This window comes from Bidens hawaiensis, unplaced genomic scaffold (genome assembly GCF_021521415.1).
Source record: "Bidens hawaiensis isolate Kalapana, Puna unplaced genomic scaffold, B.hawaiensis_p1.1 tig00021180_1, whole genome shotgun sequence".
Lineage (NCBI taxonomy): Eukaryota > Viridiplantae > Streptophyta > Magnoliopsida > Asterales > Asteraceae > Bidens > Bidens hawaiensis.
The window spans coordinates 232709-372500 of record NW_027493274.1 but is presented as its reverse complement, the minus strand read 5'-3'; the positions used below and the strand labels follow the sequence as shown (position 1 = coordinate 372500).

Genomic DNA, 139792 nt, shown 5'->3' with positions numbered 1-139792 from the left:
TTTCAAACTTTTCTTTTCTTTCCAAACAAGATGGCACCATCAATAAAAAGTTAAAAACACACAGTACGTACGTATTTGATGCCAAATGATATATAACCAAATATTTTTGCATTATAAAATTTCCCTCATACGCAAAACACCTCATGCGTATTGCCTGTTCGTCACGTATGATCAATAGAACGTATTTCACCTAATGAAGTTTAAATCATACGTGGATGAGCATATATTGTGTATTCCCGTAATATTTTGGGTATCTAGTTGCTATTTAATGCATGGAGTCTTTAATTAATTAAAATGAGTTATACTTTACATGTTTGATGTACTTGGTTGCTAAAACACCATGATGATAAAAATGAGAATTAAAGATGTACGTTCATGGTTAGGTTTTGATGGTTTTAAGTAATGTATTATTATTACTGAAAGAGGTAATATTTTTGTGCTAATCGATGCTCTGCCTCTTTCTCATTAATTCACATATATAGGATACAAATGTAATCTCTTATTTGGAGATAAGATCCTAACTATAAAGACTAATTACAATATCACAATCTTTACTAAATATATGTCTATTACACCCCCGCAGTCGAAGCGGGAGGAGACCGGATGCTGAGACTGGACCGAAAGTCTTCAAACAAAACATGAGGTAGCCCTTTGGTGATGATATCTACAATCTGATAAGGAGAGGGTACATGAAGGATGTGAACCTGCCCTCGCTGAACTAGCTCGCGAACAAAGTGAATGTCTATCTCTATGTGCTTCGTGCGCTGATGGTTGGCAGGGTCCCGGAAAGATAAATGGCACTTACGTTGTCACAGTAAACCAACGTAGCTTGAGATAAGGGGCAATGAAGTTCCAATAGGAGATTACAAAGCCAACATATTTCAGCCACAACATTGGCGACACCTCGATATCCAGCTGCCGCGCTTGAGTGGGAGACAGTAGGCTAGCGTTTTGAAGACCATGAAATCAGATTAGACCCGTAGTATACACAATATCCTGAGGTAGACCGACGGGTGTCCGGACAACCGGCCTAGTCAGCGTCAGTGTAGGCAAGTAACGAAGGGTTCACAGTTTTACCAAGGGTGAGACCAAAGTGCACGGTGCCTTGGACATAACGAATGATGCGCTTGAGAGCATCCCAATGTGTAGTTCATGGAGCATGCATGTTCATTCAGACCTGTTGCACCGCATAACTGATATTGGGTCGAGTAAAGGTGAGGTACTGTAACGCACCAACCATGCTACGATATAGGATGGGATCATCAAATGGGGTACCAGAGTCAGCACATATTTTGTTGTTAGTGTCCACGGGGGTGGCGACCGGTTTGCATGTATGCATCTTGGGTCGCTTAATTGTGTCTTGAGCATAATTACTCTGGGAGAGAAACATACTATCAACGGTCCGAGTGACCGAGATGCCAAGAAAGTAACTGAGTTGCCCTAGGTCTTTCATGGCAAACTCCTTCGCCAAACTAGACATTAATTGATGGCAAAGCACATCTGAAGAAGATGTAAGTAATATATCATTTACATATAATAATAAATATGCTGTGTGTGTCCCGCGGTGTAGAATGATCAAGGAATAATCACACTGGCTTTGCTTAAACCCAAGTTGCAAAACGTACTCTGTAAACCGTTGATACCACGCTCGCGGTGCTTGTTTCAACCCGTACAAAGATTTCTTAAGCCGACAAACATAATCCGGATGAGTTTTGCTTCGGAACCCCATAGGTTGATACATAAACACCGTTTCGTTTAGAGTGTCCTGTAAAAAAAGCATTTGTAACATCTAGTTGATGTACTATCCAAGAACGAGGTAACGCGATGGATAAGACCGTGCGAATCGTTGCGGGTTTGACAACCGGACTAAAAGTTTCCCCGCAATCTATACCAACCTGTTGTGTACGTCCATCACACACCAAGCGTGCCTTATATCTTTCAAGAGACCCATTAGAATGAAACTTGTGCTTAAATTTGGGGATGACGAGGGACAAGAATCCAAGTTTCATTTTTAATAAGGGCATTATACTCGTTAGTCATGGCATTATACCATTCCGGGATGGACAAGGCATGAGATGGGTTTTTGGGAATAGGAATGACAGTGGTGGCCGATAGATTAAAAAGTTTCTTTGGTTTTACAATGTCGTCCATGCCGCGCGTGCGCATAGTACGTGTGGGGGGTTGAGTAGGTGGCGAGATGTGTGGGGGGTCTAAAGTAGGTGGGGTCTATGGGGATTCTATGGCTGTGGTGTTTTGTAATTCAGGTGAGGATGTGAGGTGAGTGGGTGTTGAATGTGATCGATTTGTGGATTGAGTGGTGTGGGCGGTGGATGATGTTTGGGTCGTGGGTGAGGATGGGATTGAGTTTGGTATGTGGCTTGGTGAAGTGTGGGTTGTAGACTGGTTGGGTTGACCCGAGATTGGGGAGGAAACTTGTGACCCGAGTTGTGGATGAGGTGGGGTGTTAAGAAAATTTAAGAATCGGTAGGTAGGGAATGAGGTTGGGAGTGGTTAGTGGCAAACAGAAAAATCGTTTCGTCAAATATGACATGACGGGAGATCGTTATTTGATGTATTTTGAGATGAATCCATTTATAGCCTCTATGGTTTTGTGGGTACGTAACCAAGAAAAACACATGGATGGGAGCGGTGGGCGAGTTTGTGAGTAATAGTAGATGGATGTAGGGGGTATCATAAGGAATCGAAAAACCGAAGATGATCATAGGCGGGGTGGCGATTATAGAGAAGCTCGGTGGGAGTTTTGAAATTGTGAAGTTTACTTGGAAGAATATTGAGGATGTAAGTGGCCATGTCAAGGGCATGATGCCAATAGGTGGGAGGAAGAGAGGCATGCGCGAGAAGGGTGCGGATTATGTTATTAATTGAGCGGATTTTGCATTCCACTTTTCCGTTTTGAGAGGAGGCGTGGGGGCATGATAATCGGAAAATCATACCATTTTGTTCACCATATTGTTTAAAGGAGGAGTTGACATATTTGGTTCCGTTATCACATTGGAACGTTTTTACTTTTCTCTCAAATTGAGTTTCTATTTGCTTAGAAAATATAGAGAATATATTGTAGACTTGTGATTTTTTGGCTAATGGAAAGGCCCATAAAAAATTTGTTAAATCATCTAAGAAAAGTATATAATAACGATGACCTCCGGTACTTATAATCGGAGATGTCCAAAGGTCACTATGGATAATATCAAATGGTAAATATAAGCAAGTGGTAGAAGGCATGAATGGTACTTATAATATCAAATGGTAAATATAAGCAAATGATAATATCACTATGGATAATATCAAAAGTATATAATAACGATGACCTCCGGTACTTATAATTTAGTACTTTTCCCAATAACACAAGAGTGACAAACATTCTTATTTAATTTATGAAATGAAATAACGTCAGAATGTCTTAAAAACTGTAATAAAGCTGTCCGGAGTGGCCCGGTCGTTGATGCCAAAGTTGTTGTGAAATAGCTGCAAAGGTAGATGGTGACGTGCATTGAGCAGACTCCGGTGGAAGAAACGGATAAAGATCACCGGTGCTGTTGCATCGGAGGATAGGGATTCGGGTCTTCAAATCTTTTATAAGAAATCCAAAAGGATCAAATTCAATGGAAATTCAATTGTCAATCGTTAGGCGGCGGACATAAATTAGATTTTTGATTAATTTAGGTGCAAGAAGGACATTGTTTAGTTTTAGTGGCGGGTAAGGAGGTGGTAAACATTGATTGCCTTGTCCTTTTACTGGAATGGTTTTACCGTTGCCAACTATAATATTATGCAAAATGCCATTATTAAAAAGAGTTTGAAAATTACCCGTTTGTCATGTGAGTGGTAGCACCAGTGTCCAAAACCCATTGATCTGGAGGATTTAACTCGAAATTGGTGGGGTGATATGTCACATAGTGTGCTTGATTGGGTGGAGGCCAAATATTCCGTTTCTTCCTGGAGGTTTTTGAGGTTATTGTGTTGAGGTTTTGGGATACAATTATTGTGGAGTTTATAATCCGTAGAATTATTTGGAAGAAGAAGAAGAAGAAGAAGAAGAAGAAGAAGAGGGAGTGTTGTCTGCCAATTAAGAAATGGGCGAGGGGGAAGAATTAGGTAGAACATGTGGGGGCTGCAGTTGGAAGAAAATAGGGTTAGGATCGTATTAGGTATGATACCATGAAAGAGGTAATATTTTTGTGTTAATCGATGCTCTGCCTCTTTCTCATTAATTCACATATATAGGATACAAATGTAATCTCCTATTTGGAGATAAGATCCTAACTGTAAAGACTAATTACATTATCACAATATTTACTAAATATATGTCTATTAATTACTAGGGTATAGGCCCGTGTTACACACGTGTAGAAAAACATGTCAACAAACATAATAAATTTAAACAACAAATTCAAGCAACACAAAACTTTTTTAACTTTCGGACCAAAATGTTAACCATTTACAATGTCTAGATATTAAAAAAGTTTAAAGTTACAATAAGTTTGTGTACACCAAACCACCAAAAAACATCAACAAAAGACCTAAACATGTTCTTTCATATCAAACCACCATCAACTTCTTTAAATATTTTAACAAAAAAAAAATTCAAGTTGCTTCATCATCTGAAAATTAAAAAAAAAAACAATATTATCCAAATTAAATATACCATTAAAATAATAACATGTTTGATAATGAAAACCCGTCGGATGAAAGTTATAATAAAAGTAAAAAAAATATTACATTTTATATACGTAAATTTTGTTATATTATATAAAGATTTTTATTTATGACTTTTATAATATGTTTTTGATATATTTATACACTATTAATTATAAATTATAGTTTGCGAACCAAACATTGGTGTTTGATTTATTTTAAAACAAAACATTCATACCGATATTATTATACATTTTATGTGTATAAAAATGATTTTTAGAACAAAATGTTGTCACATATTAAAAAATGTCTTTCTGTAATGTTGAAAGAATTAGAGACGAAGACTCAAACAATAAAGTAAAATTTCAATATCTTTCAATGGTTAGTAACATGTGCATCGTACGGGTGAAAATTGTATATAAATATATATAGCGGCAACGATAATAATAATAATAATAATAATAATAATAATAATAATAATAATGTAATAATTTTACATTCATTAGAAGGTATTACATTGTTGTTTTTATTAATTAAAACAAAATAACATACAACAACAAGCAAAGTAAAATGCCAACTTAAAACATCTTTCTAACTTAAACCATGAAGTCAAAAAGATATAAATTCGAAATGATTTATTTCAAATTCCGTAGTTAAGTAACAAACTTGCTATATTTTCAGTAACATTAAAATCAAAAGTAAGTTATAATGATAATTCTAATTTGAATTTCGAATAGAAGATTGAAATTATTAATTTGGTGGTTTATTTTTAGACATTAATTTTAACATTTAGGCATAATTAAAAATGTTCAAATATAAATAAATGGAAAGTTGGTTGACATTGAATAATATGGAAAACTTTAAAAGTTTGTTAGTAATTAGTCAAATTCCGTATTTAACTGGAAATAAATATATTATGAATATTAATTATTTATTAATTAAGAATAAATTATGCAACAAAGATAATACTTATATTTTAGTCAAGCTACGTATTTGAAATCATTAATATTGTAACATATCTTAGGCATCAAAAATGATTTAATTTTATACGTATTTAATCTTGATTAATTATGTCATTAATATTAAGCAAAATTTAAGTAAACGAGACTTGTATTTTAAGTAAGATTTTAAAGAAAAATCAAATGACTATCTTCATTTGAAATTTAAATATCAATTGAAATCATTAATTTGTAATTTAAAGGTAATTCGATAATAAAGCTGAAAGCTTGATGTTGCAACATATATATAATATACACCCCTTTTTTCCTTCGACTTTCACTTCTCCGGTTACGGTTGGTTGAATTGTTGTGATACAAGGCAAGGCTACAAGGAGGACTATTATAGTACTTGATAAACACTTTACATTATGCTTTAATTTATGTAAGCTTACTAATGATGTTTAGTTTCTAATTACTTTAGTTTGCAAATCATTTTCATAAGTTCTATGGTATTGGGTATGTGGCCACCATTCTCGGTTTCATCCCAAGTCAAGAGCCGAACCAAAACCGAACTTTTGTTTATATACTTTATTATTAACATATTGTATGAAAGACTTGGATATTATTATTTTTAAGCTTATTTTAATGAGTTCTATGGTATTGGGTATGTGGCAACTATCCTCGGTTTTATTCCGAGTCAAGGACAGAACCAAGACTGAACTAAACCGATTTCACTCGCTTAAGACACACAAGTGTGTTTTGGGCCACCGAATCTCTTATTCTTCTAAAACTATATTATAAACAAATTTTAACTTGTTTTCTCAAAATACTTGGTATGTCGGATCCAACATGAACTTATAACAAGGTTGGACCAACAAAAACCAAACACTCGCTTGACGGACGTCGAGGTTCTTTTTAATAGAACTACACACTTGGTTAAGCTTCTTTGATTTCATTGAGTTATCTCATAACATTAATACTTTGGAATATCGGCTTCGAGCTTGACCAATTATCAAGACTTGAACCGACAAATTCGAACACTCTTAAAATCTCGTTAATGTATCTATTTAACTTTGCAATATTGCAATTATACCTAAATATTTACTTAACAAATTTTAAGTAAAAACTAATGAATAGAATACCAAGACCCGATTTCGAGTAAACTTACTTTTCTAAAACAATTACTTTAATTCTTATGTATTTACACTTTAAATCTCAAAATTTAATTATTTATTTTACTTGTCAATTTATTTTACTTTAAAGCTTTTAAAACCATCTACTAACTCAATACCCTTTTTAATCTAGGTATTGCCCGTTGAACTTACCCTCCCCCATTTTATCGCAAACTATCATTCAAGTTACTTATTTCACGTGAGTACATTTCATACCCCTTTTTCATTTTTATATTTTGAGGGTAACATACATACTTATTCAAAACAAGATTGATTTATAATAATTGATCCTCAAACCACAAATGCTAGGGTGTATGATACTAGAATACTTGCTCTATTGTGTGTTATATGCTTCACATGATTTACGTGCACGAGTGTTTATTTTTATGTTGTTGTTGAGCCTCAATAAGTATGATCATATGCTCCCCTAACTACTTTAGCCTTGTGCTAGTAGAATAGGGCCTCATTATTCGAGTATGTCGGTTGTTACCGATTAAAAAGGATCCTCATTTACTTATGATTTATATACCGCAATTGTTGCTTTTATTTATAGTTTCATATACGATTTGTGGATTTTGCCTCATATTATATATACTCAAAACTATGAAATTGTTCACCAACATACGTGTTGACAAATTGATGTGGGGAGATCAAACGTTTACCAAATAATGACGACATGAGTTGTGGAATTACAAGAGTTTAAAATTAATGTTTTATGTATCGTGGTTTAATCATTGGAAGCCCAATGGTTTTCTGTTTCTTTTAAATACTTGAGATTTTGTAATATAAAAAAAGAAGGAGGTTTTGGAATATATGAAAAAAAAATCATTTCCTCTCTATCACAGTGTGTGTTAGTGTGTGAAAGACCTAATTATCAGTATTCTTTAGGAATCAACGATAGTTGGAAGAACTGTTCCTGGTCCTGACACGGGGAGGTAGTTACAATAAATAACAATACCGGGCTCATACGAGTTTGGTAATTGGAATGATTACAATCTGAATCCCTTAACGAGGATCCATTGGAGGGCAAGTCTGGTGCCAGCAGCCGCGGTAATTCCAGCTCCAATAACGTATATTTAAGTTGTTGCAGTTAAAAATCTCGTAGTTGAAATTTGGGTTGGGTCGGCCGGTCCGCCTTCTGGTGTGCACCGGTTTACTTCTGTCGGTGATGCGCTCCTAGCCTTAATTGGCCGGGTCGTGCCTCCTGCGTTGTTACTTTGAAGAAATTTGAATGCTCAAAGCAAGCCTACGCTCTGTATACATTAGCATGGGATAACATCATAGGATTTCGGTCCTATTACGTTGGCCTTCGGGGTTAGAGTAATGATTAACAGGGACAGTCGGGGGCATTCGTATTTCATAGTCAGAGGTGAAATTTTTGGATTTATGAAAGATGAACAACTGCGAAAGCATTTGCCAAGGATGTTTTCATTAATCAGGAACGAAAGTTGGGGCTCGAAGACGATCAGATACCGTCCTAGTCTCAACCATAAACGATGCCGACCAGGGATTAGCGGATGTTGCTTTTAGGACTCCGCTGGCACCTTATGAAAAATCAAAGCTTTTGGTTCTCAAATGGCTCGACATGAAGATGAATACTTTCTTGCTCGTAGAATCGCCGACAGAGGCAACGAAAGGAGGGTTTTCTATTCATGTGCTCGTGGAGAAGATCGACGCCTAATTCGCAGATTCGCCGATCGAGGCAGCGGTGGAGTGTGTTCCAACCCACGGGATCTTAAGATCAACGACTCCGAAAACAAGTCCGCGATCTGGAAGAGATTGAACGGATCCGAAAGCGAGTCCGTGATCTCGAGTTACAACGGGAGATGCGCAAGGAGGGAACCGAGTCGAGCACCGTCGCCGGGGACAAAGGTGGCGACGGAGAACAGCAGCCGTTTGGCCATCCACCCAGGTTCTACGAACCGATAGATCATTATTACTCGGAAGACGAACCGATAGATCATTATTACTCGGAAGACGAACCGGTTGTTGATGATGGAGTTGATTTCCATGAAAACAAGTGTTTTGGGGAGGAGGAGTATCATTCTATTGCAGATTTTATCTATGAATCATCGCCCATGTTTGATAAATACTATGACGAGGAAGAATATACGGTGGCAAACGATGAAGGTTTGAATGGAAAATCACTTAACCAGGAGATTCTGGACTACGCGGGAATCTCAGCGGTTAATTTTGGCGGCGAATTCTTAATGAGTATCACAACCGTCAATGGTGGTTTTGTTGTGGATACGGGTGGCGAGGAATTGGTTGGAGGTGTTGTCAACTTGGTTTTGGAAGTTCCAATCAGTATGCCGACAATCATGGAAGAAAAAAAGTGCCGAGGTGAATTATTTTATCAAATCTCCTGTTCAAATTAAAAGGAAGAATATTGACATTACCATGTTTGTGAATATGTCGGTGGATTTTTCAAATCAACCTACACTTTTGGTTAATAACCCACTAAGTGATAATGGTGGACCCCCACAAGGATTGACAAAAGGTCATGCATGGGATGCAACGTTGAATAGGGGCTTATTTCCAAACTTGTTTAATGCTTATAAAGATCAAGAAATATTTACATCAAATGCTCCTTTTGACCCAGGTGGTGCATGTTCGGAACACGATGAGACAACCCGTGAAGTTAAGTTATTTAGACAGGCCGTGATGATAAATATAAATGGGAATCGGGTTGATGTTTCGTTTGACCCGGGTGGCTTGCTTTCGAAGGCAAACTCGAGGACGAGTTTTTTCAAAGAAGGGGAGTATGATGCGAGAGCATCCGGTCCATTAAGTCGGCCCAGCCTAAATGTTTATTTTCATTTATAAATTGGATGTTAGGTTTTATTGTTCATTTAGTTTTGGATATTGAATTTAAATTATAAGAACTTTGTTCTTGAACCTTTGGTTTGGTTTTATGGTCTTTGTTAATCATGAGTCTTTCGAGCCATTGATCGCTTCCGAAAATGCATCAGGTGGTATCAAAGCCGAATTCCTGGCTCAATATGGCTTGTGAGGGGGACAATATCTATGAATCCTGGCCCATTTTTGATGAATACGAGGACGAGGAATGGTATGTTTGGGCAACCGGTGATGTTCTTGAAAGTTTAAAAAGAAAACATGTGTGGTCTACAATTTATTCAGATATTTTTGATGAAATTTTAAGGGATGGTACGGCAGAAAAAGGATTGACAAAATTTTAAAAAGAAAATATGAACTGAGAAGATAAGAAACATTAAAAAATCGTCTTGGTAGACTGTTTTATAAAAAGTGAATTAAGTTAAAAATATGGTCGGAACAGACGAGATTTTTAACAATCTCGTCTGGTGTGTCAGAATCTTTACACATGTAAGCTTTTGATTGGTTTAAAAATATGGTCGTTTATTTTCTCAAAGCGTCTGGTCAGTACATATTTGATGGGTTAGTTTGGGAATGTGGACATAATTAGGATCATTTTTTTTCTCTCTCTCTTGTTTTGGATCATTTTGAGAATTATCCCTTATATAAGTGCTAATAGTAATGTAAAATTATAGTTTAAGTTGTGTAGATGTATAATATTTCTGTTTGTGTTTTAAACCATTTGGATAAGACATTTATCTATATCTATATCTATATCTATATCTATATTATATATAAAGGAAGAGTGATGAGCACAAGCGTCTTTTTATAATTGCATGCGAAGGACAAAACCGACATTTCATAATAGAGCAAGAAAAATAAATTGTCAATGTATCCATCAATTCTTAAAGCTTTTAGTACAACATTATGAAGCTTCACTTTTTGTGAGATTACCCTTCAATCCTTTAGAAAATTGTTGGTACATGTGTCAGTAGTTCATAGTCTAGCAATTTGTAATCGAGTCTGTAATGTAATTATGTTTTGTTTATGTTTAGTTATGTAAAACGCGAAGTTGTCAACAAGTTCGCTATGGCGAACTTGTTGAATCAGCGAAGTTATTGACAACTTCGCCTGTGGCGAAGTTGTCGTGTTTATATACTGTTCAGCGAACAGTTTACACGGAGAGAGTTTTAGGGTTTGTTTCAGTTGTTCAGTGAACGTGTTCGTGTCATAGTCTGTAACAGTGACCTCAGGTCACGTGGTTGTTATTAATATAACGTGGTTGGTTTATTGCTTTCGTGTTCGATCTCTACATACTCTACACTCGTATCTACCCACGCAGGGATTCCGCACCTGCGTTGTTAGCGACATCCCGTGTACGATCCGTCCAGGAACCTACAATTGGTATCAGAGCCATCGGCTCGATTGTGAGGTTCGGGATTTCACGCGGGTGTAGAAAACGTCTCGTTTGACCTATTCGCGGGACGTGTTTTTGTTGGGATTGTGTTTTGCTCGTGCTTGACAGTCATTTTCAAGCCATTGCATTGATCGGAAACTGCTGGATCGACGAAAACAGATCTGAACAGTTTCCTTGTTCATCGGGCGAAGTTATCGTTCTTCGGGCGAAGTTACCTTTCTTCAGGCGAAGTTGCCGTCACTGGAATTAGGGTTTTCGGCGAAGATATAAGGATTAGCGAAGTTAACCACAACTTCGCTTAACATCATAAGTTCGCCTTAGCGAAGTTATCCGCAACTTCGCTTCCCACCCAAGTTCGCTTAACTCCTAAGTTCGCTCATTCTAAGCGAAGTTATTTTTAACTTCGCCAAGTCTAGCGAATTTAAGAACTCAGCGAAGTTCTCTTTTCAGCGAAGTTAACTTTCAAGCGAAGTTATTCTTAACTTCGCCTACTGAGCTGTTTTAATATTTTTTTGTATTTTCAGGTTTTTCAGGTTTTCGCAAGGATGTCGTCGATTAACATCTCCGATTTGGTCAAGATGGAAGTAGAAGCGGGGTCTGCCACTAAGGCCCCGAGGCTGATGAAAGGAACTGACTTCGTGGCATGGAAGGACAGATTCATCCAATACATCAAATACCAGGATGCCAAAATGTGGGTGTGCATCCAGGATGGATATATCCCTCCAACTGCGCAATACGAAGGTCGCGATGTGGTTAAGAAGTACAGCAAAATGGAGGACGAAGAGAAGAAAATGTACGAGGCCGAAAGCAAGGCCCATGCTGCGATAACAATGGCACTTCCTCAAGAGGTTCTCCATACGTTCCGAAAGTACACTTCTGCAAGAGAGCTTTGGGATGCTCTTGAAAATAGATTCGAGGGGAATGTGGGTATCCGTGCATCGAAGGTAAAACTTTTGAAGACCCAGTTCTCCGTCTTCAAATTTTTGAAGAACGAATCACTGGATGATATTATCACCAGATACTATCATCTAATGACAGAGCTCAGCAATTATTCAATTGCTTACCGAGAAGAAGAGATCGTTGAAAAGCTTCTCGATGCTCTCCCACCGAAGTGGAAATGTACACCGTTCTTATGAGGGAAGACAGAGACTTTCCAAATTGTGATCTTGAAACGGCAGTAAACAAGCTCAGAACTTATGAGCTTAATATGGTTCGAAAAGAAACACCAACAGATCAGATACAAGACCCTGGTATGTATGGTGCAAAGGTTAAATCAGGCTCAAGTTCGAGGCCTGAATCTGCTGCTTATTACTCAAAAGGGGAGTCAGGTTCTGACTCTTCTCATGAAGGAAACGTCTCTGTAAACTCGAATGGTGACGTCTGTTTCGTTGCTGGAGGATCAAGTACTTCAAAGCCTCAAGCATCCTCAAGTAGTTTTTCTGCAAATGTCTCAAGCAATAATTATTCCAAGATGCCTATGAGTGTAAAATCTGCTGAAGAGCAGTTTGCAGTCTATGCATCATTTATTGCTTCCTACGAAAACTACATCCAGGGAAAGATTGTGGACCCTGCTGCTCTTGATGAGGATTACGACCAGATCGATGTTGATGATCTGGAGGAGATGGATTTGCAGTGGCAAATGGCAATGATTGTGAGGCGTGTGAAACGGTTTATGAACAAAACTGGAAGAAAGTTTGTTGGTGGTCGGCCCGGGTTCGACAAATCCAAGGTAAGGTGCTATAATTGTCAACAGTACGGGCACTTTGCCAAGGAATGCAGAAATGAGAGGGTTGAACGAGGACAAGGTCGACCTACACAACTGTAGGTTCCTGGACGGATCGTACACGGGATGTCTCTAACAACGCAGGTGCGGAATCCCTGCGTAGGTAGATACGAGTGTAGAGTATATAGAGATCGAACACACAAGCAATAAACCAACCACGTTATATTGATAACAAACACGTGACCCGAGGTCACCGTTACAGACTATGACACGTAACTCGGATACTGAAAACTGAAACGAAAACCCTAAACGAACAACCTTAAACTGTTTCGTCTGAAACAGTATATAAACACGACAACTTCGCCACAGGCGAAGTTGTCAATAACTTCGCTGATTCAACAAGTTCGCCATAGCGAACTTGTCGACAACTTCGCGCATTACAAAAACAAACATAAACAAAACATAATTACATTACAGACTCGATTACAAATGCTAGACTATGAACTACTGACATACATGTACCAACAACAACATTCTGGAGTTAACAGAGAGATTAACGCCATGTTGACCAGAGAAGCAGGTGAGTACAACTGGAACTCGCATTCAAGTGGTTCTGGTGAGCAAGCGAACATGGCTGAGGCTGAAGTGAAAGAATGTGAGAAGGTTGAAGGAATTGAGAAAGCTACTGAAGAAGAAACAGCTTTCATGGCAGATGACAAGGATAATCGCTCCGAGGTAAGTACTAAGGATATTTGTACTAGTTGTGAGAATTTGTCTGAGCAACTTAAAACGATAACTGATCAGTATGTCCATTTAGATGCTGACTTTAAAACTATTAAAGAAGATCACCATTTTACGAAAGCAAGAGAAACGAGTTATAAAATTAAAATAAAAGCATGTGAAAAAGACGTTCAAAGCTTAAAAATTAAACTTGCTGAGAAAATTGAAATAATTGATCTTAGTTATGAAGTTTTGGAGGAAAAAACTAAAGTGATTGCTGATCGGGATAAACAGATTGCTGACCACCAGGTAAAGGTAGTGGAACTGAACCGCAAACTTGAGCAGTTCAGGAATTCCTCGGCCATCCTTGATCACCTCGTGAGTGATCCAGGTACCTCTGCAAAGAGGGGAGGAATCGGATATAATGAAGTTCCACCACCCTTTAACCACAACTATACTTATAATCCGAGTGTTCAGAAATCTGTCGATTTCGAAGTTCCTCAGACAACTCCAATCAAGATTACAAGTGTAAAACCAAGTGTTAGCTGTGGAGAAACAAGTTCGAAAGTTTCTAATGTGAATATTTCTGTTTCGAGTCCAGTCTCATCGGATTCGGATAAGTTGTCCGAATCTGATCAGACAAAAGAGAAGGTAGGGTTACCCACCGATGGAGATAAAAATAAAGTTTCTAAAAAGAGTTCTCCACTCAATCCGTACGTCCCACCTTATGTGAGACGAACGGCTGGTAACACTACCTCTACATCCAAACCAACATTTGACAAGAAATTGGAGAGTCGGTGTTGCTTTAGATGTAACAAATTAGGGCATTTAGTTGCAGATTGCCCTCTGGAGCCGAGATTAAGAGGTGTGAAGCCAAATAAAACTGAGTATAAGCGTCATTTTGTTACTGCTAAAAATGAAAACTTTAAAAAATGCCAAAATGTAACGAATTCAAGTTTTCATAAAAACCAACCTCAGTTTTACAACCAAACCTCAAGATATAACACCTTCAATTCTCAAAGGTTTGGAAGGCATTACACACAATCTGCAGGGAGATTCCCTAACAGGACTTACAGAAATTATCCTGATGCTAACTTAAGAAAGCCAGGGTACGGGACGTATCGATCCAAGACCAATTGGTCTTGGGTCCCAAGATTCTAACTCTTTGTTTTATTGTGCAGGAACAGTTGAACAGGGCTGCAAACAATCTTTGGATTGTTGATAGCGGCTGTTCCAGGCACATGACAGGCAACAAACACTTGTTGCAAGACTTAAAACCTGTTCAGGGAGCTAGAGTTAGTTTTGCTGGTGAAAGCGGTGGAAGGATTACCGGTAGAAGAACTGTGTCGAATGGGAGAATGACACTTGAAAATGTAAACTTTGTGGAGGAATTAAAGCACAATCTGCTGAGTGTGTCGCAGATTTGTGATAAAGAGTACACTGTCCATTTCACAAAGAATGAAGCGATCGTATTGAAGCCTGGTTTTCAAATACCAGACGAATGGATAGTGATGAAAGCTCCACGTGAAACGAATACATATGTGATGGATATGAGGTCTACTGAAATGGCCACCAGAGAATCTTGTTTAATGACAAAAGCAAGCGAATCAGAATCAGAATTGTGGCACAGGAGAATGGGACATATTCATCTTCGGAAGATGAACTTCATTGTCAAGAATGGGCTTGTGATGGGCGTTCCCTTAAAAAGTTTTAACTTTGAAGACAAATGTATAGCATGCAAGAAGGGAAAGCAACACAAGAAATCCCATCTCACCAAGAAGATTAACTCAATTGCCGGTACTCTAGAACTACTTCATATGGATCTCTTCGGTCCCGTGAATGTACAAAGTCTAGGAGGTACCTCTTACTGCTTGGTGATCACTGATGACTACTCGCGATACTCGTGGGTATATTTTCTGAAAACGAAAGACGAGACGGCTCAAATGGTGAAGAATCTAATTACAAAAGTTGAGAACGTCATGAGTAAATCAGTTAAATTCATCAGAAGTGACAATGGGACAGAGTTCAAGAACTTTGAAATGGAAATTTTCTGTCTTCAGAAGGGAATTGAACATCAATACAGCGCTCCGTATACTCCGCAACAGAATGGAGTGGCTGAAAGGAAGAACCGAACGTTAATTGAAGGAGCCAGAACTATGCTGGCAGACTCGAAGCTTCCTGTGATGTTCTGGGCTGAAGCAGTTGCTACAGCCTGCTATGTTCTAAATAGGGTGTTAACAGTTAAGAAACTTGGAAAAACTTGTTACGAGCTTATGCACGGAAGGAAGCCCAACTTGTGCGGTCTTGAACCATTTGGGTCTCCTTGTTCGATTTTGAAGACTAATTCGAAATTTGGTGAAGTAGCTGATGAGGGAATCCTTGTCGGTTATGTTGTTGGGACTCCCAACAGACGGGTCTTCAATACGTCGACTTGCAAGGTGGAGGTGGTTTGTAACACCGACATTACTAGTTACCAACCGCCAAAACCAAGCAATGGACCTGCTGAGCTTTTCGACTATGTTAAACTTTTTAAGTCGTTTAACGTACCTAATTTGGAAATTTCTGAAGAAGACGAAAGAGCTGTGACGAAGATGATACTTGATGAGGAAGAGAATATATTGCAACATCAGATTTTTGAGAAATCTCAACCTTCCACATCAAACACGATCGATACCCCTGCGGCCTCAACTGAAGATGAATTTATTAATCCTTTTCACTCTCAGCCAGAAACAACCATAGATGAGATCTCTTCGAACTTGGAAGACAATTTACATGTCGGTGCTGTTCCGACCACGAGAATTCACAAAGATCACCCATTGGAGAACGTTATAGGTGATGTGTCCTCCAGTGTACAAACCAGAAGTAGCTTGAATGAGCACACCTGTGTTTATACAAGCATAAAAGAAACGGGTATAATGAATGAATGTTTGTACTCCTGCTTTATAAGCCAAATTGAACCAAAGAATTATCAAATGGCTTTAAAGGACAGCTCGTGGGTCGAAGCCATGCAAGAAGAGTTGGCTCAGTTCGAGAAAATGGAAGTTTGGACCTTGGTTGAAAAACCAAGAAATGTGCATGCTATAGGCACAAAATGGGTGTTCAAATGTAAGAGAGATGATAAGGGAATAATTGTAAGAAATAAGGCGAGGCTGGTTGTTAAAGGTTTTAATCAGCAAGAGGGTATTGATTACAATGAGGTGTTTGCTCCTGTTGCCCGGTTAGAAGCGATTCGATTGTTTTTGGCGTTTGCTGCATTTATAAAGATGAAGGTATTTCAGTTGGATGTGAAGAGCGCGTTTCTAAACGGGAAAGTTGATGAGGTTGTGTATGTTGAGCAACCTCCGGGTTTTCCTGACCCAGACTTTCCTGATCACGTATACAGGTTGAGCAAGGCGTTATATGGGTTACATCAGGCACCTCGTGCCTGGTATTCGACGTTATCGGACTACTTGCTGGAAAATGGTTTTGAAAGAGGATTGATTGACAGTACGTTGTTTGTGAAGAGAGAAGGATGTGACTTCCTACTGGTTCAAGTCTACGTGGATGATATCATTTTTGCTGCATCAAGAGTATCCATGTGTCAGGATTTTGAAGCTGTCATGAAGAACCGATTCGAGATGAGTGCTATGGGTGAACTAACTTTCTTTCTAGGATTGCAGGTTGACCAGAAGAAGGACGGGATGTTCATTCATCAAATGAAGTACGTTCATGATGTGCTGAAAAGATTCAAGATGGAGGACAGTTCTCCATATGATACTCCAATCTGCGTCAATCACAAATTGGGTGCTGAATCAGATGGTGACGCAGATGTGGACCCAACTCTGTATCGGGCGATAATAGGTTCATTAATGTATTTAACTGCTTCTAGGCCTGATATAATGTTTGCTGTTTGTCTTTGTGCACGTTTTCAGGCAAATCCGAAAGAATCTCATTTGAAAGGTGCAAAGAGGATTCTACGGTATCTCAAGGGCAAGCCGAAGCTGGGGTTGTGGTACCCAAAGGGAGGAGACGTTGAACTGGTGGCGTATACAGATTCTGATTATGGTGGATGCAATCAGAGTCGGAAGTCAACGACGGGAGGCTGTCAGTTTCTTGGAGGAAGATTAGTTTCCTGGCAGTGCAAGAAACAGACATCAGTTGCAATTTCAACATGCGAAGCTGAATACATGGCAGCATCCAACTGCTGCTCTCAGGTTTTGTGGATTCAGCAACAATTGCGCGACTATGGTCTGAATTTCTTACTCACTCCTATTTTAATTGATAACACTGCCGCCATCTCAGTAATTAACAATCCCGTGAAGCACAGTAAAACTAAGCATATTGACATTCGTCATCACTTCATACGGGATTGTGCTGAGAAGAAACTGATCAAGATCGAAAAAGTTGATACACTTGAAAATTTTGCTGACTTGTTTACAAAAGCGTTTGATAAATCCAGATTTCAAAACCTAATTGAGCTGAACGGGATGATCAATCCCGAGTAACCATGCCTTTGTGTTTGTTTAAAAAAAAAAAAAAAAAAAAAAAAAAAAATTTTGTCATTATTGCTTAAAATTAGTCGGTTACCTCAGTTTGATGGACATATCCTCGGATATGTATTGGTCCTCGTTTCGACTTAGAGAATGAGGATAGCCATTAACCGGAAGACTGAAAGTGACCGGGGCAGTTATGACGTGTGTTCTTTCAGTTGCTGAAAATTAGTCGGTCATTCTTAGTAAGAAGGACACATACTTGTATGTGGTCGGTCCAGTTGATCCATTGGATCTTCAGGATAGCCGTTTACCTGACGACTTTGACGTGATCGGGGCGATTGAAATCAAAATTTTTTTTAAATGGGAAATGAAATTACTTTTCAAGTCTACTACTTCGTAAGAAGTTCTTTGCTGTGTTTAACAGAAAATTGATCCAACCTTGGAAAATGATATATATACTGATTGTGTGTGCTTAACTAGTGAAGTTATTAGGCTTAAAAGGCTTTAGAACAGTCATTGTATGTCATGGTAAATTTTTATGGTGCGTAAAAGTGTATGTGATACTAACTTAAACTACTCGAATTTACGTGGAAACTCCTTAAGAGTTTTGAATGTCTTCACACATATCTTTCCGAATGATAGGCAGAAAAGCGACTACCCAGTCATACACGAGCCCGTGAGTGTTCTGATTCCCGTGAGGAAAGCATGTCAAGACACTGCAGTGATCCAGATTCGGGACTTGCAGTAGTTTAGTACTCCGAAGTCAATAAGAAGTTTGGTTAAAAAAAAAAAAAAAAAAAAAAAAAAAAAAAAAAAAAAAAACATGTATATTTTTAGTACTTATGAGACATAGTAACAATCAAGACTTCTCATGTCTGGAGTAAGAAGAGAACGGGATGCAGTCAACGAGTATATACAAGTTAATCAGACACTATGGGTCGAAGTCAACTCGGGGTGACTTGGGTATAGCCAAATACGCTTTGAGAATAGATAGAAGACTTCATTATCTCTGAGTTGTTGTCTACTTAAATTTTGAGCTTAACTGAACCTTAATCTGTATCACAGAAACAATGAAAACCATTTAAGTTATTTACATGCTTACAACCTGTTTCTCTATGTCATAATACAGCTAAACACGGATCCAAGTGACAGTCACATAGTTAGTATGATTCATGTTGGGATCTTTTCTATAACATAGTGGTCCCTGACTAGACTGAAATTTGATCCCTTATTTCGTAAAATTTTTATAAGTTTTTCTATTTTTGTAGTTGTGTTATTGAAAAACTGGTTACTTGGACATGATCATATTTGTTTAACTCTTTTTGGAAACTTCTAATGTTAAGTGCAAGATTCTTCAAACTTAAAGGGCTGATTTTGAAATTAAGGGCGAAGTTGTTGAATTCAAAGCCTAGTGGAATCCAATCAACTACAAGCAGCCCTCCTGGTTGAACACGGTAAAGTTATAGATGCCTTCAAGGCATTCTTGGCATCTCAGGGGGAGAAGACTTGTAGGGGAGATGAGTTGAGGACGAAACGGAGCGAAGATCATGACGATGATCCCAATGCACCGGAAGGTGCAGGTGGTGAGCTGCCAAGAACCTCTCAGGCTCTTGGGGCTTCCACAGCTGAGGGGGAGTCTACAAATGCAGCTGGTGACGACGTGGTAGCGGTTGATAATGATGATGATGTTGAAGACATGATAGATGCATTGAAAGAGTTGGATGAGGAGGATGATGAGTTTATGATGGAAGATGATGTGCTGCCAGTGGATGAGATTGAGAGGATTGGAGAACAGATTACAGTTGAAAACGTATTAGAAGAAAGTGAGATTGTTGATAACTCCGTGGAACATGAGATTCCGGAGGTTGACGGAAAAGGTTTGGGTGATGAGAATGCTGAGGAAGATGCTGAGTGGGAGGAACAACCGAACTGGAAGGAAGGTTGTGCCCACTGGTTCGTAAAGACGAAGAAGCCGGCGGTCCCTAAGATGTTCAGAAAAAGTTACAATATTAAGGGATACGCGGAAGCCAAGAAAGGTATTATCTGCTGGTTATACGACGAGCAGCTACGGCTCTTTGTGATCAAGAGGTACGATGGCGTTCAGTACTTCCAGAGAAAGTTGAGATCTCTAAACACACTGCCAGAATGTGAAGTAAAAGATCTAGCCAGATTGGGATTGGTAAACAGAAGCGAAGATAACATGGCTAGAATCATTGCGAAGATCGTGTGGAAAGAGTGCGTTAAAGAGAAAAAGTTTGAGCTACTGAAACCACAAAAAGGAAAACTTGTCGAAGACAAGGATAGAGATCTGAGAGTTGATGGAAAACCTTGGATGGTTATGAAATACAAACCGATCCGGTGCCTTAAAGAAGTACCGATGAAGTTCATGCCCAAGGACGTGCTCAAAGATCTAAAATGGTGGTACGTAGATTGCGAGACAGCTGAGGCGGTAATGGAAGATGAGGATGAACAAGAAGTACTTCGGGTTTACGACCCGATGCATCTTGTTAATCTATCGAAGGCTGATCTGAAGGCGCTCAACGAGAAGAAGATCTTCTACATTCCTGCTTGGAAGGATCAAGCTAGGAAATATCAACGGGTGGTGTCGGTATGTGTTAGAGAAGGGGCGCACGCGTAGAGATGAAAGATTACAAGACTCAAGATTTGAAGATCAAGATATGAAGCTACTGCCAAGGGGGAGTCTGTTGGTACATGTGTCAGTAGTTCATAGTCTAGCAATTTGTAATCGAGTCTGTAATGTAATTATGTTTTGTTTATGTTTAATTATGTAAAACGCGAAGTTGTCAACAAGTTCGCTATGGCGAACTTGTTGAATCAGCGAAGTTATTGACAACTTCGCCTGTGGCGAAGTTGTCGTGTTTATATACTGTTCAGCGAACAGTTTACTGAGAGAGAGTTTTAGGGTTTGTTTCAGTTGTTCAGTGAACGTGTTCGTGTCATAGTCTGTAACAGTGACCTCGGGTCACGTGGTTGTTATTAATATAACGTGGTTGGTTTATTGCTTTCGTGTTCGATCTCTACATACTCTACACTCGTATCTACCCACGCAGGGATTCCGCACCTGCGTTGTTAGCGACATCCCGTGTACGATCCGTCCAGGAACCTAAAATTGGTATCAGAGCCTTAGGCTCTTATGCTATGGTTCGAGATCTGCGTTTTGGTGTTTCTGGCACGTTTCTGTGCGTTTCTGGGCCGAACAGCGCCGTAGGCGAAGTTATTGTTCATCAGGCGAAGTTGCCGTCACTGTTCGTAGGGTTTCAGCGAAGATATAAGGTCTGGCGAAGTTATGAACAGGCGAAGTTGACTTTAGGCGAAGTTGACTTCTCGGCGAAGTTATAGCCAGGCGAAGTTATGAACAGGCGAAGTTATGAACAGGCGAAGTTATGGTCAGGCGAAGTTATGGCCAGGCGAAGTTATGGTCAGGCGAAGTTAGCAGCTAGGTGAAGTTAAAAAAAAAAAAAAAAAAAAAAAAAAAAATTTGGAGTTTTCGTCTGTATGGCCGGGCGATGTTAACTTTCGGCGAAGTTAACGAGATTAAAAAAAAAAAAAAAAAAAAAATATTTTGGAATTTTCCGTCTGTATGGCCCGGTGTACACGATTATTGTGAGACCGAAGATGTTGTTCCGTCAACGAGTGATCTTGTTATCTTTTGGTTTTACGTGTGAACAAATACGTGTCAACTCTGATTTGGAGTTGAGGTTGTGAATGGGTTATTGTTTGAAACTGGATAGTGACACATATTCGGGTGTTTGTGGGAAAGGAAATTGTTGTTGTTCGTGGTGACCAACAGAAGAAAGTCAAATTGAACTGAAGGTTTTTCGTCATTACTGGATTGCGGTCAGAGCATATTATTTATGTTATCTTCAAGGCGTTCGAGAATTGGATCCTGAAACGTGATGCTTATTTATTAGAGTGAAGATTCTGGAACAAGTTGGATTTAACCGGGAATTAAAGTGTTTATGTTCCTGATCGTTATCCCTGGTAATTGAAGATGCTTCAGATTTTTTAATGGTCGTGTGTTAGATTCTGTCAGGGTGGTCTTGTGATGAAATTGATCACTTGATGTTGAGTAGTTGAAGATTAAACCTTATCGTATGCCGACGAGTTGGTGAAGTTGTGGAGGAAGCCCAACTTCATGAGTTGGTGAAGTCAGATGGACTCACGTGATTGGTTGAGATGATCTATTGGCACGAGGATGCATGCATTACAAAGACCTCAATTGTTATAGTCGGAGAAGCTTACACTGAAGGGGAGATCTGATATGGAAGACGCTGGGTGATTGGTAGATTTGTGAAGCTACAGGACAGTTTCTGACACGGCTGGTTGACTGCAAACAGAAGATCATCAGTTAAGAGGGAGTCTGTTGGTGCATGTTTTGTAACAGATGATCTTTCGTGTTTGTTAGAATTGAGAGCAACGGTCAAAGGGGAGACTGTTGGTGCATTTTGTGACCGTCGCTATGCAATTCTGACCAGCGGAACGCCACAGGCGAAGTTAGCACAACTTCGCCTTAGGCGAAGTTAGAACAACTTCTGCCTTAGGCGAAGTTATCACAACTTCGCCTTAGGCGAAGTTAGCACAACTTCGCCTACTGAAGCCCAGGCCCGTGAATGTTTTGTCTATATATAGTTGTGTCTTGTTTAGTTTTAGGTATCTAGAAATCAGTGTGTGTTTGAGCAGCTTGTTTATTGAGAGAGAGTAAGAGACTAGAGTCGTGTGAGACGACCCGAGGTAGAGCTCACCTCGGGTCAGTCGTGTTTTCTGTTTTTGTTACGGTATGTAACGTGATTATTTTATATATGAATCTGCAGATTTGTTTATCCCGTTCTAGTATTTGTTTGTGTATTTGATCGTGTACGTGTTTGTGTTATTCGTCTGTACACCATAAACGAGTCTAGGAGGATTCCGCACTCCTAGACCTCGTGCGGATCTCGTATCGATCGGCGACGCCCCCGGGGGGACTAACAAGTGGTATCAGAGCCTTAGGCTCTTATGCTATGGTTCGAGATCTGCGTTTTGGTGTTTCTGGCACGTTTCTGTGCGTTTCTGGCCGAACAGCGCCGTTGGCGAAGTTGTCGTGTTTATATACTGTTCAGCGAACAGTTTACTGAGAGAGAGTTTTAGGGTTTGTTTCAGTTGTTCAGTGAACGTGTTCGTGTCATAGTCTGTAACAGTGACCTCGGGTCACGTGGTTATTAATATAACGTGGTTGGTTTATTGCTTTCGTGTTCGATCTCTACATACTCTACACTCGTATCTACCCACGCAGGGATTCCGCACCTGCGTTGTTAGCGACATCCCGTGTACGATCCGTCCAGGAACCTACAAAAATAAAAGGTTATGGTTTAAATATGTTGTTATTAGTATTATTATTATGGTGACTATCCACATTCTTAACTCCCATGTTTCATTATGTTTCTACTAACTTTGTTAGCCTATATATAGTGGCTTCTTGTGCTTATATTAGATATGTATACATAGATACCAATGACTAACAACCTCCCTTTTCTCTACTTATCATGCTCTCTATACACTATTTCTCTAGGTTCGAAGAATGTAATAAAGGAAATGTTGAGGCGATTTGGGCTAAGGAAGAAGATAATATATAATGCTTGAATATTGTGAAAGCTCGGACTAAACTAACCACACTTTTGGTAGTGTCGGAAATTTGTAAAATTCATTGTATTAGTTTACATCAACTGGCGGCTTGAGATATGATATATGTAATACAATCTAGATGGTTGTGAGATTATTATTATTAAAATTGTAATGCATATGAAGGAACATTATTAAAATTATTATTATTATTACTACTACTACTACTACTATAATGTGAGTTAAAATGTGTGTAAAAAGTCCCAACCTATTAATAATAGATTGATTGATTGATGATAGACAAGTAAGTAAATAAGTAAGCAATGAATTGAATTGGTAATACATTGAACAAGTAAATTAAAGTAGATTGAGAGAAGTGACCAGGTTTCTTTAAGATGACGAATGCGATGTTGATTTAAGGCATCGAATTTAGACTTTGATTGTCTATAAATTTGTGAACTTTGATTATATGGATTGTTAGTATTATGCATATTTAATTGCATGTAATACTGTTAGAAGTTTTAGAAGATAGGGAGTCTAAAGTGATTACTGACATTAAAGCTGTATAGTGTTATTTGATTATTGTTTCCACTGCTTAATTGATTCTAACAACAATTAGATTCAATTCCGTCAAGCTATTAAAATCAAACCAGCACATTACTCATTACTGGCTTGGAGTGGGAGAAATGGAGTCGGTTCAATTTTATTAACTTTCCGTCGCAGACAATTCTTGATGTAGTTTGTGTTTGTTGATGCAGTTTGTGTTTGCTTATTTTTATTCCATGTAACTTTGGACTTTTTAATAGTCCGATTTTGGTTTTTTTTCCTTTAAAGTTGGCCTTTATTTGTTTTCATATCTAGAATTTTGGGTTTTATTACTGGAAAATTGCCTTCAAAGATTTTATCCAAAAAAAGGTAAAAACTAACAATATTAGATGTTGTTAACCATATTACCTCATAAAATTTTTATACATTATATGCACTTTAAATATAAGTTTAACAATATGCGTAGAATAACAAACAATTTATAAGTCAGTTTTAAGTTTTAAATTGTCAAGCTATTAAAATCAAACCAGCACATTACCGGCTTGGAGTGGGAGAAATGAAGTCGGTTTAATTTTATTAACTTTCCGTTGCAGACAGTTGTTGATGTAGCTTGTGTTTGTTTCTTTTTATTTGTTGTAACTTTGGGCTCTTTAATAGTCCGATTTTAGTTTTTTTTCTTTAAAGTTGGCTTTTATTTGTTTACATGTCTAGAGTTTAGGGGTTTTATTACTAAAAAATTGGCTTCAAATATTTTCCCAAAAAAAAAGTAAAAAGTAACAACGAACAACCACGAGTTTCTGATCATATGGATCAAACAAAGGATATGCTACAAAAGGTGCCACATTTTTAGTATTTAAAATACATGGATAATTGGATAATACATAATTCACACTTATTTTCCATTTGTTCTCAATGGAGGGCTTCACCAATTAACACCTATTTATGGATGCATTGAACTTCAACATTTCCTACACTATATAAGTTATTATTACCCTTACTTTCCTCCAACATCTATGAAACTCATACTTCATGACGTCACCAATTATTAACACATATTTATGCATGCATTGAACTTCAACATTTCCTACACTATATAAGTTATTATTACCCTTACTTTCCTCGAACATCTATGTTCCTTGTAACATCCCGAAATTTCTAAAATAATATCATTTATATTAATTATTTTTAGTGAGAAAGTTTACTCGGGTTAGCGGAGAAATAATTAAATGAAGTAGGAGTTAATACGAGTCGGGCTTGTGTTGGGTTAGGTAATATGGGTAATGGACTTGGGTTAAAATGAAAGGAAGATAGACCATGGGCTCAAGCCCATGACCCATCATATAAATACCTCCATTATGCTCAAATCCCTTCATTTACACATATTCCATACACCACCAAACCACACACTTAGCTCTCTCTCATCCTACTCTCTATCTCTTTAGCGGAAACCAAGAGGAAGAAGAAGGAGAATCGGTTTTCAACCCGAGGTAAGATTAGTATGTTGTTGTATGAACCCAAACCCGTTAGGTTTAGTAACAAAACGATAAGCCGACACCGTTAAATCGTTAGAGCCACGAGATCCGGGTGGATTCGGGTATAAACCGAACCTAAGATGAGCTTAGGGGTAACCCTTGCTCAGATCTGGATCGAACGGGACGAAAAACGGTGAAAACGGTGCTGGAATGCGTTTTTCCAGCCACCGCACGGTTTTCCCGCGAAGGCGGCGCCGGAGTTGGCTGGTACGAGGATAAGTAAATGTCAGAGAATGTTCTGACATTCTCTGACCTAAACCTAATTTGTTAGCGGAAGGGAGACGAACTAGCCTTAGTTCGTTATGCCAGTTTGCTAGGGGAAGATAACGAACTAGCCTTAATTCGTTGTGTCAATTCGTTAAGTCAAGGATGACGAATGAACCCCCAGTTCGTTAAGGGTTCAGTTCATTAAAGGACCAGTTCGTTAACAAGGTCCAATATGGAAGATGACGAACTAGATTAATGAATCGGCTAGGGGCTCTGCCCCTAGCCGATTCATTAAAGGACCAGTTCGTTAAGTCAAGGATGACGAATGAACCCCCAGTTCGTTAAGGGTTCAGTTCATTAAAGGACCAGTTCGTTAACAAGGTCCAATATGGAAGATGACGAACTAGATTAATGAATCGGCTAGGGGCTCTGCCCCTTGGACCCTGCTAGGGCCTGCCGCCCCTAGACCCCGCTGCCAGGGGTGCTGCCCCCGGACCCCCCGTTCATTGTGGGTTGTAGTTGAACTAGAAAATACGATATGGATAGAAATAGTTAATTGATACAAGTAAATATTAAACAGTTAGACGTGCACAGCTCGAGAAGGAGTAGCCGTTAGCAGAAGAAGTAGCTGAGATCAGGTGAGTTTCTAGCCCCATTTCCTTGTTATGTTTTCGAGGCTGTGTGCATACTCGATGTGAAGTGTGAATACACTTACCTTAAGTGGTAAGTGTATGCTTTAGATATTATACGAGGTAGCTATTATATAATGCTTGTCGGTACGTGAACGATCTTCGGATATTGCACGTATCGCCAAGGATAGTGATTGCCAAGTGGTTGTTAGTGTGTATGAATGCTATGATGTGACTTGCTTATTATGTAAATGATGAACTGATACGAAGTGTGATGTAGACAAGTAGAGGTAGAGTGTGTTAGAAGTGGCAAGGGTCTAGTAATAGTGTTAGTGGCATGACGATGGTACGTGGTAGGGTAAGCCTATACGTGACTTCGTTATTAAAGTGGCAAAGTGGCATAACGTTGTACGTTATTAAAGTGGCATAACGTTATTCGTTATTAAAGTGGCTAAGCTGTAGGGGTAAATAAGAGGCTAAGTGGTAAGTTGAGCAGGTTAGATAGTGGGCTATGTGTCTTCGGATACGTATATAATTGCATGTAGTGGTTGTATGATAAGTTGCTTGATTAACTAGAGCTCACTCAGCATAGCTGACTTTTAGTATGCACGCAGGTGAGCTGATTATAGAGTTAGCATGAGGACGGCACATGCCATTAATTGAACGGCTGGCATCCAAAGACAGAAGAGAAGATGTTTTAAATATAATGTTTTGGGTTATAATATCAAAGAAAATATTTAATGTTTTGTAAAGAAGGATGATGTTTTATATTCCGCGAAAAGTTTTAATTAACTCTGATTTGTAAGGATTGTGTTTATGAGTAAATCCGACGCTAAAGTAGGGCTACCGGTAACGGGGCCTTACATTCCTTTCTTGCACCACTGCAGCCCACGAATATGGTCTGCTTACCTCTCGACATCATAATGTTCTACATACTAGCACGCTTGGATGCCATCGAAGTTGTTAAATGTAGGTCTGTGTGCAGGCAATGGCGTGACATGATATCAACACCGGAGTTTGAGGCCACTCATTACTCCCGCTCGCGTATTGCAGCAAAGCAAAGAACTATTTTAATACATGATTTCAACTACTCAACATATTCGATGAACCTGAAACACAACACTTATTGTCCAGAGACAATAATTTCATTCTCGTTCCAGAGCGGCCTCACGGGTGTAGAAATACTAACACACTTGGATGATCTATTGTGTGTTTGCTTCAACGAAACTAGTGAGATGGTCCTCTTGTGGATTTGAATTTTCCATAATTTTGCATGCATTAATCTTTCAATCTGCTCAGCTGAGATAATAGTTAAATAACATATAATAGATTGAAGTTTAGGGTGTTGATATTTATAACATAATTGGCGGACCTAATGCGACTTGAATTAGCATAAACCCATTAGGTGTACGGAGCCTTTCGCACGCCGGTTGAAAATTATCTGTACAACAATATGTCACATAAGGCAGGCTGGATTATGTAAAGAATTGTTTTTAGTTTGGTACAATTGCCTCATGCAATGTTTGCCGCTTTGTTGCTCAATTATTTTTAAGTTTTTGTTAAATTTTATATTTATATGTGTTGAGATAATTTAATAGGTAATATCGAACAACAATGAAAATAGCAGAGGGTCTTTCTTTGTTGTATTTAACTTCTTAAATAGCTTCTCAAACTTAAGTGACATTTTAAACTAAAATGTGTAATGTTAATATACATTTTAACCATGCAAAGTAATTAATATAATTTGACTATACATTAGACTTAATATATAATTTACGGGTATGGATAGGAAAATGGTTGTTATCAAACCAAGTAACGTTGAAATTCATAATGGAAATAAACCGTTTTATGTCACGCTTGCTCAAAATAAAGAAGAGAGAATGACAAAAGTCCAGGTTTTCTGTTGGTTTTTAAGCTTTTGAAAACCATTTTGGTTGGTTTATCATTTGGTTGAAAATTATTGAACCAAAATATTAAATATAGCTTAATCATTTTGTTAAGTTATAGTTAATTGATTATTAATTCATGTCACTAAAAACATTTGGGTAAGACGTTCATGCGCCCAACAATGGTACATAATGTTATCAAGTTAGTTAATGATCAAAGAAGTCAAGAATAATACTTAAGTTAGTTTTACTCTAAACAAAGTTTATGTTATTATTCAATTTAATGGTTCATCAATATTAATTTATATACTAAATTATATAAAAATATATATACTTATCTGGTTCTTGACTCTGGTTCAACTAATCCAATTGGTCCTACGGATATACCAACAAACACGTCATGGCCAACACCTTAATGCGATCCCACCGCAATGCGCGGGCACTTATGCTAGTATATTTTAAGTGCTAGCTTTGAATCCGTGCAGTGCACGCAAGTTGTAAAATATTAACACATAAATTTCTTAATTATTTGTATACATCTTATAGATGGAAAATGTATTACATAATTAGATTTTATTAAAACAAAAAATATGTAGAAACTAATATACAATTCGGTTCGAAAATACATTAACTATTAATTAATGTAATTCGACTTCCATTCAATATAGATATTGATACCGGTATAGATACACGAATAGAAATACAAATATAGATATGTGTGCGTAAATTTAAATGTATACGAAATGATAGCAATAACAATTATTTTTTTAATCTTTTAAAAGACAGAAATCCATTAATAATTAATTGACTGAACGTAAATAACGTAATAGTATAAGTTTATAAACTCTCCGATAAGAAAACATATTATACTGTTATATATATATCAAAACTCCATTGTTTTTCTAAGTGGGACGTGAAAAGGGAAACTATATTTTGATATAGCATGCACTCCACATATTTTTATATATTATTTATATTTATATATTATAATTACCAACTTACGTTTGTGAGAGAACTTCACTATTCATTGTTTTCTTTGCAATGACCATTTGTAAACTGTGTTATTTATGTTGTGCTTATACCTAATCTCTACACGTGGCTTTTTGGGATGACATATAACCCTTTGTTTCACATCTGTTCTTTTTTTTTTCTACTTTTCCACCGTTTCATCATTGTTTTTCTCACACTTTCATCGGAGCTTTGGTCCAACCTTTTCTGATTTCATGTCGTGATTTAATTTGAACATGTGCAATATTTCATATGATGATTTTGATTCATTGTATGTGTTTTGCTGCGGCATTTGAGATATTTTATGGTTTAAAGGTGACTTTTGCTTTTCGTTGAACATGTATTATGTTTACTTTCATGATCGCTGGCCATGAACATGTATTAAGATGCCTGAACTTATGAGTTTGTTGTTTGTTCTGTATGGGATTCTACTCTTTTGGGTACTGACAGTGGTTGTTGGCGACAGTGGTCAGGCGACCATGAAGTCCCCAATTTGTTACATATTTAATCATGTAGCAATTTCTTTGATTAGGTATGGTGTATCAATATCATTATCAAATGAGTAAATAAGAAGTTATAATTTCTTGCAGAAAGCATTCAAGTGATGAAATTGATTTTTCCATCTTCTTGAATAGAAGTCATTGTTTGTGTTTGCTTTGGTATTGTCCGTGGTTGATAGTGGTGTGACAAGATTCGGTTTGTTTCTCTCTTAGGCGACGATGATTGTGATCGCCTACTTGGCGTGGCAACCTCGGTTGCAACCGGTGGCGGCATTGAGCCGTAGTTTGTTAGCAGTGGCAATGACGATCTAGAGATCTGAGTCAGTCGATTGGTTTTATTTTGTTTTCATTTCTTATTTAATTTAAATTTAATTAACGGTTTTATTTTGTTTTCATTTCTTATTTAATTTAAATTTAACGAGTACTTTGCTTTAAGCCACATATTGTGCTTTCGAACATCAATTAGTTTTAAGTTGTAGAACATAATTGTTGTAGATTGAGAAGTTTTTGGCGAAATTTGACGGGTTATCATATTAATTTGTGTTCTCAATGTTGCTGATCAAGTTTTGAACTATTAGATACTTTTAGTTTCTTTTTCTTACATATTGATGCTTCAACTTGCTATCTTATGCTTATGCAACAACTTTAACTTACAACTACACAACAACTTTAACTTACAAGTCCAAAACCCGCGCAACGCGCGGGTTCAAGAAACTAGTTTAGTTTTAAGGTTGATGTAGGAGGGTTGTGCTAAGTGATGTCATCTAACGATCTAAACATATGCATGATATAGTTAGTCGCTCGCTTATATGTACGTATGTATTGTATTTTCAAAAGCTGCCTTTTATTTATGCAATTCAGTTTATAAACCAAGAATCGCGATGAAAGACTAAAGAGAAAGACTCGCCAGCAAAGATCTATGAAAGACTCGCCACCACCGATGATCTTGAAGTGGCTGCCACGACGAACAAAGAATCGCGATGAGCGAAACTAACAAAGAATCGCGATGAGCAAAGAGGTTTCGCGTGGATATTTTTCACGCACCAACAAAGATCTAAAGAGAAAAAATTCAGAAAATTAGAAATATAAAAGGTAAAACTTAATGAATAAGTAGACTATTTTGTTACCTTGGACAAATTAATTATACTTGTATAAAAATGTAAAGAATATGTTTGTGGGTATAATTTAGGTAAAATGATATATATGTTTCGGGTAATCGGGTCGGGTATCACATCATCACGTGCCCGTCATATACGAGTGACATTATTTTAAACTAATCTCATACATGAATACTCGTCCCGAATGTTTCGGGTATACCCATGACGGTTAGTGGGAAAATTCTGAAAATAATCCAAAATAAGAGAGATAAACTGAAAATGGTCCAAAGTAGTATCAATTCTGAAAATAGTCCTTCCAAATCTATCTCCTACGTGAGATTGGGAATTGTGAAGTGAGATTTGGGTATCCTATCAGATACAGACACATGTCATTTCACAGATAAAGTTTAATTGAAATTTGACTTTGCTGATAGTTTTCTAGTGAAAATAGTTTTCTGAAAAACCATAGGTTTGCAATGAAAGTTTTCCGTCACGTGGTTATCCGCGTTTTTTTGAAATGTATCTCCTCGGACGCATTCCAAATGAATTTCGTCAGCTACGTTAAATTTCAAAAAAGTTGGAAAAAAACGATACGTTTACAAAAACCATAGTATTTGTCCGACGTGTTTTAATAAAGTAAAAAAAACCGATTAGTTTACAAAAAAGTTTAATACAAACGATAATTTAGCTCTGAATTCTATCTTCTCAGTTGATTTTCATTGAAGTTTTATAAAAATCCGAAAAATTTGTATTCCTTAAATGTTCTCCCACTTCAACCAAATTATATTGTAGAACAATGAAATTCAAGAGAGGTGATCAGGTTGAAGTTATTGATCTGGATAATAGGTTTGACGGATCGTATTATCATGGCAACATAATGTCCCGGGTTGGCAAGAAGACGTATATCGTTCAGTTCCGTACCCTGCTAGAAGCCGATCAGTCTGGGTTTCTTAGAGAGTTTGTTATGACCCGCAAAATAAGGCCAAAGCCTAATGATGTGGTTGTTACTGACTTTGCACTCGGCCAGAAGGTTGATGTTTTTGCCAACGATGGTTGGTGGGTTGGTCGAATTGCTAGCAAAATAGGGGAAACTGAGTATCTGGTCCATTTTGACATCACCAACCAGGATATCATCTACCCGTTTGCTAACATCCGCCTTCATCAAGATTGGGATGCTACAAATGATATTTGGATGCACACCCGCGACTAAAGAATGTTTGTTGAAGTTTATGTTGTTTTGATGTAGTTACCATGGCTTATGTAATGTTTTAGCACTAAGTTTTCAACTTAGTGTTCTTGAAATAAATGTTATGTTTTTATAATTTAATTTGTGTTGGATGTGTAACTAACTATTAAGTGTTAGTAAATTAATATTATCCTAGGAAAACAACAGATAGTAACTTGATTAAACCACATTTTGTACATGAAAGCAAATAAATGAAAAATACAAATCCATATTTTCCATTAGTTGATTTCCATGTAATCAACACCATTCTGGTCTTCTTCTTTAACTTTCTTTGGATCCAGTTTTGTTTTGTTTCCAGCCGGTTTGTTATTGATGTTCAAGCCCCTAAATGCTTCCTCCCAAGCTGCATCGATGTCAAAATCATCACCATCCAATATGGCAAAGGGATCATCTTCAATTTTTGTGTTTTGGTGAGGTTGTAAAACATTTTTTTCTTCCACACGCATTTCATCGAAAACGTGTATGAAGGTTTCAATGTCATCAAACTTATCAAGATCTGGGAGGCGTGTATCCGAATCGTTGCAAATTGGTTTTGCCATTTTAGTGACTAGTGATGATAATGGTTTCTTGGAAAAAAAGGAAATTTATATGAAAAAGTATAAGACAAGTTTGGATCAAATATTGGGCGGGCTTTTGGATCCTATCAATTTGGATTAAAACAAAACGATAGGCCGAAGTTGTTATCTTTCGTGATATTTAGGCCCAAATTAATTACGCCGATGAGTTTTAACACATTTTAGTCAGGTCCGATGAGTTTATATGAAAAACCATCGGGATTATGACAACACTCCTTTTGATGCATGTTTCTAGCCCCATATAAGCCATACACTTACTACTTAGGGTAAGTGTATTAACTAATCATGTTCCCGAAAACATAATAAGGAAATGGGGCTAGAAACTCACCTGAACTCGGTTCATCTCAGGGTTAATGATAACTCCTTTCTTTAACTGGGCGCAGCTAACTGTATAACAATTACACGTATCAATTAACTATCACTACCCTTATCGCATTTCTAGTTTAATATAACCCTCAACGAACGGGGGTCCGGGGGCAGCGCCCCTGGCAGCGGGATTCTATTTGCGGCAGCCCCTAGCGGGGTCCAAGGGGCAGAGCCCCTAGCTGGGGTTAAGCTGGCGGAGTCCAAGGGGCAGAGCCCCTGGCTGGGATTAATGAAAAATTTATTTTCATTAACTGTTCTTAACAAAATTTCCATTAGAATTCTTTAATAATATTTTATTTTCTAACTCATTCGCTATAACAAATGGCCTCTGGTTGAGCCTCATTCACTATCCCATTCGTTATGACGAATGGTTCTCTGGTTAAGCCTCATTCGCTATCTCATTTGTTATGACGAATGGTTCGATTCGTTATCTCATCAGGACGAATGGATGTATAACGAATGAGTAGGCTATTCGTGCTTTCTTGAGACAAATGAGAGGTTCATTCGTTTCGAGTGCATGAAATTGTATCCTATAGCGAATGGCTTGATTCACTGTCTTTCATGACAAATGGTGGATAACGAATGAAAAATTCCCTTCGTTATTTCTGTAAGACGAATGAGACGCTCATTCGTTACAAGACACACGAATGTGTCTTATTCTTTACAACTTTTTAACAAATCACCAGCTATTCATTTGACATAACTAATGACCAGCAGTCCTTATCCTATCTTTGACCTGATTCGTCAAAGTCAAAATCGCCAAGAACAGTCAACACCAGATCTGCAATTGACCCTCGATTCATGACGAAACAACATGAAATTGGTATCAATTAACTCGGAATCATAGCGCCTACAAACCCTAAGTATCCAATCAGCCAAACATTCGTGTTTAAAGGGTGCTTTGCTTGATATTTACATACGGTTCATCATAACATCGTTTAACCTATCAAATGTTAATGGATTGCATTGTGAATCGGTTCGTTTGATTCGTTTTCACCATATTCATATAGATCTAGGATTACTTAAACGAATCAGACATAAATGAACAAGTTTCCGATATAAACATACCTTTAACGAATCGGCTTTAACGAATACGATCTAAGCTTGATGTCGGTTTGGCTCGTTACGATGTTCTATCACTATCGAGCTCAGGTTTTCACCTTCGGATCTTGGCTCGTGATATAGAAGGGTGTGTGTGTTTTTGAAAGTGTAGGCTATGGTGTAGAGATGAATAAAAATGGAAAGAATTAGGGTTTAAGGGGTCTTTATACTCCCTTAAGCCCATGGACCTAAGGGCCGATTACCAGTCCTTATTCCATCTTTTAATGTCCAAGACCACTCTCTTATAGTTTATTTAGCTAAACTGATACACGACACATTAATAACAAACGAAATTTCCTTTATTAATATTATCGAAAGCAAGATGTTACACTACGTTAGGGCAGCGACACCCTGTACCACTGATCCAACCATCAACGATTCATCATGAGGTAATAATTTCTGATGCAGATATATATATATTTGGTGATGTAACTTTTTTGTGGTCATACTTTTTATGTTTTAGTATGATGATAGATTTAAGTTTTATAATTTAACTATAGTTGAAGTTTTATTATACATGGTAAAATATAACTTAAGAAATAATGGTTTTAAAATTATAATATAAAATTCGTAGACATAATACTTATCTCAATTATAAACGATGACACTAATTTAAATTATCTCAGTTTTCTTGTCTTAATACATAATTTTAATGAGATGCTGTTATCATTAGTCATAACATACAATCCAGTTTTTTAAGTTCAACATTCTTTTCTGAAAATTGAAACACAAATTTGAGAAATTTGCCTTTTACAAATAAGTCAAAGGGGCGGTCAAGGGCAGTATAGAAGTTGGTTCGAAGCAAGATTTACTAGTTGCACAAATCAGGTTCAATACTAGCAAGTGGTTCTAGGATCCGAGAGATCGCCTAGGATCCGAACCGATAATAAGCATTATGGTTGGTCCACGGGTCTAATTTTTTCCATTAATTGGGTGTGGGTTGGTTTTAGCGGGTAAGACCCGTTTGATCACCCCTAATGATTTCAATGAGTACTTTGAATATAATAAAAAGCCTGACTTGACTCTTGATTTCTTTAACCTCTATACATTGGTTGTTTTGTAGATTGAAAAGTAATCATGGTTATCAAGGAACTCGTCAAGGAAAAGAAAGAATAGAAACAAAAATGTTAAATGGAATTATTGAGGAGTTGCGAACATAAGGCAGAGAAAGATGCTATGTACAATAGGATGACAAAGATTGAAGTTATGTTAGTAATTATGGTTAAAAGATAGACTATAACACTTAAATTTGAATATTTGAATGTTCAATATGTTATTTGACATTTTAATTTCTAATTTTAAGTGGATTGTTTTTATATAATTTTGAAAGTTAAATAAATGCTTAATTAAAAAAATATGAGCATTATTAGTAGATGAAACGGAAATAAATATATATTAAAAAAACATTTTGGCCAGAGATTTGCGACCGCTTTTACGGTAGCAAGATTTGCGACTGCTTTAAGGTAGCAATTTTTGCGACCTCTTTGTAGTAGCAATTTTTGCGACAGTTTTTAGTGTGGCTATTTTTGCGACCGCATTTCCGGTGGCAACTTTTGCGATCGCTCTCATGGTTGCAACATCTGACTGATTTGCGACCGTTTTTAAGGTAGCGAAATCTTGTCGCAAACTGTAGAATCGGTTGCAAGTTGGTCGCAATTGGACATTAGCGACGTGTGTTTTTCCGACCACAATTTTGGTCGCAAAACGGCCGCAACAGGGCAATTGCCATGAAAAAAGAGCGGGCCGAACGCAAGAAGCTACAAAGTTAAATGGAAAGAGACTTGGAAAAAGAGCGGGCTGAACGAGAGAAACTACAAAAACAATTTGAAGAAATTATGAAAAAGTTTGCTGATAAGTAGTTTATTGACTGTTTGGTATTTTGACATGTTAAACATATGTTATTTTGTTTGGTATTTTGACAAGTTAAAACATATGTTATTTTGTTAGGTCATTGTAAAAGATTAGCTTAATTTAAATCATGTTTTATTTTGTTTTGGAATTTTAGCTTTTTATAACTTTTTTGAACAAATAATTTAGATTTTTGTTCTTTTTTTATTGACAAAATGGCAAAAGATGTCATTTATGTTTGATCGTTTTTTCAATGGACGTCCTTTAGCAAAAGAGATGACAGAAGACATACTTCACGTTTCAAATATCTTTCATGTTACGTCCTTTGGCTCTAACCCAGTTAACTTTTCACGTTAAATCTGGTCATGTGCAAGGCACATGAGGGTATTGTTGTAAATTCACATATTTATTTATTAATTAAAAATAAAAGACATAAAAAAATATATACATATATAACCCCCCCCCCCCCTCTCTCTCTTCAACCCACCAATCTTCATCCTCTGGCCACCACCTCCACCACCACCTACACCATCCACCCCAACACCACCCCCACTAATCACCACCAACATACCTTATATTTTTCCTTAAGAACACCAAGAAGCTCATCAACAACCTCTACACGTGACCGTTGTGGCTGCCGGAACCACAAGTACCACAATTGTGCCGGTTAGATTTAAGGATGGGTTGAGGTGGGTGGTTTGACAGTAGTGAATCTGAAGTTTATAAATGGCGGCGACTGCGAGTTGAGGTGGGTGGCCCGTGATTGTAGATCTAAAGGTTGTAAATGACGGTGGCGGCGAGTTAAGGCCGGAATCTGGTGGAATCCGTGTATTAAAGGTTTTGACCCGGGTTAATGATTGATGATTGTTAAGCTTTGAATAGTATTATAGTTTGTTGGAAATTGGTGATTGAAGATTGTTAATGATTGGAAATTGGTGGTCGAAACAGCAGGTGATGGGTGGTGATGGTGGCGAAAAATGATGGCGGTGGCGGTGGCTGGTTGTGGTGGTTGGTTGGTGAAGGTGGTAGTTCTATGTTAAAGTGAGAGAGAGGGAGGATGTGAAGATGATGAATGTTAAAGATATATATATATATATATAGAGAGAGAGAGAGAGAGAATGAATGAAGATGGTGGGTGAAAGGATTAAATGTTTTTTAATAAATAAATAAAAATGACCAAATTACCCTCATGTGCATAGCACATGACAAGAAAAATTAATTCCGTTAGTAACAAAGGACGTAACATGATATGTATTTGAAACTTAAAAGATGTTATTTGTCATTAAGTTTGCTAAAGGACAATCATTGAAAAAGCGTGTAAATATGAAAAACTAGTTTTACCATTTTGTCTTTTTTATTTCATGTTTGTCAGAGTTTTGTCAGAAAAATAATAAATTAAAATTAACACTTGCCGAAAATTCACCAGTAAAAATAAAACAAAAAAGATTTTAAAAAATTAGTTTTTTAGTCGGAAAGTTGTTTGTACAATTAAAAATAGTTATATATTTAAATAAAATGATTTGTAGTAAGTTTGTCAGAAATGAAATCAAATTAACTATTATGATTACTAATTTTTTATGATTAATGAATTAAGAAACATATTAATAAAAGTTTGATTTGTGATTAGTTTCTCACTAAATGATGGGAATAATCTAAAAATCTTGTGCTGGGTAGTTTATTGGAAATTTAGCGACAAACCATGGTTGTCGATATTTTGTGGGAATATTAATGGGAAATTAGTCAGAAAAATATTTCCTAGGAGCGTTTTTCCGACAAATGCTATTAGTTGGTACTTTGTCGCTAATCTATGGTTCCAACAATTTACCCGCTATTTTTGTGTCGGGAAAGCTTCAGTTTTCAGTAGTGGATACTTGATGGAAGTTTGAAATAAATAAATAAATTTTTTAAAATTTTGAAATGAGGGTTATGAAAATAGAAACTCTAACTTGATTATATCCTCTAATTTATCAATATCATAATATCATGAGCGTAGTTAACTGCTTTAAGTTATAGCTAGAGCACACAATAATTACCAATTTACCATATTCATATTCTTTACTATCAATGTTAATGATACTAACCTAATCGTTAATCAAATGGTTCAAGAAAATAAAAAGGAATCCAAATTAGAAATCATAGGTTTTTGAAAAACACTTTGATTTTCAAATCATATTTTTCATTTCATTATATTAATTGATACGAAACCTAAACTCCTTAAAATTTAAAAGGGCATACTAGAACAAGAAAATAGCAACTAAACACTTAATGTGAAAACATGGGAAAACCCTAACCACCCACTACATACAAAAATTATAAAAAAAAATAACTAAAACATTAACCAGTAAAAGCAGATAACACTTAAACACGAACAAGTGGAAAATTGGAAATTGATACACAAGCACAAAAGGATTTTGAAGAGCCGTGTTACACTTGACAAACTGAGACAATGAAAAAGAAAACAATGCATTATTTATACTACTTACCTTATGGATGGCATTATTTCTTTTGTTTATTAGTTTAATAGTCAATACCAGATAAAAGCAATTGGACAACATATTTTCCACCAAACCATGCTAGACTACCGAAATTGGTAGTTCCTGGAGACATGGAGCCAGCAATGAATGTCACAGTATACATCTTCACTTCATTTATCTTGACGTGAGCTCTTCCGGCTCAACTTTGATCTTCACAGAATCCGTCTTTGACGATGCCGAAACCTTGTACGTTGCCGGAGTGCCTACATTAGTCAGAGTCCTTGTGTACTTAACTACGGTCTGTCTCGAAGTTGCGAGCAATAGAACTGCAAAAGACGGGTAATTAAGATCTTCCACCCTATATTTCTTTCCTTTCACACATTTAAAACTTCCATCAAACACCTTGATAGAGTTAGAACTGTAATTCAAAGCACAAAGGAAGTTTAGGTAGTCGTAGGTAGAGGCATTATAAACAAGACCGGGATCAAGGGCCGAAACCAGGTCCACATGTCCTGCACCCAGATCAAAGGGGGTTGCTGGCTTCCCGGTTACAACGTCCAGCAACTCTTTACCATTTTTGTAAGTGTCATATGCAGTGGTCATAAGTGCAGATTGCATAGCCGCTGGACTCCAGTCCGGGTGCGCTATTTTGAGCATAACTGCTAACCCACTTACGTGTGGACACGCCATCGATGTCCCTGAAATGATATTAAATTCAACCCGGCGAGGATCCAATGCAAGGTTCGTAGGACTTGCTTTGCCGGTCCAACCGGCAAGAATATTTACTCCTGGTGCTATGACATCAGGTTTGAGTAAAAATGGTGTTAATGGATTTGGACCCCTGGAACTAAATCCTGCGACTATGGGGGATGGTTGGACGCCTAGTTTGGTACCTTGAAATATAACTTTCGCCTTTGAGTTATGATTTGAAGCTATATACTTCTTGATAGCATCGCGGGAGATCTTATTTACGACCACAGTTGGTAAGACCTGGAGGTCGACATCGAGCTCTTTCAATTGGTAAACGTTGAGTATCATTCCTACACCACCGGCTTCCTTTACCACCATACCCTTTTGCACCTCTGAAAACACTCCCATTTCGCACATCACAATTTTTCCGGTAACACTTCTCGGTGCGAATGAGTGTGGATAACATACAATACTATTTGTTTTGTTACTGATACTACCAGCAAACACTAGTGGCAACATAGAACTTGATAATGGTTCCTCACTAGTGTAAAATGATACTCCGGATAATTTCTTCCCATTTCCAAGAGTAATATAGGCAGGAAAATCACGGTCCAGACTTGCTGCTCCAACCGTCACCATCCACGGGGCGACGTTTGATACAGTTAACGGATCTGGCCCGTCATTTCCTGCGGCGAATGATACGAATATTCCATGCGATACCGACCTAAATGCTCCATAAGCATAGGAGTCCTGAGCATAGGCCGTTACATGTGAGCTGCCAATAGAGAGTGATAATATATCGACACCATCAATAATCGCCTTCTCTAACGCAGCAAGGACGTCACCGCCAAAGCATCCTCCGAGCCAGCATGCTTTATAAACGGCCAATCTCGCATGTGGAGCCATCCCACGCGCGGTTCCTTTTGCATAACCAGAGAGACTCGCGCCAGTGACTGATGAACCAACTGCTGTAGTCGCAGTGTGTGTTCCATGTCCTTCATCGTCCAACGGAGACCTCGTTTCCGCAGTCTCGTTAAATGTCCCGTTGTTCCACACTTCATATGATTTCAAGAAATATCTCGCACCGATTAACTTTCGATTACAGAATGATTTTTTGAAGCCTTTGCCGGTCTGACACTTGCCTTATTAAACACAATGTAATTAAAGAGATGTTAGAGGGAGTGTTATGTAAATATAGGATTAAAAATATATATATATATATATATTATACTATTCTTTCTTTGTAAACCCAAAATGACAATTATCAATACAACTTTATATAATTACACCTATGGCTCTCACTTCTACTTGAAACTTAACCCGAAAAAACATGAACCCAAACTAACCCGAACCTGAGGAAGGACAAACCCGAACCTGAATCGAATTAATTCGGGTTGGATCTTCGGTCTGAATTCTGGATATTTAGTCAACCCGAATAAACTTTTAGTTTTAAACCAAATAATAATAATAATAATAACAACAACAACAACAATAATAGGCACATCCAATGTTGTCATTCCACCTATTGTGGATATACTGTTTATTGTTTATTAATGTTTTCGATTTATGAGTAAAAGCAATCATAATCAAAGACTCTAATCATGGCATGTCGAAGACGATTATATTAGTATTGTTTATTATGGTTGGACTTTGTAAAATTTTATTTTTTTTAGATTGTTTTACCATGCTATTTTTGTTTTGTTATTGGTTGTTTACGTTACAAGTGAAAGCTAACATGTTAACTTTTGTTTTAGTGTTGTAGTTTTTTTAATCTTTGTTTGATCTTTAGGATACTCGAAACCCGATTAACCCAGCCAACCCCAAAAAACTTGAACCCAAACTATCCGAACCAGAAGAAACCTTGAGAGATTTGGGTTGGGTTTCGGGTTTAAAACTTGAACTTTGAAACACGAATAAACAGACCCGAAAAACCTGAAACCCGAAGAACACCCCTAATTACACCAGTTCAACTTACCTTTCCACTTGCTGGGTATAGGGCCGAACCCGTTATCATCTAGACTCTTTCCGGGCCACACACCAGTGTCCACCACTCCAACAATGACATTGCTTCCGGAGTTGGACTCCGGAAGCATCACATCACTTCTTTCTAATCCAAGAAACTTGGGCGATCGTGTTGTGTGAAGCTGGTATATTGGCTCTTCATGAACACCCAATATCCCGTGTTGTTGTTTAAGTAGGTTTGCTTCGTCAACGGTGAGCCGGGCAGAGAAGCCATGCATAACCTTGTTGTAGGTATACAACATATTGGAGGACTTGGACACCGATTTCATTGTGGTTTCATACCACTGCAAGTGGTTAGGAAATGGGGATGGCATCACAGACTTGTCCATGTGAACGATATACGTCTTTTGATCAAGGTGATTCCAGTCGGAAGCAACGTAGCGGTAGCAAAATACCGCTAATAGTACTGCAATCAAGACAACAATTCTAAGATTCATTGTTATAAAGATTTTTGGGTTTGAATTGAAGTGTGATGAAATATGAGTGTACTATATTGCTATTTATAATCATTTGACACTGGAAAAGAATCTTTTTATCTAGTATGTGAGTGGTATCACCATCAAGATTTTTTTTCCCCTCCTTTCCAAACAAGATGCCATCATCAATAATAACACACAGTACATATTTGATTATCATTTTTGGCCAATAGAGGGGATCTGTCCTTAGTGTGTAATATGCCTCTATACCCATATAGATATCATATTGTTGTTGTCAAGTGTTAGCGACGAGTCACGTATCACCTTTTATTTATGCATTATTAAATTTCCCTCGTACGCAAAACACCTCATGCGTATTTCCTGTTCGTCACGTATTGATCAATAGAAAGTACTTTACCTAATGAAGTTTAAATCATACGTACGTGGATGAGCATTGTGTGTTCCCGTAATATTTTGGGTATCTAGTTGCTATACATATTTGGGGTATCTGGTTGCTAAAAGTCTAAAACACCATGATGATAATAATCAGAATTAGGGAAGTAAGTTAATGGTTCGGTTTTAATGGTTTTAAGTAATTTTATTATTATTATTATTATTATTATTATTATTATTATTATTATTATTAATGAAGGCTACTATTACCTTTCTTTGGCCATGAAGTGACAAATGGAACACCTATTTTTTATAATTATTTAAAAAGCTACTATTTACGCTTAAAACATGTTTAAAATTCTGTTGGGCATGTTACAGTTTTATTTTCTAGTACCATTGTAAATAAACATTTTTACTTTGTAATATATACAGAGAATTTTCACTAGTCTAAACCAATAAACATTAGAGATGGATATAACATTACCAGGAAGTGAGGAGAAGCATACGAAAAGCAAAGCTGTTCCCAACACCAACAACAAAATCCACAATCCAAAACTCATGACATCCGAACCCAGACCTATCCTTTAAACCCGAATTGAAGCAGATGATGTTAACCAGAAGAAACCACCTTTATAGAACACCAAAATTGGACAGCGATGCATGCGGTAATGATTAAGAACAGGCGGTGAGGGTATTTAATGGTGAAATAAGGATGTGAATGTTGTGTGTCTTTGAGTTTCAGAAGCACTAATGGTGATTTGCATTGAATGAGAAGATCAGATGGATTTTGAACAATTGGTCATTCAATAATCAACATGATGCGCCTTTTATTTTCATTTTGTTTTTGAAAATAGGATTATTCAAGATTTGTGAAGCTAAAGTATATGATAGTTATGGACCTATGGTTCTCTAATTATAATGTTTGTTATTATATTATTTATTAAGTTAACTACTGAATTCTTTTGGTGTTAAATTTATCCAAATTTTTGAATTTGGGGGTATTCAACACTGAATTTATTTCTCTTATTTCTCTTCTCTACAAAGGTTTGCATCAACGGCTTCTTCATGCAGGGAAAAGATATGTAGAATTTATTAAGTGTGTTTGTGGTGGTTTGCTACTTCCTAGGGGTAAAATACAAGTTGGGTAAAAAAACAACAAATAATGATAAAAGAATAAAATGAATATGAAACAACTTAATAAAATCTAAATAACATAATTAATTTGGATTAACAAACATCAGTTTGAATTTCGGTATCGGCTGACCTAAAAAATGAGATTAATAAAATCTATTTTTGTTAGAAAAATTACATCTTAAAATTGTCCGCTCCGCTACAAGGGCGGATCTAGCTAACAAATGGGTGGTTTTCCAGAATCTCCCGAGTTTCGGAATAATAGTGTATATATTGATATTAGGGGTGAACAAATGAACCGTCATAACCGCAAACCGAACCATAACCGACATAACCGAACCGATTTTAGCCGATAACCGATATAATCAGTGGGTCGGTTTAATGAATTTTTGAAAACCGTCATTTGTGGGTTGGTTTTGATTAATGTTAATTCCAAACCCGCCATTTACGAACCGCCCCGTTTATGTAACTAGTAATCGAGAAATAAGGGTTTGGAAATTAGAATTAGTGCATGAATAGGATATTTTTACACTTATTGCCGTTACATATTAAAAATTCTCCACACCAACTAGGATTTAGGCCAAAAATATTGGTGATATTGCTTACCATATTCATTCAATGTTTCATAATTGTCGTTCTGAAATTCCATCCAAATTGCCATTTCAAATATTTAATATGTCAATTAGATATGTATATTACATAAACTGCAATAAAAAAAAAAGAACATACATTGAATTCCACAATATAGTTTGCGACTATTCAGTGCTCGCAATCATATGGAAGGATTGTTTATTTTGGTTGCGGTTAAATGACCCATAACCGACTCGCTATAACCGTTAAAATCGATTAACCGCAACCACCATGACGGATCGGTTATGGTTATGGTTATCTATTAACCACAATATTGGCTACCGTTATGGGTTTGGCAAAAAACCGCCACAAACCGACTCATGCACACCCCTAATTGATATATAGAAGATACTATAACGAACCACCTTATAAACTAGGAAGGAACCACTATGCTTATAATGCACGCGCTGGTTTAGCTGGTAAGTTGTTGGTTTTGTAAACTGGAGGTCGCGGGTTCGATTCCATGCAACAAACGAATTTTTGGAACTTTAGGTTTTTCTAATTCAGCCTTATATCAATTTTAGGGTTTTATAAAACACAAACAGTTACACAAACGCCTGCCTCTCTCCCCTCTTCATACTCCATTGACGCACACGACACACCACTACCAGACCACAGCCTGACCGTCATCCCCGACCACCACTGCTGCTTTTCCGGTCAACCACACACCACTGTTGGTCTGTTGCTCTTCCTCTTGCCTTGCTACACTTCCTCAAATCCTCCCACTGTGAAGGTAAGTTTAGATTCATCTGTTACATGTAAATTGTTCTTGATATTATTAATTGTTAAGTCATTTGTTAAATTTTAGTTTTAATTTGCTAGTTTGAAATTGTTGATTTCTAATGATGATGTCTTTTTTATTATTTTATCGCATTTTATTATGTAATAAGCTTTGCCCAAACCATCCAACCTATCCCGAACCTCAAACCGACCCGAAATTTTTTATATCCGAATCTAAAAGTAGTGCACCACCTGACAAAAATTTCTCAATTCGTCAGTGGTCATCTACGTGTTGAATTACATTTTTAGAAAAGTATATTACATATCATTACTAGCTCATAATTACCACACAAATTACAGAATAACTCTAAAAATATTCCAATCTTGGTCACTCCCAGTAAGCTTTTGTCTATTGATCACCTCTCAATCACTGCTCTCACCTTCTTCCTTTCTCCGACAACGAGTTGGATACAATTTTAAAGAAAATGTTCCAAGTGTAAACAAATCGAATCTAACATAAGAAAAATTGAATCGAGTCTAAAATCAATCGAATCGAGTATGGAGATTCGATTCGATTGAAATTAGGTTAGATTAGATTTTTATTTCAGAGATTCGATTGGATTTGAGTTATAATCAATTCGAATCATTTTAGACTGTTAAAGTTTAGATTTTGTCCAATTGTCAACAAATCGAATCGAGTTTAAAACGAATCGAGTCGAGTCAGAAACTCGATTCGAATCGTTTGAAATTCGATTAGTTTGGAGTCAAAGTCGATTCGAATGGTTTGAAAATTACTTCGATTCATTTCCTTTTGCCTTAGTGAAATTTTCAGTGAACATATTTTGATTGGAATCGAATTTGAACTCGATTCGATTCAATTAAGAACTCGATTCGATTCAAATTAAGTTCGAAGCAAATATTGCACTTAGTCCAAATCTTAGCACTTGTTTTATGTGATGTTTGATATAGCATGTTTTGGCTTAATAGGTTCTAACACGTTGGTAAGTTTCTCCAGATAAGTAAACGGGTCCCGCGGTTGATTGGGATTACAAGAAATTCACAACTAGTGGTATCCCCCTGATAGTTACTACATGCCCGTCAAAATATAACTTTGTTAACACTACTTTGTCAAGAAGCTAACGTTTATGAAAATCTTTATGAATGTTATAAAATCGTTTCAAGGTTAAATACCATAGCCTTGTCTAATGTCTAAGTTATATATTAAATAGCTTAAACATAACTCCTACCTTAATACGAGCACTTGGCATGATAATAATAAGAAAAGAGTATAAAATCGTTGGCAGAGTTTCGATAATAAAGACAGTTGGACATTAGCAGGGCTTTGAAACTTCGTTTCTTGCACGCACTTCGATAAAACGAGTCGTCGGTTGACCGGGAAAGTTGGGCACATATTTCTAGGTTAACTATATATGTGTTTTAGAAGGTGTTTTTGGGATGAAGAGGTTCAATCCCATAGCCCCCTATTTATAGCAAAATTTGGGCACATATCCGAGTATTCTGGTTGTTACCAATTAGAAAGAAGCATCAGCCTTTTACTTTACATTTACAATGGTTTTTGGAATGTTCTATGTACACATATTCGAGTATTCTGGTTGTTACCAATTAGAAAGAAGCCTCAGTTTTTACTTTACATTTACAATGGTTTTTAGGATGTTTTATTTACACATATGAATTGTGTTTTTGCCTCGTTATATACATATAACAAAGACTAGTGTATTACTCACCAGTAGTTGTGTTGATCAAATTTATTTTTTAATGCATTCTACAGGTTTACTTTTAGGTTACTTATGAAAACTGAAGACACCATTTTATTTTGAGACCGCTTAAGTTATTAGAAAAATGAACAATTAAATTTCTTGTATTTTTGTGTTGTCTTGTATGGACAAATTGTGTTATATTTAATAATTGAATGAAATGAAATGAGTTGATTAAATATTGTAACTTTAATAGTGTCACAATGTTCTTGAGCAATCCGTCGTGCCCCGGCATGTTCTGCAGCCGTTGGTTGGGGTGTGAGTGTGTGACATCGTTAATTAAACAAAAAGAGGGTCCAAATTGCATTTATTTGAAAACCACATGGTTGTAAATTACAAGGGTATTATTGTTTTTCACAGAAGCGCTAACGTTGTGGCTTGACGGTGGACCCATAGTGAAATAAAAGTGTCACCACAGGGCCCATATCTACAAAAATGACACTACGGGGTTGCAACCTGCGCTTAAGGTTCTACTACATGGATCATATTTGCAATTAACTCTATATATCATATATTTTAAGGGCTAGCTTCGAATCCGTGTAATACGCAAGCTGTAAAATATTAACACATAAATTTATTAATTCTTTTATGTACATCTTATAGATGGAAAATGTATTACGTAATTAGTTTTTTTAATCGAAATATGTAAAAAGTAATATATAACTCGGTTTGAAAATACATTAATTACTATTTAATTTAATTTGATTTCCATTCGATATTTGATATTGATACATATTGATACAAATAATTAAATATTTGATTGCCTAAACGTAAATAACGTAATCATAAGTATATAAACTCTCCGATAAGAAAACATATTATACTATTAAATATATCAACACGTCAAAACTCCATTGCTTTTCTAAGTGGGACGTGAAAAGGGAAACTAGATACAGTATGCGCTCCATATATTTTTTCATAAGTTTAAGGTTGTACGAAGGTTGTGCTAAGTGATGTCATCTAAACATATGCATGATATACTCATATAAGTTGTTCGCTAATATTTATGCATTGTATTTTTCAAACGCTGCTTTTTATTTATATAATTTAGTTTATAAACCAAGAATTAGGCCATATATGCGAAATGGAAGACTCGTCACCGCCGAGGACGTTGAAGTGGCTGTCATGACGAACAAAGAACCGCAATGAACAAAGAGGTTTTGCGTGAATATTTTCACGCATTGGCAAATATCTAGAAAATTAGAAATATAAAAGGTAAAAGTTAATGAATTAACTTAATTAGAAGAGCCGGAAGGAGAACTTAATAATGATGATATTGATACCATGTTTGGTGAGAAAGAGAATGAACCGCTTTCTCAATCACAAGGTAAATTTTATATATGTTACGTATTTCATGTAATTTTTTTATATTATGACTAAAACTTCTTATTATTGTAGGAAATGAAAGTGCTTATACTCTTGTTGATAAGGATGGCGAAGAGAGTGAATTTCGTCTTCCAAGCGATCGTGAACTCGATGCATACAACACTCTTGATGGCATAAACATATTGTGCGCCTTTATTTACAAAATTTTGTTTAAAATCAGGTGCTTTGATATTGTGTTTTGAATATGGATTAACTTTTGAATGATATTTTATATGATTTCATGTATTTTTTTTGTTTTTTTTAGCTAAAGTTGCATTTATATGAATTTATAGGGTAAACTATACAACCCGGTTGAATCTCCCGGTACAACCCAGTTCAACCGGTTGTACCGTTTTTTAGTCGAATCTGGTATGCATAAAGTACCGGTTTTTAAAACATTGAAATTGGAATTAAGTAGACTTTTTTGTCACCTTGGACAAATTAATTATACTTATATAAAACTATAAAGAATATGTTTGTGGGTTTTATTAGGGTAAAATGATATGTATCTTTCGGGTAATTGGGATCACATCATCACGTGCATGTCATATACGAGTAACATGATTATTTTTAACTAATCTCATACAAGGATGCTCATCCCGAATGCTTGGGGTTTTGGGTATACCTATGACGTTTAGGTTTGTTCGCAATCTCTGGTGGTGAGTTAGGTAAGAAGGAGAAGTAGCCTACTTTTACCCAAGCTCGACTTGTTTACAAATTGATATGTCAACTCGGATGAAAACCATCTCAATTTTAAGCAAGCTTTTTATGAGTAAGATTCAAGCCACAAGCTACATTTTGAATAACTATATTCCCATACGTAAACAAATGTCGCTGAAATAATCTTTCATTCGAAGCGGCCCCCTAATCGTCCTGCGCGAGTAGAAATCATTTGAAAAATATCATGCAAGTAAGATCTAAACAATGAAATACTTTGTTTGTTTATATATACATGATGAAGTTGTCTTCTTTCCAATAAATGTTAATATGATTTTTTTTAAATGACGAAATATATATATGACACATGATTAAAAAGCTATCCGGTATAAAAAAACACATCTAACTAGCTATCGACAAGAGTGAATTTTTAAGTCACTCAATCCGGCAAACGTCTACCTTGCTATTTAATTTCTACTAACAAAACACAAAAAAGCAATAGTAGTTTTAAACGCTACAATATAATCTCCAAAAAATAAACCTTAACATAATACCCTTCATATTATTCATTATACGATAATTCCATTCAAAGAGTCATTCTGATCACTAAGATCTCATGTGCCTAAACATTAAACCATTAAGAATTACTTGTGGGAATCTCGTACTTGAGGCTACATAGTAGTCTTACGCATTCCATGCTCATTTGCTCGTATCTTTCTATGTTTACTCTCGGAACTACTAATGAGAATCTAACGTACAACTGATCAATATGCCCCACGCCTGAATTTTACGGGTTTACCCAAAACCTTGACCACTATAGTGACTATACCCCATGAGCATGATGGCACAGCATAAGATTTTGTTTACATGCTACAATCAACGAGTGATAAGACATATGTCGATTGGTTAGTGGCTCATAGGCTCTTGTCTCTTTAAACTACATCATAATTTGGGAGCATAGCATGTGAGGAATAATCGTGTTTACTTTGAATGTTTTGTCTTTTTTAAGGGATACTGGATATTGGTTTGGTTCGTTTATTTTGGTTAGAAAATTTTAATTTCAATTTAGAAATAATTTTTTACCACATAAGCAGTCCACGTCATTATTTTTGTCACGTCATTATTTTTGTCACATAATCGTACACGTCATAAAAAACTAACGAAATCTAAACCTGTTAGTGAAAATTTCGTTGGCGGCCAATAGGTTAAAGCCTTGGACTATTTGTACATTTTTAAAATTTGGCTTAATGTCGGCCGGTGAGACAAAGTTTAAATTATTAAAATCTAATATCATTTTTTAACCGCTATTGAATCAAATAGTACATAGATAACAATAAAGACTTTACTGGCGTCACCGCCCACTTTGAGCGAATTTGTGGAAGAAATAAAAGTGTTTGTTGATGTCATTTATTTTCCTTTAATTGTTTAGGCTGCTTGTCTCTTTTAAGTGGTTTCTCTTTTCATTTTAATAATACTTGCATTTAAAAAAAAAAGAATAACAATTCTCCAAACTGGTCTAACCTACTGTAAAATTTACACATATAAAGTAAAAGCATATGTAAGGAAAGCTATCTTTAAAATACATATAAAAGCTACATAAATATCCGAATGATACGTCTAAATTTAATATAACAAAATGATAAATCCTAATTCCTATTAATAATACTAAAAATAAACACAAATGCAAGGAAAATATCTAAATAATAATTATATTTCAGTGCTATGTAATTATTAGTCTTGTGAGGAACATAAATGGAACATAGTGAAATGATGGGAGTTTTATTTCTGGACCACATGATATGTACTATGTATCTTCAAGCTTTGTTTGTTACCTTAAAATATGCACTCACTCTCTCTTCCGTTGTGCCATGAAGAAACATCGTCCATATATGTCACCGACTCAACTATTCAAAAACAAAATTTGATTGGTTAAACAAAAGTTGGAAGGTCAAATCTTAAACTTCAGTGGGTAATAGAAAAGTATGAACACCACCCCAACCTTATACATCATGTTGTCATATTATACAGGTCATGTAAGTCATACGGGCCTATGATGTCTAGTGTACTCGGAGGGCGTCGCATCATCCATGCATGTTGCATATGTTATGTATGTGATATTATATGGCCCGTATGGCTTCGCAAGTCTTATGATCTAATTGACATAATACAACCTACATAATTGTATAGACAAATGTGTCGTGTAAAGGGTGTCTCGTTCCCTTGGGCGCCAAAAGGGTGTCTCGTTCCCTTGGACGCGAGTCTGGCAACTCCAAGGGAGAAAGAGGAGGGGTCGTATCCAATTCCAACCAAACTAGAAATACCTCTCTCATTTTATAATAAAAATAGATTTAATAGTGATTAACAATATGGTTAAACCATTACACATGTTTGATAATTTAGTTAGTGAATATTCCTCTGTCTACGTGCCAGTGACGTGATAACATTGGTGTATAATTTTTGTTAACTAAAACTGCTCCACTCATTGTCTAATGGAAAACATGAAACATGGATCCAAGATAAATAAATCAGTAAGATTGTATAAATAAAGATTATATATAAATATCCCAACTGAATGTCGATGATAATATTTAAGTCTCTCTCAAGAAGGAAGATATTCATGAGCTAAATGCCAATCAAAAGTATATGTCTAAGTATTATATTTAACTTTTTTATATATGAAAATATTTTATTGTCAATAAAATAATAAATGTCTAATGTACTACAATCTTGAAAGTTGCTAGATTGTAACACAACAAAAGCTTGTCTGATTTCCGTGTAACTATTTCCCGTTACTTGGAGGTGGCAAACTGGAAATTAGGTAAAAATGGGTTGGATCGGATCGGATCGGATCGACTATTGGCCCTGGCCCACAAGCACTTATAGTCCATTCTTTAAACTTAATAAATAACTAGATTCTCACCCGGCGCGCCGAGGAAGTTGGTAAAACTTCAACGTTGAAACTCGGGTGTTGGTAGAGTCCGAGCATTACATCCGTGAGTTGACGTGAATTCAGTTGGTATCGTTTACGTTTGTTACGGTATAGACACCATTAACGTATACAAAATATATTCGTTAATTTAACATATAAAAAATAATCTATTTAAAAAAACGTTTATTTGGTCGGTAAACTCGGGCAGTGGTAAAACCTAATCGTTGTTGGTCTAGGGCATTAAGGCGGTGAATGAACACAAATTCGGTCGGATCCGGCTAGGCTACGTTTGTCACGGTACCGGAGCTAAAAAAAAGAGAAAATATATAAAAATTGAGTGGTCCAATGGGGTGATGTCGGTCAGTAAACTCAAGCGTTAGTAAAACCGAGCGTTGAGACTTTTAAGTCTATGGGAATTCGGTCAGTTTCCATCACGTTCGTTATGATATCGGAATTAAAACAAACAAAAGAAAAAACTGAATTGCCATTTGGTTAGCTTTCGTTATGTTTGTTACGGTACCAGAACGTAAAAAAAACCAAAAAAAAAAAGAAACAAACAAACCAAATGCTATTGACAAGTATGGTACCGCCAAGTGATCCAATGCCAGCTTAGCGGCACCAAACTTGTCTTTTATATATATTAGATAACAGATAATTTATGTATAGAAGACGATTAAAATACTTTTTTAATAAACTGTTCCATAGAGTGGCAAATACTTCAATCACCTTAATTTACTCAACTTTCAACCAACATAACCAAAAACTGACCAGTTTTTACATATGAATATGTTGAACAATTCCAATTTCCAATCACCATGCATAGCATGCAACTCTTAACATGCAAATTGTTCTCACTACCAAACTAGCCTTAGTCTAGATCATGCTAATTGCACTACACCAACAATGTATCTAGTCTTTTTCAACAAAAAAAAACTAACCTCTACATATAGAGGATCAACACAAGGAAACTACACAAACTGAATCCATTCGTGTGTGATATCTTTAATCTTAGTTGACGTTTTTGCTCAGTTTGTCAAAGTCATTAGCAAGTTAATTTAGCGATTATTAAGGTTTTAGTTGAGTACGAGGAATCTACATTCGTGGAACTGTTGTAGCTAATCATGGGAAGAATGAATGTTGTTTTCTCTTGTTTGTGTTTTTTCATTACTGTTTGGAGAGGACATGATTTCCATATAGGTGTTGGAGCAGCTAGATTGGGGAGTGTGTTGAGTAATGGGACCAAAGGAATGGAAATAAAAGAAGATAACAACACTAAGGTGGCGGCTTATGGTGGGGCGGGAAGTGGTGGTGGAGGCGGATCTGGTGGAGGGGTTGGATCTGCTGCTAGCGGAGGAGGAAGGGGATACGGGTCTAGAAATAGGGGTGGGAATGGAAATGGAGGAAGAGGTGGAGGTAGAGGTGGAATAGGCCCCGGTGGCAGTGGATTTGGTTCTGCTGGTGGTAATATAGGCGGCGGTGCTGGTTCTCCTGGTGGTAATATGGGAGTTGGTGGTAGTGGTTCTGCTGGTGGTAATATGGGAGGAGGTGGTGGTGGTTATGCTGGTGGTAATATGGGCGGAAGTGGTGGTTATGCTGGTGGCAATATGGGCGGAGGTGGTACTGGTTATGCTGGTGGTAATATTGGGGGAGCTGGTGGTAACATGGGTGGAGGTGGTGGTTTTGTTGGTGGTAATATGGGTGGAGGTGGTGGTTTTGCTGGTGGTAATATGGGTGGAGGTGGCGTTTATGCTGGTGTTAATATGGGTGGAGTTGGTGGTAATATGGGTGGAGGCGGTGTCCATGGTAGAGGATCAAATCCAGGTGGGGGAATTAGTGTTGGTAGAGGTGGATTTGGTTCGGGATATAGCAATGGCGGCATTGTAGGTGGCAGTGGCAGCAATGTAGGTGCAGGTGGCGGTTCGATGTGGGGATCTGGAAACTGGGGAGGATATGCAAATGGAGGAAATCCATTTGGAGGTAGTACCGGAGGGGTAGGGATTGTGGGTGGTGGCTATGGTTCAAACGGAGGTTTTGCTGGTGCAGGTGGATTCGGTTCTAGGACGGTTCCAGGCTCGGGCTACGGTAATTTTGGCGGTTCAAGTGGCGGTTTTGGTGGAGTAGATGGCAGCAACATGGGTACAGATGGTGGAGGAAATGGGTATATTGGAGGAGGTCCTCATAATATAGAAGACAAGAAATAAAATGAAAGAATGAGTCAAAATAAGTGTGTTTTCCTCTATGAATTATGTAATCCTATTTTATTACCTTGTGGTACTAATATGTAGTAAGCCCCCAAAAACTCATCAAGAAAAGTGTCAACTCTTGTTATTTATTATATGTCATTCTAGACATTAAGGTGGCTTAAATCAGGCCCCGAACGTCAATGCAATCAATCTATACATATATAATCAAACCATAATCATACAGTTAAACAAACCATACTAGAATATCGTGAAATGATACCGTAAATTTCATAAATCAACCACCATTTCTTGCAGCAAAAGACTTGTTTACTTTAACAGGATAATTATGGTTGATCTTTAGCAATCTGAACCCAGAATATTGGCTCCAGTAGGTGGGAACTTACATAAAGTAACCAGTCAATTTTTATCCTGAAATAGTCAAACCAAGTCAAAGTTAAATACTGTTCTTCATTTTTTTTGTCAACATCATACCAGTAACTCATTAAAACAACTAGATCTGCTGTCTCATTCACAGAAAACAACTTAAACAAGTTTACTCAAGAATACCCATTTTTCTAATCTTTATTAACTTTTTTACAAGATTCATGGATTAAGTATTATATGAAACACAAACTTAGCAACAAATATCACATTTCTGGTTATATAGAATCCAGTTTGTTCCAAGTCTCTGAAGAGGTAGGTCCCAGCAAAGCCCAGTTGGACCCACAAGACTCACCTTGAAGAGGGACGTCTGCTCAAAGACCAACTGGATCCGCAGGACCCACCATGCTCAGAGATGAAGACCTTACACGCAGTAAGCCAGTTGTTCCCGCAGGAAAGCCTCCCATTGGTACAGTACCCCGCTTGTTCCCGCAGCTGCGGATACAAGCCATGAGGGAAGGCTACCCGCACTAACAGTAAGGCTACACGCATAAGGCACTAACTCATACTTCAGTAATGTCACCTGAAGAAGGAATGAGCAAGGCGGGAATATTCCCGCCCAAAAGAGCCAGTCCGTACGCTTCTAGAGGATCTTTTGTACTATACCTACCAAGGTATGGACAAATAGACAAGATCTGACTAAAGCAGCCCATGAACCAATCACAGGGTGACAGCTCACTGACAATAGTACCAGGAGGAGCACGCTCCAGTACAAAATGTCACTATCAGCCGCTGCCTACCCACCAACTACCATCGTGGCACGAACATAGCCCATAGTTGGTGGAAAAGAAATATTATACAGCTGGCCGTACCTGGTTGGAAACCTACCTTCGGCTATAAATACTCAACACCTTGGAACGGTAGGATTATCTCATATTATCTTATCTTCTCTAGCTATTTCTCTCAATATACACTTATATTCAGAGCAATCTAGTCTGATTCTCACGCCGGAGGGTGGTCACAAGGAGGAACCCCCCCCCCCCTTCTCAGTGACGAGCTCACGGTGTCTGTTTTGCAGGTCAAGAAGAATAACCATCTTTGCCGGACCTAACCCTCATGGGAAACATCTACTTAACCCTAAAATTATCCGTAATCTGCCGGGGTCTTTTAGTGTTTCTTCAGTCTCAATTCCATAGACTTAAAAGGGTGTCTTGCAAAACAACCAACCAAATTTAGTCGAATTTGGTATCACGTAACCAACTAATTTTAGCAGGTTCCATCGGCCATGTAAGAAAAAAATAAAAGTCAAAACTGACACATCAGCCGCCACATAAAGTTGACCAACATAATTAGTTTATGATGCTATTTGCCTTCTTTACAAAGATTTCTTCCATCAACCGCTAGTTTCTTCACATTCCTTTTGATTAGATTTTAAACTCTTGATATTTGAAACACGATTACCGTATGTTAAACATGTTTAAAAGTTTCTTACATTCATTTCCTATTCATATCTCTATAATGTTTAAATACGCCCCACTCTCATGCTTATCTTATGGATATATACCTACATTCTCAACCTTCATCATACACAAAATGCTCTGATTTGGATTTTAAAAAGTTAACAGTTTGACTTTCACAAAAGCCAATTGTTTTGTATGATTGTATCTTCATCTAAATCTATATATAAACATATTTTATGCAGCATGTCTAGTCGTAATGATTTCATTAACGCAACCAGTCATCCAAAACAAGTAAACCTTTTATATTTGCATTTCTTGTATTAAAAACCATAGCACTCAAATCAAGAACAAAGTTTGACTTCATACAAAAGTCAACTGTAAGTCTGCAATATTTAACACACATGTAAACTAAAACACGAACACTTACAACAGAATGAATCCCTTGAGACCATCCAGGAACCAACTCTGTAAGAAGAGCTATGTACAGCTCCATAGCCACATCCGGATTCATATTCCCGAGCTTTTGCCATGCATTCCTTGTACAATTCTATTCATCAGTTCACATTTGTCCAAAATATGTAAATCAAAACCAAAACACAACACAACACATTTCATATACAAACAAATATCCATAAATGATAAATAATAATAATAATGATAATAATGCTACCATTTCGCTCTAGCGGAGACCTTAAGAGCCATCGGTTGAGCTTCACGACAAGGACCTTCCGTCGCAACCTTATGAAGCGCGTACAACTGCATTTGAACATCATTATCCAAACTCTCCAAATTATTATTATTATCCGATTTAGCGTACTCCGCAGCCATAGCAAACACCTTCTCCAAATCACTCCTCTCAACTCCTTCCCAATCATCATCACCACACAACGAATCATCCTCGTCCGAAATCAATCCTTCTTTCTCCTTCTCAGCTTCATCAATTCCATCATCACACAATAACTTCATACAATTCTTCTTCTCACTTTCATCACCACAATCTTCTTCAATTTTGGTCCGATTCGTATCGAAAACGATAGATTTTGTTTCGGACGGACCGGCAACGGTCTTATTAACAACAAGCTCATCATGATCATCGGCAACTCGAACTTTCTTCGTGCTTTTGGTTTTGGTTTTGGTTTTAGTTTTACTAATGCTAGTAACAGGCTGAGGATGATCTGGACTGCCATTGATCTTTGCGATTATTAATAAGAAGACGAAAGCTAAGATAACCGTCATGAAGATCTCCATTGAGAAATGAAAATGAAGGTGAGGGTAAAATGGGAAGAGTGAAATTATTATAAATAGATAGAGATAATATTACTTGAGGAAGAAGATGAAAGATTTGGTTGTCAGAGAAGAGGGTAAAGCATATTCGGTTTTTTCCTTTTCTCTTGCGTGGGTTACCTTTACCAAATTGTTAACTTTACTATTATTATTTGGTGTGGGCCCAGATTGAAGGTTGTTATTTCGTTATGGAATTTTATTTGTTTAGTTTGTTAAGAGTCAGTCCGTGACGACTTTGGATTGGTTTTGACCTGGTCAACTGGGATTTGATGTTTGATGTTTCCGTTACTTTCAAATGTAGTGGACTATCATCAAACTATTTTAGTTAACTAGAAATTAATTAAGACCAAAGTTATATTGATGCAAGCAACGAGTGTGTGGCATGTGTTTGTTAGAGTTTGTAATTCTATCATTTAGGTGTTATTTGTTTTTTAAGAGGTAAAATGTGTGTAGTCTGCGGACCATATCCGCAGATATCTGTAGATTAAGAGGTGGACCAAACTTCTACAGTCTGCAAGAAGAAGTTGTTTGTTTTTTTAACGCTGTAAATTGCTAAAATAAACTGGTGGTGATGTACGAACTGTGGTAGTGGGTGGTGGTGGTGGTATTGGATAGTGATAGTGGTAGTGGTGGGCAGTTGGTGTTGGTAGAGTATGGTGTTTTAACCCTCTGCAGGCTTTAGAAGATCTCAGAAGTTGATTGGTCAAGTCTACACCAAGAAAAGCTTACGCATATGTTTTTTAATGAAACTTTTTCGAGAAAACAAACAGTCTACAGATGACAATGTCTACGTGTTGTCTGCGCGGAACAGACAAAAGTGTCTTCGAAGATCTTTTTTAGACTATAGGGTTTCACAGGGGTGTCGCCCCGTTGGCAAGGTCCAAGAGACAAAACCCCAAGCGGGGGTCATGCTCGTTATCATTAGTAACTAAAAAGCGATTGGATAATTGAAAATTGTTTCGGATTGACTTGGTTGATGAAAAGTTACATAAAAACGAAAATGATCATCGTTATGAATTGATTATCAATAGTAAGTTGTTACATATCACAATTGTAAGTGGCTCCAAACAACTTGGTTTGCATGTGGCACGTGGGATCAACATTAACTATGGGTAGTGATCATATCTTGGAAACGACAGAACATTTGTTTTCGGGATGTATATTTGCTACCGGAATCTAGGCGGCGATAACTTCTTGGTGTGGTATACGAAACATCTTCGTGTTTTCTGTTCAAGATATTGTAACCATGCATCAATCGGTGGAGCTGAAAGGAGTTAAGAAGATAGCATTTCAGAGGATCATGTTCATCTCATTGTGGAGTATTTGAAAAACTAAAAATGATCGCATATTTTCGGATAAAAAGTTGAAGGTAACTTAAGTAGTGGCGGAGATAAAAATTCTAAGCTTCCTTTGGTTTAGATGTAGATATAAAAAGGGTTGTATAGATTGGAATTCGTGGTGTAAATTCGACGTGATGTAATAGGCTTTGGTTTGCCGCGGCTCTCTCTTTCTTGAAGTCAGAGTTGGCGGGCTGATTGTTGATAAAAGTTTTCTTTCAAAAGAAAAAAGTTACTGATAATTAGTGATAACTAGTCGTCAACAACGACGTGTATAATCATTTGTAAATGAGTTACTACTTACTACTAATAGCCAATCATCAGCATACATGAGTTACCAGTGAAGGATCTTCCACTAATAGAATGAAACTGAATAATTGTAAGCATATTAACCAATAACTTACGGGGAAAGTGAATACGGTGCTGTCATACGTGTAACCTTAGACGCGAAACTCATCAAAACTACGTAGTTTTGATTAAAAACAGTCAATTTAATTTTTTTTCCCTAATCCATACCATCGACCATCTATTTCTCAACAGCCAATCTCCGACCCACTATCTCCAAAGGCTTCGATATAAAATTAATGCAATCCTTATTCGAAACTATATTTTGACTTGTATTTGCCTTTTTCTTTGCATTGCTTTAACGTTGAAATCTCTATTGTAGACTGAATACCATTTTGCATCATCATCATCATCAATTAAGTTTGTTTCAAAAGGTTTCTTCTCTTATTAAACTTCTAAATCCTAAATCTGTTTAATTGTGTATGTGTTGTATCCACAAAATAGTTAGAATATTTATATTCAATTTATGTACAGCTCATTATTAATACTAGGAGTAAATATGAATGAATTGAATTGCTAAAAGGAAAAAGATCATACGCAATCAGAGATTCAACTGGGAATTAGTATATGATGAAATCAATAGTGAGAATACAAATCAATTTTAAAATTGATTGATTGCTAATAACCAATTGCAGTATGAGAACAAAATACTTGAAAATCTCTTAGATCGAGTCATTGAAGCCTTTGGAGACGGTGTGTCAGATTAGGCGGTTGAGAAATTGATCGTCAATGGTAGGGATTAAGAAAATAAATAAATTTTGACTATTTTTAATTAAAACTACGTAGTTTTGATGAGTTTCGCGTCTAAGCTTACACGTATAACAGCACCGTATTCACTTCCACGATAACTTAATAGTCATGTATTTTCAACTTAAATGTTGTTATGATTTCCAACTATAAAAGGAAAGTTTTTAGTTTATTTCTAGTACTTTTTTTCAAAACATAAAATCATATATTCTTTTTTGTTTATTTTTAAATTATCTAGCTGAATTTTCGAGAGCATTGGGAAAATCTAACTGCTCTTAGGTTGTTCTCTTATTCTCTAAAGCCACCAGATTGCTTGATTTATAAATGGAGGCTTCTCATACATTTGACCCGAATTTGCAGAATATGGGTCTCACCAAACCCGGATAGTCTTTAAATGGGTTATAGCATCTCATTTGTTTGTAAAACTATTTCATAAGCAAACAATAATTTTCACGGGTCATGGTTCTCACCAAACCTGAATAACCCTTAAACGGGTTATAACATCTCATTTATTTGTGAAATAACCCATTAATTATCAAAGAATAATTTTTACGGGTTATGTGTCTTAACAAACTCTAATAGCCCTTAAATGTGTTATGAAATCTTATTTATTGATAAACACTTTCATTATCAAACCCTAATTTAATTTATCTACTTTACATATTCTTCGTTGTTGGTCTATCATCACCATCGTCGGTTAACTTCCAATACTATCCACCATCGTCAACTACATCAACGCCTCTTTTTTCATTAGACAAATATTTGTGTTCATGTTTGTACATTTAAAAAATCAACATGCTCTTGTTCGTTTATGTTTGTTCGTTAAAAAATCTAAAAAACTTAAGCATCTCAACTGATAAAACCCAAACGTTAAAAAATATAATAACAAACTAATACATATGTATTAAATTAAAACAAAACTACGTTAAAAAATAAAATAATCATCATAAAATAGCAAAACGATTAAAAACAAAACTTTAAATATACTCCCATAACACGGGAGGATCAAACTAGTATTTCAATATGAAAGTCATTTTCATACGATTAAAAGAGATTCAAATTCTTTACGAATTACAACATACAAACTTTATTAGCTATATTTTTCATTAATATGAGTATACGTTTATTGTAAGCTATATAAGTTTATAAGTTTCGTTAAAAACTAAATCGTATAATATATTTTTTTATTGTAAGCTATATAGTGAGTGCAGTACCATGTCGATATCGTAATGAGCCGAACTGATATCAACCAAGTTTTCATTTTGTTTTTAGATAAACATTTTTTTATATCGAAGTGATAGCCATTATGATGTGTTCATATATTCACATTTAAATACTCGAGCCCATTGCCATTTTCCTCGTGCAACGTGCGAAGGAAACACACTAGTATAATAAAACACTTTAAAAATAACATATAAGTCCATACAAAACCATTTATTCAAACCTGTTTGTAGGTTCTAACCTAAAATTAACTCAAAACTCATCTAAACAAAATGCAAACATGTGAATTTCATTTTAGGTTTAAACTGATTTTTCATGTCAGAAATGCAAACATGATTAACCACTATCATCTTCACTCCACAATTTACTCGAACTTATATGGACATTACAAGACAATAAGTTAACTCGAGTAGGAATGTGATTTGTTGCAACCAGAGAAGAACATATATTAATTCACTTATCTTGGGACATAGGATCCGTTTGAACTTAATATTTTCGAAACATTCAACAATTCATTTCAAACTAGATGTGTAAAGGCGTGAAGGGTTAACAAACGAAACAACCTTCCAATCCTTTAAGCTCGGATGTCCTGTAAAACAACATTTTATCTACTCCTAATGGTTAGTAAGGTATTAATGGGCCCGTGAGTATTATGGTGACGCAACAAAAGAAAAAAAAAGTTTTCATTTGATTCGGTAGCATAGAGAGGACACAACTAGCTAATTTGGAGCTGATCCAAAAGTTTTGACAAACTCTTATTTAGATCAGTTAAGAGTAGAGGAAGCATGACATAAAAAACTTACCACTGTTTATTTATGTTTTCGCTCTGCATCAGCAGTCCAGGTTTGATCAAACTGCCTGGCAAACATGACTTAGAACTAGCACAGGTTTGAATGTTTGATCATGTCCTACTTTACAATTCATTTGAAAGAAAAAGTTGAAGAAAATGTGGTGTACACATCAACTGAACTGAATGAAAAATCTTGTAGCATGTTGAAACTGACAGAGAGAATAACATAGTTTATATGTGCATCTAGTAAAACAGCTACAAGATGCCTTTGCAGCATAAAACCTAGGTATTTAACAGCATTTACAGTAAAAATAAACAAACTTGTTTAAATAAATCATACTTCAAAGAATCAAACATCTCGGTTTGTTTGGGTGTGCTCCCATATATCACAAACCGACAACTAAACTTCCCACTTAGTGTTCATATCTTCACCTTCTTCCCTGAAACAGAAAATCCCAACAAACAGAACCATGAAGTCAACAAGGTCAAAGGTAACCAAAATGTCAGTGAAGTTCAAAGATAGCCATCGATAACTCGAATTTATTCATAAAAAGATAGGGGCTTTAAATGGAACGCGTTCGTAGATTGAACCCGACACAACCCCTAAACATGTGTCAAAACACATGAACACGAACACAAGACGGTTATTCGCGAGTTGACACGAACATGGCATGTTTAACCCGAATTTTTATTTGTTTTATTTTATATTTTACAAATTTACAACAAAAAATATAAATGCATATAAAATAATTAGGTTTTAAGTGTTTTAACTATAAAATCTGATATTTATTTCTCTTCAATCATTGAAAACTTAAAAGAAAAACCTGATCAATTTATGTAATAACAAATAGCACATTATTTTTTTAAATAAACGTGTTAACCTATTCAACACACGAACCCGCAGGCCGACCTGAACATGACCCGTTTAGTTAAACGTGTTCACGGGTTGAAGTTGAACCCAATAAAAAGATAACCAATGATGTCTATTTTTAGACCCCAAAAAAACGAGTAAACTACACTTTGTGTCCACTAACAGGAGTTAGGTAATCTATCAAGTTTTTGTTAAAATGACAACTCTACCCCTACAACTAAAGGATAGAACTTGTACATTCGAAAATTACAAATTATGTTCTTTAGTTGTAGGCGTAAGAATTGTCACTTTAAAAAAATAGTTAACATAAAATCTAACTTTTGTTAATGGAAATGACTAGGCTGTCATATTTACCAGAAACCCAGATCCGAAACCACCTGAACCTGAATTAGAGACTATCCGAAAAATCTGAACCCAAAAAACCCGAACCCTAACCTTAAATGGGTCGGTTATCGGGTCACTTTTTCCTGAAAAAACGACCCGAACTAATATAAACCCAAATAACCCAAAAATAACTAAAAGCTTATCGTCTTTTTTTATCGATGCATTTTAGTTTAAAGTCTTTGGTGTTCGGAATATTAAGTTTTGGGATTATAGTTTGTTTTGGGACTTTTGAACATTATCATATCATATTGTCAAATGATATCAGAATTTTGATCACATTTTTTTAGTAGTATGGTGCATTTTGATGATGTTTTGTGAAAATAAACATTTGTTTTTCATTTTACATCTAAACCCGAACAACCTAACCCGAACCAACCCGAACTTTAACTGGGTCAAATAACAACAGCCAAAAACCTGAACAACCCGAAAAAAAAACCCTAAAGAACGCCCCTAGAAAGGACGTAATGTGTTATAACTTTTTGTAATTATTGAAAAGGACACAACCTACAAGCTGAACTGTAGTTAAAGAGCACGAAGTGTAACTTACCCGAGAATTATCAGGTTCCGTAAACAGGCGCACCAACAACATAAGCGGGTTGATAATTCCTCAACAACGGTGCTTCATCAAGGGTATATTCTTCATCACTGTCATAATATCTCTCTCGATGTGGCCCGAGACCTTTGAGAACAAGTGTGAAAACCGCACACAACCCCTGCCATGCATAGAAAATATATCATGTAAACTTAAATCAAACTAAAAATAATTGTTTGCGAGCGCGTGTCACTACATACCTGAATAGATACAATAGATAACCCAACCCACTTGCACATGTCAAAATTCTCCTTAATAAAATCCTTGAACTCGTTAAAGTTTCCACTTGGGTCTTTTGGGAAATCCTAATATAACACATAATAAACTATAAAATAAATAAATAAATAAAAACATACAGTTAACAAGTACCTCTTCCCAGTTGCGGTTTAGAAAAACGTCCATTGTAACCGCACCTTCGAGCATTATGAGAAAAACCACCAACACCAAGTACTACATACATGTTAAGTCCCTCAACAAAGAATTAAGATAATATCATTAGTCTCGGAAAAAGAAAGGGGTAGTTAGGTAATTTCACATTTGTTTAAATCAAGGATACACAATAGAGGCAGCAACCGTTTGCTGTCTCCGCAGCAATATGACCCGAACATGTGATGACACACAAGGTTACACCGAGTCCAAGCATTGTGTATATGAACCTGCATAATTCAGCAAATAATGGAAACTGAAAATTTGGAGGATATTTGAATCAGCAAACTTAAAAAGTAAGAGATGTACAAATCCAATTCTAACCACTGATCAAGAGACCCCATGAAGGCCCATAACCAAAAGTTAGTTACAAAAGTGCTAAGATTTAACAGCCATCACTTTTTGAAAGCAATAATTACCATAATAAATGGCAAAAAGTTGCATAACCACATATAAAATTAATAATGGCAAAAAGTGGCCTAACCACATAAAAAACCAACATGCCTTTTTCAAATAAGTGGGTCTGATCGGTTTGGGTCTCATGGATTTTATATAAAACAAGTTTTTCAACCCGGCGTGTTGCGCCGGGCAGTTGGAAAACGCCAGCGTTGAAACCCGTGTGTTGGTAAAACCTAAGCGTTACGACGATAAGTCGACACGAATTCAGTCAGTACCGACTGCGTTTGTTACAACATAGACACAATTGGTAAAATTTGAGCGTTAAAACCCAAAAAAATAATTCGTCAAATTAACATATAGGAAACAAAATATTTTATGTCTATTTGGTTGGCAAACCCGGACGGTGGTAAAACCTAAGTGTTGTCGGTCCTAGCATTTATGCGTTAACTTGACACAAATTTGGTCGGAAGCTTGCTCTTAAGTCTTATACATTCATGAAGCAATCTGACTTATATGCTCCTCTCCCCTTGCTTTATTACACCGATAACTGCAGATGAAGCGAAGGACATCGATTATCTATTTAGACGAACGAAGAATAAGATAAAGGCAGCTAATTCACCCGCATCTGTTGGAGGAAGGAATGGACACGTTACAGTACTGGATCTAAAAACGAAAAAAATATAAAAATTGAGATGGACCAACAACTAATTTGGGGGGGGGGGGGGGGGGTCGGTCGGTAAACCTGTGCATTGGTAAAACCCAAGTGTTGTCGGTCATGGGCTTTAAATAAAACCGCAAGTCTGCGCGAATTCGATCTTTTTCTTTTAGGTTTGTTATGATACTGGAACTAAAACAAAACCAAAAATTGACGCTTGGTCGGTTTTCATTACGTTTATTATGGTAACTGAACTATAGAAACAAATTAACCGACTAATACGGTGCAGCCAAGTGGCCCAATAAGCCACTTGCGGCACCAAAGTTGTTATTTATATATAGTAGTAATAGTAATGGGCAGAGCCGGTTATTTACAATAATAATATAGCTAGGTTTAATAGTTTGCAGCACTTGTTTGTTTCATACAATCACAATAGTTGAATTAAACAATATGACGGTAAGAAGTTGCAGTTAATTCATATATATAAGGTAGGGTACCAAGGAGCAGGGTAATCGGAATGATGGATTTGGCGGTGCCATGCTCTAATCATCCAAATACCATACAATATCATACCCATCCCAAACATTGCCATCAAAGAATTCACCAGTTTCAGCAGCGATTGAATGCAAATCCGAAGCATCCTCATCATTTTATGAACTAGGGTTAGGAAGGAATTTGGGGGTTATTGATTGATTGATATGATATATAGTGATTATTAATGTATGTCAAGTTGGAGTGGATGATAAATGATTCATTGATTGAGTTCAAGGTTGAATTTGTCAATGCCACCACTGAGTTTACGGCTTCTTAGATTTTCAATTTTATTTACTTTTTTACTTCTTTTTTTTTAATCCATAATCTTTTTATTCGAGAAAAACTTATCGCGTTACAGTAAAACTGTAAAACCCAATTGCGAGCAGATTCGAACTTGGTATCTTGTAGTTTCCCGTCCAAATCTTTACTTTTACACCAACAACTAAATAGGTATATACTTATAGGTAAAGTTAAAATACAAAGTAAGACAAAAATGAGTAGAGCGCGAAGGATTTTTTACCACACAAAAAACCACTTAAAAATAAATTAAAAAAATAATAAAAAAAATCATAACTCAAAATATAAATAAAAAACGAAAAAATTTTAAAAATTAAAATGTTTCCGCTATCATTCCCGTTCAAAAAAAATAAAAACTATATACAAAAAAATAAAAAAATTTGACGAAAAGACACAATGGTGTTATCAAAAACACAATGGCGAAAATGAACAAACGATATTATAATAATAACAAAAAAAACACAATAGATCATAAAATATAACACAATGCCGAACAAAATATAGCATAATGTTAAGTAATATAACACATATAAAGATAAAAGGACACAATGTTAGAGCATTCCCATCCAATCCCATATCCCTAAATCCAAAATTACACTAAAACACACTATATTTTCTATCTCTTTTTCAATTAAATAATACATTTTTTTATACATTTATCATTACCATTTATCTTTCCTTCACTCACAATTAATTTCAAAATATATTAAAACACATTTTGATCGAGGTCGAAAGGTCAATAAAAAACATTTATAAAATACCTTTACTAGCTAGGGCAAGTAAGGTGTCGAATCCACAGGGAATCAGTGGAAGGTGCAAGTGGAACTCAATTTCTATTATAAAAATACTTAGAAGTGGACAAACGATGTTTAGCGGTTTTAAAGAGTAGTTTGTAAACAATGATGTGAAAATAACCAAATTCCAGGGTTCGGGTTTTGCAGCAAGTTAAGGAATTGATAAACTTCTTTGGATGGTTTCTTATAAAATATGTAAATCAAAAGACTTAACGGTTGACTGTGTTGATCGTCAGAATTGAATCCGAAAAATTGACACGGCTAAATGAAAATCTATTTTATAATCGGTTTTACGTGTTGAAACACAAAATCAATAATATGGTTAACGATAAACGGGTCAATGACGAAAGAACTTAATCCTAATTGTTGATGACCACAAATCAATTAACTGAAAAAAGATTAAGTAATAAATTAATAAAAACCGTTTAAGCACAAAAACAAACACAAAGAATTGATTAACCAAATGATTAATCAATTACAAATCCAAAGTTGAAGTATAGAATAACAAAACCTAACAAGCAACTCAACCCTACACCCGAAGATGGTTATGAAGCCTTTAGCCTAGCATCTCGATCTTCATACTCTTGATTATGATGTTGGAGAAGGTGTTCGTGGATCAATCTTGTGATTAAGATGAGTGTTGGTGGTATAAGATAGCCTCCAAGAAGTCCCAAAACTCAATAATAATGAATGAATTCGACCTTAGGGTTTAATGGCTTTATATATGGAAGAAAATCACCAAAATTCACTTTTCCGTCAGACCAGACCGTAAGCTACGGTCTGGCCACCGTAGGTTACGGTTCAACCGTAAACTACGGCTCTTGGTCTTTGCTTTACGGTGCCACCAGACCAAATACCGTTTTCTTCATAAAAACTTCATTTCAACTCCGTTTTCCTCCTCGTTTGCGGCCACGTCTTCGTATTTCAATTTTTATCCTATCACAGATCATTACTTTCATTTCCACTCCATCATGAATGCTCCAAATTCGCTCCTTTAAGCTCCGTTAAGATCCACACACCTGTAAACATAAAACCTATCAAAGTATTTGTGTTCGATACATAAAAACAAGTAAAACACACAATATAAAACACTTAAAGCACGTTCTTTCATCCTTACATCAATGGGGTGAACAGTAACTTTTCAAATATACATAAAAATCACTACATTTTTTAAATATAAAAATTTTTCACTCCCAACCCGCTAAATCACTCTCTAAATAAAAACACCCCCTCACATAATATGGGTGTTTGGATGAGAATGTTCTAAAGGAAAAAAGACACAATTAATGAAGAAAATAAACACAAAACATAATGATAAACAAAAAGACACAACGACTTTTTTCACTTACCATTGTGTTTTTTTATGAAAACAAGAAAGACGGTGGAAACATTTTAGTGATTTTACTTTTTTCGTTTTTTTATTATATTTTGAGTTATGGATTTTTTATTTTTTAGGGGTTTTTTTTGGTGGCTACAAATCCATCTTACCCTTCTCATTTTTATTCCCCTTTGTAGAATAACTTGACCAGAGTTTAGTAAATGATTACATGATAGGGGTATTGATTAAGTATTTTTCTGGCTCAGGCTTATAGTGTTTTTTATGTTTGTAAGTATATTTGGTGGATTGAACCAAAATGTAAGTCTGAACCATATACATGATTTCCGTAACCGAAACTAATTTACCCGAACAAGAAACAGATCAATCGGATTATAACTAAAGTCGGATTATAACTGAACTGATGTGGACCAAATGTTTTGTGCCTAGGATCATATGGTGGCAAGGTTTAAGCATGACAGTAAGATGTAACATATAAGTGGTAAATGGCAGGGGCGAATCTACAGTGTAATGAACGGGTTCACGGGAACCCATAGAGTTTCGAAATTTATATAGAATATAAGTATAATTTATGAAAGTGAACCCACATATATTTTAAGAGTGACCCCATATACAATATACAACTTTGGTCTGATGGTAATGCTCCTCTGTTCAGTTCTGCACACCCTGGGTTCGAATCTCTGTAACATCGTTTGGTTTTTTAATCCTTGTTTTTTTATAATCCAGCCAAGTTAGGGTTTTTACTTAATTACCCCATACACAAACAAAACATCACACAATTGCATAGCCAGCAGTTCAAACTTCAAACCCTAACAGCCTACCATCTAATCATCTATCAAGCTTTCAAACTCCTAGCATCCACCTCCGTACCCTGCCGGCCGCCTCTCTTTCCGTCGCGACAGGCCGACACCCTTGGCCCTCCTCTTAAACCTCTCCTAGTCTCCATCTCTCATTCACTTCAGTCTTCAGGTAATGTATATTTTGATGTTTTGATTTAATTATTTTTGCTTTATTGAAATCACAATATGAAAGAATGATATTATTGAAGTTTGTTAATCGAATTAGAAAATTAGTGATGTTTAAATTTGATTTGTAGGATCATGAATATTAAAAGATATTTCCTAAGTGAACCATCAAACATTCAATCATAATCTTCAAGTAGTAAACAACCCTCAAGAATAGATTTGAATGATCTTCCATGGGATCCTTCAGAAAGGAAACCAATTTCATCTTATCATCCAAGTCAAAAGGATGAAATTAGACTGAGTGTTGAAAGAAAATTTTCTTCAATGAAGCATTTCAAGAAGGAATTGTGTAATAGGATGGGTGATGGATTCTTGAACGATGCTTGCATTTGCTACATTGAAAGAGAGTTCCTTCAACAAGTTTTAATTGAAGATGTAATGCAACATTTCCAAAAGATGAAAACTCGTTGAGAACAACTATAAGTAATTTTTTTCTTTTTTAATTTAAAAAGACAATCGTATTTTTATTATGTATGTTATCCTTTTTATAACGATGTTTTTTTTTGTTAATTTATCATATTTATGTTAGGTAATGAACCTTACCCGACCCGGCCCGTTGAACCGACCCAAACCTTCGAATAGGTCGTATAAAAAACAGTGAACCTATTGAAAAAAATTCATGGATCCGCCACTGGTAAATGGTACCCTTTGATTCGGATTATAATGTACTAAACGAATGGCTTGGTACACCTCTTCTACAAGTTAGGACACAGTTTAGAATATGTTTGAATATATAAGAATAGTCTTAAAGGTCCCGTAAGTCATGTACGCGAACTTAAACCTCGTTATAAAAGTTTGAAATGACTATAGTGTGTGTCGGTGTCACACCCCAACTTACGGCGGAAATGTCAGGGCGTGAACTAATTGCCCACAGCTCTCAAGGTACTATTATGTAACATTAATCATATTGACTACATCATTTAATAACTATTTACGCTATGCACCCCGCTCTTCTTATAATCTTTTAATCCTTATTGCGCAAATCCTCTTATTTCTTAAAGCAACGTTATTATATATACATACTTACACATTTTATCTATATACTTAGACATTTTGTTACTCTAATGATTTCCTCAACTTATCTTTCATCATATAAATCCTCATTTTTTGATCCCTATAAAATGTCGTCTCAAAGAAATCAACGTCCTCACCAACGTTCATCTGGTTCACGCGATCGCCGCTTGGCTGCTAGGATCACAAAAGAATTTGTTGCTGCAATGCCCACAATTGTCACTCAGATCCAGAGCCTTAACTCCAACGGTCCAGCCACCTCGACCGCGCCCAATAACCATGACTTCCGAAACTTTTTGAGCACCAAACCTCCATCTTTCCATGGTGAGGAAAATGCCACCGCTTTGCTTCAATGGTTCTTTTGAGCACCAAACCTCCATCTTTTCGTGGTGAGGAAAATGCCATCCCTTTGCTTCAATGGTTCGAGGAAATGGAAAACATCTTCATCCACTGCGAATGTCCGGATGCCAAACGGACCAAGTTTGCCTCAAGCCGATTTGAGTTGTCATATGGTGGAATTCCCTGAGGAACGACCAAGGGTCTGAATTGGTTGTGTCTATGCCTTGGGAAGAACTTAAGGAGGCAATGAAGAAGGAATTCTGCCCGGAACACGACCTGCAGAGGTTGGAGGTTGAATTCTAGGAACTTAAGCAGATTGGTGGGGATAACTCCACCTACTCTTAACCGGTTTCGCGAGCTTAGCCGCATTGTGCCCCATTTGGTAACCCCCGAGACTCGCGGTATCCAGAAGTATATTCGTGGTCTTCCGATCAACTTCTATGATGCCATGATGAGTCGTGACCCGTTAACCATTGATGAGACGATGGACCTACTTCCTCTCTCACTGATAGTCATGTTCGGTACGGAACCTTGTGTCACAAGGACTCCAAGCCTACTCCCGACAAGACTGAGACCAACTCCTCCACTGAAGCCAAAACCGAACCCAAACCTACTTCCAACAACAACAATCACCGCAACAACAACCACAGCAACAAGCGTAAAGCCTATGCCGCTAACCAACCCAATAACCAACCTCCTCCTAACCAAAACCAAACTGCCACGAACAAAAAGACTTACTTTGGTCCTCATCCCCTATGTGCCAAGTGTAACTTTCAACACTCGGCCCAAACCCCCCTTGTCGACTATGCATCCAATGCAATCTTTATGGCCACCTTGCTAACACTTGCCATATCCCGCCTAATGCACAAGCCACCCCATGTACTCAACCCGGTTCTCCTAACAACCGTGCTTGCTATCATTGTGGAGACTCAACTCATCTTCGTAATATGTGCCCTCAACTTATTCATGCCCATCAAGCCCAAGCTATGACTACACCCTACTACTTGACCCATGCTCACCAAGTTCAAACCCAACCACCTCATGTCCTTCAAGCTGCTCCCATCAATCCAGTCAACCTTACTTAACCCAACTTTATCAGACCCCGCATCCGCAAGCTCAAGTGTACCAAGCCTACTCTACTCAAGGCCATGCTATGTAAGCTCAACCCATTCAAGCTATTACAAGCCAATCTACCTCAACTGCTCTTACTCCTGCAACTCCTCATGGTGCCCCAAGTCACGTCAATTAAGCTACTCAACGATCGTGAAGACCTTTGCCGTTCCCTTTATATATCTTAATTTATTTTGTCCTTTTCTTAATTACGCATTGTAACGTCTTTTTATGGCCTTTTTATTCATAAGATGGAAGATAAATAATCCAAATACGGAAATAATCCAAGGCCATAAAAAGGCGTTACAATACGTAATTAAAAAAAAAGACCAAATAAATTAAGATAGATAAAGGGAACGCCAAAGGTCTTCACGATCGTTGAGTAGCTTAATTGACGTGACTTGGGGCACCATGAGGAGTTGCAGGAGTAAGAGCAGTTGAGGTAGATTGGCTGTAATAGCTTGAATGGGTTGAGCTTGCATAGCATGGGCGTGAGTAGAGTAGGCTTGGTACACTTGAGCTTGCGGATGCGGGGTCTGATAAAGTTGGGTTAAGTAAGGTTGACTGGATTGATGGGAGCAGCTTGAAGGACATGAGGTGGTTGGGTTTGAACTTGGTGAGCATGGGTCAAGTAGTAGGGTGTAGTCATAGCTTGGGCTTGATGGGCATGGATAAGTTGAGGGCGCATATTACGAAGATGACTTGAGTCTCCACAATGATAGCAAGCACGGTTGTTAGGAGAACCGGGTTGAGTACATGGGGTGGCTTGTGCATTATGCGGGATATGGCAAGTGTTAGCAAGGTGGCCATAAAGATTGCATTGGATGCATAGTCGACAAGGGGTTTGGGCGAGTGTTGAAAGTTACACTTGGCACATAGGGGATGAGGACCCAAGTAAGTCTTTCTGTTCGGGGCAGTTTGGTTTTGGTTAGGAGGAGGTTGGTTATTGGGTTGGTTAACGGCATAGGCTTTACGCTTGTTGTTGTGGTTGTTGTTGCGGTGATTGTTGTTGTTGGAAGTAGGTTTGGGTTCGGTTTTGGCTTCAGTGGAGGAGTTGGTCTCAGTCTTGTCGGGAGTAGGCTTGGAGTCCTTGTGACACAAGGTTCTGTACCGAACATGACTATCGGTGAGAGAGGCAGCTAGGTCCATCGTCTCATCAATGGTTAACGGGTCACGACTCATCATGGCATAACGGAAGTTGATCGGAAGACCACGAATATACTTCTGGATACCGCGAGTCTCGGGGGTTACCAAATGGGGCACAATGCGGCTAAGCTCGCGAAACCGGTTAGAGTAGGTGGAGTTATCCCCACCAATCTGCTTAAGTTCCCAGAATTCAGCCTCCAATCTCTGCAGGTCGTGTTCCGGGCAGAATTCCTTCTTCATTGTCTCCTTAAGTTCTTCCCAAGGCATAGACACAACCAATTCAGACCCTTGATCGTTCATCAGGGAATTCCACCAGATGACAGCTCGACTCTCGAATCGGCTTGAGGCAAACTTGGTCCGTTTGGCATCCGGACATTCGCAGTGGATAAAGATGTTTTCCATTTCCTCGAACCATTGAAGCAAAGCGGTGGCATTTTCCTCACCACGGAAAGATGGAGGTTTGGTGCTCAAAAGAACAATTGAAGCAAAGCGGTGGCATTTTCCTCACCACGGAAAGATGGAGGTTTGGTGCTCAAAAAGTTTCGGAAGTCTTGGTTATTGGGTGCGGTCGAGGTGGCTGAACCGTTGGAGTTAAGGCAGCAAATTCTTTTGTGATCCTAGCAGCCAAGCGGCGATCGCGTGAAAAAGATGAACGTTGGTGATGACATTGATTTCTTTGAGAGGAAATTTTATAGGGATCAAAAAATGAGGATTTATATGATGAAAGATAAGTTGAGGAAATCATTAGAGTAATAAAATGTCTAAGTATATAGATAAAACGTGTAAGTATGTATATAACCTATATAACGTTGCGTTAAGAAATAAGAGGATTTGCGTAATAAGGATTAAAAGTAAAAGATTATAAGTCAGTTTAAAATTTAGAATATTGGATTATTTTCAATAGTAAATGATTAATGTGTGATAACTACACGAGGAGATAAGTCAATTTAAAATTTAGATTTTTATTTGATTAAGTTAACTTTACAAAAAAACTAACGAAATATATTTGAGGATGTTGGCCTCCCATGAGCTTTTCATGGCAATTTGAATGGCCCAACAAAACTAACGAATAAATGCAACTGAGTTGGACAACCCATGAGTGTTACATGACATTTTGATTGTCCCAACTAATATTTCATTGACTTGTAAGTTTTAAAAAACACATCAGTTTTGAAAGCTTTTTGTATCAAAACGTCGACAAAAATGAGCTCGTCGCAACAATGTATTTTTTTATTTTAAAGCATAATATATTAAAAATATAAGAAAGTTAAAACATTAAATAGAATTGTCAAGTTGTGGGTTAAAGATGAGAGGGCAATCTTGTATAAATTGTTAAAGTTATCATAAGTTAGTCAAAGTTAAAGGGTAAAAATTGTAAATATATTAAGAAAACTTGAATAACACATTATGTTTAAATGGGAGGATTTGTTTTGTAATTTATAGGTTTATTTATAGTTGCACATTTGAGTTGTACGCTAATGCTTTATTGACTTGTACGTTTTAAAAAACACAACGGTTTTGAAAGTTTTTATACCGAAACGTCGAAAAAAATGAGTTCGTTGCAACGGTATGTTTGTCTTTTTAAGCATAATATATTAAAAATATAAGAAAAATAAAACGTAAAATAGAATTGTCAAGTTGAGGGTGAAAGATGAGGGGGCAATGTTGAATAAATTTTAGTGTGTCAATTACTCTTTTACCCTTGTTATAGATTGTACATCATGCTTTAAGTATTGTAAATTGATGGTCGGGCAAAAGTCGTGTATATTATTATATTATTTGTTTACTCTTAGTTTAATTATTATGTGAACTTTGGTACTTCAAGCGTGTTTATTTGTTTCAGGATACTTGACGTTAAGGACACTTATCGGGATGAATTACGGGCTTGGAATGAAGATGTAGAAGACTCATAATGATTGGCAAGCTTTCCGATGCAAAATAAATGAAGAAAATTCTGTCAGACACCCTTAGCGCGGCGCTAAGGGAGTTTAGAGATACTCTAAAGACTCACATCAGGAAAGTAGACTTTAGAGACGCGCTAAAGTCTCACCCCCGGGACTTTAGAGACGCTCTAAAGTCCTCCAGAACGGGAAAATTAAACCTAACTCTATTATATTGAGTTTTCAGCCCCCATTCGAGATATCCTTCATTCCTTCAACCAAGTACAAGCCCTAGGACGATTTTCCACCATCCCGAAGCCTCCGGTTCGTCCGTTCATCGCATGCTTTCATCCTCTCATCAGATAAGCGAATCCTTCGTGATGCCGATGTCAGGCTAAACTATTGTATTCACTTTAGGCTGGGAGTTTGTGTAAACTAACTTTGATCAGATTCTATGTTTTGAATGAGTATGAACTTGATTGATTGTTTTTAATCTTGTTTTACATTACGAATTGATTGTTTAAACAGTTTATGATTTTGATTGTCAAACTTTGCATCACTTTTCTGGTTGTGTTCATCACATGTAGGGTTAGCTCTTATGTCATTGAACCAATAATCGTTAGTCATTGCTTATAACTGAATTTCATATTTTAAACTGGTAATTGGGTAAACCGGAGTTCAGTTGTGTCAACAATTCGGTTAGGGTATCGTTTGTCCTCACAACCCAACTATTAGGTTTAGTAATTACTGCGCAATTAATCTTATGAATCTGTGATTAGTCGGTCATCACATTACCTGAACCTGAAGTGAATCGTTTTCTTATTATTGCTTACAAACTTTTCCAAGTAACCGTGTGTTTTTATTAAATCATCTTTTATAAACCGCTTGACATCGTTTGTCCACATTAGTTAATTAATTAGTAATTATGAACTTTACTTGCACTTTCCACTGATTCCCTGTGGAGACGACCTTACTTACCCATACTAGTTATAGGTATTTGAGCTTTATAAATACTTGTTTTTTATTAGAGCACGACATCTACATCATAAATTACTTAAAAATAAGTGTCATAATTTGTCCTTGTTTAGTGTATTATATGTATATATACACGAACAAGTGAGAAAACGAGTATTACAAAATCAGTTTTTTATTATATTAAAAATAGTTTTAATAAATCTTTAGTATTAGTAATTAATATGACTATAAACTATTTACAAGGAATAATAATAATAATTTTTCAAAAATTTTGGGTGCAGGGGTTGAACCCTGCAACCTCTGCCCCGTAACACACATGAATTAACCAGCTAAGCTAACCGCTACATACAAATAAAGATAGAAGCCATAGATTATAAACAGATGCGGCCAAAATAGAATAACAAACAAACCCTAACAACATCAATTCGATCCATCCCGACACAATCAATCGAATTGATATTGGGGGTATTGATAAGCATCATAACTCGATCGTAACCATGTATTAGATTACCTCGTATGACGACCAGGCATGTACTAATTAGACGCAACAGAAACCGGCCAAAAATATTGATGAACGAACAGTCATACAATGAAACTAATCTAATTATATATAGGGCTAATGTCGGACACATGATAAGAAATGAATCTATACATTTAATTGAAATAAAATCAACGATTTCGATTTCATTAAGGGCTAGGGTTGTCGGTTTAGTTAGAATGGAAAAACGAATCAAATTTGATCATATTAACATGTTTAGATCATTTATTAGGCCGAAACTAACTTAATTATATTATACACAAGATCAAACACAACTAATAAACGAAAATTGTGGTCCAAGTTAACAAATTTTGAATTCGGGTTCAAGAAAAACAAAGTGGATACGGGTCTGGGTAAGGATATCCAGATTTGATAATATGGGTTATAACTTATAACCAAAATTTTCTTTTTTGATCCCTGGTGTTTAAGGATGATACAAAGAAAGATAAAAGTTTATATTTTTGGGCTAAATATGCCAAAACCTAAAAGTTATAATTATAAGTAATTAAATATTAATAAAGATCAATTTAGTTTGATAAACGCAAATTATATTTATTTAATAAAATGGACCCGAACATTGAACCGAATCCGGTAAAAGTATAAGTTTGAAAATTCGAGTTGTTACAGTCGGGTTATATGTACATACCTTCTGTTTTGGTCAAAATTTACAAAAGCAATTTCGTGATCAAACATATTAAGTGAGATATTTGACAAAACATAACATATTGTAAACGGGTGACATGAGATGTGCGAGGAAAGCCCTTAATCCATGTTAGGATATCCGACACAAAACCTCAGGAGGGAATAATAATCCACTCGCCTTAGAGATATTATTAATAGAAAAGAAGATTATAGCTCGAGAACTAGATGCAATGGTAGCTAGAGCACAATATAAGTGCTTGTGAGTGGATGCTCAAGTGTATATACTGTGTGCGTTAGCCTCCTTTTTATAACAAAAAGAAATAACAAGAAAAGAGATAAATCCGTAGCCTCCATCTTGTGACCGTTATGAGACTCCGCCTTCTTTCTTCACATGTAATTTGACTAGTATACAAAATAATGACTTTGATCATGATACATAATATAAGTGTAACCATGTCGCAGATTTAGGATTTTTGTTTTTGCTCAAATCTTTGTTAACTTATGATGTTATTGGAGATTATGAATCTGATTTAGGGAGTTTGTTGAATTTCAGTGCAAGGTATGCATGCAAACATTCATTTGCACGACTTCGGAAGTGAAATGCCGGGAACATGCTGAAGCAAAACATCCAAAAGCTGATTTGTACGCTTGTTTCCCTCATCTGAAGATATTGTTCCAAAACGTGTTGTTCCGGACACGCAAACCGGCCCACGCCAGACCGTCCCAGGCCCATCACGTGAGAGGTAAATCAGCCTCGTTCAGCGGCAAAGCGATTGGCGCTTAGGATCGGTTTCAAACCCACGACCTCTAGGTTATTGTTCCAATTACGCCCCCTTAACCAACCGAGCTACACGGCGGGGACTCATCTGAAGATATGATACCACTGTCGATTGAATGTTATCAAGTGTTGTGGTGTAAACAGTATGCTTATAATATCTCATTAACTTGTACCGCTTGTCATCCTTGTGTTGTTTTACATGTTAGTAAAAGAACCATCTGATCCAATGTTTGGAATAATCAACTGAAAATTTTAACATGAGCAAGGCAGAGGGTTTCGATGATGCTATTTTTGTTTAAAGTTCTGTTTGGTCGGTTAAGGATTAAATCGAAATTTGGTAGAATATGAATTCTAAAAAGCCCCATTTATCATTACATCTATCATACACCATCGCATCCCTCATCCCCGCGCCATTAACGTCCTCTCTTTGTTTTGGCACTGCTGTTTAAAAGTTGTCACCTTCATGAACCCACAGCAAAAATAAAGTCACATCCTCTTATGTTATATGACTATATCAAGTTCAGCTAACCAAAGTTCTGAATAACAAAAAATCCGAAGAAAATAAAGGATATAATAATAATTAAGTAGAAATTTTTACTTCATTGAAACCTCATTAATGGTTAATATTTTTATCTGCAAGTCATAAAACAGGTATCAAAGCACGATACTGTGTCCAAAAGTAAAAGAAGTAACTGAAATGAAACCAAAAACAAGACGTCAAGACAACCAAATCAAGTTAAAACGTTACTTTCATTTCCATCTAATTTTCTACCCCCTATCATCTCTTCTTCACAGAAACCTCGCAACAAATCAACTTGCGCGCAGGCATGCATCTGATGGTGAACTAAACCTGCCCATTCATATACAAGCGTATGTCTAAAAACTACTCATTACATAAATATGCATGTAACACAATATATTACAAATTTATATTGAGATATATGTACACATTCCACTCTAAATGTGATGTAAGAAACTTTTTTAACCGTTCCCCTTTCTCTCTTACTACATGTGATTCTAATCAATGCACTAACTTATACATGTTGCACAGTTCTCTATTTAAAATTGATTTTGTATTGAACGTGTATGTAATCGCAATCTCATCCCAAATTGGCTATAGAAACTAGATTGTTTATGCAAAAATTCCAAGACTAACCAAAAATGTAGACTTTTTCGTTGAGATGTTGCAGTAGTGTAGATCTTGACATATGAGTCTCCCTTGTAAGAACAGAGATCACATCTTTCACTGAAATAGTACGAGGTAACGCTATGCTGTCACCATTCTCACCCAAAGCTTGATTCCTTAGAGGTTTACTTATTGAACCTGTTACACGTCTCACATGTTAGATCTCAAGTCCCACAATAATCAAATCTGTTGTCATACTCTGACTAAACCAAATAAAAGAGATAGGATACTAGCCACTGGTAGGAGTGGCAGGACCAGGAGTCCGCTCTGAAGTTGACACGGGCTTAGGCACAAGCCCAACATCAATGCTTGGCTGAGAACCAGACAGTGCATCAGGCCCACTTCCGTGCTTCTGGCGGGCCTGCTCAGCCCTTAGTTGCCATTTAGACAGCATGTCATGTCCTCCTAGAGCCGCTCGAGCAGCAACATTTGCAGCTGCAGTCATCACATCATCTTTCTCCTTATCTACCTTCACATATGCAATTTTCTTTTACGCTAAATTAACTTTAAATGGTTCCAAAATGTAACACTTGCCTTATCAGCACTTTGGAGTCTATCTGCATCAGCCTGCTTTTCCTCCCATTCTTCCCGAGCCTTCTGATTTAGTGACATGATTTGTTGCCAAACGTCTGATGTAATTACAGTTTGGTTGTTTGGCTTCTCAACATCGGCCCTCTAATATTTTTTTATTTAAATAGTAAGTTTGAATTTCTAAATTAAGAGAAGGTATGAACCACAATATAATTAGTTAATTACCTGTTTTGAAATTCTAATGAGGTTGGTAATCAATCCATGCATTCTTTCCTCTACGCACTGGATACCAATTTGCATAAAGAAATTCATAACTTCATAATTTATTAATTAATTACAAAGTATGATAACTTGAAGCTCACCTGTGACATGCACTGCTCCACATCATCGGTTTTGTTCCTTACACCACACTTTGCCACTATAAAGCATTTATTATAACACTTAAATACTTGTACAGATTATGTTATAAAATTATAATAAAAGTATCAGAAATTAAAGTCTTAACTGATTTCAGTCACTTTTTTCTGGAATGGAAGTTTCTGCAAAAACAGCCTTTCTTCTTCTTCTTGAACAATCTTTCTAGAAGCTTCTGAAGCTAGACTCTCTTCCTTGAACCCGAAAAATAGTCTTTCTTCCTCTTCCTAGTGGACAACATCATCACAAGGACATGAACTGAATTATTTCAATGTTTCTTTTTAAGATGTGGCCATTGCAACCCATTTACTCACAAATGGATCAAATATTATTTTAAAAAAATGAAAGTTAAAACATACCCGTAGATTCAACCAATCGACAGCGGTTACATCATTAAGTTGGTCAATATTTTGATCCGAAAACGTTCCACACACTTTTTGCTTCTTACTGATGTAATTAAAAAAGGATATAAAAAATACACAAACAAAAAGAGTAAGGACTAAGGAGTAAAGTCATATAATATGTTAAAACTTAAAAGCTACAAAAATCAAACTACCTTAGTGAAGAAACATGCGGCACTTCCAATGGTTTTTTCTGACCAACAGTTGACTTTTTGGGAGAAGTCTTTGTGTTACTTCCACCCGCAGATGACAAGTTTCCAGCAGACTATGGCCATTAAGAAAGTAACAAATAATTTAAAACATAACTGCAATAAATCAATGGCATATAAAAGGACAAATTATTACCACGTTCTGGCTTTCCAATTGGGCTATGATGGACCTGGGCCCGGGCTTGGGCGTATTTATAGGCGCTGAGAAACCAGGCCTTGAAGGCATCTCAAAAGTATTATCCTTTGAAGACCCTGAAACTCTGCTCGCTTGTCCATGCTGACCTGGCGAGAATGACGATGGACCTTTATGCATTGATGGTTGCCAGTGGCTTAAATTTGGCACATTACTTGTGAAATGAGAACTGCCACCATGCGTTCTGATTGGATGAACTGGACCTTGGCGCATTTGTAAAGACGGTGAGGACATATCCGTATTCAGACTAGCACCCGAGTGATAAGTACCACTAAGATTTCCATATGTAGGAAAAGACGAGTGTGGAAAGCCCATATGTTGTACTACATGTGAATTTTTATTGGTGATCCAATAATCGTGTTTTTTGGCAATTATTTTCCATAGGTAGAGTGCTTGAATCCGATGATAATGTGGCAACATATGAAGACAAAGTTTGAGTATTGTGTTTGGCAGAAAGCTGAGCAGTATTAGAAAATTTGTAAAGATTCGTTTTCCAACTTTGGACAAATTTTAGAAGTTGGTCAAAGCGCATATAGTTAAGAGAAGCAAAATGCTGTTTGAATTTACAAATTACAAGTATACAGCATTACATTGAGCCTATTAAGACATCTAAACAAGGGCTAATTGCATAAAAAAGATAATATGTTTTGGTGGATTTCAATTTTCAGATAACAAAACTTTGTTCTCAACCACAATTAGGCCTATAAGCGAACCGAACGTTCAGCGGGAAGTTTGTTTATATACGAACGAACATGAACACGTGTCTCATTTGTTCATTTATGTTCGTGAACATTCATTCCTTTAAATCCAATCCGTTTATGTTCATTCATTTAAATCTATTTATGTTCGTTAGTTTACGTTTGTTTAAGTTCACTTGTTTTCCACATATTCATTAAATTTCGGTCCATTACAACTTAGTCTAGTTTTAATAACTTTTACGGCCCAACACAGTGTTCTTCACATTACTTATAACTGGTTTTAGCTCAATTATCTTCATTCATCTACGTTCAGCTATGATTCTCCGTTAATGTTTATATTCTTAACAAACGAACACGAACAAGAAATCCTCATTCATTTAATTGTTCGTGTTCCATCGTTGGTTCAAGTCATTTACCACGTTAGAGCATTCTCATCCCTATCTCTATAATTACACTAAAAAACACTATATTTCTCTCTCATGTTCAATTAAATAATATATTTTACACCTTTATCATTACAGTTTTCTCTCTCCTCTACTCACAACCAATCCAACAAATATTAAAAAATAAATAGGGGCAAACAATGTTCCCCAAATGTTTCCCCAAATTTACAAAAAATCACTACACTTCACCCTGTAATTTACACTCACAATCACTCACAACCCGACCCTATAATTTGCAAACTCCCCACACATAATTATAGGGGATGGGATGAGAATGCTCTTAAACTACTATTTGGTTCTATACCTGCCCAAATTCTAACTTGTAGAGTTGTAGACCGCCATCTTGATCATATGATCCCCTACAAGATTTTTCACGTGCCGAACAAAGTCCTTTTTGTTAATGCCATTACTTTGCTAACAACAACAATAAGTTAACAATAACAATCAACAAACAAATAACATTTGCAGATAAATTAAACAGTATATCTTCAATCGATCATACAGACTCCTGAGTTGCATAGCCCTATCTTTATCAAGTTGTGATTCAATAAAAGGAAGCAACAGAGCAAACGGCACCTGCGTACCCACACCGACATCTGCTCGGGTTGAAACATCACCTCCAATGTCCTTGTTTAAGGCAGCGGTGAATGCATTTACGTCAGCCTCTGAATGCATTGTTTCCTCCTGTCCACATATTTACAATCATATCATAGATTTTAGATCAAATAAGCGATTACGAAACACACGCACACGGAACGTGTAAATTATATTATAATAATATAACCTCTTCGTCCTTAAGAAGCTTCGTTATAGAAGAATTCATCAGCTGATGAATGCGTATGAAATATAATATGAATGTGTTGATAATATTCGTTCGTCGGTAATTATCGTTACGATCGGTGCAAAACAGTTAACAGAAATTGGGAACGATGATGAACTGATTTGTTTGGAATTGAAAATTAGGGCTATTTAAACTTGCATTATTTTACGTTTTAGTCCTCTTATTATTATTATTATTATTATAGATTTTTTTACCTTCAAATTTAGTTTGCTCTAATAATTTCCACACAGAATTACAAAATCTCTCTTTTATATATGTGAAACTTGTTATGTTTTATCTTCACTAATTATATCATTTTCAGAAACATTTGAAGTTGCAAGATCTTTTTTTACCATACTATTTATCAGACCATCCATCAACATATCACATTTTTTTTTTGTTGAAAGTTAATCCTAATTTGTTCATTTGTGAGTGTTGATGGGCTAAACCGCTAAAACAACCCTTCCAAATTGCTTGTTTACGACTGACATGTTATCCGACATATTCAACATAGTTATTTCCAATGCCACTTCTTTATCATCTACTCACATTCTTGGTGGTATTCTAGCATAGGTGTCATTTTTATTTTTTTTTGGTGGAATTAGAATTTTAGGATATATGAGATTTTGAGGTTGATTGGTGTTTTGGCTTTTGGGTTCAAATAATGTTAATGTGGGTTGGATATATTATCATATATATAACCATAGCTTTTGGTAAACAATAAATTTATTATTTTAAAAATATTATACATTTTAAAAAGTTTGGTTGGGTTATAAATGTAAAGGATAAATTTATTGACATTGCTTCAGAAAAACACATTTAATGATATGTTTATTTATTGACCATACCTTTAATAAAATTCATATCACGTCTTAAAAAGTCAATAATTCTAATATATTTACATAAAGTGTTAATATTTGGTCAATAGTAACTTAATAAGATACTAGAAAACAATCAATTTTCCTAAAAGAATTTAAACAAATTTCCTATGACAGAAAAATATGCGTAGGAACTAGGAAGTGTGTAGTAAGCACATTAGTTTTCTAATAGCGTTGGAAGGGTGTTAGAGTGAACCAAACTTATGAACATCTGCAATGAGAGTGAGACATTTAACGAGCGAATCCAATGTAAAAAAAATATCCATCTCCTTGTCACGGTATGTTAATGCACGTAGACACTAACACGCATCCTTCAAACTCCGTAGCCACACATTGCACTACCATATGGGGCTATTGGTGGTTTTCTTGCATGAATATCCCATGGACTCACTATATGAACCCAATTACTAAAGTGCAGTGACGTGAACCTGCAAAACAGACATCGTGAGCTCGTTACGGGAAGGACAAGAGGGGGGTCTTCCCGTAACCACCCTCTGGCGTGAGAATAAGCACAATTCCGACGAAAATAAAGTAGTTAAGTAAATTGAGAGAATATAGTGGGAGTGAATGCCTACCTCATGATGATTGAGATGGTATTTATAGCCGAAGGGTGTGGAAAAGTAATTGGGCCAGCTATCCCTTTAGAAGATGCTCTTATAACCACCTGGACACGTGTCCTCGTATAATAGGTTCAGCTTATACGTTGTGTGTGCATGTATAACAACCTGGACACGCGTCCTTCTGATATTGGTTAATGGGTAACATTGGCCATGTGCACGGTTATAACGGCCTTACCAGGTGTCCTTCTCTGATTAGTTGAGGAATCACGTATTGCTCAAGAAAGCATCTTGGAAAGTCTTCTAGAAGGTAATTAGTTATTGACAGCTGTCCCGGAGTATTACCTCATGGCCCTTTACGCGGATGGATATTCCTTCTTGCGGATAACCTTTGAGGGTGCCAGGATGCTTCCGCATGTGCCATGAGGGTATTTCTTCCTCAGATGATTTATGCGGATAGTTTATATGTCCCACGGGTGCCTTATGAGGGACTTCTGGTTAACCCGCGGGTAACACTTAAGGGTATTTGGGTCTTTTTGATACCATACCTCTATAATTGTGATGCTCTAAAAAGGCAACACCATGATATCAACTGAAAACGCCATACACTAAGATCTTCTAACAAGGCTTCTTGAGGCTTTTCACTTAATTCATTTAAGTTGTTCACAATACTTAAAGAAGGAATACAATAACCTCCTTTACTTTCCTTCTTTAGATAGCATCTAACAAACATCAGAACACCATGAGCTCCTCGTTTCACCCCTTGAATAAGTTTGTTTCCTCGTTTCACCCCTTGAATAAGTTTGCTCGTAGCGTCACATGCATACAATCCCTTCTCTCATGCCCTTCAAGGAGACATCTCTTTCTTTTTTTTGCTTCACACACATGAATATGGTTTTTCAAGACGAGTCACTATGCTACACAAAATATATATTTGAAGAAACATTGGTTTAACCTTTGGTCTAATTACTTAGTCCTTAGGTTAAAGTTAGTATTTCCCCCATGAGTGTTCTCGTTGTCCAGTTCCCTCTCTTTATCGTTGGAGTTCAGGTGGTATTTATAGCCGGATGGAAGGAGAGAATGTGTGGGTCGTCTGTCATGTCAGAAAATCTACCAATCAGGGGGCTTGCATGTGACCAACGAGAGTTGATGAATAAAGTAGCTAATTGATTGCGATATTTATACTATGTAGTACTATTGGCGATGCATTGTACCTAGACAAAATCTTTGGAGCCAATCTTTATGGAATGTCAGGGAATGTTTGACGTGAGGTTGAACTTCCGTCAGTGCCGTGTACTTTTGTGCTTGGGGCTTATGATTGTTCCGTGGAGGATGTAGGTCCGTCTGCGAAAGCTTATGTTGTCTTTTAGGTGGGTGTAGGACCCTACCTCTTCAATATTAAAATGCTATAACAATATGTCCACGACTTCATATTCAAGTGTTAGATTAAAAGAGTTCAAACCCTTTAACAAAACTCCAGTTAACAATGGTTTTGTGATTGACGACTCATCGTTGTTAATTTGTTATTAACTTATGTACTATTATAAGCTAAAAACCCTTTTAGGCAATGGCTACATCCTATAAAATTTTGATGAACCAAATCCATCCATGTGAATGGGCTACCTCAACGTGGTTTTCAAGTTGCATGACAACTTGAGCCAGTAAGCCAAGTCACACACACAACATATACTAAAAAAGGGGCTTTGTAGACCACATATTGTAAAGTAAAAAACTACCTATTCTTTTCATCAATCCTAATTGCATAAAAAGAAAAAAGTTCATTTTTTAATAGATTTAGCAATAAATGTATACTTTTTTTTTTTGGGAAACCAAACTCGCTTTTTTTTTTTGGGAAACCAAACTCGCTAGCTTTCGAGATTTTTCATTTTCCTATTCATGTTTGTTGGAAGTAAAATACGTAGAGATCCATAGTCTCAAATTTTAGGATTTTTATTACTTCTTATTAATTGTTTCATATTATTGCTATCATGTGTAATATTTCGGAGTTTAGGCCAAGCGGTGTCAGTCATTGTCAACCTTTCACTGGTCCTACGTGGATATCTTCTTATTTAATGATGGGTGAGGAACGCCACGACACTTGACGACGTCCAAATGACCATGGTTTTGACGATCATTCTTTCATCTATCCAATCAATTTTTTTGTTTGTTTTCCTTTTTATTATTATATAATATAACGAAAAATGAAGTATAACATGGGTTGAGTGGTGGGATCGAATGATAAGAGGAAAAATTGAGTTAGCACTGAGGTGACGCAGACGTGACGAATGATGAAAAATGAGGAGAATGAACCATAATAGATGTCTTATTGTTACAGATATGATATGGTATTAGTATTAACAATAATAATTACTAGGGCAATTGGCTTTCAAATTCAACATCGTAGGGTGATGGTTAAAGCTTAGGATGTTATGGTCTCGGGTTCGAAACCTGACTTCAGAGGTTTTTCCATAGTGGTGGGTTTCCTCCTTAATGGTGTTTTGTGAGTGAGACATGCAACGCCAAAATCATTATAAATTGTTAACATCTCGTCTCAGAAAAGCTCACTCTAGTATAGGAGGAAGTTCCAAATGTTGTTCAAGAGATTAATGATTACCGGTACTCTATATGATTGACATTCTAAGACCGAGTGTTGTGGTCTCAACCTGGGCGCCACCCACCTGACACGCAACGGAAGCAAGACAACGCCAACCATCGTTACAACCAAATGACTACCGGGCGCCACCCACCCTTCTCGCCAAAGCAATAGTGCCCTTCAAGCATGAAATTGTACCTTTGGGATGTATTTCCAAAGGAGATGACCATTGCAATGACGCCCACATCCTATGATAGTGACGTCACTTTTTATTAACTAACCACCAATCACGTGGTTAATATCATTTAACTTCACAACCATCCAAGTACCCATCACTTTTGACTCTTTGATCATAACAACACTAGGGGTGTTCAAAACTATCCGAATCCGAATCCAAATTATCCGACTATCCGTATCCGAATTATCCGAATTTTTGGATATCCGAAAATTCGGATATCCGAATCCCGGATATCCGAAAATTCGGATTTGGATATCAGTTTTCAGATTTTTCGGATATCCGAATTATCCGGTATTTTAATATTTTTTAATTTTGTTTATATTATACCTAATAAGTAATAACAAAACCTAGATAACAAAGTAGTAGGTTTATTTTTGGCCGTAACAAAGCAGCAGGTTTATATTATACCTGATAAGTAAAAATGGTTCTCTCAATCTCACACACTAACACCAGCAGGTCCACCGTCGGATAGCAGTCACCGCAGCACCAGCCACCAGCAGGTACACCGTTGCTAGCCATCACATAACCACCATCGCCAGTCACGCAGCACCACTGTCGCCAATTCGCCATCCACCATCGTCCAGTCAGTCACGGCAACACCACCGTCGCCATCTAGTATCCACGGCAGCACCACCGTCGCCATCCACCATTGTTAGTTGTGGTATTACAAATTGTTACTTTGTTTCAAAGATGTATGGTTATTATTAAAACAAGGTTTTTTCTTATTTATTTTTCGGATATTCGGATATCCGAGGTTCGGATATCCGAAGTTTTGGATTCGGATTCGGATAGTGATTTTCACTATCCGAAAGGTTCGGATATCCGAAAGGTTTTGAACAGCCCTAAACAACACTACTTATCTTTGTCAAATTTCCTTTTTAAGAAATAAAAAAAAAAGATATTAAAAAAAATCAAAATGCGTGCACTGTTGAGTCTGTTGTGTTGTCGTTAAATTTTGGCACAAGCTTCTATTTAAAAGTATACAAAATTAAACCAAAAGCTGCATGGTGTTGATTGTTAAATGACCAAGTGTCCAAAATCCATGTCCTGCACAAATTCAGATGGAAGGAGCATTGAATGCAAATCACCGTTACTCCTCCTTCTGCAACACAACAAATTCTCACCATTAAATACACCTTCCTCTATCATATCAATGGCTCACCGTCACCCCCACATGACCTCCTTCATTACCCACCTCTTCTTAATTATATCATTACACCCATGCCGTGACTGATTTCAGTCTTTTATACTTAATGGGCTAAGTGGGATTCACTGAATATATCCAAGTGGGTGTGTGACCAACATACATCTTCTTCTATTTGGCTTCTGGGTTTTTAATATTAACCTTCAATTTCAACTATTAAGGTTCAATTTCAACATTGAAGAACAGAGTAGGGTGACGTCATGAAGGGTTTTGGCTTTGGCTTGTGGGTTTTGTTCTTGGTGTTTGGTACAGCTTTGCTCTTTGTCTGCTTCTCTTCACTTCCTGGTAATTACTTGTACACTATGCAGTTAAACTTGTACTTTATGCATTTGAGGTTGTACATTGTGCTGGGCCTATGTAGAATTGCATTACCTGGTGTTTAGGTGGGCTTCTAAAAAGTGCTTATTTGTTTATTTGTTTTCTAAAAAAGCAAAATCTGTTTGGTAAGCATAAATTGATGTGCGTTGAAAAACTTCAAAATGAAGCTTTTCCAGATTGTTTTACTTTTCGGAAAGCAAATAAGCAATTTTCATAAGCACACCTAAACACCCCATTATATGCATTGCTCTTTGGGTTTTGTTGCCTATGCGGCTCCACCGTGGAACTACTTGCTCGTGTCCGACGGGTCATAATTCATAATCTTATGACCCCAAGATCTTTAAATGTAATTTTTGAAAGACTTAATTTTACTAGCCAAAAGGATTTAGCAACGCAACTTGTTGCCTGTTTGTCGATGTGAACACCAGAATTATTTGACTGACAATGTATTTTATGTAATCTTCATTTCAATTTCTTGACTTAAATTATTGTGTAATTTAAGTGTGTCAACAAGACTTTTTATGTGTAAAAATGCCATTCATTGATCAATATTTTCATATTCACTTTATCAGGCAACGATCTTGGTCAACATAATAAAATCATGGAACTAGCAAAGCCAAGTAGGAAATTGAAGGTATACATTAAACAAAATCCTTTTAAACACATTATTTTGGATTATGTAATCGAAAATTCATGTATATTTTACAATTTTACAGGACTATACTCATGATGAAAATGACACTGGAAACATGGGTGTATACGATTACCTCCCGAATGATCCGGTTCCAAGTTCAAAAGCCGCATCAATAAGGCCTGGCCCGATCGAGCATGGCACTCCTCTTATGCCATACATACCGAAGCCTGCGCCTCCTAGTCCTGGGCCAAATGAGTATGTCGGGTTACCTTAGCCGATGTTTGTTTAGTATTACACTTGTGTGTGGTAAGTTTAGGATTGTAATAAGTTTGTAATAGACTTGATATAATTGGAAGACTAGTGGGCATCCCTTTGTTCTTTAAGTTAAATCTGCCCCGAGTTCCAATTGAAAGTGTGACATGTTAAATTTTGACTATGAAAACGGTTGTTTGTGTTTTGTAATGTTGTAATGTTATAATGTATTAGATTTGTTGTTTGTCTACTAAGCTGTTGATATTGGTATCAAACACTTGAACAATTAGTTCAACTATCCAACCGGCTTATGCTAGATTACTTAAATAGTTGAATCCATCATAGAGATGTACAAGTATATGAAAAAAAGTAACACATCCTTTCTAACTCAACTTTTAAATCTACACTACATTGATGTTCATTATTGGACTTGAACTTCAAGAGAAGAGACATCATCCTTTGTTAATATGTTTCATTGTATCTCACGTATTATCTCACTTTACTTTTAGCACAACAAAAACGTGTAGTCTATCTATAGTAATTTTTTTTGAACGACCAACAAACAGAATTGCTTAGGTACTCCGTATGGAGCTACCCAATGGCAAAAGGTCACCGCCAGGCGGCCCAACCCAACCGCACGGGACCCTTAAGCGTCTCCAAGTTATCTTAAGTTTCGGAAAAAACTCACCCGCCCAAAAACCCACTGGTGGTGAAACCCAAACTTCTTACCACTAGACCACATTGAAAGGACCTACCCTATAGTAATTAGTAATTAATGATTGAAAAATCTAGATTATAAAAAAAAAATTTAACGACATATTTAAAAGAAGTCCTATGAACATGTATTATTAGAAAAAAACTTAAAAATAATGACCCAACTCTCAAGTCCTCAAGTTAACCCAAAACCATATTACTATTACAAATACTAATACTGATTTGATAAGTTTTGAGTTACGGGTACCAGTATCGTACGGTACCAGTATTTCCCAAATTTTGTACGAAAATACCGGTACCGAATCAAATATTTCGATACCAGTACTGGTATCGAAAATTCGCAATTTCGATACCGACATTTTCACGATGATCTCGACCCTACTATTACATATTAGTTTTTTTTTGTTTTTTCTCTCTCCCCAAAGGCCAAATCAGCCCAATCTTTTAACAGCTTAAATAATGATAATGAATTAATACATAATAACACAAACTATATACATTATTATTTTCTTTTTTTTTTCTCCCAACTCCAAGTTACTTTCTTCCCAAGTTTATCCTATTTTTCTAATAACTTCTCTCAATATAAATATTAAAAAAAAAAAAAAATCTTAATATCATATGCCATGCTCTCGAAACCCTCCGTTTATTCACACTCGTTTCTTCACCGGGTGAGTTATTCTCTAATTTTATGATTTTTCGTTACCCTAATTAATATCTTATATCGTTCGTTGAACATTAATTCCATTATACATGATTTGATCTTTAATCGTGCAGGATGTGATCCGATGTCGTTTTATTGGAAAACAGTATCACAATATTCCTCATGCTGTTCCTTTGCATCAAACACAAACACAACCACCACCGTTTGGTTTGATCCTACCAGGTGACCCTATCACAACTCCACCGTGTCAAACGACCAATAATAATATTCAACCGGTGACTAATGCTTCACCTTCTTATCAAATACTCGAATCCGGAATGGTTCTCTTGAAGAATTATATCAGCCTCAGAGACCAGGTATTATGTTGTTTTGCACATTTTGTATGTTTGTTCATATGTATTTGGCTATTTGCAAACAGGAAAATACATTTTTCTTTTAGGAAAATTGGTTTTTATTGGTCCCATCGTCTTTTGGTCAATGCTGGTCCCAACTAACGAATTGGCTACTGATTACTGACGGTCCCAACTTTTAACGTATTTGTTTTTAACAGTCCGCGACTAACAGAATTCTAACATCGTTAGTTTCAGACAGTGGCGGACCCAGGATTTTTTGTCAATGGGGTCCCAATTTTTTCGGTTTACAAAATTTTTCGGGTCGGTCGTTATTCGGGTCGGGTCGAGGCGAGGAACATAATAAAACACGGAACTATAGTGTCATTGGAAATGAGTAAGTAGAAAGAATCTAAATTACAAACTAGATGAAACATACACTTTTAATTCATACCCGAAAAACATGAACGTAATCTATATATATGGTCTTACATAATTGACCAAAACATGAAAAAATAACTCTAACACAAATAAATGATTAATTATAATATACATACACAAGGTAAATAATAAAAGAATATGCAAAATCCATGTTAACATTATATATGTTGCATGGTGATAATGACTATATGAGAGAAACTAACAAAAAGCACAAATACCCTAACTGAATAACTAAGACTAGGATATTAAAAAAACAACAAAAAAGGAGTATGATGGGGCTTGAACCTACAACCTCTCACAAGTAAAACAAGGGACTTTCCCCTGTACCAGTTCAATCTTAATAGTATGGGTTCCAAGTATTAATTTTTATGAGGTCCTTACAAAATTTAATATACCGTCTCTAAGTAATTTTTAAAAAACATCGGTGTCCCGGGACCCCGATCGGACCTATGTGGGTCCGCCCCTGGTTTCAGGTCGCTGGAAAAATGTTTTTGGCCGGAAAACACACTTTTTTCCCCAAAACTCAACAATTTTATCCCAAACATCATGGTAGCTTTATATCATACATTTAGGAACCTTTTTCTAGTAAATGCCCCAATTATTGAGGTCGCTAGAACCCTAAAACCATCTTCGGAATCAGTTGATGGTGCTTAAGTGATGGTGGTTGGTTGGCGGTAAGTCAAATAGTGGTGGTGGCGGTGTTCAGATGGTGTTTTCCGGCAAAAAAAATTTTGACTTTTCCGGACAAAAACGTTTTTCCGGCAACCTGAAACGAACTGCGTTAGAATTCTGTTAGCCGCGGGCCGTTATGAACAAATACATTAAAAGTTGGGACCATCAATTACCAATTGGTTAGTTGGGACTGGCAATGACCAAAAGACAATAGTTGGGACCAATAAAAACCAATTTTCCTTTTTTTATGAGTAAAATTCCTCAAATGCCCATCTTAAATTGGCCCACCCTGGGGTTTAAACAAGGGGTGTGCAAGAAACCGAAAAAACTGATCCGAAAACGAAAAGCCAAACCGAAAAAAAACTGAACCGAAACAAAAACTGACGATTTGGTTCTGTGTTTTTTGTTTGCATGTTACAAAAACCGAAAAGAAACAAACCGAATTTCTAGTTTTCTATTTTTAGTTTTTATTTTAAGTAATTTATAAGAATTTAATAAATATGTAACTCAAATATGTTTGGCTCAAAGTATAATAGTACATTAGTTAACAACTGACGAAATTATTTCTACCTAAATTCATTATTTTCGACAAATTTTCTTTCCGGCCTAAAAATTTCAAGGCTCAAATGGCAAAAACCGGAACTAAAAAAACCGAAACCAAATGGTTTTAAAATTCCAAATTCACACCCCTAGTTTAAACATGTCAGACATCGGTATTGTAAGCCTACAACAAGCAGCCGCGTGTAAAAAAAAACTGTGAGTTTCAATGGAAATTTTGTGAGTTTGGACTAAATTTTTGCGTGTTCCGATGAAAATTTTGTTAGTACTGACAAAGTTTTTGCAATTTCCGACGAAATTTTTGGGAGCTACAACATTTTTGTAAGTTCCGACGAAAATTTTGTGATGTCTAACAGAATTTTCTTTTAAGATATGAAGGTTGACATGTGGCTTCTTATAACAGGTTGTCAATTTTGTCGAAAAAAAACATTTTTAAACAGTCGAGTCTGATAGATTTCGTTGTATGGACCGTTCATTGATTTTTTTTTTGTCAAATGGACGCTCTTGACTTCCTGTGGTATAATGGACACTTTGGGGGATTTTCCCCAATTTTAAGTTACATTTACACTGATTTAAATAAAATTTATTGACTTGGATCTAATTTTATAGGCTGAAATAGTGAAAATATGTCATAACTTGGGTGTGGGTCCTGGTGGGTTTCAACGACCTGGTTACAGCACTGGACATAAACTTCAACTGCATAGGATGTGTTTTGGAAAAAACTGGGACCCCGGAAACAAAGTATCGAGAACGTTACAATCGTGACGGTTCTATACCGCCACCGGTCCCACCTGAACTTGTTTCATTGATTGTAACTTCAGTTCAAGATGCTCGGTCCCATCTAAACTCACCCGATGAACTTCCTTTAATGTCCCCGGATACTGCTCTAGTCAACTTCTACACTGCCACTGGTCGACTCGGTCTTCATCAGGTTAATTAGTCGTTTAAGTTAAGCTAGTTATTAACACATTATTAAATATAAAAACATAAGTTGTTTTTTTTGTGATTTTTGTTTGAATAATGTAGGATCGCGATGAGAGTCCTTATAGTATTAGAAGAGGATTGCCTGTGGTTTCGTTCTCCATCGGTGACACTTCAGAGTTCTTGTTTGGTCATAGTCGAGATGAAGATAAGTTGAAAAACGTATTGTTGGAGTCGGGTGATATTTTAATATTTGGTGGCAGGTCTAGGCTTATTTTTCATGGGGTGAGGACAATCTTCCCAAATTCAGCTCCTCCGGCTTTGTTACAAAAAGTCAAGCTTAGACCGGGTCGTTTAAACCTTACTTTCAGACAGTTTTGAATGTGCTCGGTTTGGTGCCAAGTATGGTAGTCGATTGATTTTGAAATTATTTAGTGTTTTTCAACTCTTGTCTTTGATCTTGTAGGTAACCTTTTGTTTGGGTTAACTAATGCTGATCCCTTTTGTTATATACTGTTGGAACCTTGTTTTAGTTTAACTAATGCTTATGATTATAAAAGCAAGAGCCCTTGCATTAGCTGATGTTTAAGAACTTTGGGTAAATATACACATATAGTAAATAAGTTGTTTGATAGATTATAAATTTCCAACTTTCGGCAATGATGATGTAGAGGGCGTTGAAGCACTTCCTTAAGAAGACAATTAACCGAATAATAGTTTTTGCTTTTCGTCACAAAATTTTGGAATTAATAATTGTGTGCCTGAACCTGAAGGAGCTACTAATAAGATCCATAAACATAGTATTTATGTAAGCATACTAGGATATCGAACTAGAGTCAAAGATCTTAAAACATGTTTGTTCTAGGCTTGGCCTGTTTCATTTAAAAAAAAGCTCAAACCGAATGAACCATTCAGTTGTTTATGACAGGTTGGTTGGAACGCTTATGGCATTTTGATTATTAGTAAGTTATTTTTCCGGCTTGGATTCGATTATCTTGAAGAAGCAATTATATAGAATCAAAATAAGTTGATCCTTATAAGGTTATTTGCCTGCTGATGATAGCATGTGCAGATTGCGTGTTTGCAGTGTATGTGAATGCCCAGCTACTGAATTCCCAGATCCATTTAAGAAACAGCCCGCTCTTCCAAAAGATCATACATGTTAAGCGGGAAAACCCGAGGCTGTTGTTGACTGTAATCTAAAAGCAAAGGCGTTTAGAGGCTTGGTTGTGGTAGATAACCATGTTCAAATGATGATGACACTGATAATGGCCATTCCCTATATTGTGTTCAAATTTTGGTAGTTACAGTTATGTCTTTAGTTTGTAACTTCAACGTTAATTAATAGTTATAGAGTATGTTTCTTTTGTCATTTTTCTTTCTTATATCAACAAACTGTAAACACACAAACATGCCCGTGCGCCTCAACACGTGGGTAAAAAATCTTGTTTTGATTAATTTTGGAAGCTACTGTGGTTCATATATGTAATTAAGTAATTTGAATGCTACTGTGGTTCACATATATGTAATTTGGAAATTGATGTGGTTCATTATATATTTTCAAAATATATGTACAAGTTATAATAATCAAAGAATGTTCAAAAGCCATGTTAACAAAATCTAGAGTTTAAAAACTTCTCTCTGTTATATCCATACTTACAACCTCCATTCATACACATCTCTGCATATGAAACATATGTAACCCATGAATGACATTATTAAACAAGAAAGAACCTCTCCATTTAAAGCTAGAGGTGCATAAACCGGGTTTTTTCAGTAACCGGAACCGGGTAGAAACCGGTTCCGGGTATGGTCAACAAAAGTCAAAACCGGGTTACATGGGAATCAGTTCCGGGTTTTCCAGGTTTATTTCGGGTTTCAGGTAGGGTTGGGTCGGGTCTTGACTGGGTATTGGTGGAACCGGTTCCACCAGGTCTGGGTCGGTTCCGGTTCCGGGGAGAAACCCAAAGCATGGTCCGTACCCGCACATATGGTACGGTCGGGTCCGGTTCCGGGTAGGAAAAGCCAGGTCAGGTCGGGAACCGTTTTTTTTCCACTTCTATTTAAAGCAATCAGTTTTTTATAAACAAAAATTGAAGTCTTAAAGAGTATTTAGTTGGCCAAATGCCTTACTTTAAGTTACCAAACTATGATCCATATAGGCATATATAAAATTTAGAGTATTTTACCATGGTTTACTCAAACAATGAGCAAGGCTCAAGCTAAACTTAACTATTTTAGGTTATTGAGCTATGATCAGTGGCGGAGCCACATTACTTTCAACGGGTTCGGCCGAACACAGTCATTTTCGATTTTATATATAACCTATATTATCGAATTAATCAGCAAACCCGTTCTTTTTCGACAAGCGAACCCAATATCATATAAAAAGAGATCTTGAACCCATGGATTAGTAATGAATATTTTTTATAGAGCATTAAAAAACTTTAAAAAACAATAAAAATTGCTAACAAACATAATAAATAGGCCAATAATAACCTATGTATAGATTATGAAAAACACCTAAAATTATTCATAGAGTGGGTCAATAAGACCAACCCAATTAGCATTCTTAAACATAATAACTAAATAAAAAAACAAAAAAAAAAGACCGACAATTTCTTTCTCTATTGACTAAGTCTAGAAGCATATGGTACAATTACAATATGTAATCTTTTTTATTATATAATATGACATTGTATCTTATTGACTGTTGACAGTGCACTTTTGTTATGATGGTGATATTGCATTGTATTTATTTGACCAGCACGACACGACCCATCTGGGCCCGAAAACTTTAACCTCGGAAAATAAAAGTCGATCACTAAAAAATCTCGAACCCATAGATTAAAATACTGGGCTCCGCCATTGGCTATGATCGATATATCAATGACAATGAGCCTTCATGATTCTCGAGGAGGATTCACGTTCAGTTTGACAAGCTCGAATTTTTAAGTAAAGACTTACCCCTATAACCGAACTTATTTGAAGTATATGTAAAATTCATATTCAATAACAAAACTCATTTAAGATATGTATAAAAGTTGCAACAAAACATCACACTAGTGAAAAACTAAAAATCATTCTTTGAAAAGTTGAACGATTATCAAATCAATAGTAAGTACATTTGCAAATTCAGTTTATTTTCGTGGTGTATACATGTATTACATAAAGCTTGAAAAAATAAACAAAAGTTTTACTCTAGCTTTTTTAAAGCTGAGCTTATCCTCGACATTTCATATGACATTGTTCTTTTTATAACCAAACTTATTTTAACTATTTTATAAGAAACAATTTCTATCATTTCCAACCAAAAAGTTATATTTTTCATTCACTTTCTTTCCATATGTAAACTAGAGGTGTACAAAACCATTTTTTCCCCCAAAACCGAACCGGTTTGGGTTTCACATGGTCAAACTTATCCAAACTGGTTCGGTTCGGTTTAGAACTGGTTTAAACCCGAGTTAGGCAAATATAAAACGGTTTGATTATGAAACGGCTGAGCCACTATAGGAACCGGCAGTTCGGTTCAGTTTGGGAACCTGTTTGACCGAAACCGGTTTTAGAAATGAACCAATCCGGTTTGGTTTCCGGTTAACCGTTTCCTGACCGGTTTCTTTTAACACCTCTATATATGACTCGACTCGAGAACATAGTAGATTAGTGAGTTAGTGGTAGCCTGATAGGTTTTATATTATTATATACACTTATTGGGTTGTCAATATAAAGCCTGTTAGAGCCCATTCAATGATTCAATACATCTAAATCAAGTTTAAGCCCATTTGATTTTGGACTACAATGGGTCTACATACCTTTTATATATTTATAGGTTCTAAATATACACCCATGAAATAAGTTAGACCACCTAGTTGAACACTTGATGTTGAATGATGTATCCGCATGTTCAGTATTGTTAACACAAACAAACGAACCAAACCATAGATGAGTCAAAAAAATATCTTATTACACCACCAATGGTATATATTGAGATAGGACCATTTACATAAGTCATGAGTGTTAACCTAACATCACAATCAAAAGTGGGTTATGGATAGTCATTGATTTGTAAACATATGCATTTCGATTACTTTATTTTTGAGTACTCTCTAAGTTATGATTATTTTCTTGCTTTCCTTCACCTATGAGCATGGCCCTTAAGTTAATCAAGTATTTCACTTTCATCAACACTTTCCTTTATTTCATGAAAATGGTACTTTTCTATACTTTTTGTAAAGGCATATCATGCCACTTTTCTAGGACAGGTCTTTTGGGTTTATAGAAGGAAAAAAAATTAAGCTTAGTAATCTTTAATATCAATAGAACTGAAAGAAAGACTTTCAGATAGAATTTTAGATCTATTTGTTTCATGATTTAAAAGGAGTGATGCGTAATTCTACGTTAGTAACGTTACAAACATGTTACCAACACCAACATATGGATCGTTATTAAATCTTTGACAACATTGTGATGATTATACGTATTGACGTATAATGTCATTGGAAACTAGAAAGTTAAGATTAAGCCTTCAAATTTTAGTAAATACTACGTATTTGTAGGATTGTAGTAAAATATCGTCGAATTTTTGATCAAACGTTATCTAATGTACGTCTATTAAGACCTATATATATCAAAATACATGTAAGTTTACGTTTTTTATACTAACTACACTCGTATATACGTGATACATTAACACTTAACTTGCTAAAGAATATTTGATTACATAGAATCAGGTCTGTCTCAACGTCCTCGGAGGCCCAAAACTAACTAAAATGTTGAGACTTTTTTTATTTTTTTTTCTTTATTCGTATAACGCTAGAAAGTATACAAGAATTATAAAATATGGATGGTATGCCGTGATAATGGATATGAAGCAATCATCCTTAGTTTGTGGCTCATCATTAAATTACTAATTCTAAAAAAAATCTACTTTTAAAATCTCATAATACATAACTCTTATTTAAGATGGAGGCCCTATAAATCTGGAGGCCTAAAGTCATTGTCTCATCTAGCTTACCCACGATACGGCCCTGCATAGAATATCTAAACACCTAGTAATGGAGGCGAGGAATAGCCTATGTTGGTCCCTTTCCTTCTTTTTAGGTTTTATGTCCATTTGCTTTACTCGATCATACAGGTAAGCATCAAAACCCCTCAAATAATAGGCAACCCCTATGGCCCCACTCCAGTTACATGTCAAGGTCTTTGTCCTAAAAGAAAATAGTGTTTGTGACATGTTACATAAGTTTTGTATAATATTGCTTTCATATTTCTTTGTTTTATGTTATTGTTGTTCGTTTTCGTAGACTTTTTAGTTATGTTTATATGTTCCTGTCGACTTTGAATAAACTTTTGTTAATATACCGAGGTAATGACGTACAGTTTACCTAAACAAATTTGAAAGCTTGAATACACTTTTTTTTATTAAAACTTACGAATTATCTACACGCCTACACACAACCAACACCTACATGGTACTAAACAATGCAACCTATAAGACTTCGTGCAATACAAACTTGAGGGACTTAAACTATTAATCCGAAAAGTATAAGACCGGTACGAAAGATCTTCAATGTGGTTTGGGGGAGATATAAAGTTCATGGACCAAAGATGATTTCTTGGTTGCTATGTTATTTATTTATAGAGTTTGTTTGAATTAGAACTTAAAGTTGTTTATCTTCCTAGATTATGTTTTCTTGTTGCTTTTGTTTCTGGTTGTCTATAAATAAGGCTTAAAGTTTTTTGTTTTATATCGTTGTAACTTTCACGTTACCTTTACACGTGCCAATCTGTGAGTGGTTCACAAAACTCACGTCACGAGTACCAATGTCAAGTTGCCGATTAGTTTGGTTGGACTACTTTGGAAATTAAAATCAATTTTTGACTAATATTGTCTTCTCTCTCTTCATTTGGACTATTTTGGGAATTATCTCAGCTATAAAAGTGGTACAATAATTCTACAGTAAATTGAATAGTAAAAAGCTCTCACAATTAAAATATGCTTTTTAATATATATATATATATATATATATATACTAGTTTGAGGCCCGTGTGTTACACGGGTAATTGATAAAAATTTTGTACTTTATCCATTAAGTGAAATATAGTTAACAAAATGATCATATATTTTATACGGTTACAATTTACATTAAAATTACAGAAATTACATAACTAAGAGTACACAATTATGTTACAAATAAGTAAAACAGCCATTGTACACTACATTTATGATTGTATGGGTTGGTATATATTATTTATCACAAATCAAAATCTTTAGTCCATAACTGCCTGTAACACTTGATAAGGTAACATATAGATATGCTTATAACTCTTGATATAACCACGTATAATAGTCCGTGTGATACATAAGTTTTTTCAGGTACATACCAACCCTAGATAAATGATAATATATCCATGAAACAAAAAAAAAATATTCATACACATAAAATATCATACCTTTTAATCAATTAGTATATGTAATGTTATTTGAGATCATGTGCTCATGTTTATTCCAAAACATGATTATCCAAAAAACCATATTACCTGAACTTTGATGATATAGTCATCCTTATAATCTTTAAAATATGAAATTAATTAATCATAATAAATTTGGTATCATTAATATTCCGTGTATGACAAATTTTTACTTCATTTTATATTTTACATTAACAATTGTATAATCAAGCAACATATAGAACCAATAATTAAAATATAACAAAATGATTTTTTCATATCATATTAATGAAAAATGACAAAGACATACTAACATTAAAGCCATGTTTAAATAAAAGTGATTTTCTGAGTTAGCAGAACAATATAAGATTAAAAGTTGCAAGTGAAGTTAGTGATTCTTATTTATAATAGTTGAAAGTATTTGATAAGGAATGCTTTAATTTTGAATACTAATTCCTTGTTATTAGTTAATATTATGGGAGTTGTTGGAATATTTAATTAGTTGATATATATTATAAAAACTTATAGAAAAGAAAGCAAAGATTTCGGATTTGTTGGAAGCATGGTAAATGATTTTAACCAGATTAACTATTTTTTTATTAAATTAATATGAAAATATATGTTCTGAAGCATTTTGGCCTGAATTATAAAAGAAAATATTGAAAATTAAATATTGATTTTCTTATTGCTAAAACCCTTTATACTACACAAAAATAAATCATATAAATAAATGACATATACTTCATATATTAAATCAATATACATGTAGATTATAATTATAATTATAATATTCAACTTCAAAAATTTAATGCTAAACACCAAAATATATTTTATAGGTATTCTATATGTTTGCAATATTTATACAAAACTTTTGGAGAAAATTAAAAAAATACACATTTTCCCGAGTTCAAATGCATATGAGAAGATTTTAAATTCAAATTTGAAACCAATTTTATATAAAAAAAATAATGCAGTCTTACTCGAATCCCACTTTAAAAAAAATATTTTAGTTTACCGTATAAATCCAAATTCTTCGAAAATGACGCACCTTTATTTGTTTTAATTGACAATTACCTGTGACTTTAAAATTATATTCTAACAAACCTGCAATGTCAGTTTTAATATTTCCTTATTTTCTTATTTCATCGTTAATGTTAATGAATGAATCGATTGGGATTTACATATAATAAAAAACAAACTTGAATTCATATATTGACATAACTTAAAAGATAAGGACCATATATTGAAATAAGTGAAAAAAATGTGAGGAGAGCTATGAGAATAACAAGTGGCAAAAATAGGTAGTCTTTTATTAGAATATATATATATATATATTAATTATATTAATATATAATTTTGTGTTACCTTGCTTCTATCATTTTTAGAAAGGACTTTGTAAATCAAGAAAGTCAACATGTTTAATTTTCATATTTTGGGAATAGTTGTGTTCGAACAATTCCAGTCCAATTTAAGATATTGTAAAATGGATTTAGTCTAATAATATTAACATACTTAAAAATGGTTTGAGAATCTGAATTATTAAAAAACATATACGCATAAACCAAAAAAAACATGTTTATTTGGTTTAGACATTTTTGAACAAAAGTGTGGGTGGGTGGGGGAGGCGTTTACCATACATGTTTGGGGAGGGCTAGTCTTGTGAGAACGATGGTGGAGGCGCTTACCATTACAAGTGTGACGACTATGAGAGGTTAAGTAGTGTCTAAGGAAGAATTCGGAAGAAAAAAAGACCAAGTGATATTTTTTAATAGAATTATCGAATTATAATAAAATCATAATACTTTGTTTCCAAACTAATTATGTTAAACATTGATAATGGTACATAATTGTTTTTGAAACTTTGTTTAATTTCCGGTACGTAACTTAGTTTGATGTCCATCGGAATAAGTAATTTTGAATTTTAGGTGCTGTTTGTTTTTGCAGACATAAACTGTCTGCAAGCTGATTTCATCTGTTTTCATGTCTGCAACTGAAGATGTGGTCTGAAGATCTGCAAGCTGAAAATATAAGACTGTTTGTTTTTATAAGCTGATACTGTCTGCATAACTGTCAAACTTATCTCACAAGATAGAAGTCATTTATTCAAGTTACATCTAGTTTTTAGTCTTTGCCTGCCATGCCGATTTGGTTTTGGTGGGTGGTGGAAGGTGGTGGTGGTGGATGGTGGTAGTGGCGGCGGACGGTGGGTAGTGGCGGTGGATGGTGGTGGTGGACAATGGGTGGTGGTGATGGATGGTTTTGGTTGGTGGTGGACGGTGGTGGTGATGGATGGTGGTGGTGGTGGGTGATGGATGGTGGTGGTGGCGGTGATGGATGGTGGTGGTGGTGATGGATGGTGGTGGTGATGGATGGTGGGTGGTGGACGGTGGTGGTGATGGATGGTGGTGGTGGTGGCGGACGGTGGTGGTGATGGATGGTGGGTGGTGGACGGTGGTGGTGATGGATGGTGGGTGGTGGACGGTGGTGGTGGCGGTGATGGATGGTGGTGGTGGTGGCGGTGATGGATGGTGGTGGTGGTGGGTGATGGATGGTGGTGGTGGCGGTGATGGATGGTGGTGGTGGTGGTGGACGGTGGTGGTGATGGATGGTGGGTGGTGGACGGTGGTGGTGGCGGTGGATGGTGGTGGACGGTGGCGGCGGGGTACGGGGGTGGTGGTGGCGGCGTACGGTGGGTGGTGGTGTTGGCGGACGGTGGTAGGAGCAGTGGATGAGAGGGTGGCTGCAAAGGGAGAAGAGTAGGGTTTTTTTGTGAAGATGTTTTAAGCAAGATTTCCTTGCTTTTCTTTTAAGATGAAAGAAGATAACTTCAGATCTGTTTTAAAAAAAAAAACAAACAGTCTTCAAGGGTAATGTCTGCGCGCCTGCAGACATTAGCTCCCTTGAAGATCTTTGAAGAAAAAACAAACACCCCCTTAGATATGATTGTAAAGAAGCAATTTCATATATCCCCTACAAACTAATTACATACATAAAAATATTTTAGTTTGTAAATTCGGTGTCCGTATAAGACCTTGTTTCATATGATTGCATGAGATCGTATGCACCTCCTTTTCTCCTTTATCCCGGGCAATAGATAAGTAAATGAAGAAACACTAAGTGACCCGGTACAGATTATAGATAATCTGGGGGTTAAGTAATGTTTCCCACGGATGAGGTCTAGCTGAGAAGGCTGTTATTCAGGAGACCTGCAAAACAAACACCGTAAGCTCGTCACTGAGAAGGGGGGGGGGGGTTCCTCCTTGTGACCACCCTCCGGCGTGAGAATCAGACTAGGTTGCTCTGAATATAAGTGTATATTAAGAGATTGCTAGATAACTGGATAGCAGATGATCTTACCATTCCAAGATGTTGGAGTATTTATAGCCGAAGGTAGGTTTCCAAGCAGGTACAGCCGGCTGAATAGTATTCCTGTTCTACCAACAGTGGACTATGCACAGGCCATACTGGTTGGTGGGTAGGTTACGGCCAACAGTGACAAAGTCGGCTGCACTATTCACCAACTGTAGATTATGCACGTCCCACCTACTGTGGATTGTACGCAGGCCATGCTGGTTGGTGAAAAGGTTACGGCCAATAGTAACACTATTCCACCAACTGTAGGCTGCGCATGTCCCACAGTAAGGGTTGGTGAGTAGGCAGCGGCTGATAGTGACAAACAGTACTAGAGGGTGCTCCTCCTCGCACTGTTGTCGGTGAGCTGTCACCCTGTGATTGGCTCATGGGTTGTTCTGGTCAGATCGTCTGTCCTATCCATACCTTGGTAGGTATAGTACAAAAGATCTTTCAGAATCATACAGACTGGCTCATTTAGGCGGGATTGTTCCCGCCTTGCTCATTCCTTCATGTGACTACTGAAGTATCTATTGTCTTGTGCGTGTAGCCCTGCTGTCTGCGGGTAGCCTTCCCTGATGGCTTGTATCCGCAACTGCGGGAACAGGCGAGGTACTTCACCATTGGGAGGCTTTCCCTGCGTGTACAGCTTGCGTACTGCGCGTAAGGTTCTATGAGCATGGTGGGTCCTGCGGGAGCAGATGGTCTTTGCGCAGACGTCCTTGTTCAAGGTGAGTCTTGCGGGACCAACTGGGCTCTGCTGGGACCTACCTCTTCAAGTCCCCCCAGTCCAATGTTCTTCTCATGAATGTTCAATAAAGTGAGGTGAACTTTTGGACTTTAAGCAAGGGGTTTTGAAAAGGTTTTTAGTTTTAAGGTTCTCCGTGGGGATTCTTCCCGCGGATTTCCTAATGTCACTTGCAAAAATTCCCGATTTTTTTGCTTGATCTTTGGGTATGATGCGGGTAGGTATGTAACCTTCTCGCAAGTCAGGAGCGTTGAGTCTCACTTGTGTGGATTCTCCTTGAGGTTTTAGTGGTTTTGAACATAGTGATCAATTATGTTTAAACCACCAATTCCATCCTGGAGCCTCAAAACAATGTATTTCTAGACGTTCCCGCTATGCGGGGATGTTATTTCCGTTTCCACAAGCATTGCCCAAAAGATCCTTCTTGGTTTCAATTCCCTGCGGAGCGCTAGGTATGTGAAGGGTTTTGCCTTAACACCGTACCCGCGCTCGTCTTACAGTTACTTTACTTTCAAGGTACCCCTGGCGTCAATTCCCTGCGGGTGCTAGGTATGTGAAGGGTTTTGCCCTAACACTGTACCCGCACCCGCCTTATAGTTACTTTGTTGCCGGGGTTTTCTTGGCTTCAATTCCCTGCGGGTGCTAGGTATGTGAAGGGTTTTGCCTGAACACTGTACCCGCATCCGTCTTATGGTTACTTGGTTGCCAAGGTAAGGGGTATTTTCCCGCTTACTTTTGAATCTTTTTGAATTTTGAATTTTGAAATTCGAAAGGTTGGTAAGGATAAGAACAGTCCAGACATCTGAAACGTCGTGCGACGGTTTCTTCTGACTGTGTCAGGTCGTGCAGGAAGTTATGGTGACGTGACAGAACATGGTCATTCCAGTCGCTTTTTCAGGCGCGTGGGCACGATTTTTCGGGCGCGTGGCCGCGAAATTACTGGCACGCGTCCTGTCAACAGCTGTTGCCAGCTTGCTTTTTGCCACGTGTCATAGTTTCATTGCACCTTCGATTTCTCTCTCCTCCGCATTAAATTCACCGCATTAATTGCGATTACTATATAAAGGGGGAGAGGGTTATTTGCAATTCACACTTTTCACTCTTCTCTTCATCTTTAAGGCGATTTCCGGCGAATACTCCTTTATTTAATCGAGCATTCTCTCGAAATCGTTCTCTTCTTCCTCTGCAAGATGTCTTCACGTGATGCTGAAGCTGTGGCCGACGACAGGAGTACTGCTGGCGAGTGCCAGTGTGCTCTGCCCGGCGATCAGTACCGGTATGTTGTCAGGAAGTTCATGCTCGATCCCCTCGAGCCTGAGTTTCCTGAATCCCACCAGACCGTGTACGATGCCCCCAGAGGCAAGATCGGGGTTTATGCTGCATTTTTTGTCTATGGGAATCTTAGATTCCCATTGACAAAATTTGTTTACCGTGTCCTTGAGAGGCACGGTGTTCATTTGACCGAGCTGCACCCTATGGCGGTCGCCAAGATTCGCCACTTCGAGTGGGTGTGCCGGATTCTGGGCATCGAGCCCCATGTGGACCGCCTGATGACCTTCTATACCTGGAGGTGCATCCAGGGGTGGTACACCCTGACAACCCGTATCAAGGGTTTAAAGATTTGTGCGACCGAGCGCAGTCTCCGATCGTGGAAGCGGGAGTTCTTCTACATATCCGCCCGCGCCGTCCCCCTTGCCATGAAGTTTAAAAATGGCCAAGCAATTCCGAGCCTTCACGCCCCCAACTACCAGGAGGCGGAATGGTTCTCGAAGATATCCCTGGTCCAATCTCCGGTTTACCGGTTTGCGGAGTCCGGGATGGTGATGCTGGGGATGAGCCGGGTGTGGAAGGAGGCGTCTCAGGTTCCCATCCTTCTCAAATACGGTTTGAACTCTACTCCTTATGGTATGTCTTGTCTTTCTTGCTGATATGAGTTTTGTCTTCTAACTGTTTCTTTTCTCTTAGAGGGGAACAATTTGGAGTCGCTCCTGTACCCGCGGGAAGCTGACGATCCTGTGCGGATGGGTACTCGTGCTCTTGATGAGAACGAGTTGCCCATCCTGGAACAAACAGCGGATCGGTTTGTGGAGGTTTATCCGCTGGGCCACGAGATCCTGAGCCACCGGCGGCCAGGTAAGGCGTTATTCTCCCCTCCACCCCTCAGTGCTGTACCCGCTGCTGGAATTCCTTACACCCTGTCTTCTTCTGAGGAATCCGCAGATGGTCCTTCGTTAGTGCGGAAGAAGCGGGCTGCCGGCGGGAAAGGGAAGGAGAAGGCGGCCTCCACAGCCGATCCAGTGCTCCTATCTGACACTGAGTCAGATAGTGAAGAGGCGGGGGGGAAGCCCGGTGGTGAGAAGACCACTATTCCGGAGGCTACGACTGTTACCTCTGGAGAACCAATGACAACCACGGTGACCGGCATCAAGAGACCGGCTCCATCGGGTTCGTCCCCGCCCGTCCGTACGTTCAAGCGGAAGAAACCCTGTAAGTACAACTCTTAGCTTTTATTTTCATAGTTTAATCTTCAAGTCTTTTTAACACTTTTCTTCTTTACGCAGGTGTGGATGTTGGCGCATTCCAGGGTGAGGGGCCGAGTACAACCTCTCCGCCAATGACGGTAGGCTTGGTCAGCCTACCTGAGGCGTCGACCCAGGCGCCTGCGCCTGCTTCCGCTGGTTCAGTTGCTCATTCTGAGCCGACTGTTCCAGCCGAGATGACGTCACCGCCGGCGGTGAGTGCAATTTTTACAGCATCGTTCACCGAGCCGGCGGTTACTGTTGCTGCTGACTCTTCGGCGGCGTCCGCGACGGACACCATGCCTCCGCCATCGACTGCGGCGGAAACCATGCCGCCTCCGCCATCGGCCTCGACGGCTGGACCTTCAGGTACGCGCGGGGCTTCTCGCCGATCTTTGCTACCTTCCCATCTGCCTGACCTTTTGGATGGATTTCCCTTAGGTTCAGGTGATGGGTTCGGTGGCTATCGGCCTGTGATCGACCCTACAGGTGCGTAGGGTTCTTTTGTCCTTTATGTAATTTTTATCATCTTTTCCTAACTGCTTTGTTTCTTTTGCAGTGTCGGATTCCAATGAAGTGTATGTTCCAAGATGGAACATACGCCGAGGAACAACCCTTCGTACACCTGTGGAGTGCGTGGACTGGGCTCGCCACGCTGCTCCCCATGGTGCGTTGGGGGAAGCCATGGTTAGCTACCAGGAGGGTAGGCTAACCAACGAGCTTCGGGTTCTCCTGGCCCGGATGCAGCCACGCGTCGAGCTGCTTTGTCGTGAAAACGACAAGTTGAAAGCAGCTCGTGTTAAAGAAATATCTCAGGCGCGTGCTCTCCGGGAGGAGAACCAAAAACTGACCGCGGTATCTGCGGAGAAGGAGAAGGCCTTCAAGGCCCTCGAGGTTGAGGTTCAAGCGCGACTCGAGGCCCGCTCCAAGGCTGCCCAAGCTGTTAACGAACAGCTTCGGCTAGCTAATGAGACTGCGAGGAACGCGACCGAGAGGGCCACCAAGGCTGAAGCTGTTGCTGAGCCTCTCCGCCTGGAGAATGAAGAACTTAAAGCTAAGTTAGAGGCTCTTCAACAGGCTCATGATGCCTTGGCTATGGAGGATGCGAAGAAGCTTCAAGAGATCCTGGACCAGAGGGGTGTGCTTGCGCAGACCGAGCGGAAGCTTAAGGGCGTTGAAGAGGCCGCCGCAAAGGATGTGCTTCTCGCCAATCTTAATAAGAACGAAGCTGAACGCGCCTGCACCCAAGCTCTGGCTGCCAAGGAATGGCTTCTTCGAGAAGCGTTGCCTCAGGTATTTTAGCTTTATGTCGTCACGCTTTCCTTTGTAGAATAGTTCTTATACTTGTACATTTTTTGTAGGTTGTGCATCGGGTCTTTTCAGAGACATCTTACGACGATGCTATGAGCGCAGCTCTCAACGCTTCTCATGAGGATGGGGAACGGACCGGCTTCCTGCTTGGTCTAGGGTTTGCTGAGAAAGGCGTCCCGCCTTCCAACTTCCCTCTGTATAATGCGGATACCGAAACTATTTATGACCAAGCAGTGAACCATTATGCTGCCTTCCCGTATCCGGTGGTGGAGAAGGTAAATGAAATTGCTGCTGCTGATGATGGGCTTGCTGTCCTTAGAGCTTTCCTTGAACCGTCACACTCTGCTGATGGTGCGGGTCCAAGTGGGAGTGGTCCTGAAGCATGATCCAAAAGATCCCTTTCCACCACTAGCGTAGATATTTGCTCTTACTTCTTTTGTATGCGGGTATATACCCAGCAATGTTTGTAATATTCAAGTTGAAATAAAGAATGTGTTTGTCCTTTTCTTTATTTAACGCATGTTTACACTTGGCAATTTCTTTAGTACTTAGATAAGTTAACTTTTTGACATGGTAAATTATAAGTTTATTTTTTCTTCCTCTTTCATGATTGTGCGGGTAAGACCGTCACTTGCACTTAGTAGGATGGCCAAACTTACATTTATCCTGCGTGGAAGTTTTCCTTATCTTTTCCTTGAAATTTTCTAAGTGTTCAGAATAAGTTAACCCTTGAACGTGGTAGATGATAGGTTGAAGTTTTGCCTCCTTGTTTGTGATTGTGCGGGTAAGACCGTCACTTGCACTTACAAGGATGACTAAACTTGACTTACATCTGACCTGCGTGTAGGCTTTCCTTATTATTTAGTATAAGTTAACCTTTGAACGTGGTAGATGATAGGTTGAAGTTTTGCTTCCTTGTTCGTGATTGTGCGGGTAAGGCCGTCACTTGCACTCACAAGGATGGCTAAACTTAACTTACGTCTGATCTGCGTGTAGGTTTTCCTTAGGACTTTTTAACATTTTTAACGTTGTGTTTATGCGGGTTTTGCCGCCTTCCACACGCAACTACTTACTTCTTCACGCATTGGTGCGGTGAATACCGGCACATGGGAAGTTCATAAGTTAAAGGCAAGGCTATCAACACATTGTGTAAGGAGAATCATTTCCATTAGAAGTGGCTCTAGGCCTTTTCTTTACAAGTTTGGAATTGATCTACATATAACATTTGCGTAATTGAGCTCCATTCCATGTTCTTGGGATAGGAGTGCCATCGAGCCTTTCAAGCCGGTATGCGCCTTTTCCCAGGACTTCTTTGATAATGTATGGCCCCTCCCAGATCGGGGCCAGCTTTCCTGAGCGCTCTTGGTTTGAAGCCTCGTTGTTACGCAGTATGTAGTCTCCTTCCTTGAAGTTGCAGAGTTTTACCCGCGTGTTGTAGTACTTTTGCATTTGTCGTTTGTAGTTCTCTTCACGCACTGCGGCTAAGTCTCTGCGTTCCTCGGTTAGCATAAGATCCAACCGTCTTTCCGCATCATTGTCTTCTGGCTGACTCAAGACCCTTGGTGAGGGTAGACCAATTTCGACCGGGACCATGGCTTCAGTGCCATAAGTGAGGCTGAACGGGGTTTCTCCCGTACTGGCCTTCTTTAGCGTTCTGTTTGCCCAAAGGACGTGCGGAAGCTCGTCCACCCAGCCGGATCTGTGCTCCGAGAGTCTTTTCTTTATGCCATCAACGATGCTTTTGTTTGCTCTTTCCACCTCACCATTACCTTGCGGGTGTGCCACTGAGGTAAAGGTGTGGGTGATTTGAAGTTCTTTTAGCCACTGTTGTAGCTTCTTGTCAGCAAAGTTGGTGCCGTTATCGCTCACCAAATTCTGTGGAAGTCCAAAACGACAAATTATAAATTCCCAAATAAATTTTTTGATATGCTTTGCGGTTGTTTGGGCTAAAGGTTTTGCTTCTATCCACTTGGTGAAGTAGTCGATGGCTACCACTAGGAACTGAACATTTCCTGCTGCTGTAGGAAATGGGCCTGTCACATCGATGGCCCACTTCTGAAATGGCCACGAAGAAGTGACTGGAACCAGTTCGTTTTTCGGGCGATGCGTGTTAGGTGCGTAAAGCTGGCAAGACCTGCATTTTCTGATGTATGCAAGTGCATCCGTATGCATCCCCGGCCAAAAGTATCCCGCGTTGTTTAGCTTGGCTACAACAGCGCGGGGACCTGCGTGTACCCCACAGATGCCTTCGTGTACTTCCCTAAGGAGGTAGTTGGCATCTTGGTTGTCCACGCATCTCAAGAGTGGGCCAAGAAAGTTACGTCTGTAAAGGATGTCATTGACGAGTTGATAATTCAGTGCTTTACAGCGTAGTTTTCTTGCCTGTGTTTTTGACTCTGGTAGTCTTCCTGCTGCAAGGTAATTTATTATTGGTGTCATCCACGTTTCTGTACTGGTTTGGATGACACAAATTTCCTTGTGCGGGACTGATGGTGCTTCGAGGAGTTCAATGCGGATGTCCTTTCCCAAGTGGGTGAAGGCTAGTGATGCAAGCTTGCTTAACGCATCCGCAGATTTGTTTTCGCTGCGCTTGACGTGTATGACTTTACAATCACTAAAATCACGCATAAGGGTTTTTGCCTGGGCGAGGTACAGGGCCATGGTGTCGTTCACAGCCGTGTACGTCCCATTTATTTGGTTGGCCACCAGCATGGAATCCACGTGGGCTTCCAAGTTTTTCACTCCCATCTTACGCGCAATTCTCAAACCGGCCAAGAATGCTTCATATTCGGCTTCATTATTCGTACTTGGAAAATCCAACCGAATAGCGTAAGTATATTCTTGGCCTGCTGGGTTGGTTAATTTTAACCCTGCGCCTGAACCCTCGTTACTGGCCGCTCCATCAGTGTAGAGTCGCCAGACATCATTGACGTCCTGTGCTGGGGAGGGTTGAGCCTCCTCCTGGCACTCTTTCTCCCGCGAAGCGGGGACTTCTGCAATAAAATCGGCCAGGACCTGGCCTTTTATGGCTGGTCTTGGCTTGTACTTAATTGCATATTCTCCCAATTCAATTGCCCATTTGGCTAGACGTCCCGATAATTCGGGTTTGCCTAGAACGTTTGAGAGTTTGAAGTTGGTGAGAATGGTGATTGGGTGGCTCTGGAAATATCGTCTTAACCTGCGTGAAGCGTGTATAAGTGCTAAGACTAATTTTTCGAGGGTAGAGTACCGGGTTTCTACGTCTGTTAGTACACGGCTAACATAATAGATTGGCATCTGGATGCCCTTTCGTTCTACTAGCAGGACTGCCCCGGTTGCTCTATCTGTTGCGGAAAGGTATAGGATTAACTCCTCTCCCGCTTGTGGTGCTGTAAGTGTTGGGAGTTCGATCAGGCGTGACCGAATCTCCTGAAAAGCTGCTTCCGCTTCTGGTGTCCAGCGGAAGTGCGTTTTCTTCAAGCAGTTTCTCAATGTTGACACGAAAGGAAACGACTTATCCGCATGGTTTGCCAAGAAGCGATTAAGTGCGACTAGTCGTCCATTCAGTGTCTGAGCCTGTTTGATGGTGGTAGGTGATTCCATTTTAACAATGGCTTCGACCTTTTCAGGGTTCGCTCTAAAGCCATCTTTAGTAACTTTGACTCCCAAGAACTTCCCTTCTTCCATCCCAAATGAACACTTGCTCGGGTTGAGCTTCATGTTTATCTTTCGGAGCGTGTTGAAAGTTTCTTCAATGTCTTTCAACATCGCCTCTGGCTCGAGGCTTTTGATGACCAAATCATCCATATAGACTTCCAAGTTTCTCCCGATTTGGGCATGAAACTCTTTGTCCATTAGTCGTTGGTACGTGGACCCTGCATTCTTAAGTCCGAATGGCATCATTTTATAACAAAATGTACCATCGGGCGTCCGAAATGCGGTTTTGTCCTGGTCATCAATGGCCATGTGGATTTGGTGGTACCCCTTATACGCATCCAAGAAGCATTTAAGGCGAAATGGTGCCAACGAATCCACTTTGAGATCAATTTCTGGTAACGGATAACAATCTTTGGGGCATGCTTTGTTCAAATCTTTGAAATCTATGCACATGCGCCATTGTTTGTCATTCTTCGGTACCATTACGGGATTTGCAACCCATGTTTGATATCTACTAACGCGTACGATGCCTGCGTCAAGGAGTTCCTTGACTTGGGTTCTACACGCGTTAGTTTGTTCAGGCCCCATTACTCTGCGCTTTTGTACGACTGGCGTAACAGCCGGATCGCACTTGAGCTTATGCTCCGCCTTACTTCGGGGTACCCCAGTCATGTCAGCTGGTGCCCACGCAAAGATGTCAGCGTTTTTCTGCAGTAAGCGTTTGAGTAAGGTGCGGGTGGGATCAACGATTGTTGGTCCAATGGTAACGGCCTGGTCGGGGTATTTGCCATTGAAGGCCCATTTTTCTGGTTCAGTGATGGTTGGTTTAGCCTTTTTCGGTTTGGGTTTAGATGAAACAGATGCAATGCATACCTGGGGAATGCCAGAGATCATCGCTACACCCTCAGCTGTTGGCCATCCCATCATGCCGTGGACTGAAGATACCACAGCGTTGAATCTTGCCATCCCGTCTCTTCCGAATAGGATGTCGTACGTGTGATGTGGCTTTTTCATCACGACAAAATCCACGTCTTCTGTGCGTGAATGATTCCCATAAGTAAGAGTAACGGGGAAACATAGGATACCCAGGGGTGTTTCTGTACTTCCGTCAAACCCTTCCATTGAAGCGTAGACCGTTTCCAAGCGTTCTTTGTCTTCATCATCCAGCTTATCAAAGAACTGCCTGTACATCACTGTCGACGAAGCGCCGTTGTCAGCAAGAGTGCGTGAAGTGATGTAGTGCCCCAGCTGGCTTCTGATGACGATGGGGCCTTCTTTGCTGGGGCCTCCTGGCACTCGCGGGAAGCGCACCTCAGCTTCCTTCCACGTGCATGGTTCTGCCACCCGTCTTTTTCTTCCTCTGACCTTGCCATGAACCATGTTGATGCTGATATCGATGGGCTTTCGTCCGTTACCTCTGTACCGGTTGTCATTCCTTCCTCCCTTCCTGATCGATGCCACAAGATGTGCAAGTCTTCCATCCATGACAAATGTCTCAATAATATCCTTCAAGGATGTGCAGTCTTCAGTACCATGGCCCTTTGTCCCGTGGAAATCATAGGATTTGCTTTGATCCGCATTAGGTTTCTGCCGGATCAATGGGGCTTTAGGCCATGGCAATTTTTCCGTGGCAAATATCTCCGTGACGCTCTTCGTGAGTGGCGTCCACCGGTGTTTTCGGTTTGAAGGGTGTGTGTTGTCCCTTCCGCCAACAAGAGGGCGAGAGCTGGATGAGGTGTCAAAGTTTACCCTTGACTGCCAAATACCTAGCCTCCTCTTTTTGTTCTGCCGGGCGATCCGGACATTGTTCTCTCTGGTCCTCTGCGTGTAGAGGTGTGTACTCTGGGGAAGATCCCTTCCCAGTTGTTTTTCCGTCTCGGCAAAGCGCTTTGCCGCCGTCATGATGGCATCCCAAGTTGATGGCATGCCATCCTTACCCGTCAATGTGCGGATAAGTTCTGGGTATTCGGCGCCTTGGATGAAGGCGGCGCGAACCAGATCCTCACTTATGTTGCCGAGACTAAGCTTTTTGGAGTTGAAGCGAGTGATGAAGTCTAGTAAAGATTCATCCTCCTCTCTCACGCAGTTGAGGATCGTCCACTGCTCTTCAGTGTACTTCCTCTGTTGGCTGAAATGCTGGCTGAACTTGTTCTGAAATTCCGCCCAGTCATATATGTGGTGGATCGGTAAACGATCGAACCATGCCCTGGCCGCTCCGACCAGAGTCATCTGGAACATGTAACACCACGTGGGTTCCGTCCAGTTGCTGACGGTAGCCCCCGCAATGAACCTGTTCAAATGGTCGTCTGGGTCGGATAGACCATCATAAGTGCCAATGTTGGACATTTGTTTGGCACTTCTCGGGGCGATTGCTTCCGCAATGTCCCTTGCGAACTTTGACTTCCCTGCATTTGTAGCAGTTGGTCTAAAGGTTTTGGAAAAGTCACGCGGGTTTCTCTCCGCGATTGGTTTAAAGGCTTCCCCAAAATTCCTTTTTGGTTGGACGTCCGTTTCCTTACGCTTCCCTTTCGCCTTATGGCGAGGGTTCGCGTCGGTGTCGGACTCCAACTCGTCGTCTGAGTACTCGCAGTCACTGCTCATATTGAGGTGTTGGCGAGTACTGGCGAATTCGTCAGCCTGTTGAACTGAACGCAAGCGTTCGTCCAATTCGGCTTGGAATTCTCTTTGCCGTGCTTCGGCCCACGCCTTCACTTGATCTAGTGTTTGGCGAGGGACCTTCGTTCGTTTTTCCAGTTGGGTATCGGAGAACCCCAATGGAATATTTACTCCACTTGCCCCGGCTTGGGTAGTCGGGGTAGTGTTCGTAAGGATTGTATAACCGCCGGTGTTCCCCCCAGTTGTTGGGGTTGTTACCGGGGTTTCTTGGTCGGTTACTGGCCTTTGAACCGGAGTAACGTTAACCATTTCTTCAGAAATTGTGAAAAAACTAAAATAGTTCTAGCTTTTATGCACGGATGGCGCCAATGAAGAAACACTAAGTGACCCGGTACAGATTATAGATAATCTGGGGGTTAAGTAATGTTTCCCACGGATGAGGTCTAGCTGAGAAGGCTGTTCTTCAGGAGACCTGCAAAACAAACACCGTAAGCTCGTCACTGAGAAGGGGGGGGGGGGTTCCTCCTTGTGACCACCCTCCGGCGTGAGAATCAGACTAGGTTGCTCTGAATATAAGTGTATATTAAGAGATTGCTAGATAACTGGATAGCAGATGATCTTACCATTCCAAGATGTTGGAGTATTTATAGCCGAAGGTAGGTTTCCAAGCAGGTACAGCCGGCTGAATAGTATTCCTGTTCTACCAACAGTGGACTATGCACAGGCCATACTGGTTGGTGGGTAGGTTACGGCCAACAGTGACAAAGTCGGCTGCACTATTCCACCAACTGTAGATTATGCACGTCCCACCTACTGTGGATTGTACGCAGGCCATGTGTGCTTTCCCTAACAATTTTTATGTACTAGTTTTTATTGTACAGAGAAGAAATCTCAGTTCAAAGGTAGGTAGCTTTCCTTTTCAAGCTTATTTTCATTTCCTTAAAGAAAGTACATAGAGGAAACAAGACAATACAAATGATACTCATCTCACATTATAGGAAATTAGAACTTCAACGACGTCGAAAAACGATAACTTTGCTTTCAGTAGGATCGGTTTTGTCATTCAAAAAAGGGTGGCGGCGCAGCTTGTTACCCGCTTACATGTCTTTCTATTGTAATTGGATCCTTTAATTTGAAATGTTAAGATAAACATGAATTAAAAAAATATATTCAAATATAAATCTCAAATAATAATATACTAGTAATTACATTCATTAGAGTCCATATATGATATATCTTGTGTCGACTTTGTGATTGTACAAACATTTAACTGAACTATTGAAGCAGCCCTCAGGGACGTTGTTATAACTCGTCTCGTATGACTATAAGAACATTAAAACTTTAATGACTAATTTACCTCAATTCATCTTCCGTATATAAAAATCTTCTACATATAAAAGTAGAAGTTTGACAACTATTTCTTCTTAAATTGTGTTCTACTAATAAATTCAATATTGATTTAATTTATTCTATAGTTAGTACGTACGTAACTTCCAACTCTAGTTGAGGTGTTACAATTGGATTTTGTTTTATCTTGTGATTTAACTTTTAATAATACACATACTAAGGACTAACCAACTGTTTTATATCTGTAACCACTACACATTGTTTTCATATCTACGATTGTTGATTGATAACCGAAGATAACATGGGAAGCTCTTTCGATGAACCCACCTCTATGTGGTCCAAATCTACATAACCCCGTGATGTGTGTTTCACTTTCACATATCTCTATCTTTTGCTTTTGGATTTTCTTTGTCTTATTTATGTTTTATTTTTCAAAGATATATTCATGTTTTTTAAATCATAACTTGAAAGTTATATATAGAATTACATTATAAAAACTTATTATATACAACACAATTTGCAAGTCTACCTTATTATTCTTTTCATTATTATTTATTTTTATTTTTATTTATTTTTCAACTACATTATGACTTTATGAGAGGTGTCCCACTAAAAAACTTTTTTTACCCGCTTTTTAACAATATACAATATACTGATATAGCCCCTCAAGTTTAAATAAGTTTTCTTTTTAATAGTTTTTGGCACAACTACCATCATGAGAATTATGAGAGGTGTCCAACTCAAAATATTTTCTTTTCTTTAAGGTTCTCGCTTATAGCTTTTAATATAATATAAAAGTTTAAATTCATCGTTGTAACATGTTTATTTTTATTTACATTTTAATGTAAATTTTATTAAAAAAAACAAAAGTTGTGCGTGATGATAAGTCATCTAAGCATTAAAGAACAAATTTTAAAACTCTTTAGATTTTTATTTAGTTATTTTCGTAACTAAGTACAATTGATATGTATAAATTGATTTAAAATGTATAAACGAAGTACCAAAGGGCTTTTAGCCTAATGGCTAGTGATATCAATATGTTAAATAAGATTTTGCATTTCCCAAAATTTGAAGATCAAATTCAATGGGTGACAAAAAAAAATATAGCGGTTTCTTAAAAAATATATCAAGATACCATTATGTTATTATGCATTAAGACTTCACTTATAAACAAAATGGCATTATATCTTATCTCCAATGGAGTAAAGAGTTAAAGTTTACAAAACTTATCTATAGATAACATGTTTTCTAACAACAAATCATCACACTAATTTTTATTTATTTTTTAATGAGACTAAAATCCTCACTATTAAAAATAGCTATACCTTTTCAAACTCTTTAATATGATTGAGCTACAAGCCATTTAATAATAGCATAGGTTAGTAAGCTCAAGCCTTCGGAAATTTTAACGAAGTGTGATTAACTAAAAACTTTTTTAATTACGTCACTGCAAAGAGTTGTAATTTATTAAAAGCATTCACATCGGAATCCATATATCATCCGCAATCATATAGACATGTTAAGGAAAAGTTCATGTCTTTTTGTAATCAAAATTTGCACTCAATTTGATTCCAAATATAGTATAGATATAAGAATTGAATAGTTATTATATATATATATATATATATATATGAATTACTATTCACTTGATATATTATTTTAGATATTATTTTTAGGAGTGGATGAAAGAAAAGAAATATAATAAAAGAACTATTATTTAATTGAATAGAGATAGATTTGAGATATCAGATGTAAAGGTTTTTTTTAAAAAAAAATAAACATTTTTTTTGGATAAAATGTTTTTAAATTAAATTACATGTACGAGAATAAGTATCAACGGTCTAAGTTGGTAGCGGGCTAGCGGCGTTGTTTTTTCTTTTTTAAATGTGAATACTACAAGGTAGTGTCAAATTTTATAATGATGTTTAGTATATTTAGACAGAATTACAAATTTTGTTATTTAAAAAAAGCCAAATTACGGTTTGTCTTTTTTTTAGTTTCCTTGCAGGCGGTGTACTTTAAACTTTTTTTTCTACACGTTATGTCCTTTACGCTAACTGGGTTAGAAAAACGCAGTTAAATACCCTCACGTGAGGCGCATGTGAGGGCATTTTTGTCTTTTCGTCTACACCTGCAAAAAGTTTATATAACACTCTCTTTCTTCCAGAACTCATCCACCACCACCAAATCCACCATTAACCTCCAGCAACCACAACCAAACTCTCTTCTTTCTCTCTCTATGCCACCAACATCACTACACCATCACCATACCACAACCACTTCGGCCACCATACCTTTCTCCGCCGGAGCCACCATCACCATCACCACACCTTCACCCCGTCGGAGCCACCATGGTTCTCTGCCGTCTCTTTTCAATTCCGGCCACGTGTGACCCAATACTTTCAGGCGGTGGTGGGTGTTCGGCCACCAAAAACCCCACTGCATATCATCTTCCTCCAAACATAGCAACGTGTCCTTCAAATCTGGCTAGATTTCCGACTCCAGCTCTGGACTCATATCCAAATGCTCATCCGGGTCATAGCTCCAGACCCATATCAAAACCCTAGAACTTTAATTGTCGTTGGTGTGGTCATAGCCAGCGGCGGGGGTGGCGGCGGCCGTGAAGTGGTGGTGGAGAGAGTGCGGTTAGGGTTTAGGGTTGGTGTTGTGTTTGATTGCGTTTTCAGATAAGATGAAAGGGTGGAGTGGTGTTTCGTCGAGTTGGGAGTCGGCGTCGGAGATGGAGCGGTGGCTGGTGGCGGTGGTGATGGTGTTTGAGGAAATCCATGGCCGGAGCGGTGATGGTGTTGGCGTAGAGAGAGAAAGAAGAAAGAAAGGAGGGAAAGGTGTTATAAATTTGCAGGTACAGACGAAAAGACTAAAATGCCCTCACATGCGCCTCACGTGAGGGTATTTAACTGGGTTTTTCTAACTCAGTTAGTGTAAAGGACATAACGTGTAGGAAAAAAATGTTTAAAGGACACCGCCTGCAAAGAAACTAAGAAAATGACACGAACCGTAATTTGGCTTATTTTAAAGGACAAAATTTGTAATTTTGTCCTATATTTATAGATGGAGTTTATTGAGGAGATGCAATTGGTTTGTTAGTTTGTTTTGGTTGCTAGCCAACAATCAGAAAAAGAGATTATTGTAACTTAAGATCAACACAAAGAAGAGAAAAAAATTAATTATTTAAATTTTGGAGTTGCTAAAACTCAAAGGTAAATGGGTGATATCAGGAGATTAGTTGAATATGGGTAAGTTAGTTGACTAAATATTTTTGTCCCCACTTAGGTTATAAATTAAGCAATTAAAGATATGTATATATAATAATAATAATAATAATAATAATAAATAAGTAACTAAATATATCTTGCTATGTATGCCTACACATTAGTTATTATAAAAATATGTCTTGTAAAATATATTTATCATGAATATTATGTTAACTTCTATAGAAAAGAAATGTGTGCAAAATACTTTTTTATGTTCTTACCAAATACTCCGTATCACTTTTACTTATGTATATATATTTACTTATAGTACTAATTTGTTTTTATCGACGGTCATCATCTTTTCATGCTACAAATATATCCATCACAAGAGCTTTTGAGCGTCCTTGCTAGTAGAGAAGCACTTTGGATGAGTTGCAATATATATTAAGGCCCACAAAAGGGTACAAAGGTTATTCTTCTATAAGGATGAGAAGAGCGAGTTTTGGGAGGGGATAAATGAGAGGGTGTGAGATATGTTGTAAGGCCCCGTTCCCGGTAGCCCTACTTTAGCGTCGGATTTACTCATAAACACAGTTCTACAAATCAGAGTTAATTAAAACTTTCGCGGAATATAAAACTTTAACCGTTTATTACAAACATTTAATCTTTTATTTAAAACCATAACATATATTTAACACATCGTTTCTTCCATCTTCAGATGCCAGCCGTAAATCCATGCCATGTGCCATCCTCATGCCGGCTCTTTAGTTCGCTCACCTGCGTGCATACTAAAAGTCAACTACGCTGAGTGAGTTCTAGTTAATCAAGCAACTTACTATACAACCACTTCATACAATATGTATGTATCTGAAGACACATAATCCACTGTCTAACCTGTCTACCTTACCACTTAACCACTTAGCCACTTGTTTGCCGAAACACATAGAGGCTTGCCCTCTCACGTGTTCACGTTATGCCACTTAATAACAGGGGCACGTATAGGCTTTCCCTATCACGCACTCGCGTTATGCCACTTAATAACGAAGGCACGTATAGGCTTTCCCTATCACGCACTCACGTTATGCCACTTAATAACGAAGGCACGTATAGGCTTTCCCTATCACGCACTCACGTTATGCCACTAACACCCTTACTAGACTCTTGCCACTTCTAACACACTCTACCTCTACCTGCCTATATCACACTTCATATCAGTTCATTATTTACGTAATAAGCAGGTCACATCATAGCATTCATAGACACTAACAACCACTTGGAATTTACTATCCTTGGTGATACGTGCAATATCCGAAGATCGTTCACGTACCGACAAGCATTATATAATAGCTACCTCGTATAACATCTATAGCATACACTTACCACTTAAGGTAAGTGTATTCACACTTCACATCGAGTATGCACACAGCCCCGAAAACATAACAAGGAAATGGGGCTAGAAACTCACCTGAATCCTGTTACGCTCTCCGTTAATCGTTATTCCCTTATTGAGCTGTGCACGGCTAACTTTACGTGTTTTTAAGGTTACGGTTAGCTTGGTGATGAACTAAAATCTTGTATCTTGCTTGCACGCTCAAGATCTATTAAGTTATAGGCTCGGTTTGGTCTCGGATTGCTCCTTAGCTCGCGGCCGTATATGGTGTAGGAAGTATGTGTGTGTTTTTTTTAGTGTGTAGAGATTAGGATGGATAAGATGGATGGAATGGAAAAGATTAGGGTTTAAGGGGGTATTTATACTCCCTTAAGCCCATGGACCTAAGGCCCATATTTCCCTTTGGTCCATAACTAATCCCATCTAATTATCCTACCTAGTCTTCATATTTTGCTATTATTATCATCGTTCCACTAACTCGTTTATTTCACCCGACAAAATAATATATTAAATATTACTTTAGAAGTTTCGGGATGTTACATATGTGAAGAAGATGAGAGAAAGAAATAGAGTCAGTTAAGGAAGCAATCAACGTGAATGATGGTCAGGCCATACATCCTCCCTCTGTGTTGGTTATGTATGTATTTGTGTTCACTTTGAGTCCTAATAAATTATTTAAGTTTTGTTAATATTTTACTAGTGAAATAGCTAAATAAAAAAATAAAAAGTTAAAAAAAAAACTATGTACCATTTGTTGATTATAAATAATTAAATATTCATTACAACCACCTATAATCAAATGTTTTTTTTTGTAATTAAAGATTCTAAAATAAGCACGCTAGTTTTTATATTTTTGGCTAACTTTTATGTTTAATATTTTTTTAACTGTTAAATACATGGTTACAAACTTACAATTTAAGTCGTGTTTTTTTTATTTTAATATTTTTCCTAACATCTTATAAAACATGAAAATTTGTTTAAACCAAACAAATTATGTTTAGTTTTAAAACAACTTCAAGTTAATCTAGGAAGCAAAAACGAATATAGATAGTTACATAATTAAGCAAGAACCATAAAAAAAAGTCAACTATTTTAGAAAATGAGAACTGCATTTCAACCGTCAACGTTGTTTTACAGAAACATTTTATGTGATGTCATCTTTAATCAACGCGAAAACATATTGCATCCCCCGCCCCCGGATGGCCGAATATATACATATCTTGACCAAGGATATTTTTGTAATTACAATTACAACGTTTAATAAGTTAAAATGTTATGAGGTGAGTAGAGTAATAAATAATAAACTAGTTGAAATAATAAACTAGTTGAGACGAATATAATTCTTTTTGTGGATTAAGATAATAAAGAATTTGAGCTAAGGCTTGCGAGGTTGTTAGTTCGAATTCACCCAAGCCATGATCCACTCCCTTAGTCATTCACACCTAAATTCCACTTATTACTTAAGACAACATAGTTCGATCAGAATAGGACAACGGACCTCTTAAATTTAGGGAGTGCGATAACCTAACACAAAAAAGTTGTCGTTATAAAAAAGTGATTTGAGGCTGAGCGGAGCCCAACTAAAAGACTAGTCACGAGCCGAGCTTTAAAAAAAATAAATCTTGAAGCTTAAGCTTGAAAAACTATTAGGTAGTGTTTGGTATGCAGGAATGGAGGACAGAATGGATTGACCCATTGTGAGGGAATGGAAAATATTGTGTTTGGTTGAATAAAACAATGGAATGACCCATTACATAGTCCATTTCATTCCCTCTAAAATACCTCAATTTCATTCCATCCATACCCCATGTTTTTTTTCATTCCATTCCCTCCTTCACCCTACATCACCTCCACCACCTTCCCAACACCACCACCAACCACCGCCGCCACTGCCACCGGCCACCACTATCGCCGTCCACCGCCGCCACCACCCACCTCCACCAACCATCGCCATCGGTGCCAGCCACCCAGCACCGCCAGTCGCCCGCCGCATATATCAACCATCACACATGCCGCCCACTGTCACCGTTGCCCACCACCGCCGCCACCCGCCACCAATCATCACCATCGGCGTCCACTGCTGCCACCACCCACCTCCACAAACCATCGCCATCAGTGCCAGCTACCCACCACCTCCAGCCGCCCGACTTATCCATCAATCATCGCCCCACCATCACACACGCCGCCCACCGTCACCGCTGCCCACCACCACCTCCATAGTTACCGCCACCACCATCTCCACCGTTACCGCAACCGCTCCCACCACCACCACTCACTACAATTTCAATTTTATTTTTTTCTTACCTACCAACAATACAAAGTAATGATTCATTTCATTCCCATGTGGTAACCAAACATTCATTAGAATGGTAATAACCCATTTCATTTCTTTCTCATTTCCATTACATGTCCATTCCATTCAGTCGTCCATTCCATTACCCCATATCAAACAGAGCCTTAGTTTGAGCCTTATTGAATCGATTTCGAGCCATTAGCTGAGCCTCGAGTCCTCGCTCCATTAGTTTAGAACCATAAAAAAATGTTGTTTTTAAGTGTGGTTCAACAAGATTAAAAAAAAAGAAAAAAAAGTGTCGTCCAAACAAAGGAAAAAATAAACATAAACACAAGTTATATATATTTGTATGACGCGCACACGTGTAAACAAGTCACAAGAACAGTTATGCTAACCAAATCACCCCTAAACCCACTCCTTTCTCCTCCTCCTCCGCGAAATCTTCTCGCCGGTGATACGTAACGCCCAAATTCCACCATCCACTCCTTCAGTCAGTTACACCTCAATTCCACTTCTTCTTCTTAATAATAATAATAATAATAATATTATTATTAATTTCACACTCCATTGCAATTGCAATTTGACCTGATCTAATTCTGATCTAACCTCACCTCACCTCACCTGACCTAGGGTTTTTATTAAGAATTATGCGATATAATGGTGGCTAATAACGTCTCTTCGTCACGAGGCTTGTCTCCGGCTAGACCGAAGCGTGCGCCGTTGGTGCCTTCTGAGGCTACTCTTGATAACAATGTTCCGGTGCCACGTCGGCTTAAATCCAGAGATGTTGGTTCACGATACTTGTCTTCTACTGCAACTACTACAATGACGTCCACGTCATCGTCAGGTACCTTTTCATCTTCTTCTTATTCCACTACTACTACCACAACGACGTCGTCTTCCAATTCGAATTCGAATTCGAATTCCACGTGTACGCCGAGAAGACGGTTTCCGTCGCCGTTAGTTTCTGTTTCTTCCACGAATCTGATGACGCCGGCGAATAATAATAATAATATTAATAAGAGAGCTCAGTCAACAGAACGACGTCGTCCGGTGACGCCGTCATCCGCCGTTAAGATGTTAACGGCGATGCCGGCGAGGAGTTTATCGGTTTCGTTTCAAGGTCCGTCGTTTGCGATTCCGTTAAGTAAGCCGTCAAAACCGCCGCCTACTAACGGATCGAGGCATAGTACGCCGGATAGGAGACCGGTGACGCCGGTGAGTAAGGTATCGAAACCGCCGTTTACGGTTTCTAATAATGGATCGAGACCGAGTACTCCGGTATCGAAACGGATGTCTACTGGTTCTATTAACGGATCGAGAGCTAGTACACAGGAGAGGAGGCCGGTGACGCCGGTGACTAAGGTATCGAAACCGATTGCAGCTGGTTTTAATAATGGATCGAGACCTGTTACGCCGGAGAGGAGGCCTGTGACGCCAGTTAGGAAGTTAGGGATTTCAAATTCGGCTGAACAGAAGCGTTGGCCAGCGAGATCACGGCAGGATGGATTTATGACAAGGAGCGTGGATTTTTCGAATGAGAATACGAAATTGAGTGGATCTGGTACTGGAACCGCAACTGCGGTTAGGGCTTTACGGAAATCGATGATCGGTAAGGAGAAATTAAAAGATGATAAGGGTGTAATGCCGGAGATTAGTAGAAGTATTGATAAGCTTTTTACTGATTCTGATAATTCTGACCGTGTGGTTTCGGATGCGGAGAGTGTTTCATCGGGTAGCACTCCGGGTAATGTTAAAGGTGCAACGCCTCGGGCAATTATGGTACCAGCTAGATTCAGGCAAGAAACTGTTAATCGTCTAAGGAGAGTACAACCGGAGCTGGTTTCGCCTCCTTTGGCGCAAAATAATAAGTTAATTGCAGGGAATAGGCATTTAAAAGACGGGCCAGCACGAACACCACGAGGATTGTCTCCCTCTCCGGTTAGAGGAGCTGTTAGACCAGCTTCCCCTTGCAAGAGTGTGCCGTTGGCGTCTGCATCATCTCCGTCAAGGTGTATGTCTAGTCCAATAAGAGCACGGGGTGCAATTGGGTCGAATAGTAATTTGGGCAATCCACATTCGGTTCTCAGCTTTGCTGCTGAAGCTAGGAGAAGGAAGGTAGGGGATAATGCCATTAGTGATGCACATGTTTTGAGGATGCTACACAATAAATATTTGCAGTGGAGGTTTGCAAATGCGAGAGCAGATGCTGCAATGCAGGTCCAGAGAGCAACTGCTCAGGTAATGAATGCTACTGGTTTGTTTGCTTGCTTTCTCTGTTAGTCTGTTGTAGTTAGCTTCATGTCTATGTGAGTTACAGAGCACACACTTTCTTATATTAGTTGATTTTTATCATCCTATGCTATTGTTACAGTTCTTGTAATTCAAATAGTTTGCTGTTGGCTTGTTTGTTAATTACAAGTTATTTCTGTTAGTATTGTCAGGGGTTAGTAATTCTCACTTAGAGGCCAAATATGTAAAGTACTAATCATTTAGTTGAGTGTGTACACTGGAGTCGGTAAATTGGTTATTTACTGATGGAGCAAGTGTATTTACTTTATACCAAGTACTAACGCAGGTGCACGATAATTTGGTATACATTTGGCTGAATGCATTCTAGTACTTGGTTACTTGTAGAACCAGGGGAAAGTTTAAATATAGGGAACGTTTGCAAGAACTTAAAGGCTTTGCTTGATATTATTTTTGGAGTTCTGAATTCTGCTTTGGGTTGTAGTGGTAGTAATGATTTCAGTTTTTTTTACCTGCTTTGAGGCTTGATAGGCTACAGAATCTGTCCTGCTTTCATTAGTCTGGACGGGTCAAATTGTTAATGTGATTTGTTCATTTTGATGATGTAGAAACAGTAAAATGTCAGTGTTATTTTAGTTATTTTGTGGGAGGTATGACTCTTTTTTCCAGGGGACATGTTATGCAGCATGTTCATTGTTAGTTGCAAAGAATGCAAAAGATGGGGTGCCCACTTGTGATAGGTGTCTTTATAAAGACATTCCTAATGATTTGAAATAAATTTACATCTGTTTGGTTCAAATAATATTAAGTTGTATTTGGTCGACTCATGAATTAGATCTTGGCAAAAGTCATGTTTTGTAAGTCACATTTTTTGCATTAATGCATACGCGTGGTGTTAATTTGTAGATTAGAGTGGACCTCTTACTCCTTATAGGCTGTTTTAATTAGTTTTGTAGCCAATGATGGACCCTTGCACTCTGCAGTGCAACTGTGCAAGTTGTGTTTTCATGAACTATGGGGGTGCTTGGGTGAGCTTTTAAATTTTGCTTATTTGATTTTTGAAAAGCAAAAGGTGTTTGGCAAAGCCCTTCCAAAAGCTTCAAAATGGAGCTTCTCAAAAATGCTTTTGCTTTTCAAAAATTAAGCAAGCAAATAAGCAAGTTTGAAAAGCTCACCCCAATACCCCCTATAAGTTATTTTAAGTTGATGGAAGTGTAACTTGATTTCTTATATGTATTTATTTCGTTAAGCTGTCTTTTTAAGAATGATGGATTATCAACGTTATATGGTTGACAATTTTGTCAGTAGGTAGCAGCAGTAATGAGGCTAATCTGAGTGATGGTTCTTTACTTCATATTAAGTTTTAACCATATACATTTATGTATATACATGCATGCATTAATGTGAGAGTGGCTACATTAGTTTTAAGCTAATTCAGTAGAAAATATTATCTATCAGCTTTTACTCTCTTGCCCCTACAAGTATTGTATTATAAATTTTTTCTTTTATACCTTTATTGCTTTATGTATAGTGCCTTCATGTGCATCAAAGCGTTATTTATTTATTTATATAGTTCATATAGTCACACACCTTCTAGTTTTCTTTTATTAATTATATACTGTTTTTCTACATTCTGTTTCAGAAAAGTCTATATAATTCATGGGTGACAACATCAAAAATGCGACAGTCTGTCATAGCTAAACAAATGGAGATACAACAGCTGAGGCAAAACTTGAAGTTGCACACAGTTCTCAAAACACAGGCAAGAATGTGAATTATCACATTATTACTTAATTATATAATCTGTTGTTTCTTTCATTACTCCAAGTAGTGGCTTTCTGTTGGTTATAATATCACAGCTATCTTATCATATATTTTTATGGAAACACAGATACCGTATTTGAAAATTTGGGATCAAGTTGAGAGGGATCACATTGCCTCTTTATCTGGGACTATTGTGTCTCTGGAGTCCAGCACCCTTCGTGTCCCGCTTGTTGATGGTGCAAAGGTATTTTGTGTGCATAAAAGTTTACAATAAAAACATATGAGGTTTTATGATTCAGGTTTAAAAGCTTTAAAATTATTGCTAACTTCTGTTACTTTTACAGGTTGATGTTCAAAGTTTAAAAGATGCTTTCCGTTCGGCAGCTGATGTGATGCAGATAATGACATCCTTGATACGCTCTTTGGTGACAAAGGTTTGTGGAAACTCTTTTGAACCCCTTTCTTCACTGTCAGCTGTGTGAACTTTGGATAACTTAGTTGTTGATTCCTTGACATATAGCACATCAGTTAAGAAAAACGTGAGTTATATTAATTAACAAGTAATGATACATCGGTCTGCCTCCATTAAATGCTTGACAGATGATTTAGCTATTTTTTGTCGCCTTTGATCATGCGTTATGAGTCAGTCTCATTCTTCAGGCACATTTTTTAGGTCTATGAACCCTTTTTTTAAAATTGAATTTGCATATTGTGTTACTTTGTGTGGATCTTTATTTTAATTATAATATTTACCCTTTTTTTAGTGTTTCTAGTGGTTTGACAAATACTTGGTTTGGGGTCTCACTCTAGTGTTAAACTCCAACATACTAAAGTAAAGAACAATGACTATTTATGTAATTAGCTAAAAGGGTAAAACCGTAATTAAATTGAGTTGAAGTCGAGGGTCAAGCATTTTAAATTATCTTGACCCTTCTCATATACCACGTCTTTTAACAGGCTGTATATTTATGTCTTTAAAAACAAAATCTTTTAAACAGGTGGAGCATGTGAACAACTTGGCATCTGAACTTGCTACCACAACAACGAATGAACAGTCTATGATCAATCAGTGCAAGGATCTGTTGTCATTACTGACAAACATGGAGGTATGCATCAAAAGTCATTTATTTGGTGTAAAGTTTACTTAAGAAATAACAAAATTCAATAATTATATGGTTGCGGATGAAAGCAGGTGCATGACTGCAGCTTGAGGACACACATACTACAACTGCAATAACCGAACTGTAAAGCTGATTTCTCTCTCTTTGACTGCTTACTGGAAAATTGCTAACTATACTTGAAGTTCCTACTTTGCCCCTGGACAATGATACCAGGTGAGTGTAAACTGGTTGTTAATCATGGGCTTTTGCGGAAGATTATGAAGATATGTGAGATGCGGCTGTGTGACGTCCTGTATATGCGTAGAGTAGGAGATCATAAAGGTCGTTGTATTTCACCTACCAGGTAGGAAATATATATATGTATATATAGGGACTCTTGACAATGATACTTGCTTTAATTTGCACATGTTTCTTCTTCCTCAATATCCTTAATTTTATATTTTGCACATGGTAAAATAAGCCTAATGATATGGATATTAGCGGTGACCCATTGTAAAATGAATTTCTTTGATTGATCTCATTTTACAGGATCAGTCCTAGCTCATTTGGTCTACTGGTTAAAGAAAAAAACAGAACACTAAATGACTGTTTCGATTGAGTTTCAAGAGTATCATTGATCGATATATATTAATATGAAAGTACCTCACACAATTGTAATAGATCCATTAACAAATTACAAAATCTTACAAATATGTTATTTTATTTTATCTAACTATATGCTCTTATTTTTTCATTAAATTGTAATTAGTTTTTTCATAACCATTGCAGAGTTTTTTCATATTTAACTTTACTTGTAAGTAAAGTTTTAGACTGTATAATTGTATATTAAGATGCGTTGGGTTTATTTTGAGTCACAACTTACAAGTCAATTTAGTGGGTCTTTATGGGCCGAAGAGAAAAACTAAATATTCAAGGGTCAGAATAGGCACGGCCCATCTCAAAGGTAGAGAGAAGTATAGGTGCACAAATCGAGTTTTTAAATACCCGGTTCCGAGTATGGAATCGGGTTCGGGTATGACCGCGTATTGGCAATACCCGGGTAGGATTCGGGTCCGGGTATTGTCTCTAACAACCATACCCTATGCATTGGGTTCGGGTTGGGTATAAAACTGGGTATTTGAATACCCTATTTCCGGGTATTGAAAAAACATTTTTTTCGGGGGTTTTTCTGGGTATTTTTTTGGTATAGATTGGATTTTTTAAGGAGTTACAATTTTTAGAAGCATTTTGGGGTATTTTTCCGGTATTTTTCGGGTATAGAATGAGTATTTGAAAAACCCGGTTTCGGATATTGGAAAAACCCGGTTCTGAGTATGGAACCGGTTCCGTTTTTTGGGTATTATCGGGTATAAACGGGTCTGGTTCCGGTTACGAGTTTTGGTACCGAAATGCATACCCTATCCATACCCTACGCGTAGGGTCGGTTCCGGGTTCGTTTTTTTTTTTCACCTCTAGAGAGAAGTGAGAACTCCGGAGAAGCTTGATTCATCCCCTTAAGCTGCTCTAGTTTCTTCTCCAAACTCTAGAAATTCCTTTTACATATTCCACCGATCACAATCATCGCCTAAATCTCAAACCTTACCCGCATTGGAAATGGCCTTCGGTTCGCAAGTTGAAGAAAAGGCAGCAAAATTTTATTTGGTGATTATTTGGATGTTGATATTTACCAACCCTAAAGAGAGACCATATGATGTTTTTTTTTTCTTTTGGTTTTACTAAGTTTTTAAGTTGTAATTGTTTTCACCAGAGATTGTTCAACTCAAGACTTATAAGTTTGTTATTGAATGCCTATGAAACTAACGTAATTAGGTTATTTTAAATTATTGTTGCACTGGACCAAGTAGTAGAACTCGACACAAATTAGAAGTCAAAATTACACACACACACACACTTGAGTGAATTGTGTCTATAAAACGTGGTTAAATATTAAAGATTTATTTAGCATGCTATTGTTTATTTCGTTATTAGACTTGATATTTCAAAATATGTATTGAGTTCTGAACCCCTAACATTTTTTTGCAACTTCGGCCACCCCTCTGATAAAGCCCAAGTTTCGCCACAGCGTGAAATGGTTGGAGATACCTTCAACAATTTGATTGAACAATTGTTTGCTTATTTGAAATCGCTATCTAAACATAGTATTGGCGAAACCGTATGTTGACAACAATAGTCACCCAAACAAAGATGTATATTTCCAATTCATAAACTTTGACTTAGATTTGCATTTCCTTGTTGTATTGTTATTGAACTAGATCGTCCCCTCTTTAAGTTGATGTTGTAATTTCAGTTCCCTATTTTCAAATACATTTATGATTTATCCAAAATGCTATTCGTTCATCATCACTTGAGGGAGGTGTATGATGCGAGAAGGGCGGGGAGCTCACAAGGTTGTTCATTGCATACATCGTTCATTGCAGGCATTTGATGGGGAAGTCAGTGTGGACGAGTGCATTCGTGAGGTTGTTTGGCTGTACACACACACATTTTATTAATGTTATTTTACTTTGTAAAAAAGATAAAATTATACAATATATATATACATATTTAAAAACATATACGTATATGCATATGTTTAAACTTATTGCACTTGAATATAATAAGCTTATTAATTTTTTTCATGAATGCATTTTAAACTCCATCAACCTTAATTCATTTCCCTCCCAGAAAAAATAAATAAACATACATTTTAAGTTAACCTCCCATTACAAATAGCATAATAGAAAAGTATGTTGAATTATGAGAAAATATAATTTGTGAAAACTTAAATTTAGATTACACATGTACATTGATGAATAGGATATATATGATTGTAATAAAGTAATTAAAGTACATCTTACTATGATGGATGATTTTGTTGAGTAAGCACATGTCGTCTAAATTCATCAATTAGTGATAAGCATAAGCCTCTTTGTCTTATAAATATTATTAGTAAAGAAAATAAAGTAGATATGATATGCATGCAATGAATCACAATACGATCTTGGAAATGGACAAATGAGTGAGTTATGTCCCACGTAATAACATGAAGTTGGCGCATGGAGTTGTACATATTTCTGCTCGTGTTTGCCACGTTTGAATCAACTAAAATCACCTCTCCTTGTCCCCACACCTGTAATTTGTATCATTTATTCATTCATTCATTCATTCAAACCACTATTTCGACAAAATATATGATATTGCTACTCTTTTTATAATGTTGTATTTACTTATTTCAAAATGAAATAATGAAACTGATGCATCATATATATATATATATATATATATATATATATATATATATATATATATATATATATATATTTTATTATCTTGTATTTCCTTATTTCAAAATGAGATAATGAAACTAGTGCATCACCTTTGTTTAATATAAGTAGATGCCGGACAACATATTTTACATAGCGTCTTTCTTATCGACACTGTATAGATGGCGTATACCACACACGCACGCACTCTTGACTCATGTAGCCACACTGTACAACAGACTTTTTATTGGTGATTTAATGAGTTTGATATTGCCTGATTTAGGCATAGTTTACTACGTAATATCTTCATGTTTTGACATATATCCAATAAAACTATCTTAATTTTGGTACTCAGTTGTTTAATATGTGTATCTTAGGTTAGAGAAATCGTGTGAGGAAGAAAGAACAATCATAAAGGTCACTATTTAAAAATTCTTGAAGTTAAAAGAGTAACCAGCATCTTAATTGTGATCCTAACATGAACAATTGTACCGGCTCAATAATATACTTTGTGTAAGAAGAAAGAAGGTTGGAGACTTGGTGTCGGCATAATCGTGTCATAGATGTGAGATATCATCAAGGCCCTAAGGGGCTAAGGAATACGACGAAAGCGGATATACACTACATGATTTCATTTTATAAACCAAACCTTTTACATGTGTGTTTGCTTATTTCTCATCCCCATTATGATCAAACAATTCAACTGACTAATTTTCAGTAACTTCGTCGCTTAGACATGCTCGCGACCCGTCTGGAGTCGAAATCTTTTGAGACAATATATTGATATTGTTGGCGCTTCTAATTAATGGACCTTTTGAAGTGGTAAATATTAATTAGACTATAGATGAAACTTTGACGATCCAATATACCACCTATGCTAGAGTATGATAACTTTTCATCCTTTCTCATTCGTCTAATCTGTAATTGAACTCTTAATAAATTTTCAAACACGATTTCATGTTTACCTTTGCTTTATACTGATTTGACCCATAACATGATCCAATCATTACTTACTATTTAAGCAAGATATGAACCCTATATGATGGATTGATGGATGTAATTTGGATTTTGATTGGTTGGATATGTGACTTGTTATATATGCTTGTTCATAAAACACGTCTTTGAGTTTGATAATATCTACCGTGGTGGTATAACTATTGGACTTAATTGGATTGAACAACACGAATAATACTGATATTTTGTGATAATTTATCACAACTATATCAATATTATTCAAACAAAAATCACACATAATAAAATGGCCTCACACCTATATTTATACTAATCTTAACTAGTTTCTTACTCCATTTCGAAATCATAATAATACTTAACAAAAAATGGAATTTACTTTATACTCTCTCTCTAACTTTAATAATACACACATAACAATTAATTAACCATTTAATTTATTCTCTAATCTTGATCTCTTTTATCTTTAAACTCTTTGTTTAATTCACCCTTTGTACTTCTTGATTGTTCATATAACTTAACCTTCATTCATATTTGAAATCAATAATATTGTATCCTTCACTAAAGTAACATTACGAAGGAGTTAATCCAAAATGAATAGATACGATTCGATTGACTTAAATTAAACAAGAACAAGAAGTTAAACAATATTTTACTGCATTATCCATATTTTAGGGGACTTTCAATATAAGTAAATAATAGTCTCTTTATTATTTATCAACTCAATATATTCCTTATGTTGATTATGTTCTCTAGTTCTCTTTATCTTTTATCAACTCAATTACAATTTTTATAGTTCTAGTCTTCTAGATCGTGACAGAAAATAACGAAAATAATCACTTCAAGTCAATTGATTATCAACATATCCCGTTCTTTTTTGTAAACATTAAGCAATTTTCACCCAATCGTGTAATTGCATTCGTCTCAAGTATTTAAACCTTAATCAGATAATCATGTCATAAACTTCTTATTATACTTCTAAATTCTAATACAATAACCTATTTTTTTTTTATTTTTTTTACATACTTCTGATACACACCTTGTAGCAACCTTTTTAAGGGGAGGGCGTTATGGAAACTAGGTTAACACAGTAACAAGGCCTTTAACAAGGAAAATGGTGGAGCCACTTTTAAATAATCAATAACACTTTTTTCTGTTTTGTTTTATTTTTTTACTTAGCCCCGTTTGTTTTTTTTAAAGATTTAATTCTGAATCTGAATACTACATCTGAATGTTAAGAGGTGGTTCAAATGTCTGAAATCTGAATTATTAAGAGGTGGAGGCTAGAGACGAACCTCTAGTCGTTGGAGATGGAGCCTAGTCTCCGGGTTAGAAGTTAATGGAGGCCGGAGACAAACGTATGTTTTTTTGGGTTAAGAGGTTTTCAGACCCACTAAAAGCTCTTACTGGTTCAGATGCTATTAAGACGCTGAACCTCTTAATGCCAGAAAAAAACAAACAGCCCCACGTCTGATTACGTTTGACCGAATCAGACGTTTTCCTCTATTCAGAGAAAAGAGGCAAAAACAAACAGGGCCTTAATGATTAGTTAAGCTACAACGCACAAGCCAATAGGTGAATTACTTAAAGCTTCACCACCCACTTGACCAGGTCCGGCTCCGAGAACGGTTAAAAATTTATGGGCCGAAGGCGAAAATTTTTTTGGGCCCTAATAAAAAAGGGATATCTTGTTGGGTTTACAATTTAGTTTTTTTAAAAAGCCTTAACTTTTTGGGCCTTATGATTTGGTTGTGTAAAAAAAAGTTTTATATAAAAATATAGTCAAAATGTCTCAAGTGAGGTTAAAACTCATAACCTTTTGGTTGAAAATCATACCCCTTTGCCACTAAACCAAGCTAGTGGTTGTGATATTAAGTTTAAACATTATATATACATATTGTTTTTCATTAAAATATATATATAATTTTTTTTTAATAAAAATCCGGGCCTATCGAGGTGTCGGGCCGGGGTCCGTCGACCACCCGGCCCTCCCTTATAGCCGGGCCTGCACTTGACGCTTTAACTAAATAGCAAACGATTCTCCATAACAACCCAAGTTAGCGTTAAATTGCCCGTTTATAACACAACCCTTATTTGTTTCTAACTTAATAAACTAATATCATCCAAACACCAAAGTAGTCCGTCAGTCCATTAAGATAGTACGGAAGTTACATAAACGACAAGACACCATTTTCATAATTTCATTAATATTCTCTCTAACCAGAAAACATAAACATTCGTCACCTATAAATAAACCACACAAAAATCCACCGGTAAATTTTCCATCAAAACGAAACTCAATTTACAAAATTCTTACTCAGAAAGTATATATCAAAACTTAGGTTAGTTATTAAAATAAGAAATTAACTCCAAAAAACTAGTCACCTAGACAGGATATATCGCCGATCTATTCATAATATTATTTAAGGTTTCACTATAACCTCCTTAATTAATATTAATAATAGCCACTCATACAAGCAGGTTCAGTAGCTTTGGTTCTTCACCATCACTGCATCGTAAACTCATCATAACATCTGAAACATCGTCGCCGGAAGATGACGCAACCTCCAGGTTTCCGATCATCATTTCCGAAAACGCGCCGGCAGCTTCAGCCACGCCGGATGTTCCGTCGGTTACCGGAATCTGATAACTGTTCATGAGAACGGCCGGCGTGCCGCCGGCGAGGACTGTTCTTACTCCGGCCTCGCAGAGGTGCCAGTTACCGGTGGAAAGGAGTCCGATGGCTCCGTTTACCGGATTCACGGTCCGCCCTACCGCTTCAAACAAGAGCGATTGGAATAAAGCTGGTAAGACGAAAGGGTCATGTTATAGCTACACCGCTCTGATTTGATTAATACGGTAATACCATATATCGGTTGTCTCGTTTTGACCAAAAATGTTAAACTTTGAATTAATGATCAAAATGGTTATTTGAATAGTAGAGAGAAACGGAGTCAAACTTTAAAAAATATTAGTCAAAATTATTGTTTGGCTAATATTCAGAAATTTGTATTGACCATGGACTGTCAAACTTTAAAAGATATTAGTCAAAATTGTTATTTGGCCAATATCTAGACATTTGTTCATATGATCTGTCAAACTTTAAAAGCTATTAGTCAAAATTGTTGTTTGGCCAATATCGAGATATCTGTTCAGACCACAGAACTGTCAAACTTTAATAAAGATGTTAGTCAAAGTTGTAGTTTGGCCAATATCTAAACATTTGTTCTGACCATGGATCATCAAATTTTAAAATGTTTTAGACAAAACAGCCATCCGCAATCTGACAATCATTTTGACCAAGAAACTTAAAACTTTGAAATAAATTGTTAAAACGACCACTCGGACGATATCCGGATGGCTGTTTTGACTGACGTTAAGGGATCAAACTATGAAAGCTATTGGTTAGAACCAATGTTTGGTCACTATCTGAACGTCTGTTCTGACCATAAAAGTCAAACTTTGACAACTTTTGGTTAAAACAGTCATCCGAAATGGTGTGAGATTACATTAAGATGTAGATTTGGACTCGGAGATTGTGCATACCGTTTCGTTTGTGATTAGGGACCGAGGAGATGAAACTGAAGAGATCGCCACGGCCGAAGAACTTGGAGACAAAGAGTGTAGCTCTAGCTTTAGCTTCGGGTGAGTCGATCCAGTCCAAACACGGCCGTAAGACGCAGGTTTCGCCGCACCGCTTTCGTAGAACTCGGCAGCCATGGCAGCTCATGATATCGATCTTTTTGTTCTTGGAATCAAAGTGAAAAGGAAGGCGAGAAACGAGAGTGTGGATGTGAGCGAGTGTGTTTTGTAGTGGAGAAAAGACGTGGATTTCAAATGGAAATATTATTATTCTTAGGAAAGGTGTTTCTTTTCAAATTAAGTAATTATGGCATCGTTTTAATTTTAAAATTAATAAATAAAAGAGGTTTATAAATTTATATCTTGACATCTAACTATCTAAACTAATCTAATCTAACTATACTAATAAAAGAAAATAATAAAGATGATGTGACAATCCCACATTCATTCTTGGCCTAATCTCTCTTCTCATTCATTTGACTTATCCATGGGTTATGGAACAAAACCATATTGACAAATGGGTTATAATTTCCTTTCTAATTCTCTAATCTCTCATTTAATTCTACCTAATAATCCATGGGTCATGGGTCAAGATAATTTTATCAAATGAGTTATAATTTCATTTCTAATTATCTAATTTCTCATCTTATTTATTCTAACAATCCATAAGTCATGGGACAAAACAATTTTGAGAAATGAGTTATAATTTTTATTCTAATTTTATAATCTTTCATCTCATTAATCATAGTTATCCACGGGTAATTGGTCAAAACAAATTTATGCAAGTATTGTATATAAAAAAGCGATTTTGTAAATATGAGATTCTAGACTTCTTATTGTTTGTACTATACATTTTATTTTTACCTTTAATTTTGTTCATTTCTTTCAAATAATGAATCTTTTTATTTTATTATTTGACAAATCCCGTGTAATACACGGGTTTAAAAGCTAGTTATGTAATATGTATGTTCTCTTCACAAAACTATGCTAAAGTTTGCTATGAACAAAAGTATGTTTTACACTTTCACGTAATAAGATTTAACGATAAATCACCGTCATTGTAGATAAAAACAAAAATAAAAGACTAGTAGTTTTAATAATTGTCACTTAATTGCTGAAATATTATAGTAAAAGATGACAACTTACCTGACTAGAGAAAAAAATATATGGTTGTACGTGGTGTTGAAATAAACTTAAATTTCCCGGCGGCAACGGTAAAGGACCTCAATTTGTAGTTTTAGCTTTTCAACAAATAAATATATATTTTTACTAATAATTCATATATCAAAATTTACATGATTTTTTTATGCTGAAATTGGTACAAAAATAAGTTAGTTGTTTTTTTTTTAATAATTGTACATTTGCACTGCTATAAGATCCGGTATTTTTCATACAACGATAATATGTTTTTGTTTTTATTCAGTTTTTATTCTTTTAATATATTCTAAAGTTGCAATTTATCTAAATTAAGAAAGCCCCAAAATTACTTCATTCTCCATCAAATTTGATAAAATACAACAAAAATTTTAACATTTGTTACATTAAAGTTTTTTAATTTACATAAAGATATTTAAAAGTAACATCACATCTGAAAAAGTAAAAAATAATTAAAACAATTGTCTTTTCGATCGTACGAAGCATTTTCTAAAATAATAAAAGGTTAGCAAATCACTTTGATTCCTTAATACAAAAGTATTCCAAAGCTTTCTTAATGATATATTAACTTAAAATATATCATTAACAAAAATGAGTTGTTTTGGTTTACATTAGAACTATTTACGATCTAGATTAAGCTTAACAAAAATTTCGAATCAAATTGATAATGTCAGTTATAAATAAAACAAAATCAAACTAAATGTTGAGTTTGTTGGATTGGTCACTAACATCCAAGTTTCATTAAAAGTCGACACGTGAAATCCAATTATTAATAAGAGATACAAATGATAAAACCAACTTTTAAGTGAGTTATAAAGTTAACACGTGCCAACCATTATTTTTATTTATTGGATATAAAAGATAAAAGATAGAGAAGATTACAAATACTATGCTTTTCTTGTCTTATAATGTTTTTTTTAGAAATGGGAAAGGACAAGTTTATGTTTCTTAGTAAGATTAGGATAAAATTGTTTCTCTTTGGACGTAGACGTTTTTCTCTAAAAAAATTGAAAAATTATCTCTACTGTTTTGAAACAATTAGCGCAACTTGTTTTATTTATTTATAATCAAAGTAGATAGGATATTATTCATGAGGTATATAGGTTACTATGGATTAAGTTCGTAAACATTAATACTCACACTATTTCTTTATGGTATTGTGACACGATGCTTCCCAAACTAGAAGTCATGGCACTTCCACTCGCTTTGATCAGATCGAATATAGGATTTGAGATCGATAGATAATCCAAGATACGATGATTTATTGGCCGAGATTGAGTTGCCTGATTTCAACATTCTTATACAAGAATAGCATTCCAATTACATCAAGAAATGCCTTGTTTTTTAATGCCATCTATTATTCTCATCAAGGTTTATGAAGTATCAAATTGTAATATGCTCGAACGACGGGCACCTCAATTCGTATGCATGTCACTTTATGCATGACATATTGTTTATGAAACCTTTATGAGTGTTGAGTCCTAATCAGTGCTTTGAAACATTTGCAAGAATATGTTCATGGAATTTTCCCTTTTAACTTGTTTCAAGACAATGTTTATGTGTGGACTTTGACTAGATATTAAACGAGTCAAGTTAAGCCAAGCCGAGCCAAGTTGGGCTTAGGCTCTGCTTGTTTACAAGTTGAGTCGAGCTAGCTTGTATCCTAACGAGTTGAAATGTTAAGCCGGCTTGAATGATTTATAAACGAGCCGATTTCAAACGAGGCTCAAGCTGCAACTTTTAAAGTGGCCATAGTGTTTACCTAGTGTTATATGGTTGTCTACTCCATCTCTATGGATATTTATTTACTCATAAGATACATACAATTTTGTAGCTAGGACTTGTCACTATATAAATGGCATGTCGCTTCCGATTAGTATAATCTTAATTAGGTACAAGATCATAAAAGATACAGTGTTCCCACTAGACTCTAAATACTTTAAAATTTTAATCACTCAAAACTTACAAACTACAAAAAAAAAAGTATATAAAAAAGAAAATAAAAAGGTTGTAAAAAAATAAGAGAGGAGTGAGTGGGATGTGTGGTGAGGTGATGTTTCTGAAGGAGGTGTTGCGGCTCCGTGTTTTCTCGGCTCTCATTGCTTTCAACCTTTTTCTTAATCATGGAATCTGGAACCTTTTCCTTTTTGTACTTTCTTATTATTATGTTCTCTCGGGATTTGTTTTGCATTTTTATTTTTAATTCATAACTTGGATAAAAGACATCGAAGAGCATGCAATATGCATCCTCTCCACCCATTGTTTCCTTTATCTTCAGAGTTTGACTTGAGTAATTTTTTAAAAAAATCATATTGCTGACTGTCACTTGATAGTTTTTGTGACTTCAGAAGAGCAGAATTCTCTGGCCAAATACACGGTTAAACGAAAACTCGGGTGGGCTCGGAATTTAAACTGACGACCTTTCAAGATCTAATTCAAATCCTTAATTATGATAATCCATTAAATATGACATAAGTAGTGATCAAACTTAGGTTTACACCTTTGAACTGGTTATATAGATTCATATTTCCTATAAAGAAATTTTTTATTTATGGCTTTTTAGGATAGCTTTTATTAGACTTTTATATTGATGTTTATAAAGCATTTTTTAATTTTAGTGTCTATAAAATACTATGCAATATTTTTGCAATATTCTTAGACACCAAACCCTCATAACATTATTTTACAAACCATATTTTTATATATATCACTTACAATTGAAATCCGCACACGGTATTGGCTATATACAAACCCACACATTAAAACAGCACAAAATGATGAAACTCTGAAATCAACACAAACACACAGGAACTTTCAAAATAAGAAATGCTAAACCAACGGCACATTAAAAAAATATAGAAAATGACTGGGGGATACAACATTTGAATTTTGTGGTGACAACTATGAACTATGGTGGGCTGAAGTTGATGACACGAATTTAGTACCTATATGTTAAAGGCATCAACACTAGGCTAGACGCATTTAAAAGTCATGTGACCTCAATATGTTTCATGTAACCTGTTAATCTAAATGGTCCATACTCGTTGTATTCAATTTTAAAATGGGCGTAAGAGACCATGATATGATCTTGAAACATCGTTGTATAAGTCAAATAAAATCAAAGAAAACAAAAACAAAATTTATTTAATTGATACCTAAGTAAATTTGGATTATTTTAATGACGGGCTTATTGCAACCTTTTTTATGGAATGGAGTGGGCCTTCTGTAATGGGCTTGTGAATGGCTGTTTGTATATGAGTATTTCTAATTTTCTATCGACTTATTGGTCATAAGTCAAATTAACATGATTATTATTAATATAACTAAATATCAAAAGTACAATAAACACATGCACAATTAGCCATCATTTATTAAGGGATGTGTTATTCATACACCCTTTATAGGGTATATTTAAGGTTTAATGTGCGTTAAAAGGGTGTGTGAATAACTAAAAAAGGTATATGAATAACCATTGCCAACTAAAAATAACAAGTTGGTAGGGGCTGCCTATGTGTACATTAAGTTTGTTGGTACATTAAATTTTCTGTTTGCCACTCCGCCGCCGACTCCAATAAATGAACGGTGCTTCGAATCATTTAGGAAACTTGGATTCAAGATATTTTTGAATATGATTGTATTATGTTTAGATTTTATATAAAATGTGTGTTTCATACAAACCAATTTAAAATTACATGATTGTGAAAATTGAATGAAAACATGTACATAAACATGTCTAAATACGAGAGAAAGAAAAAAAAATTGCATTATATATCTTTACAGAATTACAGTTAATATACCCATCTTATATATATCACGTTTAACATAATTTGTATATGTGTTTATGCGCTTCTTATTATTTTCACAGTTTTATCTTGACAAATTCATGATAAAAAAATTAGATTTATCCAACATTTACTTAACAAATTCGTTATATCTAAGTATAAACTGCCCAAATTTTTAGTTATGTCTGTTTCAGAGCAAGGTAAAATTAATTACAGACTTCTTAATTAGTTGCATACGAGTCAACAAAAATAGACTGTTTGCTTGTACAATTACTAAAAAAAATGAAACTTGTTACTAATGTGCATTACGTCCAAGTGATATCTAAGCGAATTTTTAAATTTAATAATTGCAAGTTTAGAAGACGTTGCCAGAAAAGTCTTTATTATTATAATTTAGATTTATATTTACACAGA

At 37.0% G+C, this 139792-nt stretch overlaps 6 protein-coding genes and 3 pseudogenes across 11 annotated transcripts in view; 4 read left to right on the top strand and 5 right to left on the bottom strand.

The window, feature by feature from the left end:
- The window catches only part of LOC143562875 (subtilisin-like protease SBT1.7), a 4896-nt pseudogene extending 4858 nt beyond the window's left edge, over nt 1-38 (bottom strand). Inside the window, exon 1 of the transcript XR_013140569.1 lies at nt 1-38. This exon is cut by the window's left edge and continues 629 nt beyond it. The product of XR_013140569.1 is annotated as a subtilisin-like protease SBT1.7 (transcript).
- A 31712-nt stretch (nt 39-31750) lies between these two features.
- Nucleotides 31751-32164, top strand: LOC143562865 (protein AGENET DOMAIN (AGD)-CONTAINING P1-like). The gene has a single exon (XM_077050552.1). The coding sequence runs from the start codon at nt 31751-31753 to the stop codon at nt 32162-32164; it is 414 nt and encodes a 137-aa protein (XP_076906667.1).
- A 6283-nt stretch (nt 32165-38447) lies between these two features.
- On the bottom strand, nt 38448-41725 carry LOC143562873 (subtilisin-like protease SBT1.7; annotated as a pseudogene). Its single transcript, XR_013140568.1, has 2 exons — nt 41230-41725; nt 38448-40396 (listed from the first exon to the last, which is right to left on the bottom strand). The product of XR_013140568.1 is annotated as a subtilisin-like protease SBT1.7 (transcript).
- An 11472-nt stretch (nt 41726-53197) lies between these two features.
- LOC143562855 (acyl-CoA-binding domain-containing protein 3-like) lies at nt 53198-56692 on the bottom strand. 2 transcript variants are annotated; one of them, XM_077050547.1, is made up of 3 exons: nt 55987-56692; nt 55744-55852; nt 53198-53904 (listed from the first exon to the last, which is right to left on the bottom strand). In XM_077050547.1, exons 1-3 carry the CDS (start codon nt 56562-56564, stop codon nt 53893-53895), a joined length of 699 nt encoding a protein of 232 aa, XP_076906662.1. In that variant the 5' UTR covers nt 56565-56692; the 3' UTR covers nt 53198-53892. The 2 variants fall into 2 exon arrangements, with proteins under 2 accessions (XP_076906662.1, XP_076906663.1); XM_077050548.1 differs by lacking the exon at nt 53198-53904 and having other exon boundaries at nt 55717-55863.
- A 4570-nt stretch (nt 56693-61262) lies between these two features.
- On the bottom strand, nt 61263-65176 carry LOC143562872 (tetraspanin-19-like). Its single transcript, XM_077050560.1, has 6 exons — nt 64865-65176; nt 63444-63543; nt 63257-63337; nt 63088-63192; nt 62843-63008; nt 61263-61480 (listed from the first exon to the last, which is right to left on the bottom strand). Exons 1-5 carry the CDS (start codon nt 65014-65016, stop codon nt 62853-62855), a joined length of 594 nt encoding a protein of 197 aa, XP_076906675.1. The 5' UTR covers nt 65017-65176; the 3' UTR covers nt 61263-61480; nt 62843-62852.
- Nucleotides 65177-77774: 12598 nt separating this feature from the next.
- On the bottom strand, nt 77775-79372 carry LOC143562854 (transcription initiation factor TFIID subunit 4b-like). Of its 2 annotated transcripts, XM_077050546.1 has the most exons (4): nt 78995-79372; nt 78715-78907; nt 78489-78633; nt 77775-78423 (listed from the first exon to the last, which is right to left on the bottom strand). In XM_077050546.1, exons 2-4 carry the CDS (start codon nt 78799-78801, stop codon nt 78188-78190), a joined length of 468 nt encoding a protein of 155 aa, XP_076906661.1. In that variant the 5' UTR covers nt 78802-78907; nt 78995-79372; the 3' UTR covers nt 77775-78187. The 2 variants fall into 2 exon arrangements, with proteins under 2 accessions (XP_076906661.1, XP_076906660.1); XM_077050545.1 differs by having other exon boundaries at nt 78715-79372.
- Nucleotides 79373-86937: 7565 nt separating this feature from the next.
- Nucleotides 86938-88735, top strand: LOC143562853 (uncharacterized). The gene is made up of 3 exons (XM_077050544.1): nt 86938-87422; nt 88028-88089; nt 88172-88735. Exons 1-3 carry the CDS (start codon nt 87338-87340, stop codon nt 88361-88363), a joined length of 339 nt encoding a protein of 112 aa, XP_076906659.1. The 5' UTR covers nt 86938-87337; the 3' UTR covers nt 88364-88735.
- Nucleotides 88736-89674: 939 nt separating this feature from the next.
- Nucleotides 89675-93116, top strand: LOC143562852 (DNA N(6)-methyladenine demethylase ALKBH1C-like; annotated as a pseudogene). Its single transcript, XR_013140566.1, has 3 exons — nt 89675-90072; nt 92326-92647; nt 92743-93116. The product of XR_013140566.1 is annotated as a DNA N(6)-methyladenine demethylase ALKBH1C-like (transcript).
- A 28801-nt stretch (nt 93117-121917) lies between these two features.
- LOC143562871 (QWRF motif-containing protein 2-like) lies at nt 121918-127071 on the top strand. The gene is made up of 6 exons (XM_077050559.1): nt 121918-123754; nt 125406-125525; nt 125655-125771; nt 125872-125961; nt 126526-126633; nt 126720-127071. The coding sequence occupies exons 1-6, from the start codon at nt 122171-122173 to the stop codon at nt 126762-126764; spliced, it is 2064 nt and encodes a 687-aa protein (XP_076906674.1). The 5' UTR covers nt 121918-122170; the 3' UTR covers nt 126765-127071.
- Nucleotides 127072-139792: the final 12721 nt, after the last annotated feature.

What these genes read in the sequence shown, in the direction of transcription:
- LOC143562865 (XM_077050552.1), top strand. Translation starts at nt 31,751, where the DNA reads ATGAAATTCAAGAGAGGTGATCAGGTTGAAGTTATTGATCTGGATAAT.
- LOC143562855 (XM_077050547.1), bottom strand. Translation starts at nt 56,564, where the DNA reads ATGGAGATCTTCATGACGGTTATCTTAGCTTTCGTCTTCTTATTAATA. An exon ending in GTCTCCGCTAGAGCGAAATG is followed by an intron (nt 55,853 to 55,986) that starts GTAGCATTATTA and finishes GAATTGTACAAG; the next exon opens with GAATGCATGGCAAAAGCTCG.
- LOC143562872 (XM_077050560.1), bottom strand. Translation starts at nt 65,016, where the DNA reads ATGATGAGGATGCTTCGGATTTGCATTCAATCGCTGCTGAAACTGGTG. An exon ending in TAAACCGCAACTGGGAAGAG is followed by an intron (nt 63,193 to 63,256) that starts GTACTTGTTAAC and finishes GTGTTATATTAG; the next exon opens with GATTTCCCAAAAGACCCAAG. An exon ending in TATCTATTGTATCTATTCAG is followed by an intron (nt 63,009 to 63,087) that starts GTATGTAGTGAC and finishes TATGCATGGCAG; the next exon opens with GGGTTGTGTGCGGTTTTCAC.
- LOC143562854 (XM_077050545.1), bottom strand. Translation starts at nt 78,801, where the DNA reads ATGAATTTCTTTATGCAAATTGGTATCCAGTGCGTAGAGGAAAGAATG. An exon ending in TCATTAGAATTTCAAAACAG is followed by an intron (nt 78,634 to 78,714) that starts GTAATTAACTAA and finishes AAAAAATATTAG; the next exon opens with AGGGCCGATGTTGAGAAGCC. An exon ending in CCAAAGTGCTGATAAGGCAA is followed by an intron (nt 78,424 to 78,488) that starts GTGTTACATTTT and finishes ATGTGAAGGTAG; the next exon opens with ATAAGGAGAAAGATGATGTG.
- LOC143562853 (XM_077050544.1), top strand. Translation starts at nt 87,338, where the DNA reads ATGAAGGGTTTTGGCTTTGGCTTGTGGGTTTTGTTCTTGGTGTTTGGT. An exon ending in CTGCTTCTCTTCACTTCCTG is followed by an intron (nt 87,423 to 88,027) that starts GTAATTACTTGT and finishes TCACTTTATCAG; the next exon opens with GCAACGATCTTGGTCAACAT. An exon ending in AGCCAAGTAGGAAATTGAAG is followed by an intron (nt 88,090 to 88,171) that starts GTATACATTAAA and finishes ACAATTTTACAG; the next exon opens with GACTATACTCATGATGAAAA.
- LOC143562871 (XM_077050559.1), top strand. Translation starts at nt 122,171, where the DNA reads ATGGTGGCTAATAACGTCTCTTCGTCACGAGGCTTGTCTCCGGCTAGA. An exon ending in ACACAGTTCTCAAAACACAG is followed by an intron (nt 125,526 to 125,654) that starts GCAAGAATGTGA and finishes ATGGAAACACAG; the next exon opens with ATACCGTATTTGAAAATTTG. An exon ending in CGCTTGTTGATGGTGCAAAG is followed by an intron (nt 125,772 to 125,871) that starts GTATTTTGTGTG and finishes TTACTTTTACAG; the next exon opens with GTTGATGTTCAAAGTTTAAA.